General features: G+C 43.4%; 3 protein-coding genes across 3 annotated transcripts; 2 read left to right on the top strand and 1 right to left on the bottom strand.

Annotated features, from left to right (window-relative positions):
• The first annotated feature begins 41,443 nt into the window (after window positions 1-41,443).
• Window positions 41,444-58,286, top strand: cdh12a (cadherin 12, type 2a (N-cadherin 2)). The gene is given in 13 exon segments (XM_047027610.1): window positions 41,444-41,501; window positions 41,504-41,706; window positions 45,640-45,821; window positions 45,990-46,102; window positions 46,791-46,910; window positions 47,852-48,019; window positions 48,770-48,957; window positions 51,708-51,961; window positions 53,003-53,139; window positions 53,993-54,114; window positions 54,364-54,478; window positions 55,929-56,180; window positions 57,662-58,286. Coding segments are annotated over 13 exon segments (2,463 nt in total). The 3' UTR covers window positions 58,213-58,286.
• Window positions 58,287-59,937: 1,651 nt separating this feature from the next.
• Window positions 59,938-94,564, top strand: cdh18a (cadherin 18, type 2a). Its single transcript, XM_047028541.1, has 12 exons — window positions 59,938-60,389; window positions 75,444-76,010; window positions 80,995-81,289; window positions 81,470-81,589; window positions 86,125-86,292; window positions 86,664-86,851; window positions 87,082-87,335; window positions 87,496-87,632; window positions 88,873-88,997; window positions 90,608-90,722; window positions 93,006-93,260; window positions 93,397-94,564. The coding sequence occupies exons 2-12, from the start codon at window positions 75,711-75,713 to the stop codon at window positions 93,936-93,938; spliced, it is 2,499 nt and encodes an 832-aa protein (XP_046884497.1). The 5' UTR covers window positions 59,938-60,389; window positions 75,444-75,710; the 3' UTR covers window positions 93,939-94,564.
• A 16,542-nt stretch (window positions 94,565-111,106) lies between these two features.
• Window positions 111,107-115,384, bottom strand: cahz (carbonic anhydrase). The gene is made up of 7 exons (XM_047028150.1): window positions 115,011-115,384; window positions 114,495-114,692; window positions 114,204-114,322; window positions 113,983-114,075; window positions 113,703-113,765; window positions 113,419-113,574; window positions 111,107-112,100 (listed from the first exon to the last, which is right to left on the bottom strand). Exons 1-7 carry the CDS (start codon window positions 115,042-115,044, stop codon window positions 111,981-111,983), a joined length of 783 nt encoding a protein of 260 aa, XP_046884106.1. The 5' UTR covers window positions 115,045-115,384; the 3' UTR covers window positions 111,107-111,980.
• Between the last annotated feature and the right edge of the window lie 6,512 nt (window positions 115,385-121,896).

A 121,896-nucleotide genomic window follows, 5' to 3' on the forward strand; every position in this document is an offset into this window, starting at 1 on the left:
GGGGGGTGAAGGGGTGGGGGGAGCTTGGTGGAGTGAGAGTGAAAGAGATGGAAGGAGTGAGCGTGGGAGGGTGTTAGGGGTGTGAAAGAGGAAGAGTGCCAATGACTTCTTTATTTGAGCCGGGCACGGAGGTGGCACAAACAGGGAAGGGAGGGAGGCCATTAAACAACTTATTGTTCAGTTAGACATTGCTGCATCTTCAAAGGGTAAATCAAAGCTTGCGTTTCTGATGTATATTGTTACTGTACATGGCCCTCGTTATTGGTATTACAATGCAGTGGTGGTGACTGAGCAGGCCTTGGCATTACACATATCTCGTGTTCAGAACAGAAGTAATGAGATGGCTTGGTGGCAGTTATTTTTTCTTCAAGGCATTGTGTTTATAATGACAAAACTCTTTCTAATCTTGGAGCGAGCAGGATGTATAATTCATACATTTTCAACCAGGTTTTAGGAGTTTATCTGTAGTGGTACAGCAAATTGCATCTGTCAAATTACCTTATTTTATTTAGTCATTTGGAGATTGGGTCCAAATGTTTTGGTGAACCTCCATGATTGCCCCCTGTCCAACAAGACTTGCTTTCTATAATGAAATGGCAATCACATAAGTACTGGCTATTGTATAGTTATGAATCCAGCTAATGCATATGTGATGAGGATGTGGTAGGGGTTTTGGTCAATCCCATTTCATATCGGTCAATTCCTGGAAGCAACTTAAAATCAAGATGCAAACAGAAAATATTATTCTAATCAATTGTATACTGAACCCTGAGACATGCCTTACTAATATAATTGAACTGTAAACAAATTCATGTTTACATGGAAATATAACATACTATATATATCCATAATATGTAATTTAGCAACCTGGTACAATGTGGTGAAACAACAACAGATCCAATCAAAACAATATGATATAAATCTTACGGTAGTACTTCTATAGTTAAGCCTTGAATTCCTTCACCCCGCAACTGTCAATCAAGTTTAAAGGAACAACGATATTACAACTGCAAACAACTTGACTAAATCTTTATGAACTCTGCTCTAACTATAGAACCAATCCAACACTGAATAATCCTCTGTTGGAAAAAAGTCGCCTGATGTCTCACAATAAGAGCCTTCTGCATTTCTTAAGGGGCCTGTAGCCTATAGCCACCGCAGGCCCTGTTAGCAGAGCTAAGACTGTAAAGCCAGTTGATATTATTGTGTTAAAGAGAGTCATGCAACTGTCAAGTCACCACACCAGGTTGTGAAGCGTGAAACTTCTTATTTCTTAGACTTTTTTACTATAGCTTGGTCTCTCCTTAATCTTTTCATACAGTGGACATTCCGTGACAAAGTCATTATGCTCAGTTTAGTGAAAACTGGTCATTTGTTTCACTGACATTTTCGCTGATACTGCTAAGACTTTAGACTTAGAGCAGTCAAAGCAGATCAGGTGAGAAATGCAAATGAAAACCATTCCCATGTCTGCTCCAGCAATGGAAATGAGATGAAGATGGATATCACTCAGGCAAAGAGCAGCATGTCAGCATCAGAGCTGCCCAGATGAAGATGGATATCACTCATGATGAAGAAAACTACGTCACCCTGCTGAAAATGATGGAGATGGGTTACATTTATGGAACTATCTAATTGAAAAGTGAATGTCTCAATTATTCCTTATATTATACTCTAAGTTGTATTATGGGAAATGTGATGCTAAGCTCTGACTGAGTAAAAACAATAGAGGTGTGAAACGTTGGTTTTAGCAAAGGAAGATAGGGGAGTACCACTCTAAGGAATGCAGAGGCCTAGCCGTAAATTAGAACGTACACATAGGGCCAAGCTGCAGGAAAACTCCTCCAAACCAAGTCTGAAACTGTCACCCAGGTCAGGCCTAGGTCTGTGTCAAGGGGTTTTCTATGTTTATAAAGCACAAGCATCCCATACCAACTAGAAGAAAGTCTAAGATATGTGTGCACCCAACACGAGCCTGGACATGGTCAGATTTATGTAAGGACAGAGATGCCAACGTGACACAACTTCTGTAATCAGAAACCCTAGTATAGGGGCCAATTGGGTGACGAAGCGTAGAAATGGTCATCAACAGAAAGGTACCAATAATGTGAGGATGCATAATGTATCTGTGACCAACAGTGTTGCACCAATAGCAAAAAATGACACAAATAATAGGCAGAAAATACAGTATATAAGAGGACGTTTTGAGAGAACTTGCCAGTCTGCTCTTGGGAGCTTACTCACTTGGATACCTTTTTTACCCTGTGTTGGAATAAACCTTTGCATCAATACTCTGAGTTTCAGTGCATCTGTTGGGACTTAGCCTGATTTTTGACTGGTTTGGACTTGGAATAATTTTCAACCTTTGGACTTAGTTTATTTTTGACTTGTACGGACTTAGGATTTTCCTCACTTCGACACTCTGATTTATTTTCACTATACACGGGAACTGGAATAATTATTTACGACACTCAGGCAAAGAGCAGCATGTCAGCATCAGAGCTGCCCAGGCCATGGCAGTGAGGAACCATGTATTCAGTGTATTCTGACAAGTACTGTACATTAATATTGTCTCAGAATATGATGACATTGTCAACTCCACATTCCACATGCTTTCTGTTAAGATACAAGAGCCATGTGTCTGTACAAATGAGGTGAAAATGGAGCTAACAAAAGCCCTAGGAGTGATAACACATAGGCAATGAGAAAAAAAGGGGGGAGGGGCGGGGTGATGTCATTAATATTCAATGTAGAGGTACACACAATCTGGTGGGTGGTTTGAGTTTAATTCAAAAAGCTTTTAGGTGACGTTTTCCCACCGCGCTACCTGATCCCAGACTCGGAGGTATGTTCTCCATCTTGTTAACATTCTCCACGTGGGGGTTCTCCACTTCTACACAATTAATAACCAACCCGTTTTCCTTCTCCTTCTCCTCTGTCTTTATTGACACACGTGTCTCTTTTTCTCAGTATATTAATAATTATTCTACACAAAGTTCTCGGACACCCCCATCCACTACAACCCTCTCTCCCCTCTCTCTCTCTCTCTCTCTCTCTCTCTCTCTCTCTCTCTCTCTCTCTCTCTCTCTCTCTCTCTCTCTCTCTCCCTCCCTCCCTCTCTCTCTCTCTCTCTCTCTCTCTCTCTCTCTCTCTCTCTCTCCCTCCCTCTCTCTCTCTCTCTCTCTCTCTCTCTCTCTCTCTCTCTCTCTCTCCTCTCTCTCTCTCTCTCTCTCTCTCTCTCTCTCTCTCTCTCTCTCTCTCCTCTGCAGTTTAGTACCTACATGTACCTCACTCACAACCCTATAAAAGGCTCAGACAGACGTTTGGTGCCAGGAAACAGATCAGCACATGTAGGGATTAACTGTAAAAACACACTAATCCACCCAAATGATCAGCCCTGTCCCCAGCCCTGTCCCCAGCCCTGTCCACAGCCCTGTCCACAGCCCTGTCCCCAGCCCTGTCCACAGCCCTGTCCCCAGCCCTGTCCCCAGCCCTGTCCACAGCCCTGTCCCCAGCCCTGTCCACAGCCCTGTCCCCAGCCCTGTCCACAGCCCTGTCCCCAGCCCTGTCCCCAGCCCTGTCCTCAGCCCTGTCCACAGCCCTGTCCCCAGCCCTGTCCTCAGCCCTGTCCCCAGCCCTGTCCTCAGCCCTGTCCACAGCCCTGTCCCCAGCCCTGTCCTCAGCCCTGTCCCCAGCCCTGTCCTCAGCCCTGTCCACAGCCCTGTCCCCAGCCCTGTCCCCAGCCCTGTCCCAGATGAACCACTTCAGCAGGGTCAGGGGGTGAGCACGGATGTTTTTGGTTTGGGGAAAAAGCATGAAAGAAAGAACCTCTCTGGGGAGACAAGACGATCCAATGTCAGAAAGGTTTCTGGTAAGGGGTCTCTGCTCAACAGGTTTATGTGTTGACTTATTTGTTGATTACTTTTTTGAAATAGCATGAGTGATTTAAATGCCAATTAACACGTTCATCTGAAATAGCTGGGGGAATGTGTGAGCGATGTGTGGATGTACACTGGGAATGTTGACTGTCATGTGTATCATTGCGGTCTTAACGAACACTCTTCGTGCTTTGTTGACAGCAACACGGTCCTAAAGAGTGTAGACTATTGACACTGTTGAAGTGCATCAGCACACTCAAAACACAAAGAAAGCATTAAAGCCATTCAATGTCAGCGGCATTGCGTCCAGTCCTCCACCCACACAGAGCTGATGTGGTCGTCTCAGTCTGGACCCCATCAGACAGGAATCCCCCGGGCTCCTCAGGTGAGAATGAGTTATGGTGTCACCAAGGGTTGCCATAGAGACCAGGGCTGCGTATCATTCTTAATCATAACTGGATCATGCGGGTGGAATAGATCTGAAACCAGAAGGTTTGTTGTCGCGTGTCACCTTCCAGATTCATGGTCACAGTCAACCATTTACCAGATTCACATGCATGTTCAAAGATTTATGATTCAAGATCCATGCTCACATCGAAATCAGAATTAGAATTGATTCTAGATATAGATTTGATACACATTGACGTTTGTATTTTGAGCTCCAGGTTTAGATTCCTGCCAGTCATGCAACACTGGAAAAAAAAAAGATTCTAGAGCCATGAGTGTTAGCAGACCATAGCAACAGCTTCACAATCCAGAACCTGTGACTCCTGGTGTTGGTAGCCTAGCCAACACACACATTAAGAATAATCCTCTATCTCCGGTTATTTTCTGCCCTCAACCTCCTCTGCTGTGTGTTGGAGTCTTATCTCCATATTGACCTTCTTCACCTTCGCCCTGATGCTGCCTTCACGCCCATCAGACCCCCGGTCTGCATCCCCCCCGGCCCCACTGACTCCTACTGCTGCCGTTTGCTCTTATCAGCTGGGGAGAGGGGAGAACGTGTGCTGTTATCAGGGAGGCCACACTGTGTGGGTTAGTGTAGTGTTCACGCACAGCTCCAGAAGACACACACACACACACACACACACACTGGTGGACACACACATGAAATGGTACACACACGAGCAGATTCACATTCATACGCGAGTGCAGACAGTTGGATTCACGGGCAGGAGGGTGTGCGGATACACACAGATATACCGCCGCTGCCATGGAGGTGATGAAAGAGAACTATTTGGGGATGGTTATGGATGCACTTGACTTCACAGATAAACGCAACTTTGTTGCATGGAAATGTTAATACTAACTCGAAGCACAAATTCACCCTCACATATTATTAAATAGAAGAGTCATGGCTTGGTTTGCGGCATGGGGGTTGTTTTTGACGGACTGGAGATGTGCCTTCAGTTGGCCAGCACCAGGGCCAGTAACTCCACTCCAGCAGCAGTCACCTGGGATCAGGAAACACATTGTCTCTGGCCTTGGTTGCTGAATGCTCTTTCCTGCCGCCACCAGTAAAACAAGGTTACCCGTGTCACTGGGTTTGATCCACAGAACATCATGTGATGACAAGTGTACAAAAGCACAGAGAATCCACATCCCCTGGCCTTTGAACAGATGCTGCTCCGTGAGCAACATCTAAAAAAGAACAAAGAACATTGAACCATATGCTGGCAGTGGTCTAATGTAATTGGAGAGAAAAAATGGCATCCCTGATCAAAGTTCCAGTTCTTGATGCAGCCTATTTCTTAATATGCATTTTCATAGTAGCCATCTTTTCCTAGGCTGGCTTTTAACACCGGAGCAGTTTCATATTTCCCCTACGCCCACATCAGCACACAACAATCTTCAACTGATAAAAAAGACCATTCCTTTCCTCCTTAAGTAGGGCCAGTCTTTCTGCTCTGTCTATCCTCATCGCCTAGGAATGTGGAAATCCTCCCCCGGATGAAGGGATGAAGAGGAAGAGGAGCTATGAAGGGAGGAGGAGGAGAGAGGAGGAGAGAGGAGGAGGAGAGGTGCCTGGGGCAGTGGGGCGTAATAATGCCTGTGATTTATATTGCCATCATGTCAGTGGATTTATGTCCTCAGCCACAGTAGAGCCGCCTGTCACTGGCAATACATATTGAGTGGTACAGAAAATAGGAGGCCATTTGATTTATTCATTCAGCAATTTATTACGATTGGGTGGCCTAAGAGAAAGCCAAAGAAAATGGCAAATACCAAAGTTTCCCTGCCTATCAACCACAACGGACGTGGTTTGATGATACAATTTGTATTTATGAACAAAAGCATGGGAGTTTTGTTATTTAACAATAATGAAAATCAAATTAATTTGAATGAATGGAGACTGTTATTACGTGTTGGTGTACGGGGTGGTGTATTAGTTTATCATGAGTAGACGTGATCTCAGCTGGTATGGAGATTCACTGATACCCCCAGCAGCTACCTGTCTTGCAGACGACAGAGAACATGGAGAGCCAGAACACCAAGCCTCCTAGGGCCAGCCCTACTGAAAACATGGTAGAAGTGTCAGTGTGTTTTGGTGTGTATTTGTTCCCCACAAAAATAGTATACTATGGATGAATTTAACTTGTGGGGACATTTTTTGGTCCTCACAAGTTAAAATGCTATTTGTAAGGGGTTAGAATGAATTTGAGAGTTAAAATTGAAATCAAGGTTTAGGGTTTGGAGTTATGGATCGTTTCAGGTTTACAACCTAGGTTTGGGTTTAGGATTTGGGTTCAGGTTAGGTTTTTGGGTTAGGGTTATGGTTAAGGTTAGGATTAGGATAAGTAAAAACAGGATTTGGATTCCCCAAAAGAATAGTTAAACAAACGTGTGTGTATATTGTGTATTGTGTGTATGTACAGTATGTGCATCTGGGTGTGTATGTGCATGTTTGCTTGTGTACTGTAAGTCTTTGTGTGTCTACATATTTACATGTCTGTGACTGTGTAACCCTGCAATGAACTTACACTCTAACTTGGGTTTACCAAAATATAACGTGACAAATTGGAGCGCCATCACTCACAATTTCTAATTAGAAAAACAGGTTTTCCTCATTTTGATTTGTGGAGAGCTTATCTAGGCTGTGCAGCTGTGAGGTGAATAGATATCTTGGCTCCGCTCATCTCACAGATAAGTGATACCTTACCACCTGTATATGCGTGTGTGTGTGTGTGTGTGTGTGTGTGTGTGTGTGTGTGAGTGAGAGGGAGAGTTTTAGAGGTGTAACAGTCTAAAGAGAACAAAGAAACAGCCCCCACATCCTGGCAGACTGTTATTGCTACGAGGCTGAAACAGTCAGCCAGGCACCTGGTACAGTATCACTTTCCTAGCTCCATCTGGCCACGGCTCACACCATCTGGTACTGATAGTCTGATCCTCTGATACTGGACCCTTCTCTTGCTTTCAACTTATGTCAGATTTATCTTTCTTCGTTTCTTTTTCTTTCTTTCTTTCATTCTTTCATTCTTTCATTCTTTCTTTATTTCTTTATTTCTTTATTTCTTTATTTCTTTATTTCTATCTTTCTTTCAGTCTGTCTGTATGTTCATAGATTTACAACTGGTGCAGCACAATAGGAAAACATCAGGTTATTGGACTCGAGACAGTTTCATTTGTTATTCCTGTTTACGGTGATGCCTGGTCAATGAGCAAGCTTGTGCTATGGAAGAAAGACCTCAAGTCCACAGCCAGACAAAAACAAAAAAAGCAGAGAACAATCATTGTTTTTTACAGAACCAGAGCCAAGCTCTGACACTCTGGCTCCCTGTGAGATAGGCCGTGAAACGCGTATCTGAGTGGAATGGTCTGCAAAAGTATCTGACACCTGGTGCAGCTGCCACCTTGGCTAAAGACTCAAGACATACAGGAGCACCCCCACCAGCCATGACACACCCTCTTCTGTCCACCGTCCTGCTGTTACAGCTGTATGTTTTAGACAGAGTTGGTTGGGGGTGCAGTTGGAGTAGAGACAGAAAGTGAAGTCGATATGAGTTTGAGATCTCCCAGCTGTACATCGGAGTATTGCAGAATACTAAAATGTTTTCCCTTACTGTATGCACCTGGATACGCTTTAACCTATTGAGGGATGAATACATCAGTCACTGTTTCCAAAAACACTAACAAATAGCCATATTGTTGTTGAAACAATGAATCAACAGTAATGGACTGGCCGAGAAAGGAAGTAATAGGTTGTTTTGACAAAATGCACAGAACGTTTTATCCTCTCATTTATCCAAAAGGCTAGCTGGAGGATAGCATGCTAGTTGGATGCTATCAATGAATGAGATGTCAACAAACAAGTACAACATAATTATTCATGTCACCACAGTGGTGCTACACAAAACAGGCAACACTGGCAGAACTATCCAGTATATGGTAGCCAAAGGTTTACATGCAGAAAGCTTCACCTCAAAGACTGGAAATAACATCCAGTTCAAGAGCTATGGTTCTGCAAATAATTGTGGGAAAGGTGTGACAGTGATACAGTTTTTGTCTCCAGTTACGGATGAAAAGGTCTTTGCAGCTGACCTGCAGCAGTGTAGTTATTTGTCTCTGAGCAATATAATAGCAATAAGTGTGCCTGTATGAACAGATGCTTGGTCCTGTCTCAGACAGGGCTGCATGTAGTTCTGTGAAGCCAAAGTAGACATTTCTTTTCTACTATACATTTAAAATAAATAATCCACAATTTCTTCGTGCAACAGCGGTACTCTCTGTACCCTGGTAGTACTAATGGGCGGCCTTTAACAATGTGTCACTGTGTTTGATAATCTCTGGGTAGAAGAATGTAACCCTTTTATGGGTCCAGGATGCTTTATGACGTGCCAAAGATAAGCCTGTTCAATTCCCCCCACTGTGACGTTTCTGATCTGACACAGGGTAAAAACACAACCCTTTTATGAGCTGCTTGCTTTTTCATTTCACATTCCAATTCAGTTTGACACTCAGAGGACAAAAAAATTACCCTGTCTCAAACAATTGCTTTGTGTGTACTGGTGGGTTGGTGTGTGTGTGCTTACTTCATGGTATGTGTGTACCTACATACAGTGTGTGTATGTGTGTCCATGTCAGAGCCAGGCTGTAGCCACAGGGCTAAACAGAACCATTCACACTCTTGTCAGAAACACGATGGAAGCAGGTTCTAATTGGAAACATCACTTAGGTCAATTTCATATGAAGAGGCTGCCACACAAGGCTGTGCACTCATTCCCAGGGGAGCAGTAGATGGCTTTTATCCAGCAGGAGCGAGGCTGCGTTCAGGTTAAAGATGCTGTTTGGTTGATGAAGGGAAAACGTACAATGGAATGAAATTTGAAAGGAAAAAAGATTTGTTCAGACGTTCCGTTTCGTCGGTCTATTATTCTCCATCATACGTATGTAACCGCACCTGGAATACTGAATCATGTTGTCCCCATCCCCCCCTGCCCCATACACAGATAAACACAGGCACACACGCACAAACATCCCCTCCCCCCGCCCCCCCCCACGGAAGTCAGTCCATCTGTCTGTTTGACCCGATGATTTTTTTTTGACGATCAACCTTGTGGACGTGAGTGGAGCTCAGCACAGCGAGAAGAGAGAGACTGACAGCTGACTGCCCCGCAGGCGGGCCTCGCTGCCCGGGTGCCGCTGAGCACCCCAGCGTCTCCGCTCAGCCCGCAACATCTTCCCAATGACTTTCCCCATGCCCTCCGAGGATGAACGCAGTCTTATTTATATATTAACTCTGCTAATTCATGCCCTTGGTCCGACCCGGGGCCTCAAACAGATGCTGAGGATGACTTTTACTGACGGTTGTCATTCCTGGCTATCTCAGACGTGGGTCACAGTAGGCCAACTAACTTGGTTCTCTCGCTCCTTGTTTCCTTCACGTTCCTGGGATGCAGACAGGACAGGCTCTCCTCGGTACACCAGCTTGAAATGGAAGGGGTGGACACTGTGTTTAAGTGACAATCTAGGAAAAACCCATGATCGAGAAGTGCAGTTTTGGTGATTTGGTTTGGGCTGGCCGATACAGCTGTTTCTGTGCATCTCAATCTTATTCACTACCTCCTATATCGCCAACACCCCTGTATAAAGTGTGAGCTCATACAGGGATCCAGAGACACCATCATAGTCCTTTCACAGGGCTTCCACCTCACTATGGAACACTCTACAACCTTCATCAAACTATCAAAGGAGTCACATTGTTCCATTCGGGTGCACTCCTGGCTCAATGGACACTCCTCTGAAGAGCCGAACACTTAAAAAAAAAAAAAAACTGAAATGAGGCGTAATGGAGGTTATTCACTGAACTTAATGTTGTCAAACAATTTGAATGACGTGCTGGGGCAATTAGAAATCGCAGTCCTGATAGTGAAACCATTAGCCATACCCAGGCTGTAGGCTGCAAGCCTCTTCACCCTGAATCCCGGCTCTTGAGAGAGAGGTGGTGAATGAGAATGTCGAAGCCGTACCGTAGGTGCCTGGACCTCCCAGGAACTCCAGGGATCTCCTGACACTTGAACACGATGGGTCCATTTGTGCTCATTAGCAGTCAAAAGGGAAGACAACAGCGTTTCGTTCTCCACAGGCACTCGGTTTGAAAGTGGACTTCAGTTTTAGGGTGCGTCCGTCCACATGTACGAACGATGCACATACGCACTCACGGGCACAGGCCCACACGCACACGCGTGTCCACACGCACATTTCATCATCCTCAAAGGATTCTCAAGACGGGGGACCTTCAGACAAACACAGTGACGTGGTTTGCCATCTGCCTGTTTAAATGAGTGGACCACTGAAGAAGCAGAGCAGGGTATGTGGGGGTCATTCATGCTCGTTATGAGTACTGCCCCAGTGAGCCTGCAATGATCTCACCCCTATGATCCTTTACTGTGCACACCGCCACTGGGGTGAAGAGAAAAGTCACTATTATACAGGCACACAATACCCCCCCGGCCCCCACTCAAACACACACACACACACACATGCACCCGCACATGCACACACAAGATGAATTTCATTGGCATTCGCACACTCTATTCCACATCAAAGTGGAATGGATCCAGAAATAGAATATCCATCCTGTTGAACAAACACATAAAATATTCAGTGACTTTTATTTACGTGCGGTATCACAGGCCTGTGTTAGGATGAAGATAATTTCTGTGCTTGTCCTTCAATCGTGATTCTCCCTGAAAACAAACATTTTCATCAACTATTTAATAACTGTTATTACTAATGTACCATTTCTGACATGTAAGAGATACCATGTACAAGCATCTCCTAAGGAGAACGACTTCTAGTACAGTATTGTTTCACTTTGGTTGGCCTTCTCTTGCCTTTGAACAAAATGTTCAAATTGCTCTAATGTAGCTAATGTGTTTGGCGAGCATGAACAGGCATCACACCAGTAATTATCTCCGTCCTACTGACACTATCCTGGGCTAAATTGTCGGGCTGGGCGTTCAGACAACATGACGTCCTGTCACCGAGCCACAGCTACGGAAGGAAACGAATGATGCCTGGTTGAGCAATTCAAGACCACACACAGCTCCTGTCCGCGTGTGTCAGGAGCAGACCCAAAGGTAAAGTGGTGGAGAGCTTGCTGAGGCAGAAGTGAAAAGGGATCCTCGCAGAAAAGAAACAATGCCACAATTGTGGCCAACACATGCTGTTACCACACCGCTCTATGCGAAAGCCTGGGCATTGACCGAGTCCCGGCCCTCTTCATCAGACACCGTGGAGGAGGCCGTGGTGGAGTTGAACCTGCGCCAGGTCGTTGTGTGGCAGAGCTCATTGTGGCACAGGAGTGTGTCACACCCTAGTCCTGTCACTGTGCCCACGCTTTCAGGCCGTCCGGCACAAGGATGCCCGCCTGGGCACCAAACAATTAGACAGATGTCATTCCCCGCAGCTACATCAGCAGAGGTCACCGAGACTATCAGACGTGCCCCAGCTCGGCCAATCGACTCTCGGCAAAGCTTCGTGGTGCGGCTTGCAAGCGTGGTTGATGGACGGATTCAAGTCAACGCGGAGCTACAAAGATCCATGGCGTCCTCTGACTCCTCGCGTGGGCGTTGGGTTTGTGGAAGGTGTTAGACAGCACGTACTGTAACAACAGTCCAGTTCCTCCCCCGGCTCTCTCCTCCAGGACGGCAGTGCCAGTGGGCAGGAGATCTGAGCCATGCTGGAGGAGTGGCCTGGATGGTGAGGAGTCTCTGAGGGCCAAGGCTTCTGAGCCGGCAGCTGCCGTAGAACAGCACCCAGCTGACACACCAGGGGCTCTGAGCACATCAGTCTGCCCGGGAACGCAGGACGACAAACGCAGAACCCAGAACGCGGAACAAGCCGTCGAACCCAGCAGCATGAAGATACAGAAAACCCGATACGAAGACGCAGGAACACCGAATGCAACTTAGAGAACACACGTCTACAAAATGTGAAAAATAGGAGTGTAGATGGAGTCTGAAGTGTGAGCCATCTGTCATGTTTTCCTGGTTTAAGCAAGTGTTTTTTCTCAAGTTTTTTAACACTATTCTAACTAGAATTAAACAAGCACATTTATCTGCGGATACTCAGCGTCACAAGGGACTTGATATTAAAACTGATTGTTCTGAGTGGATAATCAATGCAATAAGCAGAACACACATTTCAGCACATTTATAGAAGTTATTTGATTACAGGCAAGTTGGGTCATTTAAAAACGGTATTACATGGGCCAGAGAGTCTTGATTACACTGAGATGACAAAGTCTGCAATTAAACTCCTCTCTTAAAAGACGTCTCTCTTGCTTTCCTCCTGAGACGGAGCTCTGGAGAGATATGTCTCAGCCTAACATGTACAGAATACTATATGTCACATGGGGATAGTTCAGCTCCAGCTTGTCTGGCTCCAAAATACAAAAGGATACTGTTCCCACTGTTGCCATTCATCCCAGACTAGAATGGTGTGTGTACACGTTATCAGCATATTCATACTTGATCGTCCATGGGGAACGGAATGAAAGGTGAGAGTATTGGTTGTGTTAATGGAAGCATCTCTGCTCCCTCGGTCAGTGTGCTGGTCTGGGTGGCAGCATGATGACATCATGGCATCTTGTATTCATGGCAACACTTTTGGTATTCAATTCCCTCAATAGTGTGGTAAAATGTATTTTACCATGTCAATGATCTGTGCATGTATTTTGTCTCTCGTGAGTTCATGCATGTTTAATGATAGGAGCCCATGCTGGGACGTCACATGACTACACTGTAATCCAGGTAGTAGGGCTCATCTCCACATTGTTTGCACACTGGTGGAGAATCCATCAGGTCACTTTGTGGTCAATGGTTTCTGGCAAATTCCCTCCATGTCCTTTGATCAATGTTAGTGGACATGAGTGGTGACAGTTCAGCACTGCTGTCACCATTACCGATCTCAGGGTAGAGAGGTCTGAAGAACCGGGACAGATTCTCCCAGCTAGCCAGCCACAGGGCACTCATCCGCCACCTCACAGCACCATGTGAAGACAAGAACAAGCTTTAACGTGCTTCACTGCTCTGAGGGAATGTCTGTTAATTGGAACTATGGAAGGGGCTCCCTGTTCTTGAGTGTGCGGTCAGTGTAGGAGCTGCTAGTCTACATAACCATACTGTATTTTGACTGGGAAGGAGCTCGGCTTGGAACCCATATCTCCAAGCCGTGTGCAGTACTGTGGTCTTTGTTCTGTCAACCCCAACCCAGTACTTATATATTTATGTTTCTTGTAACCTGAAACACATCTTGACCAGTGGAAATTGTACTTTGTAATTTAGATAAGGTTGTGTTATGTATGTGTTTTACTTCGCATTTTTATTCTTTTTTTTTTTTTTCTTTTTTTTTATGCATCTAGGACACTATTATCATGTCTGAATCTGGTTTTAACAATTTACTTCATAAGAAGAGCTTTTCAGCTCTTGTGCACACATTTTTCAAACATAATCAGCAGTACAGTAAGTAATGTGATATTTTCATGTAAAAGTCACAGTATAATTCAAATTAATTAAATCAGACAGATACACACAAATACGGGGGCACACAGACCCAAACTCACAGACACGCACACACACACGTCAACACAAACCGTGCTCTCATGGCCCACCCTCTTATCCACACAGTAATTGACTTAAAGTCGTGTTCGTTCCAATTACTCCACAGAGAGCAAATGGGTTTATGCAAATGTCTCGTAGTCTACTATAAATGTCAGCTTCATATGGCAATACCACTGTAAAGGTTATAGCACATATACTAAATGACATTAATGACGTTAAATATGCATAACACAATGCTAAATAGATGCAAAACATTATTCTCACCGTGCAGTGAGACAATAACAATCAACCCAAAATACTTTGATTGAGCCACATAAATTGGGACTAGGCCTGTGCAGAGACAAAAGGTGGCTTTCTGCTGGATATGCAGTAATGACAGAGAGATTATCAGCAACCTTTCCCTAAACCCAGGAAAACCATGTCCATCTGAACGTGTTTCAATCACATTTGCTGTGTTGCCAACCCCCTTTTAATCCCACTAAACTGATTTATTCATTCGTATCAATATCAATCATCATCATGGATCTAGGATTAGTCAAGGTACTGTTCAATCTGTTCAGTCGAATAAACAAACAAAAAAATATCTTACAAATAGAAGATCTGTTGGATGAAAAAAAGGAATAAAAAAAACCTGTAATGTACAAACACAGACTCTTATTAAGTAATAGTTACTGTATTCTTAAAAGCATGACATGTCTATATGCTGGAACGTGTTCAGCCTTGCAGAACACAAGTGGGACTCCTATAGCTCTACTGTATTGTGGGAAACATCCACATCAAAGGCATTGTCCTGGTCCCAACAATTGTCATTATTATTGTGTAAAAATGCTTAATTCCATGTACTGGCTTCATTTCAGATTTTCCTTTGAACTAGTTTAATAAAAGCCAAGTTCATATTTTAATCATCATTTCATTTATTATTATCTGCCAACGGAATAAACATCCAATTCTAAAAAGCACTTACAACCAGTTGTCAGAGGGTGGAAAGAAGACATTTTAGAATATTGTGTATTTTTGAACAAGTTTTGATTTCCATGTGGTTGTCATAACCCCCTAATTATAAGAGCAATTATCAATTTCTTTTGAATCAATCATTTGATTTATTTATGAAGTCTCATTTCAGCATGATGAAGTCCTACACATGCACAACACAGATATCTGTTTTGATTGGGAAGTTTTTACAGGAGTAGATGTGTTGCCTACTAAATGTTTAACATTAAAAAGCGTACAAGCCACGCTAACATTTAATTTGATCTCAGTCTCCTTCAAATAGTCGGGAGATGGCTACGGTGGGTCTGTTTCCTAGGCTACTGAGGACTCTGGGGAAGACTTAAATAGCCTGACTGGTCATCAGAACACAACGCATAATTCACACAGGCACTTCTCTTCCCTCTGAAGACGGAATTAACGCACGCTACAAGGAATTAGTGTTTCTACACGCCGAACAAATTAACTTGTTATGCATCGTCTCTCAGAGCTGCTTGGTAAACTTTGATATGGTGTTGTGCATGTTGGCGTGAGTCTACATGGATTAAGACGCAGTAAGCATGCTGGAATTGGTCAGAGAAGTTTGCTGTGTCCTGGACATATATTTCCTTGGAAGTTATGCGTCTGGTATCTGAACCTTGATCTACCTTGTGTATTTTCCAGCAGGTACTGTGCATGCTCAGAGCTCCCTGTCTGCCTGGGTCACGTGTTCACCCAGGGATACAGAGCAGACCCACATCTCTGTTGGGGCGGGGGCAAGGGGTCATAAACAGACTGTCTCTAAATGAGTTTAGGAGGTCTATTGGATCGAGAGGAAGAGAGCTGACTGAATTTTTTTTTCCATCATTAACAGTTCACACACAACGTTTAATGACACCAACTGTATGTATAAATCTCTAATGATATCACTCGTTACCATTGGATTTAGGTGTGGGCCAGTACTGGTGTTGGTGCTGACAAGAGTGTACATTGCCGTGTACTTACTCTCTTCCAGGCAATTAGTGATGATAAGCAAATTATTTATTTAATTATTATATTAACTAAAGGTTTTACCTACCTTTTCACTCTGCTGCACACTAATTATTTAAGGCAAAGCGTTGTGAATCTGTCCCTTGCTGCACACCTTACGTTTGAATTTTTTCATAACTGTGATTTTAATCTTAGTGACCTTGGCTGAGGACAGAACCATATAAAGCTTCAAAGCCAAACCATTACAGTAACTGACATTTTCTTTTAAATGAACAACACACTCTTTAAATGTTGACTCATCAAGCGTACGTCATCCTTCAGTGACAAACAGGATGTGATGTTAGCATCGGTTCATCCCAGAGGAAGTGGCGGTGGTGGAGATACGAGGCTGTAGCCCTGACCTGTGGAAGAGTCTGGGTAGGTAATGATGGATTTAGAGGTGCACACTTGATGTTGGAGACCTAGCAGTCATCTGACATAACTTCCTGCTTTGCCTAAAATCACTTCCTGTAGCCAGGGACACCTCTGGAATGGTGTCTCCCAGGAAGAAGTCTGTTTCCTGACCAATCCAACAGTCAGTACTTCCTTTGGAGAGAAAAACCTGACTTTGACTTGGTAAATGTGACACATCTAACACAATTGTTCACTTTCATGTTGTCCTAAATATTCCCAAAAATTTACAAATGGACTTATTGGTTCTTACTAAAACGTAATCAAATGTAATGAACAAGAGTCTATGCATGCAAATTGTCTTAAGATTTTGTTTTGCAGAAAATCCAGAACAAATCAGAAATAATACAATGGTCAGTTCATGAAAGAAGACAGACACAGTTTTGTAGTTGAACAGATGAATGTAGACTGTGGAGAAAGAGTAGGACGATGGTGGTAGGGAGGTCAGGATTTACAGGGTGTAGAGGGATAGGGGGTTGGGGGTCAGGGGGGTATGGGGGCAGGGGTTTAGAATTGAGGGCAATGATCAGGACCCTGATAACGTTGGTGGGAACAACCAATGTCGAGCTGCTAACAAACATCTCAGTGATGTGTCCAGACTGGACTGAGTGGCCCCACTTCTGGAGCCTGTCTTAAATGTACAGGGTTTATTTGCAACCTGGTGTTGGAACTCAAATGACCGAACACATCATTCAAAGCCCTGGAATTACAATTCAGTGAAACAAGCCATGATGTTCAGAGTATGTGAGACAGAGAGAGAAGAAGCTATGGAGACAGAGAGAGAGAGAGAGAGAGAGAGAGAGAGAGGATGAGAGAGAGAGAGGATGAGAGAGAGAAACAATAGAGAGAAAAAGGAAGACTTTGTATCAGGGAGGCATCTAACTCAATACTGCCCTCAGGTGGTTGAGCACAAAATTAGTGCTCGGCCTCAGAGAGAGAGAGAGAGAGAGAGAGAGAGAGAGAGAGAGAGAGAGAGAGAGAGAGAGAGAGAGAGAGAGAGAGAGAGAGAGAGAGAGAGAGAGAGAGAGAGAGAGAGAGAGAGAGAGAGAGAGAGAGAGAGAGAGAGAGAGAGAGAGAAATAGGGCATGAGAGTGTTTGCTTTATACTTTTTACTCTCATACACCAGCAGTAAACACAGAATGTGTGCCATTTGCTCAGCACAAGACAAAGGATTGGATCCACTTCTTTCCCATCTCCATAAACTTTACACCAATTAACCCCCCTACTAAAAAAACATTGGAGTGAGCAGGCATGACTTTCATTATATTTCTTGAACCAGCTGTTTTACATCTGAATGAGAAGGGGAGGTGCAGAAGACAAGGCTTGTCCCTGACAGGTGAACGAAGAGAGTGAGAATTGTGACTCGATTTTAAAACAGACGGCCCGTTATTTAAGCTATGTGTGACTGTTCCTATGGACCAGGTTTGTAGATGATGTCACTCTTCAGCCGGCAGATGTATCTAAGCAGTGCCTTCTCCATCACGAGAGAGGAAAACAATTGTGTGGTGAACCTATGAACAGCACAGTAATACAATAATATTGCCACCAACAGAGCAAGTACACAGATCAATAGCACATTGAGACACATTATACAATCATATCAATACAGCTGTCTGCAGCTACATTAAATCAATAGAAATATGTGCAGGGACTGGAGAGGGAAAATGTCTACTTGTGATACAGCCAAGTGGATGGATGGCATCAAACACACAAACAGGAATGTTACTGTTCACAGTAATCAACTGTCATAAAGACAATGTTTCCCCAACAGGTATACTTGTTGGATGCAAGTATACCTGAACTAGACCTCAGGTTCCAGGGTCAGACTTATGGTCAAGTCCACACACACTGGACCGGACTGGGCAGGGCGGGGCAGAAAGTGTTCTTTTTCTGCTGATGGCTTAGTTTGTCTCTGGCAGTAGAGTTGGTCCGAAGCACAACTCTGACAGTGATGTGGAGTGACAGGTTGATGTCTATGTGACCTCATCGTTGTACTGGCACTGCAGAGGCTGACTGGAGCTAGAGTTGACAGATAGGCTTTTAAGACTGAACAAGGAAATACATGCTTTGAGCAAACCTTCCCTTGTGGGTCTTCCTGCTTTTTGAAAAAGTATGGATGGAAGTAAAATCATGTAAAAGTAATATCAAGGCTAGTTCTTCCATGAGTTCACAGCCATCGGATTCCTATCATTCCACGCAACCACGGCTTGGGAATAAACCACTCTTCCGCGACTGGACAGTCATATTCCATCAGAAGACAAACAAAGAAATGCAGATGTATTGAAACTCAAAGATGCAAAGTCGGCATACCTATTCCAACCGGTCTCCACAGTATTAGCGTTTCTCCTTTCCTTCAGAAAACACTATCATCTAACTCTGCAGCAGTTCCCATTATATCACTACCTCCCAACAGTACAAACAACAACAGCCCCAACGACAGAGGAGGGGTTTTGGCGGGTCAGGCTATTTCCTCATAAGCAGGAAGCCAGGAGGATGATGGGACGTAATGAGCTGTCGCGTTGGGTTTGCTCGCTCGCTCCAGGCTCAGTTCTTCCCGAGGAGCGGGTCTCTCTCACTCCCCTCCTTCTCTGTCTTTACTCTCTCTGTCCTCTCTCTCTTTATCTCGTATTCTCTTTTCACACACATGCTGAACATCTCTCTTTCTCTCACTCCTCTGGCTCCTCTGCCTTCGTCTCTTTGTCCCTCCTTTCCCATTTGCTCTCCTTCTCCATTCAATTCTCACTCCCTATCTTGTTTCCTTTCCTCTCCCTCCTTTTTCCTTTTGCCTCCCTGACCTTCCCATGTCTCTCCAGTCTTCACCATCAATTCATCTTCCTCCTCGGAGTTTGTAGAGAAGAACCCAGTTGAACACGGCACAGATTGGTGTCAAGGATACTCTGCCTAAATGCTATCTCAAAGAATAAAGTGCTGCTTTCAAGGATGAAGGGGAAATTGGTTTCTGCAGCGGTGTGCTGCAGATAGTCGTATGAGACAAGGACTGGATGAATTGTCAAACCCAGCATAATAATGTTTTGCATCCAAGCAGACTATTATGAAGTATCATGAACTGATACATTTGCAGCTAAAAACATTGCTGTGTGCTGTAGGTTTCCGGTTGTATATACACAAAAGTGCAAATCTGCAAGGAAATCTGTTTTTCACTCTTACAGTAACAGAAACCAGAAGTCTACGAGGGTTATTTGTAACTAGCCAAAATGAAATGTGCTGGGTCTTAACCCAGGGTATGTGTGGGTGTGAAGATGTTTATGGAAGATGAACAATACATTTTGGTTCAGGGAGGAACTGTTCTCCAAGCCTTATCTTTACCACTCAGAGTTGCATTTAAGTGGCATACAGTTTGGTAACTGAGGGCTTTTGTCATATCTTTTTAGTCAATTCAAGGTCTGCATTCCTCCATATTCTGCGACCCTGTATACCCTATTCAAGTGTATACAGCAGAGACAGCTTACAGGATGAAAGGGTGTGTCTCGCTTCCAAAATATAGCAGTGATAGGTTAGGTTAATGATGGACAAAAATGAATGTATTCTAATGTTTAAATCCTGTAATGTCTGATCTTAAAAAGCCTTAGTGAGATTTAGAAAAGTGTTCTGTGGGCTTTAAACCAACCGCAGGAAGTGAGTCCTCTGGGTGTATCTTATTTAACTAAGATTGGTCGTAAAACAAGCAGAAGAATTAGTTAGGCTTCCTGCCATTTAACATACAGCAGTTATAGTTCAGATCTTCTACCAATGCTGAAATTGTGGAACCAGAAGAATGGTGAGACAGAATGAAGCTGTTTAACTGGCTGCAAGATGTCACTGTTTTTAATGAGGTGTATCCTTGTCACAGACCCAGGCCACATTTCCCAGAGGAGAAACACACAGCTTCAAACTTTTAATGAACCAAGAGAAGTAACAACGTCAGGGAGGTAGCTCCAGTACAGTAGTTACTGTGTTGCTGGACTTTTTGAAAGTGGGATAAAAGTAAACCTTAAAGTTACACACCTGAACGCGTTCCTCAATAAAACTGTTTCATGTTGTTTTTTAGGTTTTGTATTGTATGTATTTAATCATACAACCATAAATATTTGTTGAATAAAAATTAGGCTATGTCCTTAGATACAGATAACTCAACTTTCCTTTGAGACAACAATTCTCAGAAATATATTCATAAAAGCATCTATTTTGTAAGATTGTTAGTCACGGAGTGTGACTTGCTGACATTGACTCCCCAATCTAGTTTAATACATTTGTGCAGTCCTGCTATTCTAGGAATATCCTGTATTCACCGCAGTGTCAAGGCACATCCACAAGCACACTTCAATCACTGTAAAGCTAATCCGCTACCCTGAGGCAGGTGGAGAGATTATCTGAAGGGCAAATTGCTGTAATCTGTGGTTATGTGACTTTGTCATATTGGTTTGAAATTGAATCCTGTCATCCTTGGTATTTGTATTATACCAAAATGAAATCCTACTGTTTTTATTAAGTGCAATAAAGTACAAGTTGAGTTTTACCAAGCGATTGTCATTGAATTCATCCTTTCTCTAGCTGGGAGTCTTCATGCGACACACGAAAGGCTCATGATCTGAACAAACATACAACCAGCTGCTGTCTTCCATGAGAACATGAAAACGTCAGGTTGAAAACAAGACAGATCCTTTTAGCGTTTGTTAGATCATCGAATCATTCTTCAAAGTCTAAAACACATGACAGTGAAGTTTGCTGAAAGATGCTCTCATTAAAGAAACATTCCTCCTGGATTTGTTTGAAACATTTTAAACTGCAACACGAATATCAGGAATCAAACACAAAGTTTTTGATCTTATATTATTTTAGAAGAGCATATTTCAGAAGCATGTGGTCTTTTGTCACTAATTGCGTGAATAGTGTTCAACTGTCAAGGGCATGCACTACAGGTCACTAAGCTGCTTTCATATGGACCTTGGCCTCGGTAATTGCACAGCTGGGTTACATCAATGGTCTTTGACAGATCCATGCTATTCCATTGGTCCATACAGAATTGGGAAGTCATTTTCCCCTCCACAAGACTACTTTTTGTTTTTTACAGCTAATCACCTAAGAAAGCATTCAATCTGTGACAATTGGCTTTTTTGATGAAAGTCCCTTAATAATAGATAGATAATTAATCATATTCTCCTAGGGGAAGTGGGAATTGTACGTTTGGGACAATGTGAATTAATTATGGCTTCAGACCTGCAGAACTGACACTGCATGCAGGGATGGCATACATTATTAAGGTGATAAAAAATTGAAACCTTTGCACCAGCTGTTAAGTAATGGGCACATGTGAAAGCACGGAGCAAACGAGTGATAAAAAACAACAGATGGAAGGGAAAGGATAGCGTTTTGTCTGGGGAATCCATGTTTACCCTGACTCTAAGTAATCAGAGGAGGGGTCCTCTGTGATCACCACTGTAAATACATTCCACCCCCACAGAGCAAAAACAATGTGTTTTCATTTCCGAATTCAAACACTCAGCCTTTAACTCCCCCCCTTCCTGCCACCCCTATTGGATGCGTAGTTCTTTGCAGAACTGAGTCTCGCTGTCCCCAGGAAGTATACAAAACAGTGTACCAGAGTCTTTGAAATGAAAGCCTTCAATCTCTATGTGACCACAGAGTTGTGTAGCAATGGGGACCCCCTGCGGAGTTCTTTGCATGGGCAACTGCATAGTGTGTTCCCAGTTACGCAATATGAACAAGACCTGTGCTTGGTGCAGCATGTCATGTTGTACAGTAGTTTGTAATAAAAAAGGGATTCCACTGCTAGCAGAGGCCAAGGGAGACATGGAAAAGGAGGGGGGCATGGAGGGCCGGGAACAGGTGTTGTCTCTAATTGCTTTATTCACAGCCTATGATAATCCCCCTAACCCCTTTTTATAAGGCTTGGATAGTATGCAGATGGAACATACTGGATTCACTGTACTGTAGCCTCATAATTACACAGTAAAATATCTTACACAAATTCTCAGTCAACATCTGTTTACTTGATGAAAATGGCAACCATGCCACTAGGGCGTTGCACTTTAAGTGTCGTAACAGGACAGAAAGTGAATCTCTCTACAAGTTGGTGTACCAGGGCTGTAAAAAAGATAGGCTGTGGTCCGCAACAGGAGAGGGAGGGAGACAAATATATGGTAAAGAGAGTAAGAAAGAGATGGCGATATAAAAGAGAGAGACAGTGACATGAGACAGATAGAGAGAGAGAGAGAGATAACGAGAAAGAGTAACTGACAAACAGAGAGCTCTGCATTGTGATGCTCTGCAACTTGATGTTCTGAGTTTTTGCCCTGAGAGTCAGTATGAAGCTGAAGCCAGACTCTGCACGGTGCAACATGGAGTAATTACTCAAGTACAAACGTTGCCTGGAGGGCCAGATTAGCTGGGAAGTCAACTGGACTGCACGTCTCAGGGTAGCCATGTCAGATAAGATGACAGACAGACGGGCACGGAGCGTCTTCCTTGGCAGTGCGCCTGACTTCAAACTTCCAGTCCTACTGGCATGAGAAACTAACTCAAAGGAAGAAATGAATAGTATAGATGCTGAACTGTAGGTTGAACATATGCTGTGAAAGAGAGCTGTAATGGTGATGGCAATTTTTAATTGGTTGGAGGGATGCAAATACGAGTGGAGTTCCATTTTTTCACCAATGAAAGGATCGGTCACATACTTTGCCGTCTAATCCATTCACAAATCTTACAATATACAAAATGTCATGTATAATATGTGTTTTGAATTTTGACATACTTGTTTAGCCATTAGCTGACTTCCAGAGTGACTGGTGTTGTACCTGACAGCATCATGTTACAGACAACCAATACTGGATCACTGTTATTCAGACAGACAGGTACAGGACCGGAGAGGCCTGATTTACCCTCACCCTGCTAAATGCAGTGGAGGAAACATCTTGTCAAAATTCTCACCAGCAGCCAAGTTTGTGTAATGAACTTGGCTTAGCTATCGTTCTGGTAATGCCAAAATGAGACAAATATTTGCTGACGTGAAAGCAGCAAGGTATTCAGAAAAATGTCAATATTATGTTGGTTGAGAAACACCGAGGTAAAAGGCAAACTTTTAATTGGCTGAGCTTCGGCTGGAGTTGTAAAGTGTTTCCTCTTCACTGAACCACACGCACCCTGAAGGTAGTTTTTCACGTAACATAGTCAATATGGACCAGAAAATGGTAGCATTGGGTCTATGCTATAAGGGGATCCATTGAACTCAAAGGAATAGTACTAAATGCTAAACAGTAGGTAACAAATGGATTCCCATTCCGTTCATGCGAAGCTAGTTCCAGCGACCATGAACCTCCCTAATTGTAGCAGAAGTGGCATCCATACAGAGATGAGGATTGTAATGTGATAATCACCTGTACAGGGACACGGTGAAGACTAAGACACATCACCAGGTTGCCATTCCCCTACACAGCGTGATGGGAAATAATGGGTTGGTTCCAAGGTGCTGTTCAAGGATAGTGTATTTGACTGCAGTATTCAACCTTGGGCCTTTGACAGCATTAGCAGCGGTGGCAATGGGTTGTAACAAGGTGAAGGTAGATAATGGGATCATGCTGATGGGAGCCCAGCACGGAGCAGCCAGGCTCACTCTGGCATAAAGTCCTCTCATCATGTTTTCAATAGCAGAGTTAGACAAACGCACAGTATCATCACACAATGTATGATAAAGACTATGTTTTATTTGAAATATTAAGAGTTGTGAAAAGCTCAAATAGACCAGAAGATATTTAATTAGAATCAAAACTTGTTATTGGACCTGAACTGAAATGATTAATGGCTATCCAGCAAACTGAGCTGGATCTTTATTCATACTGCACTTCCTTGTTATTATCACTGGCCAACTTCTCACTTTCAAACAGTTGGATGCAAACTATTCGACAGTATAGTAATTACCTCCATCCTCAGTTGAGCTTGTACTTCTATTTGACTCTAACTTAAATCTATAGATTAACAGTTAATCTCTTACCCTATTTGCGCTTGTGTTTCTCTATACAACAAACTGTTTTAGTAAATAGTATTGTGTGTAGATGTGAAACAATTGTAATTACATTTTTAACTACATTGGTCTTTCAAGAAACTCAAATTTCATGTATATTTCAAGTTTTGAAGGCAAGACAATGTTCCCATGGGTTAACTACAGTACATGGTGTACAAATACACTATTCTGCCTGTTGGGACACAAATCTCCTAAGCTCGAGCAGGTCTGTCATAACAAACAAATAAAGACCAGCAAACATATCAGGTCCTGCTGGACAGGCCTCTTTGATTGACATGCTGCAGGACAGGACTGGACAGCACTGTGTGAGTGGAGATCCGGCCCAGCATCTCACTAACAACAGAGGAAAAGGAATTTCGGATCTTATCTTCTCCAGTCTCTGAACATCCATATCAACATCACCAAGGTTACAGGGCATCATCCACCTACCCCGTTAAAAACTCAACAACAACCGAATGAACTGAAGTAATATGAGAACAAGAAACGGCTTTTTATAGCGACAAAGTAGTCACCGTGGAATGAGAGATGCTACCGCTTCTACTCTCGTGATTGACACAACTCAAATCCTGCCAGACAGCATGGAGAAAAATGGCTGTCAGATGAAACGTGGTGCTATTCCAACAGCCAGCTCTCTCTCTCTCTCTCTCTCTCTCTCTCTCTCTCTCTCTCTCTCTCTCTCTCTCTCTCTCTCTCTCTCTCTCTCTCTCTCTCTCTCCAACATGTGTGCCACACACATCCACACCCCTTTCTTGTTTTCACATGAAAGCTACCTGTTGAATTTGATCCAAAAATGAGTGAACTGGTGAGTAACAGTCGTTGCAGCATGTGGCCATGTTGATTTGATATGGTTTCTCCGGGTACTCCATTGGCTAGTTTTACTCAATGTCCAATGCATTGCGACAGTGCATATGCATATGGAGACTGAAGGTGAAATGTTACAATGGTGCTTACACCACACTTGAATAATGATGAGGTATACCTGAGGACTGAAGCCTTTCATCATCTCCCAAGGTCTTGCGGCAAACAACTCTTGTGTAGTCAAACTCAGTCACACCTGAGACCTGGACTTCCTGTCATTCTTGGTAGAATGACATACTGTATAATTCATTGCTTATTATTATATATTGAAAATGTATCAAGCAGCATCACAAAAGATAGGCACTTGAACCATTGGATGAGACATGCACACAGTGTTTAATCTTCGTAAGATCACCACTGGCAAAGATATTGCAGTGAGACATCAATTGAGTATCTTTTACCATAATTAACATCTCTGGAATGGCAATGATTCATGGTCCCTCAAATGGACCGAACTCAAATTTTCTGGACTCTTTCAGACAGCCTCGTCTTGCACTCGATGGGTAAAGCAGGCCGATCACGTCCTTGACAAGAGGAATGAGATCTGACACGCCACCCACGGCTAGTCCGCTCTGTAAACAATACCAGTCCTGTCAATCTCGCGCCTCACACGTCCATGGCTACTGTAGGCCACAGCTGGCAGACAGCTCCTCATCTCCAAGAATCTATTAAGTCCCTTGTTTTTCACCTGACACCAGCCGCTGTCCATGATTGAATGATTAAAATGATGCTTCGCTTCGACAAGCTTGTCAGAGTCGGAGGCAAGTCCAAAAGGCTTTTTGCTGAGGCCAGTGGTGATGAGCTATATTTTGAGCACTGTGTTTCTCTTTTTCTAATTAATTTCAACACCAATTGTGCTTCCATTGGTTCTTCAGATATTTCTGCTCCATTTCACCAATTATCTTTTTTGCTTTTTTATATTCAATATGCATTCAAACTCTGAAATGAAATAGTTTGTCATTTAACCTTGGTATGAGAATATAAAGGACAAGAATGTCCTCATTTAGTGGAACAACTTGGACCAGACTGAGGGCTTTGAGCCAATGACCTGCAGCTACACAGAATTGTGTTGGCTTCATGGCATTTCTCTTGCCGATGTGAAATGTCCTCAGCTGAACAGCATAGAGTAGAATATTGGCTAAAGTAAACCTTACTTCAGTTGCCATTTTCCGGATGTGAGAATGATGCTACTTTCATTTAAAAGAGGAGCTTTTCATTTCCACTTTCTCTGGACCTGTTGACCGCTTCCAGACAACTAGTGACACAACAGCCCAGTCAGTCACAGGCAGTTTTAATAATAACAATAAACTCTGACATTGAAGCCAGGGCCTTCATGCATCAGTCATGAAATAGAGAAATTGTAAAAGTGGCTGGTCATTACATTTTCAACAATATGTCTAATATTACCTATGAAAATCCAAGATCATTTTTTTTTTTACATTCTATATAGTAAATTATGTCAAATATAACTTTCCTTCTTTTCCTTTTGTTTGTGGCAGGATTTTCAACAGGGTCTACTAAGCATACTATGTCATGGAAGTAAAGATAATCAATTGCATTGCAATGCCCACCAACAATCTGCTGGTGCAGAAATGTATCATAACACTTTCAGACACCATATATACTTTGTATCAGTCTCACAGTGAATCGCTCAATGACCCTTCTTCCAATGTGATTTATTTGGGGAATCTGCAGGGCAATCCTTCATAAGCAGCCCTTTTGACTATCTTATAAAGCAGGCTATAATCTGAAAGAGAAACAGCAGTAAATTGAACTGTCAAAACAAAATATGGGAGGCAGTTTATCAGAAAGCACTGCGTTGACTACAAATTGCCCTCCTCTCTCTGACCAAATTCAGCATTCTTCTGACCGGACCAAAGCCCCTCTTTATGTTATCACAGTCATGTTTGTACTGTATGTCTACTGCATCTAAGTGAGTAACTCGATTTAGCCAAATGCTGTTCAAATCTGATACAAAACTTGAACAAAATATTGTGAACACTTTCAATTTAACTTTGTAATTCTTCAATTATCAATTGCAGACCTAGAAGGCCTACAATTTCTATCACATTGCAAAGTAATTTGATGTTTGTGATGTTAACTAAAAGCTTAACTGAAAGCAATTTTTTTCCTGTCACATTGCTGTGTGGAACTGTGTAGGAGTTAAGAGCTCTTCAGGGCCACAGGAGGGCCAAGTCAAGGACCAGGGCCTTGATTGGTCTATTGGAATCCTGATGATGCCACAGCAGGAAGCCCTAGCAGCTGGGCTCTTTGGTGTCTTCTCAGGTTCCTACGAGAACGTTCCAATCAAGTTTGATTCACCCAGTGATGGAGTAAGATGGATGCATCAGTCAGCAGAGGCCCAGCAGAAGGATGAGAGAACATCCTCGGTGTCCGAGAGGGATATTTACATTTAGTCATTTAGCAGATGCTCTTATCCAAAGAGACTTACTGTAAGTACAGGGACATTCTCCCGAGGCAAGTCGGGTGAAGTGCCTTGCCCAAGGACACAACTTCAAATTGCATGTCCGGGAATCAAACCGGCAACCTTCTGAGTAATAGCCCGATTCCCTAACCGCTCAGCCATCTGATACCCTACCGTTGGACAGTGTGGAAGCACCAAACCACACCACAACTACCACATCCACAACACCGGGCTGCTACAGTAGCAGGGATGTTTAAACTGACGTAGCCTCTGAGGTTTTAGAAATTGTCTTTCATTCATGCTCAAAATGTGTGTCTCTACAGATTGTCTGTTTTTAGCCTGTGGAGGAATTTTTCTCCTCAGCCGATTCAAATGTAACAGTTGTTGCCTGTAACTGCTGATAGGGCAATAAAGCTGTTACTAAAACTGCAACACATTGAGTGGAAATACTGCATAAGCAGGTTTTTATGATTACAGTTTGCTGTGATGAGGTGCTATTTTATGCATTTGGCAGGTTGGGGAGGGTGGGTGTTAGAATTAATTTTTTTACTAACTGGTGGTGCTCTTTTTAATCTAACAATGTTGCTCCCGCTATCAGTCAACCAGCAAGCCCTCAGCCCCCTGTCCCCCACTCTGACACACCTGAGAGCTCCTCCTCTCTCTGCTTCCTCTCTGGCAGGCATCAGGGGAGGTCTTGGGAACTGAGAGAGGAGAGAAGAGAGGAGAAGAGAACAAGAGAGGGTAGGAGAAGAGAAGAGAGGAGAAGAGAAGAAGAGAGGGTAGGAGAAGAGAAGAGAGGAGAAGAGAAGAAGAGAGGGTAGGAAACAGAAGAGAGGAGAAGAGAAGAAGAGAGGGTAGGAAACAGAAGAGAGGAGAAGAGAAGAAGAGAGGATAGGAAACAGAAGAGAGGAAAAGAGAAGAAGAGAGGGTAGGAAACAGAAGAGAGGAGAAGAGGAAATAGGAGAAAAGAAGAAAGGACCTCACTGACAGTATGGGTAAGAAACACAGGTTGCTCTGTCCCCATAATGGTTTGCTTGGTCCAGGCAGAGGATACTGTTTGTCCTGTCATTGCTGCTAAAGTACAGCATGTGGGCGGCATGCTCAGATTGGCCCAGACACATGTCAGCTTGTTAACAGGAACACTAGTCAAATTCTTATGCAATGCTGATTATTAAATGATATCATGACAATATAGTTGCAAACTATTTGGGAAATATATAATTTACACTCAAATCATCTGTACTAAAATCTGTATTAAAGTATGCACACTGTGCCTACTACCCTAATACACTCCCTGTGTGATATACTAACAGCTGCCAAAAGAAAGACAGATACAAATTGTATGTTAGAAAGAGAGAAAAAAAAAAGTAGGAGAGGGAGAAGAAAGAGAAGGAGAGTAAATGAAAAACAAGAAAAATGAAAGGCATTAACATTTCATCCAGAATCCATCTGTTGCAGCTGTTTAATGTGTGTAGCGTTCCCTGTGGAATGTGCCTACTTCACGGAAAAGTGTGCCAATTACAGGAGAGCATGTAAAGGTCAACAAAAGTCCTTCCGGGAACAATGTTAGGGAACGAGGGGCAACGAAACACGTTCTAAACCTCATAAAATGGACACTGGCGGGACAGAAGATGTCCTAAAGGGCTGAGTTACACTATGTCAGCAGGACCGCTGGATAACAAGAACCCGACAATATGATAACCCAAAGCACTGTTGCAAATCCTACAAGAAGGGTTCACCACTCCACAGAGAAAATGAATAACAGTGGACAGAGTCTAGATAGTGTGAAACATAATAAAGCAGGAAGACAGACAAGCCTGCCCCCCCGTGCCCCCCTCCCTGCCTACAGACAGTGGTATTGATCTGGTCTTTGATCCTGCTCATATACTACATCAAAGACGAACGCAAAATGAATGAAAGAAAATAATGTGTTCCCTTACTCAGCTCACTTCCTTGGCTATTTCGATACATGCTAACTCCAGACTTTGTTTTCTGCACTCTACAAACGGCTCTGTGTGTCCGATTTTATGACTTTCCGTTTGAGACGTTGTTCTTTGTGCTCAGATGCAGAAAGTTGCAACAAAGTCATTATATACTGTATCAGACTGAAGAAGAAACAGCAAGCCTACAGTGTATATTTGTCTACGTGATTGGCCATTTTCTCAGGCCCAACTTTTTGTTGTGTAGATGTTCAGGTTCTACCATATGAATGTATATCTGCCCACACACATAGATAGCATCTACTCATCAGTCACACTTTAGCCTGTGACTGAGGAGATCGTTAGCAGAGTAATTTGCTCAGTAATGAGACAGATGTCTTCATCTATCACCATCTCTTCTCCTGGTACTTAAACATGAGATGAATAGGAACATCACCACTGCTACATTTGAGAGGTAGAGGTACATTGGAATCATTAATAGGCTCTTTAAGTTTATTCCACATGATTTACCTTTAAGGAAGCTTCTCGTAAAGGTAAAGGATGGCACTGTCACACTGTGCTAATAACCAGAAGTGGAATTTCATCCAGGGGTATTTTGAATGTCGCCAAGCAGTTCTGAATGTGCACACCATTCTAACCTTCGTTCCCAGAAAGTATGTTCATGATTTCATGGTGACACACAATGAGCATGATTCAGAAGCACCTCTGTCGCACCAGCACCACCTACACCACAAACATTGTCACTTCAGGCAGAGGCAGTCATTAGTACTTTCTAGTGGGTGATGGAGAGAATATAGGCCATGTCTAGGCTTCCATCTTGTGGTCGTTTTATGACATCACGGTCTGGTGGTGTGCCACTGTAAGTTTGTTGTGCTCGGTTAGGAACTATGTCTCTTTGTGTCTGTTGGTGCTGCCGATTCTGACCACTAGAAAGCAGAGTGACATCAAAAAAAGATGTTGTGGTATCTGAGACTGCTTCCTTAGTCTTTGCAACATGTACCTTGGTGCTTGGTGCCAAATCCTGTATTCCTACTAGAGATGTTTGAGCTTCAGAAACTTCAAAATCAACAACCTACATTATGCACAAGTTTCACTCAATAACCCCAAATACACACCACAAAGACACATTTGATGGCCTCACTTTTGTTCAAAGTCAGGTTATCTGTGCCACAAAATAAGATGTTGGGAGGACAGTACCCACAGAAGACTAATGACCAGACTGTACAGAGATGACAGTGTGTCTAAAAGAGTAATACATTATCTGGTCGATCATGCTAAAGGTTATTGTCATGCCTCAGTGAAGATACTAAAAGTGTCACCATCATATATTGTCATACAATGTCACACTTTGTCCGCTGGCAGATCTACAGCCCGTTGGCAATTATGTTATAGGGAAGAAAACAGATCCCCAAGGAGGAGGTGTATGTGTGTGTGTGTGTGTGTGGGGGAGGGGGGGGGGAGGCGTGCATTGGGTCTTCACAGATGACATTCTCGTTGTCCCTTTGTAGGGAGCTGTTGGAATGTCAGTCTTAATGTCGATGGTAGTCTTTGCTTCCAACTTCTGTAGGATACAGAAACTGCTACCTTCTATGGCTATAAAAGTTTGGTCAGATTGCATCAAGATATTACAGTAAATTGCTCTTGTGCAATCTGTGTGACCTGTCATATAATACAGCAAAATTATGTCAGAAATGATATGCGTTATTTGGCACCATGTTTTCAACAACTTTGTAGTTTTTACTGTTTCAACACACACCAAATAAGGGTTCGCTCTATTGAGCATGTTTACTGATGTTCAGTAGTTCATTAGAGTAATCTATCTTGGTAGTGTAAACGTACCTGATATGTACAGTGTCTGTGTGTGTGTGTGTGTGTGTGTGTGTGTGTGTGTGTGTGTGTGTGTGTGTGTGTGTGTGTGTGTGTGTGTGTGTGTGTGTATGTGAGAATTCCTCCCCATTAGCTTCCGATGAGAACCAATTCACAACAGCATCCTGGCTGATTAATGAGGGCCCCCAGCCAGACTAGCACTGGGACACCAGATGGCAGAGGAAGGTCACACTGGAACTATTAGAATCCTGCAGGACTTGAAGACCAAAATAATAGTGTAAGGAGTGGTTCAAGGCTCTACAACATAGCTTTCAAACAAAGCTAGCAGTTAGGTTCTACTGAGTAGACAGTTGGACCACATCTATGCTTGAATAATTAATGACCAGGCTGGAAATATTCACATGTACCCCTGTATCCAGGACGTTTCATAGCCAAACCTTGTCAGAATCTCTCAGCAGACGATAACTCAGACAGCAACAAAGAAGAATCTCCTGTGGACGGTGGAGAGATCCCAGCATTTATAGAAAATTCAAATTAGGAAAACAAACTGGATTGGGTCATTTAGTGACCCCAGGTCTAAATATAATATTTTCAGCATTGATGATGTGAGAACACCTATAAGGAGAGAATTTGGAAACAACTTCCTGTGGTTTTTATTTTCAACTTTTTCTTTTGAAGACACGTCCCTATCTCATTACTCCAGTCGTGTTAAATGTTCCAGTGAATGAGAGAGATGGAGAAATAAAGAGAGAGAGAGAGAGAGAGAGAGAGAGAGAGGGGGAGAGGGAGAGGGAGAGGGAGAGGGAGAGGGAGAGGGAGAGGGAGAGGGAGAGGGAGAGGGAGAGGGAGAGGGAGAGGGAGAGGGAGAGGGAGAGGGAGAGGGAGAGGGAGAGGGAGAGGGAGAGGGAGAGTCCTGGGATCAGATGCAGACAGAGTGAAGGGAGGCTGACTGGTGATGAAGCTTTGCTCAGCAAGCTTGATAGTGACAGGAAGATATTGCTCTAACATTCACGTCCTGTTCGACTCAGACACCCGCCAGTGCCTCACACAAAGTCAGCTGGCAACAGAAACCCAGGTTAGGATTCTGACAAGAGCACTATAAGTAAACAAATAGAATCAGAACCATTTCATGTGAAAACAAATCACCCACGCACTGCCAGATGGGCCCAATGGAGCCATCTCAGGGTTGTTATGCAGTGGGACCTGCTGAAAGGTTTCTGTGCTGTTTGTTTCGAGTTCTGGCTGTGGTTATGGTTTGTTCTTCTAGTTTGTTGTGTTCTACTGGATAGTCCACTCAAAAACCTCCACATAAATAAATAAACGAGTCTGTCCATGCATTCTATCCAGTAGAGACAGTGGCACCGCTAGTTGACAGGCTTTTTGGCGTATACCCTAAGGATCTTGTTAAAGGGCTGAGGTAAAATATATGAAGGCTTTAATTGGATGTTTGTGGAAGAAAAAGTTTATTTTGGTCTTCGAAGTAAGTAGAAACTGGAATGTATGAAGGCAATTTGCTGGTTGAATAATGTCTAAAAGATTGTTTCAATTCATTTGACTGCTAGAAAAACTATTTCAAAATTATTTTATTAGACTATCTTGAGAAGGAAGAAAAATTGCATACAGATTAAGGAAGAGTAAGAAATGGAGAGAAATTCACAGATAATCACTTGTTTGTCACTAATTCTGTCATGTTGGACATTGTACTGTATGGTATTCGTATTCAGACTAACCTAACAAAATGACACAGTTACAAGTACAGTACAAAGGTGGCAGGCAAACAGCAGTTGTCATACATGAGAACATACTGAGGCAGAAAACCAAGACAGATTCATTCCAAACAGTTCACAATCTTGGGGCTTTTTACAGTATACAATGCTGCCTACTACGATTTAAAGTAGATATGGATTTTTAAATGCCTCTTTATATATAGGCATTTACCTCAATGATGGATGGAATTATTACTGTTAATATCACAGTTCTATAATAAAGTGTCAAACATTTAATGATTTGTTATGGATAGATAAATATAAATTTGAATCATACTTTGTTTTTGAAAACTCTTTATTTGTGGCTGTCATGTTGGATTAGATACCTTGTTAGTGCCCGTTCTTGTGCACTGTGTCTCTAGCTGGTGTGTTGTAGTTGACTTTGCCAGGGGCGGCCATGAGGTGGTCCTCATCTGAGTTAGCTGGGGACAACCGTGGTCTGAGCTGGCAGTCCACACCCAGCGGCACAGTCTTACTGGCTTCACTGCAGGACACCCTCAGAGAATGGGCTCCATCCACCCCAGCGGAGGTTGTTTACACTTGTCTTGATTGTGATGATAATAGTATTTGATGGTGGGAATTGTGTTTTGAATTAGTGGCATCTAGTAGTATTCGTAGCATCTCATAAGTACAGTCAACTCATTTGTTATACTACAGGTGTGTAACTGGATGAGGTACCTCATGAAACATATCCAAGGTGTCTCTCTTCCATCACCTGTTTGGTAATGATCTTCTCCATCCTTTTCTGGGTTAATGGAGTTTTCGACAGAGCTGTAGTCTAATATTACCATGTCCCCCAGGGGACAACAGTGTGCTGTTGTCACAATCATTACTTCATAATAGGAATCTGCAGGTGCTCAGTGAGCTCAACTGCCAATACAATCAAAAACGAAAAAACAAACAAACCTAATGATGTCAGATTGTTCTCAGTTAAATCACTGTCAACTTTACTTACATCAGATCTCCATAGCAGTAGTAATGAGCCTAAACACATTCACATTCTTCTACTCAGCGGTACCTATTCTGAGGCCAGCCTCCAGCAGGGGTCTATGTATAGAGGATGGCTGGACCATAGACCTGCTCTGTTCTCAACACTTATTTACCTGCTGCATAATGCAGGACCCACAGTAGAGCTCTAAGTCTCTGGTTCAGCTATTACTCAATTCTCTTCTCATATACGTTCAATTCCAGGTGGACACAACCTTTCAACTATTACTTAGAGTTGTGTCTTCATATAACAACCAACCAGAATAGACTCTGCCTTTCTACTTCACACAAATAAGAGATTAGATATGAGACAGAACTTAATCTATGGGTGAATTCTGTGAAGCATCAAGCTTTATGTCGTTTACTGAAAGCCGATTTTCAAGAAAACAGCTAGCCAGAGAGTTATTGAGGCAAATTGTGACAAATTGTGCACTCTCTTGTTGCTTCACAGGTACAGGGGTCTAAATGGAAAATTCATACATTTGGACCAAAAGCTGACTTGAATTACAGTAATTTATCCTTAGTATGTACACAGTATATATGTTGGTTCTGCATTGTCGTTGTTAGTCTTTTCGTCCTTTGTCAGGGGACATTTTGGCCTGGTCTCTTTATGTGATCGTGTTTTTCCAGGAGAGAACTGCTTCTATATGTCGAGGAGAAGCAGGTCATTCCAAATCCCCTCCCCCCTCCAGGAATCAGTTAACTCCCCCTGACCTGGGGCCTGGATGGGACACGCCTCTGAAAGACCTCCACACCATCTGGTGTGCTCACACACACCAGTCAGGTTTAACACACACAAACTGGACATGCACAAAACTATTCACACACACACATGTGCACAGGCACCAAATTGCATTTCTCGAACCCCTATGATCCGATTTTACACTTCAAAACAAACAAATGCGAGCTTGCTTTCTCGCATCGTGAAGGGAACACTTTTTTAACAACCAGTGGACGTGCAACATGAATGGTTCCTCAAAAGGAAGTGTGTTTCCGTGGCACCACCCCCAGGCAGCACTTCACAACACCAAGGGAAAGGCTCTATTGATCTGTTCTCAGAGCTGGAAGCAGTGGGAAGCCCACCCAGGTCAAGGGGAAGATGAAAAACATAGAATGAAGGTAGAGAACAAGAAGAATAGTGAACCTCCAAGGAAATGGAAGACGGAACACACAAGAGCATACACAAGCACAAACAACCACGGGTACACACAAACACACGCACACACATGGACAAACACACACGATACAAATACACACACAGCATGCAGATGCTGACTGACACACACAGACACACGCAGCCACGTAAACCCTCAAATACACTCTTTTGCTGTTTCTAAAGCCCAACAGTCAGAATTGGGGTTGTATTATAAAGTGTTGCGTTCTGTGCTGTGGTGGATTATCTCCAACATGACCACCATGGCATCTGTCACAATAACGTGCAAATCTGCAACATTTAGGGAACATAAGCAGTTTTTATTATTCAGTTGGGTACTAAGCATCTTTCCCAGAAGGTCAAATCCTTCAAGGTAAATCTGGGGCCAATCAACATCGACCTGGGGCCAATCAACTCTGTTTGTTGAGACACCTTTAGTAGACTCAAAGATACAGTGGTGCCAGCTTTAGATAGCGAGCAGGAGAAGGCCACTGATAACTGCTGAGCCGGACTTAGACATTGTGTCTACTTGCCCTCATGATTGCCAATACACTGGACATATGGGGTGGGGGGGGGTGGGGGAGGGTTGATCGAAAAAAAGAATGGCAATTAAAAAAGAAAGATAGAGAGTTGCTGCAAACTGACATACTGATAGATTAAAGAATATTTCCCACCCAGTAAACATCTTGTCTAATTTAACCGGACCACCTGTATCCTCTATATTTAAACCATCATTCATAAAAAATTTGAATAAATGAATTGAAGAGATCTTTCAGGGGTGTGGGGGGGCAATGTGTCAGAGCACTACTGTAACATCTCACACACACACACACACACACACACACACACACACACACACACACACACATCCCACCATGTGTTAGGAGGATTAAGTCTTGTCTCTGAGGGGGCACGCCATGCCATCTGTGCGTGGTTGATCAAGGACACACACACAAATATACACATGCACACACGCACATACCTACACACAGGCTTGGCACGTTGAGAAGAAGATACAATAAAATGAAGACCAGTTCAGAGAAAAGGCAAACAGATAAAGCGTCTGACTTTAGCAGGATAGCGTGCTGGTGTTGTGGCTTAGCTACAGTACTGGGAGCTTTTAACTTGGTTTCTATGACAAAGATCCTGTAGCAGAATATTCCACTAATGCTTCAGATGGGTGTGGTGGAGGAGGAGGGGGGGATGATTTTCCATCAGATATAATACATGAAACAGACCTTGATGAACATGATGAGAGACACTGTGCCATTGGACAAAACTGTTTGGTAAGAGGGTGTTTTATTCGGATCAGTGATATAAAAAAGACAAATACCATGACATGACGGATAAACAACAACAATGGTGTGCTAAATTGATTGTGCGTTTGTATTTATTTTCAGTGTCCAATCCTAGATATGGAACACACCAGATGGTTCTCACAGTGACAGTGGACACGGGGCATGTCTGACATGTGACCTCACCCCTGAGACAAAAGGTTCACGGTGATTGAACTAGATACTGTGGATGAAACCATTTCATCGTCCTGGTCAGAACTCCCCAAAAAGTGGACTGTCCACTCTGTGGAAAAACCAAGAGTGAAAGAGGCAGACTGGAAGAGAAGTAAGGAACATTCGTATTGCTAAATAGGTCAGCCTCGTAACGAAGGACATCCATCAGAAGCTATCAAAAATGCAAGAGCCCGAACATTTTCTATTAGGAATTAGATGAAGTGCACACATGTGAGAGCTCCGCTAATCTATCATTCTCCCTAGGCTTCATACACTCTTCATAATGAGCCTCTGGCCTCCTATACTTAAAGAAAAACACACACATTGAATTGCATGAACTTCAAAATAATTTAGGATTGACCAAAATTGTGTAACCTTTCCTTTTGACGACCAAAAGAACCAGTCTGACTGCATTTTAGCAGCCAGTGGCTGCACTGGTTGCTTGTCGAGGATTGCAGAGTGTGTGTTACATTGGAGTGCATGTGTTGTGTTGTTTGCGCATGTGTGTTTGTATGCTCTGCCTTCATGAGGACCTTGGGGGATTGTCTGACACCCACCTCCACTACTGTGCATCAGCATATGGGGGAAAGTTGGAGAGACATCAGAGAGCTGCACTCGCTTTAAAGACACTGCTGCAAGTAACGCAGTCTACTGCTGCTGCTCTGTCTCTGTCTAAACTCTTGGAGGGAAAGAAGGGAAGAAAGAGGGAAAGCAGAGAGAGGTGGGGGCAGAGGGAGGGGGCATAGAGCGAGAGTGTGCGCCAGCGAGAGAGAGCAGAGAGAGAGAGAGAGTCTGAATGAGAGATCTGCAGGGAGGAGGGTGAGAGAGATACAGAAGGGAGGAGGGAGGACTCATAGAGAGAGAGGGAGGGTAGGGAGTGACACTGAAGTGGGAGAGAGTGGAAGCAGGAGAGAGGAAAGAGGAGAGAAGGAGAGAGAATGTGTTTACGGGGCTGCAAGTGTGTTCTTTGCTCAGGGGGAAGCTACATAGCTTTTGCCCTCATATGTTTAGATTAATCTGGTCATGACAACAACATCACCGTCAGCTTTAGGCTGGGCGGATCAGTCCAGGTATGTGTTACTGTCCATTACTAATGCATGCTACTTTCATGTCTGTTATCACAGGGATGGATGTGTCAATGTTGTTGAGTTAACTTGAGTAATATTCAATTACAATTCATTGTGTTTTTGACTATGAGAAAAATATTAATAGTCGAGATTATGTATTTAATCAATACAACAATTTATCATTTTTGTAAGGTTTTGTAAGGTTTTTACGTTTGGCTACTTGAAAGTCGTTGAAATAGGGAATGAAATATAAGTGATCTGGGTGATGATGTGTCAGTACCCAGCATGTCCTGTAATATCCGTCAACTATTCTCAGCCAAATGAAGTCGTCCATTGCATATGTAGTAGCCACAAGAGATTAAAGGGTAATCTTATTGCTTTTGCCATGAGAACATGCGGTTTGGCAGACTGCTCTCCTACAACCAAAGTGAGATTAGATTGAGAGGGATGAAATGGGCTTGCATAAAGAAATAATAGACAGTGTGCTCACATACAGACCTCCAGCTCCATGCTTTTAGCTCCCTGTATAAAGCATCACAATCTGACATCATTCTCCTATGAAAATATAATAACATAACATGTCACTCGGACATGTGGGAAAGTGTTCCATATGATAAGAGGCAGTTTAATCCATGGGCATTAGTTTAACTCTCAACATATGGCGTGAGTGATTGCTGTACATATGACATCTACCTGTTCAGTACCGGACCAATGTCTTGTCCGTAGTCTTACCTGCCACATACAGTGATCTACAGGGCTAATAATATGATTAAGATCAAGTGGATCCAGATGGTAGATTCTGATTCCAGGTCAGTTTGGGACTCGGGGAGAGGAGGGGTGACTCACTGCAAGTGTTAGCCATGTGGATGATGTGTTTTATCCACATTGGAGAGCCTGGGAATAACTTGAACACATTGTGTCAGCACAGTCCCAAGAAGCTGGAGATATACTTGGATATACTTTAGATGTCAGATAGATGTTAGATGGTTGAGAAATATTTTTGCACTGGAGATCTCCCCATGATCTGCCTTAGCTGGGATACAGAGTGTTCTACATCCCAGAGAGATTGATGACCACAGTGTTTTAAGGGATTTGTGCCTGTTTACACAGACTGTATGTGAGTGGATCTTAGTGGTTGAATGTGATGTGTGCTGGAATGGCAGTGCATGTTTTTTACCTACAGACAAACACGTGCATTGCTTGACAGTAAGACCAGGCAATTTCCCATTGGACAGTCAATCATGTTAGAAACATTTTGCAAAATAAAATTAAAAACATAATGTAAGGCAATAAATGTAATAAACCTTTTTTAGATCATAAATAATAACAAAATAATATCAAAGAGAAATATTGCCTTGACCATGTTAACAAGGGTACACGTTTATCTCTTGGTAGGGCTACACCTAAAATGTCAAATGTTCTTCTCATTTTCTTCAAAAATGTTTACTCAATCAAAGTTCTGCTTCCTTGGTCATGACTCACAGTGACATTGTGGGAGACTTTAAGAGTGATTTTCTAGGATTAGAAGTGGTTGACAAATCACATGTTTATGCAAGATGTAAGTGGTGAGCAGGAGAGTGAACACTTATTTTCCATATTTTGTCCGTCATCTTTCACATACAGTACGCATGCACACACATGCAGCCACACGAACAAGTACACACACGCAATTTGCTTTTCTTTTACACACAATGCATCCTTTTGAAAATCATTAAAACACCTGCAAATGCTTTCATAGTTTAAACACTCGTATCTGTTTCACAGATTTTTACAAGGTTTCCATCTTGAAAAATGTTGAACAGTTGGCAGTTAGCATCAGCCCCCTCCTATGAAGTCAGACACCTCGCACATTAGCATGAGCAACAGCAGAGACAGAGATATATTTCTATATCTGCCTAAAAAAAAGAGAAAGAAAAACAAATTGGGTAATCCAACATCGATATGGGTCGAACAGCCAGGCCAGTCAATGGGCCACCTATTATGGTATGGCTGTCTGTTGCCTAGAGCTTGGGTGGCACTGTTGAGGGCAACAAGGTTGCCAGCTAGCCCTCAGAGAACACAGACATGGATGCACAATAACTCTTCAACCCCAGAATGTGCCCTAATCACATCACAGCATGCAGTATCAGCACACCGCACACTAAGGCCCAGGGGCTATGCAGACACAAGACAAACAGAACAGCGCACAAGTGTCTGGGAGTGTTTGTGTGTGTGCATAGACGTATGTAAACCTGATGCTAAAAATAAACGTGTTGGTAGAAGCAGATTTGGTGTGTGTGTGTGTGTGGGGGGGGGGGGGGGTAGAAGTAAAGACGGATGATGGGATGAGGGGCGCTGGGGCTGAATGAGTGGCTGTGCACATTCATCATCCGTCTCTTCCCCGAACAGATGGAACCTGTGGGCCAGTAACCCGTGGGCTCCCACAGGGCAACACAGACAACACGTTGTGCCTTGCGATGGGTGGTCAGAACCAACTACTGCCATGTGTAACACTTTAATTTAGACAGCTTACTTGCTTCTGTTACATTTACCATTCTACAGTGCATTCTACAGTGCTAAGTTACCATTCTACAGTGCTAGTTTCGTGCCCAAAATAAAGCTTGACTTTAAATCACTTCCTAAATCTTTAGGTATCTGTTTTATTCATGAAGTCCAGATCTTCCCTGTGATTTGGACTGTGCAGCTTCACTAATAAATGAGCCTGTGCTGTGGCTACCTCCCAGCCCAAGGCGTGGTGAGCTCCTGGAGGCCTGGAGAAGCACGTCCCCCTCGTCTCCTCTCCTCAGAACCACATGCTCTGTAAAACCCTCCCTGTGAGCCTCTTTCAAGGCTGGCCGGACAGACAGAGGAAGTGCATTATGAGCTCAATTTGAACTTTGAAATCTGGAGGGTATGGATGTGGAAAGGGGGATTCTTGGTGATCCGGAAAGATTGGGAAACTTGAAAATCCAATGATTACACAACTTCTGTCAAAGGGCGAAAGGGCAGTCAATTGTGCTGTGTGATTTTTGTAAAGTGGTTTAACTAGATAGTGTATTTTTGTAAAATAGACATAACTAATTAGCTATGTACTGTATAGTAACTTTATTGTTCCAACTATCCATCAGGTGAAGGAAGAGGGAGGAGATGAATGACTGAGAAAAGTCACCCAGTCCAGATCTTCATCCAGTCTCCTGCCAGAGAACCAACCTTTCCATACCTGCCCAGCTGTTCAGATCATACAGGCTTTTTGGAGCTAAACCAACTATCTTTTTGGGATCTTCAGCAAGCCGGATCTTCTATCTACAACTCAAGACCTCTTTCATCTCACTGGGAGTTCCCAGATATCTGGGATACCCCCTGATGAGGGCTGTTCAACAGAATAAACACCGGATCTTACAGGACGAGCCTTATCCCTCTGGGACCTGCTTGTTCCCATTGAAAGACTGATCTGAGAACAGCTCCTGCGGTCGAAACATTCAGGGTTCTCCTGGAGTTCACTACAGACCCATCCATCCAACCTCTGTACAGACCCTCCTCCCCAATGCTCACGAAGAGCAGCCTGCTGCTGCTCTTCTGCTTTCTCCTCGACCAGGGAGTCCTGCCCGCCTTCCAGTCCCAGAGAATGGGCGGGGACCGTCTGGGTCAGACAGCACTCGACACAGAGGAGGAGCTGGACTAAGAGGTAGGGCAGGATGGAGGATGCAGAAGGGCTCGGGGGTTCAGAGGGTGAAGAGAGGATGGGTGTGGAACCAGTTCTTTGTTCTGGAGGAATACATGGGCTCTGAACCACAGTACATTGGCAAGGTAAGATGTTCTGCAGAGCTTCCATGCGATTTAACATGACATAGCTTTAGAATGTCTGGAAGATGTACTGAAGAAGGGGCCAAAAGGCAAAGTAAGCAGAGGGGATGGATTGATCCAAAAGCCATGGAATTACAATTTTCTACAGACCATTCTTGGGTTAGGTATTAAAGGAGTATGCATAAAAGATGTGAAGGATAAAATGCATAAAATGGTGAGGAGTTCATCCTTTAAAAAAGTGAAAACAACCTTTCTTTGACTTCTTCCTCGGTCTATTGATCACAGCTTAGGTTCAGAGGTCACCCTGAGGAGGACTTCAAAGGCTCTCTGCTTTGTATAAAGCCTCTATCCCCTGTATCAAGAATGAATTGGTGTTTTCAGTAATGAACTCATCATTGAAAGAAGGCAATTGCAGTGATTGTGACATCAAAGCTCAATGTCTGCTGCAGAATGACTTCCGACGGGGCAATGAAACATACATTCTGCACCTGACGCAACACTTTGCTGCTCTACAGGGACCTAGGTGGGATGGTTCTTTCCGATTCACTGCATCAATACGGAGAGAGATGAGGAGAAAGTGTCAGAAAGCTTACTGCAAAGTCAGGATTCACATGGTCTCCTGTGAGAGAGGCTGGCTGGTCTGTGTGACCGTTTCCCTGATGGTGCCAAGTCAATCACTGGTTGTGAGCCATACGCATGGCAGATGTCAGCCGTTGGCTGAGAGATGAGGGCCACTCACCTCCCATACACACATTGACAGATACTTTGGCTGGGCGATGCTAATACCCTGTGATTCAGAGAGAGTGAGAGAGATGGGGAAAGGGAGAGAAAGAGAGAGAGAGAGACAGAGAGAGAGAGAGAGAGAGAGAGAGAGAGAGAGAGAGGATAATAGGAAAATAGGAAAATAGGAAAAAAGAAAGAAAAAGAGACAAAAGAGAGAAGGAGAAAAAGAGGAGACTTTTTTTTTTTAAGTGGAGAGGTGCCAGGATGGAACCTTGCCCATAGAGTAGCTACTGATTAATCTGCTGTTACTAATGCAGGGAGTGTGAAGGATCAGGCCTTGATTATCACTTGGTGGATAGTGGGGGGTGGAGGTTTGGAAAAGCTAACACAGAGAGAAATCTGGCACCAAGGACTGTGACCTTAGGTCATGGAATCCCTCTTAGAGCTAACTGACTGTTAGCTTGCAAGCTGGTCGGTCTACAGCAAGCTCGGCCATTAGCTGCTATAGTAGTATCAGTCACAGTGTACGTAGTGGTATCAATTGCAATGGCAAGCATAAGGTGATTTTTTATGCACAGCTTTCAAGGTTATTTGTTTTGATTTTAACTTAATTGTTGTTATTATTAGTTATGTTATCAAGGTTCCAACCTTTGGTGCAGTCAACTTCTATTCATTACTGATAACTGCTTACTGATAAACTAAAAACTTATATTTGGAATCAAGTTAAAACCTGTAAGATTTGGGGCTTTACAAACTGTTGGCATAGTTCAGCAGGGAACACTAAATGTGGTGAAAATATTTACCAAAAGTTTTGATACCATCGAATCTTGAAGTGTCTAAACCCATGAAACATTAAGGGACAGCAGAGAACAGAACACAAGCCCAATATCCTCGTGAATTGGATCAGATTTCTTTCAAGCCAACTGCATTTTATCTTCCATGACCTTGCACACCTTAACAAAAATATTTGGAGAAGAAATGGTCACTGCACCATGACTCATTAGCCACACATGAATGCTCTATTTGGCTTTCACCATGAATTATTAATTTGGAAATGTACTGTCTGAAGACCCAGATGGACAGCTGTGAAAGTCACACAGCAACAATTTAACTCTGCTTACCACCACAAGAAAAGTAATTCAGCATCTATGGGGAGTTGCCATGCCCATTAATAGTCAGTACAATTCTCCAGTCAACCATTGTCTCTACCACATTCTGGATTCACGCAAACAATAATTGTCCAGCCTTTAAATTCCAGCCAATAATTAATGATGTATACTTTGAAAGGATAGACTGCAAAGACAACAGGCCAGGGTAGAGTGGAACGTTGCAAAGTATGACTCAATTTTGCCGAAGAATTGAAGCCCAGCTCCTGCAGCATCATTTCTGGCTCGGAGTCAGGAAGGAGAGCGTGAACTTTAACATTGTCTCTTCACACCGTCCACTGTGAATGTTGCAATAATGCATCACCTACTGTACCTGCTGTCGTCATTTGTTTCAATCAGGTCCAGAAGGAAGCACACTTTTCATGCCCTTTAGAGAGAATGGATCATCATGCTAGACCCATTAGCCATGTCTATGACCTTTACAGACACATTGGTGTGTCTTGGGGGAGCTAGTCTACATGATAGGATGCCAGAATGATTTCATTTATTCCCCCAAATGCTGGACAGTTCTCAGGTCATAAGTAATATTGGAGTTGCACACTCTCTTTTTCTCACTCTCTTTCACATACACATAAACACACACAAACACACACACACACACACATACATTATTCGCATAAACACCTTTGACTAAATCCTATTGTCAAATGGTTAACCTGAGGTGAATGACCTGGCAAACAATCTCAGACGCAATACAATATTTTATACAGTATATTTCCCTATCCGATTAAATTAAATCACATTTTCTTCACTGGCATTTTACTGTAGACAAATAAACCATAATCTCCTAAAAGGGTTTTTATGGTATCAGTCTCTGTGATGTTATCTGTGCCGTGGCTGGTTTATGTTGTGGTTAATGGATTACCAGGAAGTTAATACCTGACCCCTGCCACCCATCCTAAGTAATGAATCGCTTCATGTGATAGGCCACAGAGAGCTGATGTCATTTCCTTCTTACAGTAATTAACTGTGTGGTACAGGGCCCTCTGGGGTCAAATGTGTTCCTCGTGACCCTGGAAAAGGGTTTTGATTCTAAACATATTATCTGTGAACTACAGCGTCACTATAACAATTCTAACCCATAATAGAATGCTAACACAAACGTTTTGGTATTAATTTTTTCATTGAATAATTATTTATCTTTTTCCAAAATACAACTGAATCTGTTTTGCTGGCTTCCACGTATCAGGGGTTATGTACAGGGAAATCAAATGATGTAATTAAACTCTAAAGCTCTGTACAGCTCAGTAGAAGCTTCATGACCTCAGTCAGATTATGTTTATGTTACGGTAAATTCTGCTAAAAGAGTATTATTCACAGTGAATCGACTGAAATAGACATGAACATGGAAGAGTGGCATCTAGATGTTGAATAAACCATTGACAAGCAAAGCATGCTCAATTTAGTGCATGACGTACATATTACTTTTTTATTACTAGTCTGTGTATCCTTACATAACTAAGATTGACAAATGCTGCCCTGACACAAAGCTATAAAGCTTTGTTATATTGCATAACAGTGACAGAACAAACTGCCTACATATTATCATTCAAATGTTTACTGTATGATTTGCCTCCACTACATTACAAAACTTCCCAATAATAATTTAACAATGTTATTGTTTTTATCCAGTGCCTGTGCTAAACTAAAAACAAAACGTACATATTTTTTGTATTTGCTGTATTATGAAACGCTCATGTTTGTCAGTCCATTTCCTATTTGAATTGGGAAGATAGCCTTACTGTGAGTTGAGACATGTGCACATAAAAAGGCTTACTTTGAACCTGCAATGCATGGGTTCAAAGGTAAGAGCTGCTTTAAACCTGCCTTTCAGTTTTTTCCTAAATACTTAATAGGACTGGTCATGATGTATGTACAGTACAAACTGATCATACAGTTGACACATTTGTCAATTGCACTTACGTAATAGGTATGTTATGTTTTGTACGCTAACCAACCAAATCAGTCAATACTGGATATCCATGCACTCGTGACGCATAGTTGTCTTGACTGCCCCCCTCTTGACCAACCCTGCGTTCCTCCTCAGCTCCACACGGACCTGGACAGGGGGGACAGTGAGGTGAAGTACACTCTGTCAGGAGAGGGAGCTGGCTCCATCTTCACCATAGACCAGACCACAGGAGACATCCACGCTCTGGTGGGTCTGGACCGGGAGGAGAAGTCCTACTACACTCTCCGAGCCCAGGCTGTGGACCTGCTCTCTGGCAGGTCAGAACACAAACTGGATACCCAGAACTCACAAACCATGCAGGACAGGTTCTCCGAAAAGCCCTTTGTGTGTGTTATTTGGAGTGCAAATGAGGGTTTATTGATAAATTCATGGTTGGCTGAGAAAACAAGATATGACAGTTTGATTAATCGTTTAATTAATTGCAGACCATTGGAGCCGGAGTCAGAGTTTATCATCAAGGTCCAGGACATAAACGACAGTGAGCCCCGGTTCCTTGAGGGCCCCTATACAGCCAACGTCCCTGAGATGTCTCCTGCAGGTATTACCTTGCAATAAAACACCAATAGAATCACTTTACCCTGGAGGTGAGACAGGTACCAGTATACCTTCACTATACCCTGGAAGTGAAATAGGTTACCCTTTTACCTTCCCCATACCCTGGAGGTCAGAGTGTGGGTTGTGGTTCAATAAGACAGTGGGTAGACCGAGATGAGCTCTGAAAATCTATTTTCCAAACAGGTTTCCTGAGGTTCATAATCTCAGGATGTGAGAGCAGAACAAACTGTTTCTTCCAGACATTGATCACACCTTCTCAGTTTGCCAGCTAACTGCTTCCCGTGTAGCCACATGATCAAGTCTTGCAGTATGTCCTGATATTCTCAAAGTCAGGATATGCCAGTTGGGAGGCTCTTCAGCACAGTAGACTGGTTTTTGACGTGTATTTTGGGCAATCTCAGCCCGCTGGGCCATCTGCCGGTTGATTACTTGGAGTTTATTTAACAGTTAGGTCCAAACTCTCTAATCTCTTAATACTCCTCCAGAACACAGAATGGACAAAAATACTTCTGTCTTTGTTTTTCACACAAACTATATAGGTGTAAATGTAGGGGAGCTATTGTGATTCAGACATTTATGTACACATTTATGTAAAAATGCTTTTTAACTTAATTACTTCAGTTTTCAATGCTCCAAATAGTTTAACTGTTTGCTGTGTTTGTATTTTGCAGGGACGTATGTAACCCAGGTGACAGCCACAGATGCAGATGACCCCACCTATGGGAACAGCGCTAAGATCGTCTACAGCATCCTGCAGGGACAGCCTTACTTCTCTGTGGACTCAAAAACGGGTACGTTTACTCCAATCTCACTGGCACATCCTCAAGTTAAACAATGCATACATCCCCAAACAGCATCAAAGTCAATGCAATGTTAATTGTTGTTATTTATATACTGAAGAAAGTCCTAAGTGAACATTTTTCTGAGATTTTTTTGGGGGTCAGTAAGTGATTGGTTGCTGTGTTTACCAAATGGTTTGAAAGCTTCTCCCTTTCTCCCCTCCTTGCCACTGGCAATGTATGACCTGCCAGTATCTTGCAGACTCAGTCCTGATCAAACGCTATCCGCACAGGGAGAGGCAACATGGGGCCTGATTAGTCTTTAGCTCCAAGTCAAAGGTCTTCCTTTTATGACATCTTACACAGATGTGTAATGCGGGGCTTAATGAATTCAGGGATCTGAACGCACCTATCCTTCTATCCCCTGGAGCAACATCAAAGAGAAAACATTCTCTACTAAAGTCACCACTCATCGTTTTTCTATCTTTTCTTTCTTCTTCTCCACCCTCTCTCTCTCTCTCTCTCTCTCTCTCTCTCTCTCTCTCGCTCGCTCGCTCTCACACTTTCTCTAATCACCACCCACTACATCGCTCTCCCTCTCTCTCTCTGTTTCTCGTTCTCTCTTTCTGCACTTATTCTAATCCCCATTCTCTCCCCCTCTCTCTCTCTCTCTCTCTCTCTCTCTCTCTCTCTCTCTCTCTCTCTCTCTCTCTCTCTGTCTCTCTCTCTCTCTCTCTCTCTCTCTCTCTCTCTCTCTCTCTCTCTCTCTCTCTCTCTCTCTCTGTCTCTCTCTCTCTCTCTCTCTCTCTCTCTCTCTCTCTCTCTCTCTCTCTCTCTCTCTCTCTCTCTCTCTCTCTCTCTCTGTCTCTCTCAAACTTTCTCTCACCATCAACTCCCTCCCTCCTCCCCACCCCCTCCTTCCCTCCACCTCCTCCTCCCTGCCTGTCCTCCAGGAGTGATCAGGACAGCCCTGCCCAACATGGACAGAGAGGTGAGGGAGGTGTACCAGGTGTTGCTTCAGGCCAAGGACATGGGTGGTCAGCTCGGGGGTCTGGCTGGGACCACCACCATCAACATCACCCTCAGCGACGTCAATGACAACCCACCAAGGTTTTCCAAAAGTGTGACACGTTCCCTTAAACATCTTCTGTACTATTAGCATTACTAATGCTTATGAGAGGGGGATGTGGCTAAATTACAGTAACCAGACAAGAGAATTGGTGTTATCAATTATCTTTTTGTCTTTGATTACATACTGTTTCACTGTAACGTCATACTGTGAATCCTCTGGTGTTTTTGAGAAAAGTGTTTCCACAAAAGTGCATGGGGACATCTTTGATCTCTGCCTCATCACTGTTAATGGATTGTTTCTTTGGAGGAGAGTGAAGTAGAGTGAGCCTTGATCTCACAGTTGTCTTTTCAAATCGTCTATAATGAGGTTCCACATATTTCAAGGAAAACCAATATCAAATATTACCAGTTTGGAGAAATTCATAATTGGATTCCAAGGGGTGCACCATTACAGTAAAGAGATAGTACACTTTAAAATCCGAGTTGGTGTTTGTCAGATGTTTAAAACCTTATGGTAAAAGGTTAAAAAGTACCAGTTGATATTAAGTTAAATATCGATCTGTGTTTAATTTACCTTGCCAAGCTTTTTGTTAGCTTACATTCCAGGCAAACAAATGTTCAAGGATGTATAATAATGAGATGTCAGTGATTATTTCACTAATGCAATATAATAAAAAGTCAAAGGAAAACAAAAACATAGCACGTCTCAGAATAATGTGAGAGTAGGAAGTCCGGGTTGTCCAAAAGAAAAAGAAAAAAACAGCCAATAGGCCAATCTTTTTTGTTTCACGTGGCTCCAGGTATTTTTCACCTGCGCATCCCAGAGTCCTCAACCGTGGGGTCAGCGGTGGGGCGGATCCGAGCTCATGACCTGGACGCAGGAAGGAACGCCTTGGTGGAATACTCTATTGTGCCTGGAGACGAGGGGAACATGTTTGACATCACATCCAACGGACACAGTCAGGAAGGGATCATAGTCCTCAAGAAGGTAGGTTTCCATGACTTAACTCTGCATAGGAAAAAGGAACAAAACAGCTGGAAAGTTTCTGTTCACTGTTGTCCTATTTCTGCATACACACACTCAGAGTATAATTTAGCAGTGGGTTGTTTGGAAAACCCTGTATCTCAGATGTTTATCAAAGGAGAGGAAATTGAAAGTACTTGTGTTGAATCACTGCAGCAAGCAAGGTTGCACATCAGTCCTCCATAGCCACTCATTATTCCAAAACACACCAACATGAACAGAAAGAAGTCTTCAAAATCACTTGCTCTCGGGACACTTCCGGGTGCCTTTTCTGCTTTGTTTCTTTATTTCGTGTTATTCAATTTTTAAGAATAAAGTGTCCAGTTTCCTTTTAAAAAAATGTTTTAAACACAAAATGGATAAAAGAAAGAGTCTGTGGCGGTTGGAAAACTGAGTGGAAGACAGGATGTGAAAGATATATGTTACAAGACAGCCCTCAGAAGTGCTCTCCAAAGGTCCCCCTTTAAATGCATGTGTCCTTGTCGCGGCACACAGTCCCACTAACTGTCTCGCTGAAAGCTTGCAAAACTACTGTGAGTGCCACTTTGTAGAAGATTGATACTTTTTATAGAAGAGGAGAGGTGCGCAAAAAAATATTGTGAGGAATGGAATTGAGACATACAACAAAGGTTCCCATGCAGTAAATTGTTTTGACTGGCCTCTATTAATATAAATAAATGTATTTACTTTAGATTCGGTTTTTCAGTTTTATGCAAAGCACAAAAACATACAATACATTGTCTGTCAAGATGCATCCATTAAGCATCTATTGTTTTGTGTAAAAACACACGCACTCAGACCACTATCACATAATTGAAGTCTCAATTTTAGTTATTGTTAAATATGATCTTTGTCATGTTTATGACATTTTCATTGTTTTCTCCTCTTAAGGTACTGTATCTCAAAGATAAATCTGAAGCCCTAGATACACACGTTGGACTATAGCTGTCATATGTCCATATGCCTTTAATCTCTCCTCACTGTGCTGAAGTCAGCATTATGGGGAGGAATCCTCTAGATGTCCCAAGCTTTTCCTGACGCAGAACAATTTGTGAGCATGTGTGTATGTGTCATAAACTGTGACGCATCTTAACAGATTTTCAGGAAGACCAGGTGGTATCCGTAGACAATATGGACATTTACACACGCACGCACTCATACATTGTGCATACACACACACATACACATGTACAGTGCTTTATCCATGCCAAACCAATCCATCAGTAAAGGTACTCTTTTGGCTCCAGGGCTGACAATGTGATCAAAATGAACCACGGCCGAAACTGGAGATTGAACAAAGAAAGAGGCTCATTATTACAAAGAAAACAGCCACAAGTTCAGGCCAGGGTTGAGGTGAGACAAAGACTCATGGTCTTACCACAGTGGCACAGGGAGGTGTTCTGCACTGTACTGTATAGTAACCTACAGTGCCACTGTTTGTGATAAGAGGATTCGAGAGAGTGATGGGTTCAGGAGATAATCGGCTCCGTCAAAATAACAGATTAGAGTCAAGTGATAGGTTATCGATCTATGGATTTAGGAGGGACACTTCATTGAAGGAGTATAGGATTATATATAGAGTTGTAGTAGTGATTGCTTTTTGTCAATGGGAGGTTGTTAGTTATGTGTTTTAAAGGAGTGTCTTAGTCAAATGGTGCATCTTTCTTTCACAGTCCCATGATTTTTACGATGCAAAATACGTGCGTTGAAAAAATGTGGCTGCCAATGTCATTCCATAAAACACAGTTTAGGGCCCCCGAGAGGGATCTATATAACTCATACATAAGCATTGTATCCTTTATATTCCTAACCAGACTCAACAATCTGATCTGAGTGTGTCAATGTGTGTGTATGCTTGCTTGAGAGAGAAGACAGAGTGTGTGTGTGTGTGTGTATGCGCTGGTGCTGACAGTGTGAACTGCTTTGCTGTCAACATTACACATTTACCGTCTGTGCTCATGTCAGTTTACCACAAAGTACACAGTCAAGTTGGATGGCAGAGAAAGCTATTCAAACGAACTGAAAACATCGGAAATCTAAACAAACACACAGTAAAAGTCTTAAACTACTCAAATGACAGACCTTAAGACCTGGGAACGTGTACAGTACAAAAACCTTTGATTCACATAGATGGCATCTTTTGGAGATATGGTGTATAATCCAACTGTAACCACTACAAGTAATCCATCTGTTTTCCACATACGGCATGTATCCCTCTCTGTTCATTTCTCTCTCAAAAAAAAAGATCTTGCACACCTGCACACTCACATGCAGGCACACAGATTTTAGACGCATGTATGCACACACAAACACCAACACACACACCAACACACACACAACAACACACTTCAGAGAGATCTGATTAGATGTGATAGTGTTTGTCTGGTAATTATCTGACAGTAATCCAACCTGTGGCTGACCTCTGTCAGTTGTTTCTCCATTGTTCACTTGTCCTCTCATTTCCCCCCTTGTTTTCTCAATTTCTTATTCTCTCTCTCTCTCTCTCTCTCTCTCTCTCTCCTCTCTCTCTCTCTCTCTCTCTCTCTCTCTCTCTCTCTCTCTCTCTCTCTCTGTCTCTCTCTCTCTCTCTCTCTCTCTCTCTCTCTCTCTCTCTCTCTCTCTCTCTCTCTCTCTCTCTGTCTCTCTCTCTCTCTCTCTCTCTCTCTCTCTCTCTGTCTCTCACTCTTGCTTTCCCTCTTCCACATCACATTAAGACTCTGGACTATGAGGCCAAGAAGTCCTACACCTTCAAGGTGGAGGGATCCAATGACCACCTGAACCCTCGCTACCTCCACCTCGGCCCCTTCAAGGACACCGCCACAGTGAAGGTTACCGTGCTGGACGTAGACGAGCCCCCTGTGTTCACCAAGACCTCCTACAGCATAGACGTGTACGAGGACACGCCCCCGGAGACTATCATTGGCTCGGTGACCGCCCAGGATCTGGACGCCAGTAGTAGCGCCGTGAGGTAAGAACAGTAAGAACATCTGTCTTGTGGTCTTTTGTTGCTCTTCCGGACTTTCTCACTTGCTGTTCATTAAATGTCTAATTACTTGAGCTTTTATAATGTCTGGTAGCTTATGTAAGCCTACATATTTTCCAAAAATTGATGTATGTTAATCATATATCATGACACAGCCTGTACGGAGAGGTAAATGGTCATACTTGATCTAATGTACTGTGTACAGTCAACTGCCAAAAATGGAATTAAAGTCCATTGTGCACCGTAGCAGGGTTTAAAGTATCAAACAATAGTCCAGCTACTTCTGCATAACTTGGGTGTCTAGAAAGCCTCTAAACCCTGCTGTCCACATGCATCAGCACCTCACAGTCACTGAAATGGAAAAGCAGTTTGACCTCCAGTGACTTGGTGATTCTAACCACCACAGGCACGCTTCCCTTTCCTCTTCAGAGGAACCTTGTGCTATCTTTAGTTCCTTTTTTGTCTTGAAACAATGTTGGCATGTCCACTCTGTTGATGCTGTCTAATGTTATCCCCTGTCACAGAAACACTTTGTGCTGCAGACCGCAAGTGTTGTTGCTCAGTTTTCTTTGTGTGTCTGTGAATATTTGATGGCTGGTGGCTCCATAAGAAGCTCGTTTTAAATCACCTTGCTTTAAAAGCATGGCTGTCTCTGGTATCAGCTGATGAATATTTTAAAAGACTTTGTTATTGTTCTTTGGGGGGTATGGAATCTTGTGTAAAACACGGTGGAATAAACCCCGAGCATGGTTATATTTGAGAGTGAACGCCTATTCAATTAACAAAAGCAAATGAAAACTTTCATGGTTGAAGTAGCCTTTAAATCTTTCATAAAAGGGATGCACTGTGAGTTGGTAAGCACATCTATTAAACATCAAGAGCGCTCTAACAAGTCTCGACAAGGCTTACAACGCAACCTGGTATCCACCATGTCAAAATATAGCATACTGTACAGCATATTGCATGAATGTTTTTTTTTTGTGACATCCACTGTGTCTAATTGATATTGATGGTGTGTGCCTACAGGTACTCCATTGAGTGGCAGCGAGATTCTGACAGTGGCTTTGACATTGACACTGTGGAGGGAACCATCTTTACCATTGACCTACTGGACAGAGAGAGTGTCACCCAGCACAACATAACTGTGGTGGCCACTAAAGTTAGTAAGTATGACGAAAGAGAAGTCTCATTTCTGTCATGTCCAGAAAATGTTGCCTATGCTCATCTGTTAAGGCCAGTTCTTTGCTAGTTGGCGCCATCTAGTGGAATTATCTGACTTTTGCATTTTTGCATCTATTTCATCCTCAAAAGTGGCATAACAATATTGCCTACATTTATGATTGATTGAAAACTGCTTTTCCAATAGCTATATACAGAACCATGTAATTTGGATGCTTATAAAACGGAATCTGCACGACTACAGTATCTTTCCAACAATCGGTATATCCAGTTCTAGTCTGTAGGGCGAGTGATAATATCTCATCAGAACGACTGAATCATATTGTTGAAAATAACAAAGGATATTCAACCATGCAAATCATTTTTTGAAATCACGTTTCTCTGACAAACAATATTGATACTTCATCACCTGCTGCGTCCTCATCAGTTAAAGCGGCACTAGGTCATATCAAATTAATTCAAAAATGAGAAACAGCGGCCCCGATTCTTGTCTGAAATTCCCTAATATTCTTTAATACTGTTAATTACGATGTTATAGCTTACATCAGTTAAGTGTATTGATTTACCAGCATAGATGGTTACTAGCATAAATGCTTGGACCTTTCCTGTCGTGTGCGCAGCAGTGTTGGAGTGTGTCCTTTAGTGTGGTACTGTGTGTGCTTTCTGCTGTCCTTTAGTGTGGTACTGTGTGTGCTTTCTGCTGTCCTTTAGTGTGGTACTGTGTGTGCTTTCTGCTGTCTTTTAGTGTGGTACTGTGTGCTTTCTGCTGTCTTTTAGTGTGGTACTGTGTGTGCTTTCTGCTGTCTTTTAGTGTGGTACTGTGTGTGCTTTCTGCAGACAACCCTCTCTTGACCACCAAGGTGACGGTCACTGTCAATGTGCTGGATGTCAACGAGTTCCCTCCTGAATTGGCCATACCCTTCGACACCTTTGTCTGTGAAAACACCCAAGTAGGGCAGGCAAGTGCTGTTCCACTGCATTGTAGCTGCAGAGGGTGTGTGTGTGTACGAATGCCTGTGACAAAGAAAACCAGAGAGAAAAAAAAAAAAAGATATATACATAAAGAGAGAAAGAGCAATGTGAATTTAATGATTGGAGTGAGTTGAATGAAGTGGTTGATGACTGAGAGAGTGACTGACTGATCGATTGATCCATCACGGCTGTCGAAGCCTCTCTGAGTGTCCCTGTGTTGTCCACGGGTGCTGTAGGTGATCCAGATCATCAAAGCCATGGACAAGGACCTGCCTCCGGTTGGACAGAGGTTCTTTTTCAAGTCCCTTCGAGAGACGAGGAACAGGAACTTCACAATTCGAGACTTCGGAAGTAAGACATGTTGTTAGAGTGGTAGAGAGGGGAGGGGAGACAAGGAGAGTTACAAGATGAGTTAGAGACCAGAGTTAGAACTGTAAAATGGGGAGTGACATAAAGACATACAGTTAGAATGGCAGATATGGAAAGAAAAATTCAAATGAAAAGACATGGGTGGTGTATTGTTGACGGATTTATCCTTAGAGGGTATTTGCATGCAGTGACACATCTGGGCGTCAACAGTATTGTCAATGACTGCAATGTGAAGTACAATTCAAGACAATGCGAACTAAGCTGCTAATGTTTCACAGCCAGCGAGCTACGGCCAGCGCATTCAAAGCCCTATACAGATAGCTTAGTCTATAATTCTGTGTTGTGACTCACTTGGCATAGCTCTAGCCTCCAAAAATATCTACAGTACATTGACAATGAATTGTTCTCAGTGAACACACATTGTGCCTATCCAGTCTTTTTCTCCATGGGCCTGTATTCTACAGTCTACGTGCCCTTGCACACGTAGTATAATATAAAGATATTATCTCTACCTCTGCTACCTCTCTCTCGCTATAGCTGCTGCTGTTTCTGTCCCTGATCTGCCTCTGTTGCTACCTCTCTTCGTCTGCTGCCTCTACCTACGTGTCTGCTTCCTACCTTCATCTCTGCCCCTATCTCTCGCTCCGCCACATCGGTTTTTACCTCTGCAACTGCACCATGTTCCTCTATCTGTCTGTACCGTACCCCTCCTCTGCCTCTGCCTCGGTTACCTCCACCTCCCTATCTGCTCCCTCTGCCTCTGCCTCGGTTACCTCCACCTCCCTATCTGCTCCCTCTGCCTCTGCCTCGGTTACCTCCATCTCCCTATCTGCTCCCTCTGCCTCTGCCTCGGTTACCTCCACCTCCCTATCTGCTCCCTCTGCTTCTTTCATAAAAATAAAAAAAACTCTGCTACCTCTGTTTCTGCCTTTCAGCAGGTTAGCTTTAACGTCAGATCTGATTCACAGAGACAGGGCCGCGCTTAGCCGGCAGGATAGCAGGCTCAAGGTGCTCTAATGGCCTTGAGCTTGTCAGGGCCGATCTCTGTCCAGCCCAGCAGACACATACAACCCAGTGTGACAGACAGGCAGCCTGCACTCCCTGGAGGAGGGAGATGGATGCAGACACAGACACCCTATAGGCAGAATCCATGTGTGTCTCTGCCTAGCTCTCCACCGTGGCACACTGCACTGTACATCCTCTCTGCACTGTTGGTATTGTGCATACTGCCATATTCCATCGAGTTAGTGCTGAACATCTGCCCCTGCTGGTTTGAGCTTGTTTTAAAAAGCCATTTTGGGGAGAAACGTGTCAGGGATGAGATCCCTTAACAACTATGCACGCAGAGAAAGTCATTTCCCTAAATATCAAGTGTCATGTGCACCATTAAAACCCCACGCTTCATATTCACCTCCGCCGTTTGGTCTCCCAGACAACACGGCCGGCGTGGTGACGCGCCGTGCGGGCTTCCAGAGGCGTGTCCAAAACGTGCACCACCTGCCGGTGGTGGTGGAAGACAGCGGCTACCCCGCCCAGAGCAGCACGGCCACCCTGACCATCCGCGTGTGCGCCTGCGAGCCCGACGGCTCCCTCCTCTCCTGCACGGCCGAGGCCGTCTTCCTCCCCATGGGTCTGAGCACGGGGGCGGTGATGGCCGTCCTCCTCTGCATGGTCATACTGCTGGGTGAGTTCCACGGGGGGCCAGATGACCCCGGTCCTCCTGCCTGTGGGCCTCAGGACAGGGACGCACTGGGGGGACACGTTCCTGATTTCGATGATGGGGTGCACTTTAGCTCAATTAATAAATGCGGGCGTACCTGTTCTTACGTAATAACATGCCACGATTTCTCAGAGATAGCCACAACCTCAAGAGGCAACATACAGTTTTCATAAATCTGGTACTGTATCAACTCAACAGTAGGTGGCACTCACAGTCCAAGTTACGTAAGTAAGACTTACCATTAAAGGCAATATGACAGCCCTCAATACCCACAATGATCCTAGGTGCACGGTGGGAGGATTCCAGACTACTTATCTTTCCACTTCCTTCCTTTTTTGCTAGAGTATCATCTTTCACAGTTGCATAACAGAGATTCTCAACTATCCGTCTGCTTGCTTGCCTACCCTGTCTGTCTGTCTGTCTGTCCTGCCTGACAACCAGTCTGTCTGTCTGCCTGTCTGTCACTTGGAGGTGAGAAGGAGATGAAAGCACGATGAAGCAGTCTTTCATCCTGCTGCCTGAGTCCTGACTTAGTATAACAGACTGTGTGTTAGTGTGTGTGTGTGTGTGTGTGTGTGTGAGAGCGAGAGAGAGAGAGAGAGAGAGAGAGAGAGAGAGAGAGAAAGAAAGAAAGAAAGAGTAAAAGAAAGCCAGGGTAAGAGAGAGAGAGAGAGACAGAGACAGAGAGAGACAGAGAGAGACAGAGAGAGAGACAGAGAGAGGAGTAATTAATGAAAATGTTTGTGCTTTTGTGTTAGCATGCAGCTACTTCCTCTCTATGAGTGTTGACGTGTTTGCGTATGTGTTTGTGTGTGAATAGATACTATTATGAGTGAGACAATAGCTGTCAGAGTTTGCATGCATGCATGTGTGTGTAAGTATGTGTGTGTGTGTCAGTATGTGTGTCTGCTTGGTGGGTGTCTGACACAATGTGAGAAGTGGATCAGTGCTAGCCCTCAGGCTAGGATAGTTTGAACATGCCTGCTGTGAAGGAGAGCGTCTGAAGAACAGAAGAGATAAGCTGAGGACTCCTAACACCCCTCTGTGTCTCCTGCTCCTCCCTGGCGGCCCGGCGCTGGCAGCATGGCAGAGTGTCAGCCATGGGGAATACTTGACAGAGAATAGGACGGAATCGAGAGCATAGCTGTGTAACTGCACTCGTAATTGACAGTCTTCGTTAGTTAGGGAAGGTTCTAGGTAAAAGGCTGTTGTGGGACTGTGTTTCTTTGTGTGTTACTGTAATATGACATCAGTAATATGACTGTGTGTGTCTCTGTGTTACACTCGTTACAAGGCTGTGTTTGTCTGTGTGTTGGTAACTGGGCTGTGCATGTTTGTGTGTTACACTGGTAACAGGACCTTGCATGTTTATGTGCTACATTGGTAACAGGACTGTGCATGTTTGTATGTTACACTGGTAACAGGACTGTGTGTTTGTGTTACAGTGATGGCGGTTCTCTATGGCAGCTTGAGGCAACACAAGGAACGGGAGACTCTGATGTCATCAAAAGAGGACATCCGCGACAACGTGATCCACTACGACGACGAAGGGGGCGGGGAGGAGGACACGCACGCCTTTGACATGGGCACACTACGCAACACACACGTCGCCAAGGACAACGGCCTCCCGACCTTTTGTCGCCTTGACACCAGACCCGGAGGAGCAGACGAGGCCGAGGGTCCGAGTCACGGCGACAAGCTTGCCAACGGAGCCCCGCCTACTGGAAGCAGCGGCAACGCCGACATGGTCAGGGACTACATCGAACAACGCCTCGAGCAGACACACCTGGGTTACTCTGCCCCGCCTTACGATTCGCTGGCCACGTATGCGTATGAGGGGGAGGGCTCAACAGCAGAGTCACTGAGTTCCATTGAGTCGATGGCGGCAGACGATGGAGATCACTTCAAATCCCTGAATGACTTTGGGCCGCCCTTCAAGGATCTGGCTGGAATCCTGGACAAACTGGACCCTCACACAGACCCGGAGCAGAGCTGAACAACTAGGAGTGTGTTTGTGTGTGTGTATGTGTAGGTATACAGTGTGTGTGTGAGTGTGTAGGTGTGAATGTGCGTGTGTGTTTGTGTGTGTAGATATACAGTGTGTGTGTGTGTGTCTTAAGGGGTGTCAGAAATGTCATTCTCTGCGTTCTTACACTTTTATAGACTTCTGCCGTCTATGTGTTTGTTTTTCAAACCTGAGTGATTCTGAGTCTCCTGTTGGAATTAAAGCAAGCCTTTAAGCAGCTTGTATGATGGTTCTGTGTTTATTTGTTTGAAGTTAATCAAGGCTTCAAATAATGCCTCAGGAACTGTGCATATCCTCAAAAGTCAAAAGAGCCAGCATATGAATGCATTCTAATGAGAGGAATGTCAAACATAAAGTATCTTTCTTGCCATGCAGCCTCCCAACCAAATCCTTGAGTATTTTGTGAGAATTTAAAACTACAGGAAGCTACATGTTTCCCCCCTCCAGAACTGGCACTCAGAAGGAAATGTCAAATGAGTTTTAAATGCCATTGTCATTTTTTTCTTCATTTTGGGGCGGGTGTACAGTTTAGGCTTTCAGTAGATGTAATGAACTGTACTGTATGGACCAGACTAAGTCTATTGTCTATTCTACCTCTGGAAGAGAAAGGTCAATTTGGTGTCCTTGTCTGTTCTATTGGTTCATGGATTGATTGACCGAATTGTGCACATATGCATGCCAAATGACAGCTTCAACTGCTTCATACAGTATTCATTGTATGACTCAGGCTCTGTAGGCACAGCCTGTGAACTGCAACAAATCAACACCTTGATACTGTGTTGTGGAACTGTGATTAGATGAAGCAGATAGGGAGAAAAATACTATCTATATAAATATATATAAATATATATAAATCTATATACTGAGGTAGTCTTACATTCAAAGAGTAAATTAATGGAATATCCAACTAGAATGACAGAGTAGAACTCAGTGTCTGCCCTTGAAGAATCCTGTCTCCTTTCCTGATAATGTTGGTTGAACCAGGAAACTGGATTTGACCCCTCTAATGTGCTTTTGCATGCAATGGCAGAACACAGTGCGAGAATTAAAGTCCATTTTAACAGACAATTAAACAGTTCAACAGTATTTTGTTAATCCCGGAGACACGCCAAAATCAATCTCCCTACCTGCATCCAATCAATGCCTCCTTGAACCTTCGAGACTTAGCTTGATAGAAAATTGATTTTTACAGCTAGTTTGCCTGTACCTCACATGGGCTTGTGTGTAATGTTACACAGCGCTGGTGGTGGAGTTTGAAACCGTTTCTTTCGACAACAAAAAAATCCTCCCAGTGCCCATGGCTGTAATTGGTGTGCAGTAATCCTTAGAGTAGCACAGAAGCACTGGTACAGTGATGCAGCATGGGTGAGCTTCAGAATGAGAGAACGAGTGAAAGCTCAGTGATATCCTGGTTATTGATTGCCTGGTTAAATTGGAATCCACTCCCACAGTTTTCTGTCTGACCCAATTGATTGTGTTGGAGTAGAGTTGTGCAAGAGCAGAGTAGAGGCTGAATGTGTAAGTAATTGTGTGTGTGCATGTGTGTGCGTGATGTGAAGAAAGAGGTGGGGGGGGGAGAGGGATGGAGAGATATACAAAGAGAGACTGTAGCTATAGTGTGTGTGAGAGAGCAAGATAGAGAGAGTGTGAGTGTAAGGGAGATGGCACGAGTAGAGTGCACCCTGTGTGCGCGTGTGTGTGTGTGTGCGTGAGAGCGAGCGAGCGAGGGAGAGAGATGTAGGGGCAGGCATGTGTTTTCATCTCCTCGACTCCCCTCCGCCTCCGTGCTTCTGTTTGCTGTTTCTCAACAGCATCTGGGTTTTTTCTCTTTTTCATTCTTCCCATGTTGGACAGTTTTCCCTCGGAGCTGTTTGCCACGGTGTTCTGATGGGGACATTGCAAGCAGCTGGCTCTCTGGAGTGACTGGCGCCGAGGACTCACTTCCTCCTCTGACATCTGGGTTACCACGGCGCCCTGCCTCTCTCGGTCTCTCCCTCCGTCTCACACTCATTCAGTCACCTCCTCTGTCTCTACCTGCATCTCTGATTCGCTGTCTTTTGGAATCTGCCTGTGCCTCCTGGGGGGAGCTTTCACCTGAGCCATGAGCCTTTGAGCTGGAGCCCTGAGATCTGTCTGAAAACAAGCAGGTAGGTGGAATGCGGCTGTATGAATACTTCTGAGATTTCTGGCTGAGAGACCGTGTTGTTTTCGACTGTTTGTTATTGTTTTCTGAGAGAGAAATATTCCTGTTTTTTTGACAGAGGCATATCCGGTAAGGGGAATATTAACCTCATTAGGGAAGGATTTGGTAAGATGTTTATAATGAGATCTTTGGAGTACAGTAACTGCGGTGATGTGGCTGAGATAATCCACTCAGCATATAAGAACTGAACCAGTAAACATGTAGTAAAGCTGCCATCCAAACTGTCTGATTTAGAATTTTAGCATTGCTTGAATTGGAACAGAAAAAGCTACAAATGCTGCCTCTCAATTGCTGGCGGATGTGGAAGTGCAAGGAGAACACAACACTTGTGGTGTACAATATGTCCATTTTGCACACTCTTTTACATTAGTGCAGTGCAGTACCAGTAGAGTATATGCTTATCTTTAAAAAAGTTTGTAGTATGTAGATTAAGATAATTAAAAAGCAGCTCTGAGCTTGCAGGCCAGTGAGGTGAGGCAGACGGCTGATATCAAAAGAGAAGCTTGAAGGTGGGAACCAGATAGCTCACATCATTCATCTTCCCTTTGCATGGCTGAGTAACTTGCAAATGAGCTTTGAAGCTGCTTACACTTTTATAATTGTGATGCGTGTGAGGTGCGAGCATGTGTGTGAGGGTGTGAGCGTGCGTGTCACAGTGTGAGCAAGCGCGAGTGTGTGCGTGTGCGTGCTTGAGTGCTTGAAAAAAATTGTGCAATAATTTATTCTTGAGCATCAGGTAAACAGGCATTAGAACAAAAACAACTTGCAGTCAGGGTTCGGCAATCTTCACAAGAGCAGCCCTATCTCCTTAGCCTGGTGGAGCAGGTTTGTTAGAGTATGTATGTGTGCAGGCCTCACTGCAGGGGAGCTTCGCAGCCTTGATCTCCAAGTTGACATCTGATTAGTTAGCCTGGTCCCAGACAGCAGTGTGTTTCTACTCTTTTATCTCTGAGTAGTAATCATCCTGGTCTATTAGGCCATCTAGAATCGTTTTCTTTCCACGTGGTCCTTACTTACCCATGCAGCCGTTGTATCTGTTTTTGCTCAGACTGTTTTAATTTACATCAGATTAACTCTAGAGTAAAACAATGTCCTCTCACTATGTTATTTCATCCAGCGTAATAGTTGATATATACATATCTATTTTAATGGTCAGCCTATACTGACTGTATGGGCTACTTGACTGCTCATGTGTAAAGCAATTGAAGTTCAGTCAAATGATAAAATTAATGATTAATTGAGAGAGCACAAATATCTGGAAGGTTCTCACCCACATGCTATCTATTACGTGTGTTTGGCAAGGACATATATATTTTAGATATCCTATCTCACTACGTCTGTAGTGGAAACTCTCTCTATATATATCCCAGCATGCCTCTCTTTTCCCTCTGCCTGTATGGGTCTTTGCCAGTTCTACTAGCATTTTCTTTCTCCCGTATTTTTTTGTCCTCTCTCACTCCTACTTCTCTTGAGTATTTCAGGCAATTACATTGGCCGTGTGCTCAGCAGAAAGTTAGCGTGGCAGATGCTTACAGAAGCCTCGTCCAAACACATCTCCTCATGCGGCTGGAGCCAGCCACACCTATTCCTCATGATTCAGAGAGGGAAATCAGCGATGAAGGGCTTTTCCTTGGCTGTCCCCTGTCACATGTGCTCCCGATGCTTTGACATCCCAGGGGCCTGAGGGGACACCCCCTGCAGGGCTGCATGTCAGCGCCTAATGTGAAAATGGCTCCTAATGCAGCTATCTGTTCCCATTGTCGCAGGAGACTGCACAGGGGAAACATCTAGGCTGGTTATACTCAGGCCAGTGAGTAACAAGATGATTGACTTCTACTCCTGCCTTGGGGCAGGCTAAACAAAAGCCAACACACATTCACACTCTGGAGTTACTGTCACTTTCAATGGAACAGAGAGGGTTTTGATCTGTTTGCTTAAAGGTGCAGTGCAATCTCTCCTGAAATGAGTGGAGCAACAGTCACTCCACACTGTCCTGTATAATCAAACAATAAGCTCCTCATTCTCCAGTCAGCGCCTGAAAGGAGCAGACACTTCGAATCAAACTGTATCACGTGGGAAGATTTGAACTGGGCCTCCAGTCAAAAGCTCTGCCATTGCAGGTACCTCATTTTTTACAACCCTTCTTTTAGGGAAGTGCTCATTTTCCAGGTAGAGCAAGCTATTGTTTTGCATTTTGAGTTACCTTCAAATCTCCGGTGGTCTAATGCAGAACAACGTGTAGGTTTGTGTAAACCTCTAGACCTCTGAAGATAAGCTCCATCGCCTCATGCTGTGTGCCCCTCAGGTCAGGGTTGACCAGAGATTGATGTTAACTCCACCTGCCATGTCTCTTCTCTCCATCACCCACACACACACACACACACACACGCACACAAACACACACACACACACACACTCACTCACACACACCTGTCAGGGGGGATGACCACAGGGCAGGTTGAGGGCCCAGGTTAGGTGTCCCCAGAGAGAGGTGACCGGAGGACAATTTGGTTAGGGAAGTACGGGAGGGATGAGATAGTGGAGTGTCAGATCTTAGGACGAGCCCATCGCTCCATCTTTATTTTATCTGACACCACAGTCATGGGGAGGGGGGTGGGGGGGAGAGGAGAGAGGGGGATGGCAGGAAAAGGAGAAAAAGCCCTGACAGAACATCCCCTGGATGTGGTGTCGTCTGGATAGAGGAGGGGCAGGAGAGTGTGCGTGTTTGTGTTTGATGGGGGCGTCATCTTCTACCCCAAATCAGGCCACTTCAAGCACATCTGAAAATGTAAGTAAGTAAGTAAGTAAGTAAGTAAGACTTTATTTATATAGCACTTTTCATACAAGAATTGCAGCTCAAAGTGCTTTACATAACATCAGCAAAAACAATAATACAAGTGTTGATCTAATTAGCCGCACTCTATCTCCAAAATGTGGACAAACAACAACACACTCTTTCCCCATCCTACTCTTTCTTTCTTTCAATCCTTCTTTTCTTTCCCCCCTTCTCTCTCTCTCTCTCTCTCTCTCTCTCTCTCTCTCTCTCTCTCTCTCTCTCTCTCTCTCTCTCTCTCTCACCCGCACAGCGTTGCACACATCATGTCACAGAGCAGGTGTGTGAGGCGTCCACGGGCAGACTGCCAGGAGAGGGGGGAGCCAGTGGAGGATGCTAGGTGCAAACCATCCACTAGAGTGTGAGGCTAAGTGGAGAAGAAAGAAACAGGGGAATGATGATGAGAACTCCATGTGATGTAAGAGGCACACTGTAGTGCTTCCAGCTTTGCAGTGAAGGACAGGAAAGAGATAAGTTCCATCTAATGGTCTGCCTGGCTACCATGTTCTGCTGGATAAAGGGAGACAAGAAACGATTAAGTGAATCTTCGGGATTCAGAGAACAATTAAGTGTTCCGGAACATTTCTACACTTTTCAATCAGATCTAATGGAGTATGGAGGTCTTAAGCTAAACATAGGACAATGAGAAACCCCCTATAGCACTCGAGACTGGTTTTAAACTGACAATAATCCATCTGTGCATCCAAGGGGCCCCTCTCTCTCTGTCCAGTCTCAGGGGCGTGTGGCGACCTTGCAGCAGCCACAGTCTTTTAGACCTCCTTAGTGCCCAGGTTCAGACAAGCACCAGTAGGCCTGTGTAATCTCTCTCCCAAACCACCCCTGGGCTTCACCAGCAAAAACAAATTAGGCCGCGCTGGGCCCATCCGTCATCTGCAACCAATGCCGCTGTCCTCGCACCAGAATTTCAATGTGACATTTATCTCCCAGTTTCAGGATGTTAAGCCAGAAGAGTTCACACACCGCAGGATGAAACCTTTTCTAATTGTCGTTTGTCTGGACGGTGATTGGTTAACCACACAGTGTCACATTACACGTCTGAAATCCAACCGCACTGTAGGTAGGTTTAGGAAATAACTTCCTTCAGATGAACTTTTAAAAGGAACTCAGTCATTACACATCCATTGCGCTTCTAATCTCAACATGAAAAGGGTATGTGGCCTCAAGAGATGGCAATACTGAAGGATAAAACTGCATTCACCTTATTTGCTGTTGATGACAACACAAATAACACCCATGTGTTACATGGGTGAGTACAGTCAGATACAGGCTCGATGAATACCTGTGAATGTTCTCATAACTTAACTAAATCCAAGCAACTTGGTGATGAGTACAACTGAACAAATTCAATTTCAGTAATTGGACATCTAAATCCTCCAATGACTTGTGATGCTGATTAGGCCTACCTACTTAAGTCAGATAGACTAATTCATGTTGGACACGTGGATGGGATGCTTCCTGACAGGTTGTAACGCTGGAGCCACATTAAGATATTGGATAATGGGACCCTGTCATGTCTAATGACAGTTCAGAGCTTCCACATGCCTTCAGGGGATGTTTGGTTCAAACCGTTATTTAACGCTGAGAAAGAACTAACTTAGTTGGGATGATTTTATGGCTGAAGTTTGAAAATCTCACAACGACGTGGAAGTCTGGTGCCAAATTCACAAACATGTTCTTAAGAAAACAAATAAGAAAGTTCTAAAGATAAATTATAGTTTATAGTATAGTATACAGAAGAATGTAATAATATTCCTAACTGCAAATCTTGAAAAAAAAAGGTTCTTGAGATATGTTTAATTACACTTTACAGCTAAATGTTTGTGTAGTTTTGTGTACTCTGTAATGTTTGAAATGTCTTCTTACGTAAGAGTGTTTTGTGAATTCTGACCCTGGTTTTGAGAGGACTACTGTACCTTGTAAACGCTAGTGGCAACTTTTTGACGGGGGGACTTCCACCCTGAACCTTCCAAACCAAACCAAAGAAAGAACTCAAGCATTTGATGCCTTTTTGCTCAAATATATGAAATCAATGATAAAAACAGAGCTGGTAGGCAGTCCCACAGCCTCTACAGATCATGGATAAAATGTGCTTTATTTGTTCCTTCATAGTGCTGTGAATGACTTTCTGCTATTCTGCTGTTGTTAGGGCATTAACCCTGGGACTTTCTAATCAGGCCGCACACACCCCTCCCCTCCTGCCCCCCCCCCTACAAACACACACACACACACTCTCATGCACATGCACACACTACACTGTTGACAAGAGTGAATAAATAACTATAGTTGAAACGATAAATCACCATTCCTAGCCTTGAAATAAGCATGTGTGTGTGTGGGTGTGTGAGAAAGAGAAAGAGAAAAAGAGAGAGAGAGAGAGAGAGAGAGAGAGAGAGAGCGAGAGAGAGAGAGAGAGAGAGAGAGATAGAGAGAGAGAGAGAGAGAGAGAGAGAGAGAGAGAGAGAGAGAGAGAGAGAGAGAGAAGAGCGCTATAGAGACAGAGATAAAAGACAGAGAGAGAAAATTTGGGGGCATGCTGGGCACTAAATGATGGATGGATTGTGAGTCAGGTGTGAAGGTTTGATGACTTCGGGTTGTGATATGTAAAAATCTATTTTCCCCTGGAAGCCCTATCGCTCTCTCACACACCAACAGCCCACCCCCACCCCACCCCTCCAAACTGCACACAACACTTCCATCAAGAGCACAGCCCTCCACTCAATTTTTTCATGTGCCGTCACCCTGGCTGTCATCTCAGTTAAAAATGTCTTCTGGTCTGGAGGGGCTTCTCACTCTGGCTGAGCACATCACTCTTCCACCCCTCCCTCCCTCCATCCCTGCCCCCCCTACTTATTCTCCTTCTCACTCCCCGTGCTAGATTATTAATTAGGTTTTCCTTCAGGAGTGAAACCAGCCCTGGAGCGAACGTGGACACTGCTCTGAGGCTGCACACCTCAGACCTCTGATGTGGGAGAAGAAGATACGTTCCAGAGGGACAGAGAGACAGACTGAGAGAGCAGAGACTGGGTGGAAAACACTGATCGAATTGTGCGCGTGCGCAGAGCACACCAATGCCCCGTGTGTGCAAGCATTCAATATAGCATATTTAGTGTACCTGTGAGTGTGTGTGTGTGTGTGTGTGTGTGTGTGTGACCGAGTGTGTGTGTGTGTGTGCGATCAGCCAATCAGAGCCTAATTCTCTACAGCTGCAGCAGTGAGCGAGGCGGCAACCTGGTAGAGTGAGGAGTGATTCTACTGAGGTAGCCTGCATGGGAGCAGCATCAGAGACCAAGCGAGTGGAAGAGAGAGAGAGATACAGAGCACGAGAGAAAGAGAGAGATACAGAGCACGAGAGAGGGAGAGAGAGAGATACAGAGCGTGAGAGAGGGGGAGAGAGAGAGATACAGAGCACGAGAGAAGGGGAGAGAGAGAGTGAGAGACGGGGGCAGCGGGAGACAGAGATAGAAACAGAGATGATAACCGCAACAGAAACAGAGAGGAAAAACACACACCCAGCATGTGAGAAAGTAGAAGAAAACGGAGGTGCAGAGAGCAAAGGACCAGGAAAGAATGCCAAATGAGAGAGGGGAGCATGTCCACAGACCACACAGTATCAGGCAAGGTAAGAAGACAACTGTCCAGCACTTTCCATCTTGTCTATCTCTTTCTGCCTTGTCAAAGTGTAGCTGCTCTGTCTGGTGGTGGTTGGGTTGCATGCTGTTAGCTTGGGCAGGAGGATCATCTCTCTCAATCTCTTCTCTGCTGTCAGAGATCATCAGTGATTTGATGTATACATTTTCACCTTGGAGAAACAGAGAGAGCGTGCTCACGTGTTTGTGTGTGTGTGATTTAGAGTGTGCAAGGGAACGCTCATTCTCTGCAGTTTTATTGTTTTAGCTATAATGGATATTGGTGTCCTTTTATGTGCACTGTCTCTATTAAATTGCCAACCAAGACTGAAGCCCTCATCTCTTTGACAGTGTAGCAGGGGCAGCAGGACCCTGCTTGCCTTCCAGGGGAAATCATTCCACTTCTCTTTCTCCCTACCTCGTCACTTCACTGCAGCCTGGCAGTCTGTGCTGATGCTTGGAAAAGAAACCAGAGCTAAAGAACTGAAGATACTATCCAGCTGAAAATATGCCCACACCACTGTCCATAAACTCCCACCCCAAAAGTCTGTGTCGATTTCCAGACATTTTTTAAAAGTGTAATCAATGAATAGAGTTCATTTGGGGTTTATTGCAGCAGAACAGAGCTGATTTGACTGGTGTTTTGGGGCTGGGAGAGATCTGATATCCCATGCCATCCATTGTCCTCTCCACTGACTGATACGTCTAAGATGTTCATAAGATAATTGGCATGAGACTGTGGGGCTGAGAGTGGAGACTAGGTGCCAGTCTGCCTACTGTCGTCAACAGGATATAAACTCCTTGTCTGTGCCAGACATCTGCATCTGTGATGCTGGGGGTGTGTCCCTGTGATGAAGGGTGTTGCTCAGTAGTTAGAGTACTTGACTGCAGATCAAGGTCCCAGGTTCAAATCCACCCCTTTACTATGCGTTACATTGGATAAAAGCATCTGCTAAAATGTAAGATAGTACATGATAGGAGGCTCTGGTAGAGACTGGCAGGGGTTGATAATGTGTACAGAGCTTTTCCATTCTTTCTCAAATATCGGTTTCTTTCATTCTTCTTCCTCTCTTTCTGTCTTTCTTTCTCTTTCTTTCTTTCTTTCTTTCTTTCTTTCTTTCTTTCTTTCTTTCTTTCTTTCTTTCTTGTGCCTATCTCTGTTTTGGTTTTAGAGGTGGTAGTAGTGGAGAAGTGTTAAGTGGTTTCCTGGCTACAGCTATGTACTTCTGCCAGGCAATGCTTCTTCCCTACTGCCCACACCCCAACCTAGAACTACCAAATCACCACAATGAGGAAACTCTGGTTGTGAGAAGGAAACAGTCCACTGTAATCAGCAGCAGCAGCAGCAGCAACAGCAGGCTTAATAAAGGCATGGTTAGTCTATAAAAGAAACAAGGCTGTGATTACAAACAAGCCCAAAAGGTAGACTGTAGGGATACTGAACCCCTTGTGGGTTTACAAGGTAGCCCATTGGTGGATATGGCTAAAGGCTTATTTATGGGAAGACAATCAAGCCGTTTTAACAGTCTGACTCAACGAACTATGTTGCGAGTGTGTGGTCCACTGTTGGTCCACGGCTGGAGGGCATGATGCTTCTTGTCTTCCTGTGAGTCCCAACCTAAGTGCTCGTCTCAAGAGCTGCATGGTGTTTCAAGTTAGCATCTTCGTTAGCAATGTCACATGCTCATCAGAGCTTCATTTGATTTATGGACTTATCTTATTGCACTTATCTTATTGCATTTTGCAGCAGTCTTTGAGCAGAAAAAACAAGGAATCAATCATCCAAACTCTCTGTAGATGGCCTGGTCTGGTCATTTGGAAAGAAAGGATGGGTAATCCATGCCCAGTATACATTTCATTCCTTAGATGAATGCATGTTACATAAAAAACTTAATAGAAAATGTACATTCAGTGTCTCCCATAACTCATTACATTCTGCAGTACACTGTTAGACTTTACCAAGCACCCATTCAATGAACTAGATTGCTATTTCTCTATAGCATATTAAAGACCTTCTGATAAAAGAATTACAGTGTTCCCCATGAACCTGGTGGCTTAAATCATGCTGAGGTACAGTCCAGACTGGATCTCCAATACTCTCTGCCTGTAGGAACTGGAAATCCCTAGGATTGTCTGTCTTCATATTTTATTGATATAAGGTAGAAGGGGAGCTATAGTCAAGGGCAGGTATAGTACATTGATGTGCTATATTGCCTCATCGACATCCACATATACACAGGTTCACAACAGGGAGACTCTGTTCATGTATAGAGTTCTAATTAATACTGACCTGAGAAATGAAGCTTCAAATGGAGCTAAACCCAAAGATGCCACAAAGAGCTGAACTGTCCAATTACCTCACTGCGATTACAGTACCACTGCAGAAATATTTAATTACAACAATGATGACAGGCTGTCAGAGACTGGACTGCTAATTAATATGTAGGCCTACCGTACTTTGAGTACGTCAGGATTTAAATTACTCATCACTGGGGAGGTTTCAAACCATCTACATTTTGACCTTAATGTGCAAAGATATTTGCTATCATCCACCTCCTTTTGCGTTCTGAGTGCAAATTACATACCTGAGTTATGGTTAAAGGAGGATGCAGTGTAAGCAACATTAACATGTATTTTTCCTCAGCTCAGTATGCCTGTCTAACATCAGTGTTTTTGCCTTCTTTCCATCCCAGTGGGATAGATAGAAAGAAGACATCAACCACAACATTGTCACCTCAGACAAGTCTGTTTCTCCTCCCATCAAACATTTATCTCTGGCAAATTATTTATTGTCAGTGTTTTTCTTCCACGCTTGTCCTCCTCTGTCTTGACAGTTAGAATTGATTACTTTGAAGGTGTAAAGGAAGAATTCGAGTGGCACTGTGTCGATCTGAATAGTCAAGGGATATGGTTTTAATACAATTTATTAGACTATACAATTACATATGATTTAAACAAAGTACTTTGTGATCCGTCTTGGCGAAGGGTGTGATAGCCACAAATCGTTCGCAAGAGTGATGATCAGCCAGCACTCATGCACTGCCTTATATAAACTTAAGATCAAATGGCATTCTATATGGTCAATCAATCAATGAAACAAACTCTGTGATTGGCCAACTCAACTTGGTGACAGTTTGAAACAATACATCTCCCTAGCGATTGTTTCACTGTTCTTTGATGTCACAGCTCTCCCCAGAGCAGTAGATAATAAAGCCACAGGGGTTGACCAGTCAAATGGTCAACTGTCCTTTGTGTGACCATCTTCAAACAATACTTTTAATTAACACAAACAATGAAACAGGACACAGTCCTTCTAGCCAAAGTTCAGAGCAACTGTCTCATTGACCCCTTACAGTAACCAGAGGACAGAAGGCCATATAAAATGCTTCACCCATCCCCCAGGGCAAGCTGCCCACAGAGCCATCAGCACCTCACATTCCTTTGAACTCAACTTAATTATCTTCCCTTCCTGTCTCTTACCAATGAACATAGAAGATTATAGATTTCATACACATACATCTATGCATATGACCAACATTTCCATTACATTTCCATTCTTTTTTTTTTTTAAACAACACCATAATTCAAACAGTGCATTGAGAAAAATAAAAATCAACATCAAAAGAAGTATGCAATGCAACTCAGTAAAAAACATCCATACCGAATACAAACATACACAAAGCAAATGTATTACCATCAATCTAAACATACCCTTATATTTAGAACATCAGAAGCAAACACATTAATATCTTCTTCTGTAAATCTGATTTCATACTATCATTCACATTGACCTCTTCTTCCATCTTCAGTTGGCTATAGGCAATCTTCTTTCAGGCAGTGTAGTCTAGTCAAACCAATTGCAAACGACGATCAAATTGCTCACAGCAACTTTCAAAGAACTGCACTTTGCGTACAGCTCGGAAATTTTCTTGGTACTACGCAGAACGCGCATCCTCTCCTTCCGTCTCCAGGCAAGGCGCACGCTCGCCATGGTTAGCGTGTATCCACGTTGCTCTCCCCTCGACCCTAACCGCCGGATTAGTCGTCAGGAGAATCTGGTATGGTACCAGGACTTGCGTTTCAGGTCCTTCACCACGATCCAGTCCCCTGGTATCAAATCATGCAGCGGTCCAGTCACCGGAAGAAGAATAACCTCCACCTGCCTGTGAATCTCACACAAAGTACACTACAAAGGGTTGCACAGTGATAAACAAGCACACTCACAAAGGTCAGTTAAAAAGTTAACTGACTTCTTGTCGTCCGACTTCATCTTCAAGATCCCATTTTCTCATTCAACTGAAGTAATTGACACAATGTTGACTCCTATCAACTCCAAAAATAACTTCCTTAACCAAGTGTGACGCATTATCATTATATATCCTCAAAGAAAAGAAAAATCTAATTGAAGAATAATCTAAATTACCAAAAGCTTGACCACTGAGCCCAAATCTGCCTGAAATGTCTAAAACTTCTTCCAACAACTTCTTCTATCAATCATCAACAATCATGAAACAGTATCACTTCTCCAAAATGTAACTCTAAAAAACTCCTTCTATCAATACTCAAATAGTTTCTCTAACCTTAAACGTGAAGCTTAACGTGTTAAATTCCCTTTCCCATATTACTTGTTCCACATATGAGTCTAACAAAATGAATATGCATTCATTACAAATCCCCATGTCTGTTAAAATTAATATATCACACAAACTGTAGAGGCATGATCTTTCCATGTGTTAACTGAGCAAAATCTCAAGATAAATGTGTTATGCAGACCATACAACCTCCATTTCATTCTCATATCCTTCCTTTTTCCAAAATGCATTTTCTTGTGGATTAGTCCAAATCTCCATTCCACCATTCCTTTCTCCATCCGTCTGCTGCATTCTGTAATTCTTGTCAAATATACTCAAACAAAACACAATTCTCACTCTGGGTTAAATACAGTCAAACATTTTCAACTTAGCAGTATTTCATCAAACCCCCACAATCTTACCACAGAGCCAAACTTCTGACACTAAAGTCATAAAACCATAAAACCCCCATAGTCACTTTCTGTTTGGATCAGTCAGTCATCAGTCAGTCATAAATTACTAAACGTCATCTCTTTCTCTCTAAGAAGCCCGCGCTTCCCTTATTCTAGTTAGTTCATCATTGCTTGCAGGCAATCTACAAACCTTCTCCAGCTAGTTTCAGCACTAGCATTTCTCTGTGAAATAATCATCATTGTTAGAGTGAATCCCACATTTGCATACAGCAAGTTGTTCTACAGGTGAAAATAAGAAACTCCCTGTTACCATACCTTTCCCAAATTCATATGTAACACCAATGAAGTATTAACTATCAGATAATGTGTTTAACTCTTTTCCCTTTTATGAATTGACAAGCTTACACTGAAGCAACCAACTTTTGAACCAATCTTTAGAGAATCAAACTATTTTAAAAAACAACCAAATTAAGAATAACCTCAATTTTTAATCTCTTATTATCTTTTCTTAAAAACACTTTAGGAACCGTTCAAATTACTACCTTTATATTTGAGATTCTCTTCTATTTTTCTGTATTTAAATTCACCAAATCAAATCTCTCTTTGTCCAAGACATTAGGAAAACCATCCACTACCCCAAATCAGAATTTAATCTGCATGATTCCAAAATGAAACATAAATCTTAGCCAAACGTATACCCCCTGTATATTTCTATATAGGTTAGATAGGTAGAGCTTCATAACTTGCTTTGGCTGCAGTCCAAAACAGGCTAATTAGCACAAACCATCAAAACCACAATTTATCAGACATAATGAGTCTTTCCAAATCATTTCAAACCCAAAAGTTATAATAACCCTCTTCATGCATCAATACCACAATAAAACATCCTCATCACAGCCTAACTGTTCATCCCAAACCTTGTGACAGGCTCTGATAAAAACACCCAAATAAAACTTAAAACCACATTACAATCAAACTCAAATAAAAGTACATTGTAATAATTTTCTCTTTCTCATTTCAAAACCAAATTACATCCAATACTCTATCAAACTCTTAAAAACCTTAGATTTTACTTTTTTTTTACTTAAAATGTTTGCCCATATACTTCTTCAAAGCATATGCATAGTTCCTTTTTCTTTTTAAACCTTTAAATTCACAATTTAACAAAAGTAACATAACCCCATAAAACAAAACCTTGTTCTTTAACTTTTCAAATGTCTTATCAAAGCATGTAATACAGAATACTCCTTTGAATATTCATATACCAGCCAAAACACCCTTGGCATGCGTAATGCACAGATCTCAAATCTCAAATTGGCGGACCAAAAAACCCCAAAATGAAAACATTTAACTTGACTATTTTGTAGTTTGTATATGGTTTAGTGTAACACTTCTCACTTTTACTCTTAGTTTTACTCAATGAATCAACTCAAATAAACATAGCTTATCTATCAGCACGCATTTTAAACTCGAATCAAACAAGCGCTCTGGGACAGAGCAAAACTCTGAAACTTTTTTTTTTTTTTTTTTACTCTCAAATTCCGATTTCACAACTTGTCAATGAACATATACCCTTACCGAATAGCCTACAATCGTAAATTACAAACGTTCAAACCAAAATAAAAAGAATTTAAAATTTTGATTTTTGTAATTTGTAGATATAGCTTTTACGTTGACACCATTAATTACTACCCATACTTCTTTTAACCTCAAAAAACATAACTTGCAAGTAAAACAAAAATGAACACGCGCGTTTACAAACTCACTTTGAAATTTCATAGGCCTATACCTACTTCCTAACTTCTTTTCTTTATCTTTTTTTTTATTTTTAACTCAGCTGGTTACCGGTTCTCACAAGTATACTTTTCCACTTCTCTTCTGGACTTAGAATCATGTAACGCCTTAGTAATACATAAGAACTGTTATGACCACAATTGCCAATACAACTTCTCAAACTATCACCAATCCAACATATTCTAATCCTTAGGGTCTCCAAGAAACACATAACACGATATCACATGTTAATTTTTTCTCCCTCTGTGTTGTTTCGTCAAACACACGACCTCTGTGTATGTCCGTCGACACACTCTGCAGATTTGTTTTTTACGACTCTCACGTAAAAGATAGGTTCAACAACCGTACCTCATTAATTCGTACGACTCACACGTACAGGACACTGTTCCTCAGACCACTGCCCAATTACTAACTTTTAACCGAATTATTGACAATAGCCTATAACCATATTTAGACAATTCAATATCACACAGTGACCAAAAAGAATATCTCACCTGTTTCTTTAAGACCCCGCGTCAGCAACAGCGTAACCAGTAAAACTCCCCTAGAATCGGCCCCGCTGTCTCCGAAAAATTTTGGAGGTTAAGGCAGCTGTTCCAGCCGGATTGATCAAATCGCCATCAGAGGGAGAAGTCTGTTAAACGCTGAGCAGACGAGGATCCCGGGTTTCGGCACCAAGTGTAAAGGAAGAATTCGAGTGGCACTGTGTCGATCTGAATAGTCAAGGGATATGGTTTTAATACAATTTATTAGACTATACAATTACATATGATTTAAACAAAGTACTTTGTGATCCGTCTTGGCGAAGGGTGTGATAGCCACAAATCGTTCGCAAGAGTGATGATCAGCAGCACTCATGCACTGCCTTATATAAACTTAAGATCAAATGGCATTCTATATGGTCAATCAATCAATGAAACAAACTCTGTGATTGGCCAACTCAACTTGGTGACAGTTTGAAACAATACATCTCCCTAGCGATTGTTTCACTGTTCTTTGATGTCACAGCTCTCCCCAGAGCAGTAGATAATAAAGCCACAGGGGTTGACCAGTCAAATGGTCAACTGTCCTTTGTGTGACCATCTTCAAACAATACTTTTAATTAACACAAACAATGAAACAGGACACAGTCCTTCTAGCCAAAGTTCAGAGCAACTGTCTCATTGACCCCTTACAGTAACCAGAGGACAGAAGGCCATATAAAATGCTTCACCCATCCCCCAGGGCAAGCTGCCCACAGAGCCATCAGCACCTCACATTCCTTTGAACTCAACTTAATTATCTTCCCTTCCTGTCTCTTACCAATGAACATAGAAGATTATAGATTTCATACACATACATCTATGCATATGACCAACATTTCCATTACAAAGGTTTGCATAAACAAACATCACAAAATATCAGGATTTTTGTAAACAATCAAAGCTCAAGGAAAATACAAAATGTGGCACAGCAGAAAAAAAAACAAAAGCTACGCCAAGCAGAGCAAAATTTATTCTGAAAACAAAGATGTCCCTGTCTGAAATCTCTAAGTCAGTCACACAAATAACAAATATGAAAATTCACGTGCTCAACATAAAGAATTTCAGTGTTTTGAAAACATTCAAGAAGGTTGTCAAGTTAGGGCACAGCCCAGCTACTGGTTGTTTAATACACGCTTTTATTGTGTCAAACGCCTACGTTGTTTCTTCATTTGATTTCTGCAAACATTGTACTGATGTACTGTCTTCTCTTTTACAGGAGGCCAAGTATGCATGGCAACCTGCTCCCATCTTTGGTGACCCTTGGTAAAGGATAGCCACAGCTTTATTGCCAATCATGGAGCGCATAGACTTTTCCCCACTTCACAGTGAGTCTACAAATCTAAACAATGGACTTTACTAGAGTTCATTGGCCTGGTTTGATCCGCAGTCAGTGGTAGTGCTGAGACAAGGCCTCTGGGTGCTCTCTGATCACGTGTATGCTCCAGGAGGTACAGAAGAGACCTCCAGAACAGCTGGCTCTACCATGAGAATCCCAGCCTGCCTCTGTCCTGTGCTGGCCTGCCTCTGTGTCCTTCAGAGTAGCTATGGGACTCCCCAGTACCAGCCCCAGACCAAGCCTGCCCAGCCCCAGCTTAGGCCTCCACAACCCCAGTCGAGGACTACCAAACAACAGCCTAAACCCATCAGAACACCAGCCAGAAACCAGACTAAACACCCAGACATGGAAAAGGACATCCACCATCGGCCCAAGAGAGGCTGGATATGGAACCAGTTCTTTGTCTTAGAGGAACATATCGGACCTGAGGCTCAGTATGTTGGAAAGGTAATGTGTAATATTCATTTCTAAACCAACTGTCACTTCAACATCAAAAGCTTTGAACATGACAAAAATGTTCATTTGACCCACTTGCCAAAGTAAACTACACATAGTAGGTTTTGTTCTTTTGCATTCACTGTTGCAAAGTCTATGATTGACGTTAAACATGGCGCAGCACAGCTGCAGTAGGCAGCGCAAAGGCAATTGTATGCCTGGGCAATTCGAGCTCACGTGTGGTCTGAGATATTATTGTCGAAAACATACCGTTGTGTTGGGAAAAACATTTATTCTCAACAAGGTGCAATGCATTTCTACTTTGCCCATTATAGAAACTGCAAAATAAATATGTTGTACAGTACAGTGAGTGCATTTCTCTTGAAGAAAAACCATCGTATTTGTCCTTGCCTTAAAAAAAAGTTTTCAACGTTTCTCCTGTTCTACAAAATTGAAAGAGGTCCATATGCGTGGAGTAACCAATTACGATTTCAAGAAAGTCAAACCAGTCATGTATTCCAGACATGCAGTTGGTATGTGCCTACGACAGGCTTGTTAGAATGTGAGAGAGGTAGCGTGGTTGAACTTATCCATAGTGACACCAACATTGCGTGACATTGACACAGTGGCCCTGTGAAGGTGAAGGTAGAACTGGTTCTGAGTATTGTGTGTGAGAGTTTTTGCAAGTCCCTGTGTATGTGTGTGTGTGTGTGTGTGTGTGTGCGTGCATGTGTGTGTGTGTTTGGGGGGGGGGGGGGTTGAGGGGTGGCTGGCTGGTTAAGGAAGATGTGCTGAAAGTGCACTTCCACATACATGCAACACACAGCTCTGAGTTCCCTGGAGGATACTGAGTCACGCTCCTTCAAGGGAGTGGTAGAGCTGAGCCAAGGACTCCTCCACGGATATCAACCAGTGTACTGTATTGATCAGCATGGAGAAAACAACAGGCATCCAGGTACCCTGGCAGGGCTTGGTACCTGGTTTTAACTCACTGTGGAGGTAGAAAGGTGCTTCCTAGAACTAGTCTGGTTCTCTGTTTGTCCAAGCAGCTGAACCCACTCTTTCTGAAACCCCTTTAAACCGATTCAACAAGACACGACTACTTCAGTACTAAAGTCATGTATTCATATCTGTAGAAGGATTGGGCAGCGTGCTAATGCCCTTTAATATTTAGTCAAACTGGTTCACGTGGATCCTGTTCTCAGGCCGGACCTGCAGCTGAGTGGAAGGGCTATCTCTCTATATCACTTAAGGGAATAAAGGTGGAGCTGAGGTGGTTATTCTTGAAACTGAGTCTGTACTGTATTTCACACCTCTGCAAAGTTCACACTGACATCTCCCACCTCCTCATTCTCTCTCTCTCTCTCTCTCTCTCTCTCTCTCTCTCTCTCTCTCTCTCTTTCTCTCTCTCTCTCTCTCTCTCTCTCTCTGTTTTCTCCCTTTTTGTCTTTCTCTCTCCCCCTCTTGTTCTCTTTCTTTCTCTTTCTCTACGTCTCTCCCACTTCTTACCCGCCCTCTCTCTCTCCCCTCTCTTCAGTCCCCTTGATGACATTGCAAACAAGGAGAGAGTGCTAAAAGATCTGGCCATACAGTGCTGCCCCAGATAGCGCTGTTGAACGCTCTCTCTCACAGCCCCAGACATGAGTCACAGAGGCCGGAGGATGCAGAGTAGCTACTCTCCACTTGGTATGATCTAAATGGAACACACAGGGTGGCCTCAACCTCCCCACACCTTGAGTACTTTCACACCTCTTTAAAGCTAGGCCTGTAACCTACCTGCTGGGTGCTTCTGTAAGCTTGCGGCTAGCCAGCAGTCAGTGTGAGCAGCGCTGAACCCTGTTGGCCACCGACTGCACTGGATTCTGTTAATTGTGACCAATTGCGGTTTTCATTTAATCATCATGAACTCACTACTGGAGGCATTTCTGTCTGTTTGCTGAAGCAGCCCTGTTCTCATCCAAGGATGCTGCTGGCCCTCCATCCGGTAGCTTGACATTGTGGTGGCTGTTGATATGGCCTGAATAAAAGTAAATATAGATTTGGGGGAAAATGATATGAAGTCAAAGTGAAAGTCACTGATTATAATACTGCAGTGTTTGAGTATTAAAGTGTCAGATAATAAACGTTAAGCGGCAAAAGCAATTGATTTCCATTTCGTTTGGCGCAACTGCAGGCCCCTCGCACAGACGGGTAGTGAAGAACCTCAGCTGGCCTGGTAACTAACAACACTTGATCAAACATCTGACCTGGGTCAGCAACCAGAGCGCCAGAGGTCAACATAGGTCTCCCTCTGTGCACTGACCCCTATCTCTGGAGTGAGTCCAGGGACAGATAGAAATCTGTTAGACTCATCAAATGTGACACCTCACTGGTTTTGCTATGGCAATGCAAACAATGTCTGTCGGTGTCCTAAAAAAGGTTACAGGCGCACTAGAGTATTTATTTGCACAATGCAGAGATCACTGTTTGATGTCCCTGTAAGTAGCAGTAACTGGCTGCTTGTAACCAGTCTCTTGGCTGTTTCCTCTCCCTTCCCTCTGTGCTAGACAGTGTGATTAAACACACCTTATCAGACCTCAGAGACACCGATTCCATCAAGCCCCTCACCCCACCCCCAACTCAGACTTAGTAATGGCAAATTACCAGTCTCGGAACAACCGAGCCGGCGCTGAAAAAAAAAAATCATCATCTTGTCAAATGGCTTTGGAAACGGCGTAAAATTGACCTTTCTGTCAGCGTTTCTTCTGTAATTTGTGGTTAGCTGAGGGGGCAGAGCCTTGATTTAATCAGGCAGTGGGGTTTCTAGAACTGCGGCGGCTGCTGATCAGCTTCTGAAGAGGTCTATGTGCAGCAGCATGGTGGAGTGTGAGCTCAGTCGGGGGAGAGGAGAGCTGGCAGGCTCACACTGGGCAGTCTGAGCCACAGGCTTTTCATGCCGTCGTTAGGGAATGTATTACAGACACAAGTGCATGCACATACACACTTGTACATGCACAGACCCGAAAGTGGACATTAGAAGCACACACACACACAGTGCACTACCTATCAACACATCTAATCACACAACACCCTCTGGTCCCTAACCAGCCTTTTGGTAATGTTCTTCCAAAGGGAGTGGTGACTCCATTTGTTTATCTTCATTTATATATTTATTTGTTTGTTTGTTTAGGGCCTTTTAGCCCTGTGGCTAGCAGACAGGGTCCTTTCTTATCCTTTCATCTGAGTGGTGATGGAGAGCCTGTGGCAAACATCAGTCGGGAGCAGCACATCCATTAGCCTACATGGAGCAGGGCATAAAAACTGCCCAGCCAGGGAGAAAGAGATGCAGCTCCTATCTCTCTCTGTCTCTCTCCTCCTGCTCCCCCCCCCCCCTCTCTCTCTCTCTCTCTCTGTCTCTCTCTCTCTCTTTCTCTCTCTCTCTCGCTCTTACTGTCTCTTTTTCTCTCACTTACACACATGCTCCCTGACTCTCTCCCTCTCTTTCTCTCCTCTTCCATCCCTCTCTCTTTCTTGTAGATGCCCACTCCCTGACTCTATCGATCTATCCAACTCTCTATCTCAAACAAATCTCAGTCTGGCTCTTTCTGTCTTTCTCCCTTGCTGTCTCTCTTTCTTGCCATCAACAACCCGTCTCACTCTTTGTGTGCTTTACCTCTTTCCCCATCTCCCTCTATCTGCCCCTCATCCATCTCTCCCTCTGGCCCTCATTACCTGTCCCCAAACTCTCTAACCTTTTTGCCTCTCCCTACCTCCACCGTGTTCCCTCACTCTTTCGCTTTCTCTCTGTCCTGTATTGTAAGAACTTGTCTGTGCTTCAGTCCCGTGGGAAGTAGGGTATGCACTGCAACATAGTCATGCAGTACACAGAGTGACACAGGCACAGCCACCAGTGCATGTTCAAGTGGTGGAATAAACAATTAAACAAATACAACATTCTGAAGCTTATTGTACTGGATTGGTAAATTAAAACATACTTTTCTTGACTTCAGTGAAAACATGGAAGCAGCAGTTGGAAATGAGATGAGAGAGAATCTGGGTGCCATTGTAACAGAGTAACACAGCTCTAATGGGTCCAAAGTGGGCTGCCAGCCCAGACTCCACAGCCAGTAAAGAGGACCGTGTTGGCCGGAAGTGTCTGCAGCATAGACAAGTGTTACAAACAGTATTTTGTGTGTGTGTTTCCATGTGTGTATGTGTAAAGAGGCTCAGTTAACTAATTGTCCTCTGCTCAGGGAATAAACTTGCTGCCAAGATTTCAGAACCCAACCAGAATGTGTGTGTGCGTGTGTTTGTGTGTGCACGAAGGTGGACTCAAATGTCTCCTCAGCCCAGGTTTCCTGCAGTCATTAACAGCTTTCTGTGATGTTGCTTCATCCGTTTCAAGGGATCCCCATGGATACTTCTGAATGTTCTAAGCCACCAACATTCTACCATGTCTTTGAGACATAAGAATGAGACAAACAAAACAACAATCCTGGCTGGCAGGGTGCCAGATCACACAGATGTCAACCATTTCCGAAGGTTTACGCCTTTGCGATGATGTAAGTCAGTGTAGTGAAGCAGCTAAACTGGCCAAGGCTAGCTAGAACTGTGTGAATTAGTAACTGTACCGCACTCCCAGTGTTTGATTCATATTTCACACGTAGCAGCGAGGCTTTGTTCTGGCAGGGCTACCAGGGGAAATGCATTAGCCTCAAAATGTCAACCCGTGCAGCTCCAAACACACAGTTCATCTCGGCTTCTCTTCTCCACTTTTCTCCCATCTTATTTTTTTGTTAGGTTAGGGAATTGGATTTATTATTGTGCATTGTTCAGTACCTATATAGCCCATACTTCCGAAAGAGTGTTATTTTGTTTTACTTTGCCGTGGTTTTCCCGCCGTCAATTCCCAGAGGTCTTTATATAGGGCATGTAGATATCAATGTGACAGATTAGATCAACACAACCAAAAAGTGCTGTATTTAAAAAATGTGAACTTTCGTTTCAAATCTCTCAGCTGCACTCCAACTCTGACAAAGGCGACGGTTCCGTCAGGTACCTGCTCTCTGGCGAGGGGGCGGGGACAATCTTCATCATAAACGAAGTGACGGGTGACATCCACGCTGCCAAGAGTCTCGACCGTGAGAAGAAGGGCCAGTACGTGCTGCACGCCCAGGCCGTTGAGCGCTACACCAATAGGTCCCTGGAACCCGAGTCAGAGTTCATCATCAAAGTCCAGGACGTAAATGACAACGCCCCATGGTTCCCCGATGGCCCGCTGGCCGCCACCGTCCCTGAGATGGCTGACGTGGGTATGTAGTCACCGTGTGTGTGTGTGTGTGTGTAGGTGTGTGTGTGTATTTTTGATAATGTGATTGTAATGTTCCAATAACTCAAATGAGGGTGTGCAACACACAGGTTCAAAAGCAAGGTCATTGAGGCCCTCGATTCAGGCTTTTCAGTTGTGTGACAGTGTGCTTCCCCCTCCTCAGGCACCTCAGTGGTTCAGGTAACAGCCACAGATGCAGATGACCCCACCTATGGGAACAGCGCTAATATCGTCTACAGCATCCTGCAGGGACAGCCTTACTTCTCGGTGGACCCTAAGACCGGTGAGCTACCCACCCTCCGGTGCCCTTTGGTCTCTCTCTCGCTCTCTCTTTCTGTGTCGGTCTCTCTCCATCTCTCTCTCTCTGTATCCCTCTCTCTCCTTAATTCCATAACAAAACAGTTGAAAAGCTTTAATGAACTTTGAAAAGAAAAAGCCTTGAAAGAGCGTGAGGGGAAAATCGACCCTTTTAAAAATTCATATTTGTAAAGCCTTTTTGTCAATAACAAGGTTTACTCACACCAATGTGTAACACTAACTGTGTGAGTGTTCCTGTGTGTTTGTGTGTGTGCTTGTGTGCATGTATGTCTCAATATGTTTTTGTGCATGTGTGTGGGGGGTATACGCCAATAGGTAATAGATCGAATCAATAGGGCACTCGCCATTTGATCCAAGATCTAAATATGAAAGCATGTCTGTCATCAAACCAAGCCTCCTGTACAATCATTTTGATTGCATTAAATCAAGGTCCTAATTTACCTACTTTCCCTTTACAAGTCCTCTCACCTATTACAATGAGTGACTGTGTTAGTTTGGTCATGGTATGGAGCTGGAACAATGCCAGCTGCAAAGCATGCTGGGTCAAGACAGGGACATCTGTTACCTCCTGCTCAGTGCCCTCCCCAAGGATTTGTTCTAATAGGCTAAGATGAACTCCCACAGTCCTCCATCCTTGCCTCATGCCATATCTTCTTCGATAGCCTGGCAATCTTGAGGAACGTGGACCATCCATCTTGTTATTAGGGTCTGTTTATGATAATGACACGACAGAGGAGACATTCTACCTGTCCCACCATCCACCTGCCAAGAATCAAACCATAAATCAAATGTGACAGCATATATATAACATCAAATACCTTTTGACCAGTTAAATGCTTCAGGGTCCTGTGGCAATCTTTGGCCCTTCCCACTCCGCTGTTACACTGGCTACTGGTGGAAACAATCCTTTGATGTCTCTAGCAGACAGTGAACTCCTCCAGCTGCTTCTCATCTGTATTCAAAATCACACCTGCTTTGGAAGGAAATTGTTATCAGCATCTGATCTGTTTAATAATGCAATTTCTGGCACATTAAATCAATTTGCTTCTGGATAAAAATGCAGTTTTGACTGTGGTAAATGTGCATTTGATGGGTCTTCTTTGTGAGTGACATGACAAAGTGTGATTTATGAAAGGTTTCTTGTTTATATCAATTATTGACAGGCATGAATGAATGGCCTGTGGGGATATTTTATAATCACACCAACATTAAGAGTATTGATTACCCATCACTGACAAGGTATCGTAATTATAGTGAAGCTGCAGGTTAATGTTGAATGTCAATATCTCTTATCAAATTGTAAAGAGGATTTGATTTTAATTTTTTATAAACCAAAGGTTATTCAGAATATCCTCTAGCTTTCAAATTCAGCATTCAGCATCTTCGCCCGGTTTCTAGGATCAAACCTTTGGTACAGAGCAGTAAACCAGGGTTAAGTACAAACATGAACTGTACATTTTATAAAAGTTTATTTAAACAATGTATCGAAAAAATTAATAATACAAATTGTGTAGGTTCCCATGAGCCGTTTTATAGTTTCACATACAAGGAAAAAGAATGCAACAAGGCAGGATATTTTCAGACAGCCATGGAGACCTGGTTCTTGATTGAAACCACTAAATGTTATTTTATACATTACTCACAGAAAAGGAACGGAGGCCTTTGAGTCTCAATTTGAAAATGTACTATATCAATTCTAAATTTCTTCTTTTAGTTTACAGTAAAAATGTGTCTCACAGACCCAAACATCATACCAGGGATAAAACCAGAAGAGTATTATGTTAGAAAATGAGGCATTGGGCTGTTTTTAAACTTTAAGATTTGTCAACATCCTGCTTTCTCTTGAACCACTTGTGTGAAAAACAAACAAACAGGGTGTGAAGATGAAGGCAGGATAGCTACATGGTTAAACCCTACCATGTACACAACAACAAAAATAATTTGCTGTAAAATATTCCCAACCACATTGCAGTACATTATTCTTGTTCCTCTGTACACTCCCGGCTGAAAGCTGAAGGGATGTTTAACAATGTTGTACTTTTATTGTGCTGACAGCTAAACTTACTGGTGCAGGTAGGTGGTTTCTGGCATGCGATCTGTTTGATGCAATTTCCAGGACATTCTCTGGGGCTGAGTCTGCAGCTCTGTTCATTTGTTCTGGTAGGGTCGAGACTATTTCTTAGCTTTTTATTCTCTCCTTTCTGTTTTACATCCACCCATTCATGAAAGACGAGCATAAGAAAGAAATCTTGATGAATAGCAGCACAAGATTTCTGAAGCAAAGGCAGAACGATCTGAACAGTTGCCAGCATTTTAGGCATTCCTCCAATTTATTTTCATATGCTGAGGCATATACTAGTGTCCTTGGGAATTTAGTATGCTATAACGTGTCTGCAATGGTTTTATGAACACTTGAAATATTATGAGAACTACTATCCTTGGGCTTTTGGAGAACAAAAAGAACTGAAAACACGGGGCAAATAGAACAACAGTGCTGTGAGTAGGATTATAGAAAGAGACTCAAAGCACTCTCTAGATTGGGGTCGAGGTGAAATAAAGTCAGACGAAATCGACACTTCTACAATCACTGTACTTATGAATGTGTCCCTTACTATCTTAAATCCTTAGAGCCTTTCAATTTTTGTTCTTCTCCTCACCGCTCCCTCTTTCTCTACCCTTCCAACCCTGGATGTGGCGGCTCTCCAACTCTTTCCAGTGTAATGCTGATCTCTGATCTCTCGTCCAAGCTGTTCCACACCACTGGCAGTATTGATGATATTGATTTGACATAAAGCTTGTATCAAACCCTAACTCCGTCAATACCCGCTGGCTTGTTTACCCACGCACTCATTGATTAGTAGTCCAGGTTCTCAATCACCTCTCTCAGCACCCTTCACCCTCAGGCCCTCATGGGAGATTCTGGTACCCTGGGACCGTGTTTGCACGAGGAGTGCTAATCTAAGGTTTTGTAAAATGAAGGTGAAAAAATAAAAGCAGAGACGATAAACCTCCCATTAGATATTACAGTTTGATTGTTATTTGATAAGCTATTTTTGAACTGTTGGCTGTCACGTGGCAACCCCTTTTCTTTCAGATTGCAAAGCTCTTTAGCCCATCAACTCACAATCTAAATACCTCGACACTTACAAAAAATGATACCTAATCAGAATAACCATGATAGTTGGGTAGTTTTGAATTTTCACAATATTTCACATTTCCGTTATCTTGTTCTACTGGATTCCAGCATTACATCTGTTACAAAACAGTAGCTGTGTCTGTCTAATGTACTACTGTACATCAAGCACACTAACCAGCTGATTGAGTCAGGGTGGTCATGTGAAAAACAATTTTAATGAAGAAATTAAGCTTAGTAAAGGTTCTCTCAGGTCAACACACACAGTCTTCCATGACATCTCCTTTGTCCATGTCTAAAATACTTGGCCTTATATTCTTTTTAACGGATGACTGACTGACCCTAGTACAAGCGTTCCACTGACCCATCTACTCCCATACGCCCATGCACACACTCGTACACATACATACACACAGTCTCCACATATTGGTCAACAGTGCGTGTTATAGAATACTGTGTTGGGCCAGTTATTTGACTGATCCAGCTGCTTTGCTGTTGTGAGGACAACCTTGTGGTCCCATCCGGCCGTCCTCTCACATCAAACACCCATGCCTCATCCACCACGGCAGCACACATGCACGATGCACACACGCCCTGTGGCCTTTGTTACAGGTGCAGGCTGCCTGGTCAATCTGTTTGCTCCCCTGTGAACACCCCTCGCAGTCTTCGGGGCTGGAGCTGGGCAGATGGCACTCTCCTTCATAGAGCTCCGAAGCGAGTAATGCAGCGTAGCAGGGCCTGCGGGCTGAGCAGGGAATAGAGGTGTGGAGAGAGGGGGGTAGGTGAGGAGAGGAGAGAGGAAGAGAGAGGTGGTGAGAAGAGGAGAGAGGAGGAGAGAGGAAGAGAGAGGAGGTGAGAAGAAGAGACAGGAGAGAGACTGGTAGGACTGGAGGGCAGAGGAGAGGAGGGGGAGGAGAGAGGAGGAGAAGGGAAGAGGAGAAGGGAGGAGAGAGGAGGAGAGAAGAGGGACTGGAAGGACTGGAGGTCAGAGTGGAGGGGAGGATAGAGGTGAGGAGAGGAGAGGAAAAGAAGAGATAGTGCATGTGTCTATGTGGAGATGGGAGTAGGGGACTAATACCATTTATTTAGCGTGAATTGTGCCAGGTCCACCCCTGATTTTATCTATTTGTCTCTCTCAGTAAAATGTAAACAAATTATATGTACAAGTGATAGGTGCAGTGCAAATAATTTATCTCTGTAGAGCAGCTGTTCCCTCACCATGCACACACACACACACTATTGTGATTGTTTCTGGTCTGTCCCCTATAGAGGAGTGTTCACCCCAGTGCTGCTACCCTCCCCCTTCTTGTTTTTGAATATTGTCCCTGTCCCCTCCCCCGCCCCTCCTCTCTCTCCCTCCACTGCAGGTGTGATCAGGACGGCCCTGGCAGGTATGGACCGTGAGGCTAGGGAACGCTACTTCCTGGTTGTCCAGGCCAAGGACATGGCGGGCTCCGTGGGTGGCCTATCAGGAACCACAACTGTCAACGTCACTCTGACTGACGTCAACGACAACCCACCCAGATTCCCACAGAGTGCGTACACACACCTTACCTCTGACCCTCAAGGGCTTTAAGCATCTCATCCCGGCTTAAGAAATGCAATTCATTTGTACTGCATTCTATTTGTGGACCATTTTACCAGACTTCTATGGTCAGACAGATACCGATGTACTCTCTGTCACAACGTACAAACATCATAGACCTTGTGAAAACAACAATTACATCTGTGCAATAATAAACAGAACATTTGCCAGTTTTTTATTGAAGATGATAATGGCAAACTGATTGTAGAGAAAATAAGGGGCAGGCTTGTAAGACAGAGGGTAATGCCATCCGTGGTAATGCGATGATAATGTCAGCCGTGTTTTAATGGTGACCATTTCAAACTCATCGATTGATCTCAGAGAGCTATCAGCTCTACGTGTCCGAGACGGCCGCTGCGGGCCAGGCTGTCGGCAGAATCAAGGCCAGCGACGAGGACCTCGGGGTGAATGCAGAGATGGATTACGTCATCACCAACCCTGAAGCTGCTGCCGTGTTCTCCATCAGCACTGACAGCGAGCACGGGGAGGGGATCATCTCACTCAAACAGGTAGCTGCAGATCCACACACACACTGTGCTGCTTTTCATTTCTTTGGAGACTAGGTTGTTTTGTTTTGTATAGCAATATACTGGCCTCTGTGGTAAAAATAAATCTAGTTTAGAATACCAAGGCACCTTTATGGGACCATGTTTTGGATAGTCCAAGCAGAGTACCGGTACAAATGAGTACAAATGCTAAGGATTCAGTGGAACTGACCGTCAGTTTGTTTGGTCTGCAGCCTTTGAACTATGAGAAGAGGAAGACCCACACACTTCACATCGAGGGCGTCAACACACATCTGGACTCTCGCTTCTCCCACCTGGGCCCCTTCAGGGATTCCACAACGCTGCGGGTCATCGTGGGAGATGTGGACGAGCCCCCACTCTTCTCCATGGACTACTACATCATGGATGTCTACGAGAACTCGCCCAGCGGAACGCAGGTTGGCATGGTGACCGCCCAGGACCCTGACAGCACCAAGAGCCTCGTGAGGTAACAAAAGCAGAGAGAAACCTCTTCAGAAGGGGCTTCCATTTGAATGGGTGCGCGGTCATGTCAAGGTTTTCCATCTTTCTGTGGGATCGAAAAAAGGAATAATCCATGAATCTACTTGTTCATTTGTTCATCGACCCTTGGCTTTTTGTGTGCGCAGGTATTTCATCGATAACAGTGAGGAGGGTCCGGTGTATTTCATTGTGGGTGCGAACAGCGGCTTCATCAGGACCACTCAGCCTCTGGACAGGGAGGGCGTGGCCTGGCACAACATCACTGTCATGGCGACTGAAGTCGGTGAGTAACACTCCAGAAACAAGACAAGCACAGCAGCTACTGAAACTCTGAGCTGTAGTACAGTTGGCCACACAGAACCTGTTTGAGAGCCTGTACTGTGGTACAGTACATGACCACAGCCAGTTCTACATTACACTGGTTGTGCAAGAACCCATCGTTACTGAGTCTAGTGAAAGAGCACTAGCATCACACTGAACCTTTGTGGTGAAAAAGTGGTAGCCATGGTAGCCTCGTCATTATAACACGTGTATAAAAAGTATATTTGAAAGTGCACTCTAATACCAATAACACAAAAAAACATTGACTGCAGATGACACATAATGGGTCTGTCCCATTCTAAATAGTTTTTGCCTTCTACACATGGATAAAGCATTTCCCAGTCTGCATAGAATCCCACTGTTACTCAGTTCTATATTCAATGCAGGTAAAAATACATCACCCTGGCTTTACACCATGAGACTGAGGAGGGTGCAGGAGGGCAATCAATTCTTACTTTCCTCTATGTTCTTGTTTCTCGTCAGTGCTTATCCGGACAATTATCCTTAGCTTTCCCCTCTCTTGCACAAAAGGCAGGAGCTAATGGACCGGACTAGCCATCAATATGTGTGACGCTACCAAGTTTGGACGGTGTTAAGTCAACTGAATGAATTGATAAATCAATCCTCACTTTTCTCTGGACTTGTTTATGTCGACAGAGAGCGATACAGCAGCATGCAGAGATAAAGCAAGGAGGGGCCGAGCAGGAGATAAGAGGAGATGTAATGACAGAGAGATGGCACGGGGAGAGACTGAGAAAGAGGGAGAAAGAGGAGGAGGGGGGGGGGGGGGAGAACGAGAGCTTTGCAGGGAGCAGCTGAGCGACCGGGTCACCTATCAAAGGGAGTTTACACTTGGCCTGAGTGCATGCGCTATGTCCAAACCCAGGAGACATGCTAACCCGTCACACACACACACACACACACAGGCACACAGGCACACCACATCAGACACACATGGGTGGAGCTGGGCTCAGCAGGGAGCTAACCTTAATAGAGCAGAGATGTGTGCACCATAAGTGTCTGCCTTCCATGAGGCCTGGACAGAACACTGGCACGTGGAGAAGTGGGAGGAGCTCCGGTGGGCTGGAGCAAGCCTGACATCGCATGAGACCAGCTTCAGTTTCAACTTGCATTTCACAGGAGTTTTCAACGCTTTATGTGTAATCCACTGCTTTATCATCACGTGTTTCTCTGTCGTCCAGACAACCCTCGTCTGGTCAGCCAGGTTCCCGTGACCATTCAGGTACTGGACGTCAATGACAACGCTCCGGCCATTGCGGGGGACAGTGATGACATCATAGTGTGTGAAAGTTCCAGAGCTGGCCAGGTTAGATGTGCACACAGTTTTAAAATAAAAAACAATGTTTCTCTCTCTCGCCTGCTCTCTCTTTTGCTTTCTCTATTACCCTCGACCTGTCTTACTTTGCCTCTCTCTCACTCACACAAACTCCTACACAGACTCCTTCACCCCTTTGTGTGTCTGACACCATCAGGAAGGGATTTATCTGCCGAGCTGCAGACTTTGCAGCCTCTTGAACCCATAAATTATTCAGCCTGCATCCGTGTCTTCACCAGCAGATAGCAGCTGCATTAAACCCAACACAGCTCCTCTTTCGTACAAAATGTTTATCATCTCTCATTCAGATTTGGCCCGCGTGCAGCAAACCACGACTGCTGTGATTCACATCGCTATGCTGTTCTTCCTCTCGCTTCGTATTTTTCTCCTCAAATGGAGATTACTAAGCAGACTGCAGCCAGTGTATAATCAGTTAGCTTGGCTGGGGGCATCAGTAGACGCGCATGCTAAGACCCACTGAACGTGGAGAGGATTTCTACCTTCACTGCAACACATTAATTCCTGGAAACTTTGTGGGTCATGTTTGGAAGAATGTATTTTGAAGAGATTATCCTACTCTGTTCAATAAAAAAAAGAGAACGGAGAGAAGGGATCGTTTCATGTTACTAAAGCGGCATACTTTCAGATTTGAAATCTCCACAAATAATCTTTTGGACATTGACTGTGGAAGGGACCAGGTTTCTCGGTTTTGGGGGGAAGTACCGTAAATGAAACATGAGGCAAGGTTCACAGTCTGTTGGTCAAATGTATTGTTTCATTACGTTGACTATCGTCAATTTCAAATAGCCTGCAGCCGCTGTTTGCTTCTGCATGGCGTTCTCCAGTCTCCCCAGTTCACAGATAGATGTATTTGGATCTGATAGTATAATTCGACTGTACTGTATAAGCGTATAGGACTACAGTAAAGACCTCATGCATCCATGCATACTCTGTAAACCCTTTTTTTAGCAATGTTATGTGAACCCACTCACTCATTCACATGTATCACTTCTGTGTGAAACACTGTTGCACAAACCAAAGTCCTAGCCTAGGTTAACACCTGTATGTGTAACTCCACAGCGATTGGGCCAGCCAGGCCAGGAGTTTCTCTAATTGGTTTATTGCCTGCTGGAGACTCTCCTGCTGAACTGCAACAACCATGACAGCCTGAGTCACTCAGCAGCTGACAGAATTTCAGAACTGGTGTCTGGAAATAGGCCGCATGTGCAAAACACACTTGATGCACATTGCGCAAAGCACACACAAACACACACACACACATACATCTCTCACACCTGTTCTGGATTTCAACCATGTTGTCCCTTGGAGCTGCAGTCAAACTTTCAACCTGACACACTAAGAAGCTAGCTTGTTATTCTGTGGCCCACAGCCAGCTTAAATATCTTCCAGTGGATCAGCTTGGGTCAGGTATCACCTAGCTACACAATCATGGAGAAACCAGGCTCTCCATTCTTCAACGAATACTGGATGAACATATTTTTTTTGGCCCGCAGTGCATCCGTGTTTTGTTTACAACTGTGCAGTCTGTGTGACTTCTCCCCACTGATCCCATCATTACACGTTCTGCTGCTCATCTCCAGGTGATCCAGACCATAAGGCCTGCTGACATGGACAACTTTGCCAACGGTCATTTCTCCTTCGCTCTGCCAAGAGAGCTCTCAGACAACCCCAACTTCACCTTGAAAGATAACGAAGGTGAGGACAGAGAAGCAAGAATAGATATGAAGGATTTCTATTAAAGTTACTGTGAAACAAAGTTAGAAATGAGCAATGAAACAGACCAAGACAGAAGGATACAATGTTTTAGTTTTAAAGTCTTTTCCAATAGTGGTGGTTCTGTCCAATCCAACATGTGCCTTTTTGCATCATTTACATTTAGTCATTTAGCAGACGCTCTTATCCAGAGTGACTTACAGTAAGTACAGGGACATTCCCCCCAAGGCAAGTAGGGTGAAGTGCCTTGCCCAAGGACACAACGTCATTTGGCACGGCGGGAAATCGATCCGGCAACCTTCTGATTACTAGCCCAACTCCCTCACCGCTCAGCCATCTGACTCCATTTTAACTCCCATTATCAGTGCACTTTTCTGTGGTGTCCCTGTTTAATTCAAAAAATGTTCTGGATGAAATCTAAATATTAGTGAGAAGATCCAGTGTATTGGGCCTAGCGGTGTCCTTCCTCTGCCCATCTTCAGGGGGTTTGTGGATGAAGCCTAACTGTTAAGGGAGTAGTAGTGAAGACAGAGAGGCCAGAGGCCAGCCCCAGTCGCTGTGTTAGTTTACCAGAATAATCCACTGAGATAAGCGGTGTCTGGAGAGAGATTACCCAGGCAGATTGAGCATCATTACCAACACAAACATATCTGGTGCTGTTTGTAGTGGAGCAGTTTGCCCTGTTTACACTGCCCCAGTCCTCTGAGAATCCTTCAGTATCAGGAGGAACCTGCGGTGGTGTTTCCTTGGTAACCTATCTTGTTTCTTTCTCCTCCTTCCCTTTCTTTTCTCTGAAATGTAATGTTCCCAGTCTTCTGCTCTTTTCCGGCTGTTGCTTGAGAGCTTCTTGCTATCATGGAAATTGACTCGGAGTGGAGTGTAAGGCAGGAAAAAAAGGATGACAGCAATCAATAGCATGGATGAGAGAAGCCGAGTGTTGGTTTGACTTTGGTAGCACTGTTCTGTGTTATGCTTCACGTTCACAACCACAGTTGTGTCCTTGTCATCTCTCGCCTTCCCACCGCTTTGACTAGTCCCACTGTTCCTTCCTCTTTATCCCCTCAGTCTTTCGTTCTCACCTTTGTCCCTTCCCTTTTTTCTCCAGTCCATCCATTTTAATACGAGCCCAGCCTCTCTTTCGCTCCATTTCCTTTGGTGTACAGTAGCTATTTGCAGTGACTGACAGACAGAGAGAGACAGATAAAAAGAGAGAGAAAAAGACTAACACCGAGATAGTTCAAAATAGAGAGAGAGGTATACGAATAGAAGTGCTGGATGGGGTCTTAGTGCACGATTCATGGTCTCCCAGTGGGTTCTAGGTGAGAAAAACAATCCTCCATTGTTTACCTGTGTGTCACCCATTGTGGGTGAGGAACAGTAATGAATTTAGACTAACAGCTCATGGGCCAGGCTTGGGGATGTCTTGAGGGATGGAGACAGCTGCAAGTCGATAGCATCCCAATGCAAATGAAGGCATCCAACCATGGTATCTCCCATGGGCTGCGCCAGAATACATTTGTTGATATCTACACAGTTGCAGGATGCTAGTGCTGACCCACAACCAAACGCACATGTGCACACAGGCACGAATGGACACACCCGTATAACACCCCCCCCCCCCAACCTCCCCCTTCCTCCCTCCCCCCCGAACGCACAATCACGCATCGCACACACGTAAACACTTCAACATACTCTTGTCTCTCGCCATCTTGTGTGTCACGCTTTAGTAGCATGGCTGGGAGCCTTGTGAGGAAATTAGTGTGCATTGTGAAGATGCAGGCAGTGATTGTGCATACCAATGTGTGGCTGTGGGGCTCCGTGTGGGACTGGGAGGATCTGCTGGAAGCTTTCCAAAGGGAGTGAACAATGCTGCTGCACAGGCAGGGAGAGAGAGAGAGAGATAAAGAGATAAAGAGAGAGAGAGAGAGAGAGAGAGAGAGAGAGAGAGAGGGGAGAGGGGAGAGAGAGAGAGAGAGAGAGATGTAACCCTGAAATAAAGACAGAGACTGAGCTTATTGTTAGCTTCAGTGTTAATAAAGGCTGGAGAGAGGCAGGCGCTATCTGTTCACACCCCACTCTAAAAGATAACACAGCTAAGGTGTGTCTGATAGAGAAGTTAGGGATGGGTGGAGGCATTCGTGGATTTGGTGTATGTGTTATAAACTAGTGAGGACTCAATGACAGGAAACTGACTGAATGTGTGGATGCTTATTTTTAAATCGCGTCACTCACTTCCCCTCTCGCCCCATCCATCTGTCCCACCAGACAACACAGCCAGCATCATATCACGCCGGCGTGGGTTCCAGAAGGCGGAGCAGGAGTTGTATCTTCTGCCGGTGGTGGTGTGGGATGGGGGGGAGCCCATGCTGAGCAGTACCACCACCCTGAACCTGCGTGTGTGTGTGTGCCTCCGAGGCACCAGGGGGCACAACCTCTGCCAGGCCCAGGCCTTCCTCTCCACGGCAGGCCTCAGCACTGGAGCCTTCATCGCCATCCTCCTCTGCATCCTCATACTTCTGGGTTAGTACTGGTGTCTGTGTACGAAGTGTTTGTGTGTCAGGGGGAATATGCTCATGAATAAAATGGTTTCACACAAATACAACACTTGACTTGTGAAACGTCTCTCTCTTTCTCTCTCACTCGCTCTCCTTCCCAGCCATAGTGGTAATGTTCCTGACCCTGCGCAGTAAGAAAGCCAATAAGGAGCCTCTCATTCTTTCTGAGGAGGACATCCGTGAGAACGTGGTAACCTACGACGACGAGGGCGGCGGGGAGGAGGACACAGAGGCCTTTGACATCGCTGCGTTACGCAACCCCGCTTCCTCAGAGCAGAGGAGGCTGCGCCACCGTCGAGAGGTGGAGCCAGAAGCCGCCTGGTTGGTGATTGGCTGTCGTCCGCGAGTAGGCGGGAGCAACCTGTCGGCTTCCTCTTGTTCGGTCCTGGACAGCAATGACATCATTCACCGTGTCATCAGGCAGAAAGTCGTGGAGGCAGACCTGGACAATAGAGGACCACCCTATGACTCACTGCAGACCTACGCCTACGAGGGGCGGGGCTCCCTCTCGGGGTCCATCAGCTCCCTGGGGCTGGCCACAGCGCTGCCTGAGCTCAGCTACTCTGACCTGGAGGACTGGGAGCCCGAGGCCCACACTCTGGCCCGTCTGTTTGGAGAGCACATTTTAGAACACAGCCCCTAGACTGGGTGCCAGACAACCCTCCAGCCAGCTTTCCTCCCCCCTCCTGGGATCCCGTCACCCTGTTTGGATTGAGAGGAGGCACTGTTGCGGAGGTGACGTTAACCATTGTGTCTCTTTCGGATCCTTTTTGGAAAGAGCGTATTAACATATTTTGGAAAACTACAATTCTGAAAAGACTTCAAATAAAACTTCACGGTTTGGAAAAAGGAGAAAAGGAAACTATTTTCCCTATTGTATATTTTTATTGATAAATAAAGCCCAATTGTTTGTGAGAGGTGAAGTGACTTGCAATTCATGTTGTAATGAATCCTATGTTCTGCCCTTATACTTGATACCTGGGGGTATTCCTGTGGAACCATGTTGGTAAGTACTTAGAGTTCTCTGTGTAGACCACCCAAGCTCGTTCCAGTACTTCACTAATTCTGTGTACTGCAAAAACAAGTCATGGAAATTCTTCACAAGACCAGAACAAGTTTTAATTGGGTAACAACGGCACTGTAAGCGTTGTTATTGGCTTCAAATGCTTTGGTGTGCAGCTTTTATGGCCATCCTGGGGTTTCCACATGAGCTCTTAGAAGGCTTGGTGTGTTCCTGCAGCCCTCTTGATCAGCACCCAGGGGATCCCAGCTAGAAAAAATATGAACAAACTGCGTTCATTATGTTGCCAATGTCAGGAATGATGCGGCAATAAAATTAATTGAATATATATTTTTTTAAGATTCAACTGCCATCATTCCTTACAAAGTACTTTCAAAGGAAACTAATAATGATGTTGCACATCAATTTACTCTGTTTTTAAAACTTGATTGCTGTATAAAGAGGTCTGGTTCAGTCTGCTGAGTAACCATTAAAGGGAAATGAGGTATGATGGCCAGAGACAGACCCCCACTCATTTCAGTAGAACCGTCTGTTCCTACCGAGGGTAATCGTAAAGCCTGTGTGCATGGTCTCTTTGAAAACAACTGTAACGCCAACCACCGTTATCATTCTGTTTCCATTCTACAGAAATCATGAATTATGCATTATGTTACAATTTATTTTTGCGGATGGTATTTGAAGACAAAAGGAAAACATATATAAATAGCATCCTAATGGTCACTTTTCTTTTTATTTTCTTTTTTTGCAAATGTTGCTGCCATTGCCAATCCTAATGATGAACATGATTACTACTTTCTTCTTTCACATTCCTGAGTAACGCCAGTGAGGTGGACCACACTAAATCCAGACATATTATATTTTCATCCCAGCCCATCTTGGTGCAGCATTCAAAGTCATTAGGGTAGTGGTTTATGGTAGTCTGTTTTGTTGGGTTACTGATCAGTCATTGGCATAGTACTAAAGATCAAGATAAAATATTTTGATCAACAAGAAACAAGACCGATGTTTGACATTATTATTATTTTTTCATCATATCAGGAGAAATGCGAGCAGCACAGGGTTTAAACATCACCACTAATGTTATCTTAATTGCTATTCAAAAGATCACATCAGAAGCCATAATGATTGTAGAACATGTTGAACCTTGCTTGTTTCCTCGTGCAGAACAATTCAGAATGAATTATATTTAGATTGAATAAAATAACTCGGTACAACTGTGATAAAACCTAAATCCCGCTGATTTCCAAAGGACCAGATTGTCATTGTTCTGTTATGAAGATGCTTATGTGAGTGTGTGTGATTGTGTGTGTGCGGATATGTGCATGTGCGTGCATGTGTATTGTATGCAAGTGCTTTTTTCCCTCCTGGTGAAAGTGCTTAGTGAATCAGTCTGAAGGCTGTAAACCACCTCTACACAATACACCCTTGTTATAGGAAGTGTCCCACATATGTAGATTATATTTTCTTATTCAGATTGCTTGGGGACTTCCTGTTATGTTTTTTCCTCTGCTTGGCTTAGGGGCTCTGCGTCTACATCTCCCTGCTAGTGAAATACACATTTTGTTGCATAATGTCTCCATCCAGATCACTTCTGTTGCTACTGTGACCAACAGCAAAAGGAAAATGGTTCCTGTCCTGTGGTTCTTCTCTCTGTCCCCCCCTCACTGCATATTGAGGGGAAAGTTTAGACTGTCGTCGTATGTTTCAAATTGGTTTGTGGCGTCGCTCCTTGTATGTTTAAGGGAGATCAGACTGGGCTTAGATGATGGACCAAGAGCCAGCTGCTGCGATGGAGAGTAGAAATGTCCTCTTAGCTCCGTGTGGCTGCTTCTAGTCCTTACAGATACACACGAGCTGAGGTCAGAGGTCAATTCTCTGTTGAACACAAAGACTTGCAGCAAGGATAATGGGTAATTAGCCTCTCAAACAGCCTTCTGCTATTGTGCATTTAAGACATTCCACAGCATGTCCTGTGCCGCCTGCATCACACTCTAGATTTTGCAAGATTAATTAAACTATCTAAACACTAAAGTCTAGTGTTTGTTGTGCCACCCGTCATCTTCAATCTGTTAGCCTCATTCATTAACGCCCACTCCTATCGTCACATGGCCCACCCTTGGGCATAGTGCTGCAACACCAAACAGACCTCATATGGTCATGATGACTTGAACACGTCAGTCCACCTTTGTGTGAATCCCAACAGCTTATCCTTTTGGAAGAAAACATCAATTGATACACCATATGGAAGGAATGTGGGGTGCCAGGATATAATCAAATGAACATCAGACTGCGTGACAAGCAACTGCAGAATATTCTGACTGCATTTTAAATGATTTGAAATGTATAACTATACAGCTCTGGTTCTTTCATTTTTATAAAATTTTGAGGAGGACAATTTTGAGGCCAGTGCAAATTTTACCCTTCTGTTCCTCAATCAAAACTGTCCTTCTCAACTTTTTCTTTAATGAAAGGAAAAGGTGCAGTGGTCTATACATTTATACACAGTATACATTGTAGCATTTCACAAAAAGCAATGATATCTTCATTCTTCAGTTAAATGTATCAGTGGAATTGAACATGGAATAAATTGTTCACCAAAGCATTAAAGTACAAGAGACAGACAAAAATGGAATCTCTTGAGAGAATCAATCTTGAGTCTGTATCCCAACCTAGACATTCATCCTCCTTCCACTGGACACAAATGCCAGAAGGCTCTAAGGTAGACGTCAATGTACTCCCTTGACATGATGTCTAACTTCATATCATGTTTTCAAGGACTGCTTTGTTTTTTTGATGTCAATACAAATACTAAAACGTTGTAGCTCTTGCGCCTTTGACAAAAAGAAGAGAGCCAGCTGAACATGCTCTCCATGAGACAGGAGTTACTGGGGGATTACTGTCTGCATCATCTGTCTGCAAAGGAGAGGAGAGGACTGCACAAGATGATGGACAGAACATCCATGGACAGACAGGAATAGATTACAACAGTCATTTAGATGTGTAGCAACAGTAGATTAACGTTCTATGATCTGACAGATTGATTTATGACATCTGTTACATGTACTTTGTTAATTAGCCCCTCTTACGCAACATATTGTAGCTCGATTAGTGCCATCTTATTTCAAAACGTTCACTAGGAAACGTAATTCTTTCATTTCCCAGTTGCAGTGAAAATGATTGAAGGTTAGGGGCAAGGTTGTGAATGCAACTCTGGTTGGAGTTAGGGTTAGGGATGTTCACTGCTAATGCTTGGATCGAGACAATCCTGATCAAGTACCAACTTTAAAATCCTACACCTCACACACTCCATAAAGGATTTCTTTGGGTTCTGAGAGACCAACCAAAGTTAAAATCCCACTTGGCCAATCATGGTGCAAAGTGAAGGTACACCAATGTTCTTATAAAATCTCCAAGTTTAGTATAGCTTTGTCTATCAACCATCTTGAAGATCCTCATTTATTTGTTGCCTTTTGTAGACCTAAGCTAGATGCGAAATGCAAACTGTAAAGAAAGTGCAAATAAAACACACTTCTCAAAATTCTATTTTTTTTTTTATACATTATTTTGTGAAAATTCAAAACAAAGTGAGACTGCTAATGCCTTCAAAGGATTCAAGATTCTGCTTCCATATACATCCCGTGGGTTTCTGTGCTGTTTGTGGAACGTACCTCAGTGAAGTCAAGGACACGGAGGAAAAAGGCTGAGAGAATGGAGCGGCTGCAACTTCAAAGAGGAGTGTCAGAGGAATCGATTGGCAACAAAGGGATGAAACGCAAGAAGCAACGTAATTGATTTCCTGATCACGGAAGCTAGTAGTTTACGGTTTATTATGGCAAAAGTTTTACATTATTTTCTACCTCTATCTTTCTTATGTTTCTGATCTATATCTCTCTCGTTCTCTATGCCTTCACTCGCCGTCTTTTTTTTTATCAGACACTTCTAGACATACAGCATTTGTGGTAGCTAGCCACCTTATTCAGTAAGTAATTTAGTGGGAGTCTAAACTCATATGAAACTAGTATCAGTTAACTCAATATGCACCAAATAACCAACTTCTGAATCTCATAGGGATATATTCCTCTATGATTTAAAATGATTTAAGTCAAAAGTCAAAAAGAGAAACCCCCCCAAAATGTTGGACACATACGTTTTTTTGAATAGCAACCAACAGAACTGCCTTGCCCTTTCAGTGTATGAACCATTTTTAGAGATAATTAGCTTTTCCTGAGGAAGGCAAGAGAAGAAAGAACATGGACCAGTCCCCTCCATTAGAATGTGCTATTTCATCCATGACTGTATCAAATGCACACAGGGAGTCCTTTCATGTACATGGTGCTGTTTTGTTCTAACTTACCCTGACCACCTACTGGGCCTCATTGAAACCTGTTCCTACTGAAATAACAGTATGAGCTGCCTCTTTGGCATCCACTCTCATTACAGTGCTGCCTTTCATGTGTTCATCTCAATTAGACGCATTGACTAGACACATAGTCAAGAACATGTTTTAGTACTTCTGAGGTACAATACGGCATCTCTTCATTAATGAACAAGTCACCACAGGGAAGAATCTTCTATGTGCTCATGTGAATCCTATGTGTAGAGGTAAGTAAGATAAAATAATGTATGTGATCTTTTGTACAGTATGGCACATCGATTAAGTAACTGTTTACTGTTAAAGACAGAAGGCATTGGATTGGAAAGAACAGTGATCCATGTTTCGGGCAGAAGTCCAAGTCAAGTCAGCCTACAGTAATAATTCACCATTTATACTGTTCAAGTTAATGTGACTAAAGAGTGAACATAATTGTATTCTCCAGCAAATGCTAAACTTCCCTTGTGGATTGTCTCCAAAATACAGACATTATACAGTGAAAACATATTTAGAAAGTCATTCTATCAGGCAACATACCATTCAGTAATGCTACTAATTTCTGTAAAATATGTCTCATTTTCTTTGGATTCATGTTATTCCAGGGCCAACATCTTACCTTCAACTCAGCTAGCATCAGCAGTCATATAACCTTCATGAGACATATATTTGATACCCTTCACTTCAACACAGATCTTTTACTGCCACTCCATCAGTATTCACTGTGTAACATAAAAGCATGTGTGCAGGCTTTAGAAACCCTGTTATTTGAAACAGCTTATTGTTCTCATCCCAGAGCCCTGGTCTGACACGGCATGTGCTCTGGCAAAAGGTTCTGAATTCTAAATCTCTTTGCTGATCAATGGAAATGATTACACAGTCAATTCATGGACTGCTTCTACACAGGGTGTTTGTGGATTGTGTGCATTCAAGTTTGTAAGTGAATGTGAGTTTGTGTGCTAGTGTTTTGCATACCAAGAGACTTCACTCTGGTATCTAGCATATTGTGTCAATAATTATGTTATCATTTTGAAATGGCGCCATACGGTTCAGTCACAGCAGGGAATGTCTTTTCCTCAAACTCAATTAGGCGATTAAAAAGAATCCCGCCTTTTACAATACAAATTGGAATTCTGTGTGGATAACCCCTTCAGGTCCTCCATCTGGGGAGGGAAGGGGGGGGTAAGTCCACCAATGTCTGCACCTTTCACCTTCAAATCCAACAGTCCTACTCAGAGGTCTTCCCTCCTCCCAGGTTCACCCTGACTTCCCATGGCAGGTCTGGACATGTGTTCCCATATTCAGACAAGCATGCACACATCGAATCATAATCCTCCTGCATACCCTCAGATTGAAGCCCAATCAGAGCCCAAGTAAGAATAGGAATAACCCCCTGGCAAGAGCGTGATTGGCCATAGCAAGACCATCATCCGTCAGTGGGGGGTCTGGCTATTTCCACAGTAATGGCTGATTACCACTATTGACTGAAGTGTTTCAGGTCATGGTGACCTGCTGGTCAGAAGCAGTTTCATGTGTTCGGACAGTGCTGATAATATGCGTATGGAACATTACCTTCCATACTGTAAAGCGCAGGGTGGTTGCAGATGCCCAGATACATTGTCTTTTTACCTTGATATAATTCAAGTAGTATTGGATGGTATCTCAATGTTCTCTTCCCCCCCTATGTGTTAGCTCAGCGGGATGAGACATGCAGATATTGGTAGGTAACACCTCTTCTATTCTCAAGGTGGACTCGGCAAGGAGAGAAGAGATAACAGACGGGCAGTAAAAGAGAAGAACAGAGTATTAATCCGTCATCTCTATGCATGCCGGTGCCCCTGCAGTGTGCAACTGTGATGGAAGAAGGGCCATGTGTGGCTGTGCTACATGGCGCTACAGAACTGTTAGCACAGTCCAATATGGAGGAAATTGTGGATGTGTAAGAAGGGTGGAGAGGAGTGGAGAGGAGAGGATTTATACAATGGAGACCCTGCCATCTAGAGAAAAAAAAATGGTACTACAAAATATAATCCGTGTGCATCATACTGTATGTCATACAAAGATCACGGGAATTCAAGTATATTTCTTTGATTATTTGCTTCTGGACAACATCTTGATGTCACACGACTAAAAGATAAGAAATCAAACTCAAAGGACCATACTCTCACTGTGGCTCACTCGACCACTTGGCCCTGCACTCTCCTCCGAGCCCTGATCACGTTTCACTCTTGTCTCCTTCACGCTAATTAAAACCTGTCAACCATGAAATAGACAGTGGTGGGGTTCCTTATGCCAGGCCAGGGCAGTGGGAGGAGGCAGACTGCCAGTTCTGCTCCCACACCACACAGAGGCGCAGAAGGGAGCACTGGAGATATAGAAATGGCTAATGAACTGTCCCACGTCTATTAAATTAGCTGAGAGGAGAGAATTAATTGTACTGGGGTGATGAATGTGTGAGGGAATGAATAAAAGAATGGGTGCATGATATATTTAATGAGTAGACAGATTAGGAAAATATTCTTAAGAGAGTGTGGTATGCAATTTGAGTAAATTGTTCAATTCTTTAGTCAAGCTTAATTTCATTCCTCAGTTTGATTAATATATTTCATAAAAACTCAAACCCTTGTTTTATGTTAAGAGTTATGTTTTGGGAAAAGTTTCAAATTTAAGGAAATTATAATGGCCACAACCCTAACTTTACCAATGCAAAAACACAACATTTGTGATATCTGATGTTGTACTGTAGACCAACATAGTTACAGTGATGTAACAAGTCTATTAGCCATATCCAGGAACAAACCTTGTTCATCGGTAGAATAAGGGTTGTAGCCATTTGAAGGCTTTTCACAAACCATCATATTACATTTGTGTTTTAGTTGTTGTAATTTCTGTATTTTTAATAACTGGCTCCAGAAGAACCACTTGTACCGTCACAAAGCAGCCATCGGGTTGCGCAAGAGGCTTACAAATGTTGACTGGGAATCCCAGGTTGGGTTGCCACCCTTAAATGTGTCCAATCTGAGTCCAATCTAAGTGTCCACTAGATGGCAATATTTGCCTCCTGTGGCGAGGTGGTCAATTTAAAAGAATGTATACGATTTTGTTGTTGCATACAAGTGTTCTAATTTGATGTATGTGCTGTAAAGATCTACACCAACATCAATAGTATAAGGCTCCAACATGAGTACTGGTTATGCTGTAGTCATGAGATGAGTCAAGACATGGACCGTTGAATAATATGGTCATTACATAAGTCTATCAATTATATGTAACCTGATGGAATATTGTAATGGTTACAGGATATTGGTTTTCTTCAAGACTGTTCTCACCCTTATGGGGTGAGTTGGTCAGCTAATGTTTGTATTTTGGCCCACGGTTATCAGTCAATCAATATTTTATCTGTAAACAGAGATTACTGCTTAAAGCTTTTTATGGCAATTCATTTATCATGGGCACTACATATGCCCCGCACTGTATATTCAGTGGTGTAAATTGTTTTTCACAAAGCTAAACACATAATGTCCACAACCTGCTGAGCTTTAGACTGATCACATCTCTAGTATCAACAGAAAGAGAGAGAGAGAGAGAGAGAGAGAGAGAGAGAGAGAGAGAGAGAGGAAGAGACACAGAGAGAAAGAGAGAGATTCCCAGAGAGAGAGGGGTCAGATGGCTGAGCGGTTAGGGAATCGGGCTACCAAGCAGAAGGTTGCCGGTTTGATTTCCAGCAGTGCCACATGAAGTTGTGTCCCTGGGCAAGGCACTTCACCCTACATTCACCCTCATTGCCTCGGGGGATTGTCCCTGTACTTACTGTACGTCGCTCTGGATAAGAGTGTCTGCTAAATGTCTAAATGTAAATATAGAGAGAGAGAAGGATCTCATAGAGTGAAAGAGAGAGAGAACGAAAAGACCTTCAGACACAGGCCCCGAGCAGCAAGTCTCTTGTTAACACCATTGGAGGGACCAGAGGTGGCCACACTGAAGAGCTCCATGGCTTTTGTACCTTTTCATTCAAATCCTTAAACTTGAAATAGATACACTCATATCATCTGTATGCATACTTTGCATAATGTTCTGATAGGAAAGTGTCATTTGAATTTGAAAAAGTATTTGAATTCTAAAAAGGAAATAATGACACAAAGGTCTGTCTGTCTGTCCATCAGACTATAATCATCTGACTCCATCTGTCTCCCTGCCTGTCTGCTTGCCTGTCTGTGTACTTGCCTCTCTGTTTTCTTTCTTTTCAACCCGCTTATTTGCCTGCCTTCTTGCCTGCCTGACTGTCTGCCTGTTGGTTGGTTGGTTGGTTGGTTGGTTTGTTTGTTTGTCTGTCTGTCTGTGTGTCTGCCTGTATGGCTTCAAATGGTCACGTAGGCCCAGTCCAGTAACCTTTCCTGCTTTTTCCTACCCGGGGTTTTTTTTGGCCAGCTGAGTATGTAACAGACATAGCTCAGGTCCCAAACAAACAAACCAACACACACGTACGCTCAACTTGTACAATCAAAACGAAAAAGCTGCAATGCTGCATATCATATTTAGGTTCTGATACCATCCACATCATCTATTTACTGAGTTCAGAGTGAGTTGAGAAAGATAAGTAAGAATAAACAGGAAGCTTGTGGGCCTGGTGCACTGAATGTGGGCAGTACTTTCTTAGAAGTTGTTAGGTTGGCCGATCCTTTTTCAGTTCTTTTTTTTGTCTATGCAGAGAAAAGGCATTCAATCTAAGCTCTCATATCACATCATGTTTTTCTTACTCTTACGGTCAATTGAAAGCAGCTACAAAAAATGTTTTAATCCAAAAAATAAGTCATCATTACATTTTAAACAGTTTTAAAAAGCTAAGTAGTCATACTGTACATATTTCTCTGAGACCTACCAGTCACCTCTATTACATGTCATGAATTAGTCTAGAGTATATGTGCTCTGTTTATGTAACATGGCTATTGGGTGCACTAAACCCTGCTAAGATTTATTAGGTCCACTACAATCTGAGGAAGACATCTGTTTTCAATACCAAACTCTTACTATACGCTTCCATAGCTATAAGCCCCGCTATAGGTTTGAACACTAAAGCATGATTGATGGTCCATGTGCTGGGTTCATAGAACGTACAGTACTGTGGATTCCACTGGTCAGTTTAGCTGGGCGCTCCAGGTGTTCAAGTTAGACATCCCACGACTAAAGAAGGACATTTGTAAGTGTACCCAAGGTGGTTTGGTGATTGAGGATGTGACAGTGTCAGATCTAGCTTGTGTTAGCTCCCAGAGTTGATGCTGGCAGTATTTGGCCCCAGTCATACGGTGCAGCAACTGGAGGCCCAGAGAGGACCAGGATATTAACGGCGAGGTCATGTAGAGGTTGGCTGTTCGCAACATGTTTGACCCAGGTCAGCTAATCGCTGAGGAGCCATGGGAAAGCATTTTCCCCCAACGCACGGCAATTACAGTAACTCATGGAGAACGCCCCAGCTTTCTTTAAGAACCTTTCCTCGCACAGACTTCACGTAACAAGCCTCCAATCTAGGCTTGTGATAAAGCAGAGCTACTGGTTTGCCAGATATGGACCTACGTCATCTCTCTTAGCATGAAAGACCAACAGCAGAGAGATATCACTACGGAGTCTATCAGATCAACCCCAGTGATCTTTCTCTTTGAGTGTTTTTAGTGAGTTTCAAATGCTTTTTTATTTATTTTTATTCTAATGGTTATGTAAGACCATTTATTGGTGAAATAGTTGTACATTAAACCGGTGCTGATCAACAATAGATGGTTGTGTAACAGCTTCTCTGTATTTTGGAGGTGTATCTTCCTAACAAGGCACAATTTCAGAAAAAACATGTTGATAATAAAGTTTAAACCAAAGATTACAACCAATTTGAGTTTATTTTACTTTTGTTTATTGAAGATCATTAAAATAAGGCTTGACACAAGTTTTTCGTTTTTAGCACCTCTTTTTTCATAGTCTAAAACGTCAACTCGTGTCACAAGTGCTGCCATAAATTACCACTGTAGTATTTCTGCAGTCTATTTCCTAGTGTCATCACTTAGGGAATCACTCAGCAACAGGTGATGATTTCATTAGCCCAGAGCTGCTAGCAGGGAGTCTCAGCTAATTAACATCACCAATTCATCACCATGTTTACAGAGCAACCTAATGTGCACACAGAACATGCTGGAACTTGCCCTGTTTACCACAATTGGTAAGATGGAGTTTGGAGTGTGTCTGATGTTATCTGTGCAGGTTTCAAATAAAGGATAGAGTATGGTTTCAGCTGCCCAGAGCCGAAGATCAGATCGACTTTAATATACAGATTCCTGTCCATCAACAGTAACGTTATGTTTTGTATGTGTTTACCCAACATCGGATGTTGAAAGAGGAAGAGGAAGAAAGGTTTTACTGATGGTAAGGCCATGTAGAATGGTGCATTGTGGGCGTTGAGGGAACTCAAATCGAAGGCAGAAGGAGCCATCTGCCGAGGCTCAGGCTACTGTAACCAGAAACACATGTCCCCACGATGATGCTACTGCACACACACAAACACAAATGCATTGCACAAACATTGTGTGTGTTCCCACACACACTCACACACAGTGAGTGATAGTTTTAGCTCAGCTGTCTAATTTCCGGTCGTATCAAAGGCAGACGTTGGTTGAATAATAAGACATTGTGGGTACTGAAGACAAGAGCGCTCGATTTACAGTTCTTGTGTAGGTTCTTCTGTTATTTTCAACATGTCTGTATGATAGATATCATTCTATATTTAAAGTCTACATCATCCTGTACTGCACCTTCCCATACCAAATGGTTCAGTCACCATGCCACAGTCAAGACTGGGAACTCAAAATCATCTCCTTTATAGGTCATGCTGAAAATCAATGACCCTGAATAAGTCCAGTCCACTCCCATTTAAATAAGATATATGAGAATATAGTCAAGAATAGACAAATAATTACTAACTAATTTATACAAAATGTGTTTGCAAGGTCTTATATAATAAAAGATGATGCTGTCTGAGGCACTCATCTTGTAAGTGTGTCACCATGGCTCCTCTGTTCTACATTCTGTTGAGGTGAGAGTTAGACATCCCACACATGGTGATTACAACAGTTGATACACCTCCCAGAATTAGTGCTGTGTAAAATGGATGAGGCTATCACACTTTGATGAGCCTCAGATTAACAAGGCGGATGAAAGAGAGCAGAAATTTACAATTTGTCATTTAGCAGACACTTTTATCCAGAGCAATTTACAGTAAGTACAGGGACATTCCCCCAAGGCAAGTAGGGCGAAGTGCCTGGCCCAAGGACACAACAGATTTTTTGCACAGCCGGAAATCGAACCAGCAACCACTCAGCCATCTGACCCCCCTGCATAAATGTCAAATTAGATTTCTAAGCAGAGACTCATTCCAGTACTGAAGGTGAACGGACTGGATGGTGTCCACCCCACGACCGTTTACCAGATGAATTCATGCATCCTGTTTGTGTTTCTAGAGTCCTTAACCTGTCATATGATTTTTTTTCCTGTCAGCCTGCCAGCTCATTGCCATCCTAATCTTTTGTTTCTGGTCAAACAACAATTCTCTTTTCATAGAGCCATGTGAAGCTATCTTTCTCTTTCTCGGAGTCTCTCTCTTTTTCCAAATCAAGATGAGATATGAACATGCAGTTGCCATGGTGACCATTTCCACTGAGCCATGGGGAGTGTGTGGCATTGTGGGATTGAGACTGAGAGAGTGACAGGGGGGAGGGGTGGTTTCAGGGTGGTGGGGGCAGGGTGGTGAATTAGTGTAGTGTGTGTGTGTGCGCAAGAGAGAGAGAGAGAGACAGAGAGAGAGAGAGAGAGAAAAGAGAGAGAGAGAGAGAGAGAGAGAGAGAGAGAGAGAGAGAGAGAGAGAGAGAGAGAGAGAGAGAGACAGGGAAAGAGACACAGAGAGAAAGAGAGAGATTCCCAGGGTGTCCCAGTGGAGTGGGGTATCCCAGTGCCAACTAGCCAGTCAACCAGCCAGGCAGAAAACCAGTCAGTCAACCATTCTGTGGAACACAGTAATAATGAAAGAGCTCGTGAATGGTGTCATTATAGTCTGTGAATGGCTCCCATAGCTCCCTGTACCCCTAATGAGCACTGGAGGCCCCTGTCAGATGTACCAAGCCAAGAGGAAACCTCCACACAACCTTGCTCCTGCCCGTCTCTCTGCCAGCTGTCATGCCAGCCCACAACTGCTACTGTAGCCGTCTTTCCAACCCGCCTGGTTCAGCATTCATCAATGTCACTTTGATCCAATTAAACCTTTGTAATCACACTTATGATGCAACAGGGTGTCCTGGAAGATTCTGGACACCCACCGCCACACCACCCGAACAGACCCTCCTACAACACAGGAAGATCCATTGGGCCAATAATTCCAACAGCAAGTAAGACAGTTTAAAAACAGTGCAGCGTGTGTGTGTGTGTGTCCACAGAGATGCATGTTGTTATAGGTGTGGATTGGAGAAACTGATGTGAACCAAGCTGCACCCCTATCATCCATCCTGCTGCCCGCATCTGGATTGGATTTCATCATTGTGACACTGTACTGTGTACCATACAGTACATGCCTTTGAGAAAGAGTAAAAGTCCAGGCCAAAGAGTAAAACATTTGAGTCTACCTGGCCATAGGAAGATGATTTACCACACCAGATAGAGTAAAGTACATTAAAATATCTATTTTAAAGGTGTTTTCAAGGAGCCAAAAGCCCTTCATTCACAGAGAAAAGGTTTGTCCTGTAACCAACCTAGTTTGTTTCAGTCTTTTCCAGTCATACAATAAATCATCCATGTGTTGAGGACTGACACGCTTTCAAATGTAAACAAAATATCGTTCTCAGTGAGCCTTGGACGGGGCTTTTGTGATTCATCCATTTTAAACGAATCACCCGGTCGTTTGTTGTGTCAATACATTATATGACCATTCAAAAGTAGCCATGCTGCAATGTCATTACGTTAGACATGACAGACTGTGTGTGTGTGTGTTTGTGTTTGTGTGTGTAACTCTCCCAGTGTGTGTGTGTGTGTTTGTGTATGTGTGTGTAACTCTCCCAGTTAGAAGATAACTGTTCCAAGGAACTCCCTTTGTACAACATGCTTGTGGAGAGATTAGCATAGAGAAGACCCCACCCTGCCACCAGGCGCACAGTGCCTGAACAAACACAGGCACACAGTACTGTACAGTGCACAGAATATACACATACAAATTCACACACACACACATTTTTTAGACGACACGACAGCATACACTAGTGCTGGTACTCCATTCATTTTTATACAGACATATTTGAATCGTAATGACATAACTAGTGGTCGAAGGGCACAGTTAAGTACCCAGCTGGTGAAAACAGCTGTATCATTGGTTTCCATTCTCCGATCCACAGTCTCCAGACTGTGTTGAAGGCATTGCCCTTTCTAAACAGATTACTTTGCTCAGTGATGGGTCAAAACACAATGGCCCTGCTTCTGCTTGTTTTCAAAATATGGCATTTACGTTGTACTCCAAACCCACCCCCTCACATGCCCCCCCCCCCCCCTCCCCACCACCACCACCACCACACACACACAAACACACAAATACAACCTAGACAAAGCTGCTTTGTGCTGTCACTCCAAAGTTTGTATTCCAAAGAGACAAAAAAAAAGATTCAGTTTAGTCCCTTCCAGGATTATTCAATCATTGTGTTTTGCACAGTACTTAAGGAGACTCTATGGTCAGGACAGAAAAACCTGCAATATCCATTTAATATGTTCCTGATTACAAATGTGGCTGCCGAAGACAAACGCAGCAGGCCTGACTGCAGGTGTGTAACAGTGTCAATCATCACCTCCCATGGCTTCTCCTACAACTGCTATGCTGACTGTACCTGTTGTTCCCCCCGACTGATCCGGGGATCTCAGCTAGGATCGAGGCCTGCCTCACAGACATCTACGCCTGGATGACCAAGCACCACTTCCAGCTGAACCTCGCCAAAACAGAACTTCTCATCATTCTGGCCAAACCCTCCATCTCCCATGATCTCTCAATCACCCTGGGATCGGCAACTGTGACCCCTTCATCCTCTTCCAGGAACCTTGGGGTTACCATGGATGACAAACTCTCCCTCACAGCCCACATTTCTGCAGTTTCCCGGTCTTGTAGATTCACCCTCTACAACATCCGGAAGATCAGGAGATACCTGTCTGAGCATTCCACCCAGCTGCTAGTCCAAGCACTTGTCCTCTCAAAGTTGGACTACTGCAACTCGCTTCTCGCCGGTCTCCTAGCATGCGCAACCCGCCCTCTCCAGAGGATTCAAAACGCAGCAGCCCGCCTGGTCTACAACTTACCCAGACGCTTCCATGTTACCCCGCTCCTTATCTCCCTTCACTGGCTACCCATCACGGCCCGTATCAGATCAAGACCCTGGTACTGACATTCCGAGCGGTGAACGGGACTGCACCAGACGACAGTTGGTTCGATTCCCGGCTGTGACAAATGACGTGTCCTTGGGCAAGACACTTCACCCTACTTGCTTCGGGGGGAATGTCCCTGTAGATATTGTAAGTCACTCTGGATAAGAGAGTCTGACAAAATGTAAACTCCATGCTTTTATGGTTCTTCCCTTTGGCACTTATTTGTTTTTTCACAATGTATGGTTCATGTTTTGGCTACCCGCAAAGTTTGGGGCTATCTCGTTGTTATGACCTATGCACTTTTGTAAAGCTCTCTTTTGGAAGTCGCTTTGGATAAAAGTGTCTGCTAAATGAATTCATTTTATGTAAATGTTTAACACTTTGTTTCCCCGAAGGTTGACATCTGGTGTTATGATTTGAAAATTGGGCATGAAATTGCCTAAATGTGTATAGAATATGTTCCTTTGGGCAACATGTGAGTGAGTGAAAGTGCAGTGTACTGAGTTCGGGGGCTTATGTCCTTCTATTTCACTTGAGTGCAGCCTTCCTAGAAGGAACTTGATCTCATTCTTAAACCTGAATAAAGCCTTCATATACTTCAATGGTGCGTTTGTTTTTGTGCAAGCTTCAATGCTGAGCTCATGCCATACCTCCGATCCCTGCACAGTTATTCAAGTGTAGAAAGTGATCAGTCCTTAAAATAGTACCATACACTGTTTTAAAATACATTTATAAACCTTTACCTTTGAAACCTTTTACTGAAGTCCCACTGCTTGTTGACAATCAACACACCCTCAATGTGCAATGCTGAGGATGGAAGAAGCACAAAAAAAGACACTTGAAAGATGCATTGTAACAAATATTTGTGTTGTTTGCATACAACTATAATCATTCATTTATTTTTTATTGCAGTATGGCAGATGTATTTGGGATTATTGAGTTGCTACTCTCTTTGTCTGTCTAAGTTTACTTTATCATGGTGAGATGGCCTGTGGCAGAAATATGGAAATATTATTAATCTTTTTTATTACACATTTCCCTTTTCCCTCAAGCAATTGCTAACTCTTTCCCTCTTCTTTATCTGATTTGATCCACATTATCCCTCGTTCTCCGGCTCCCCCCCCTCCACCCTTCCATGACTCTATCTCTGTATTTTCTCTTTCATCCTGTTCAAAGTTGTCTTCCCCTCATTCCACACCTGTCTTCTCAAATTGTCTTCCTTTTCTTCTTGTTCATTTCAGGAAAAAAGCAAGAGACACAGAAGGAGAGACAGATATTCGCATAATATGTTGTTTACATTTGTTAACTGCTGCATTACAGTAAAGTCACAAAATAACAACCTTTACCCTTCCACAAAGCATGAATGAACGAAGCCAACTTCACCTCCAATTGGCCACATTGATTCACTAACAAAGGCTCCTTTGCATAGGTGGCCAAAAACATCTTATGTAAGCATGGGCACAGACATGGGCACAGACATGGGCACAGACATGGGCACAGACATGGGCACAGACATGGGCACAGACATGGGCACAGACATGGGCACAGACATGGGCACAGACAAATAATCAGCCACGTCTGGATCATCATTACTGTAACGAGACGTGAACTGGCATCCACTACTCTGTCATCAGTGAGGCAGTGTCTAGTAAGACAAAGAATCTTTCTCTCTGTATGTCTCTACTCTTTTTTTCGACAACAATCTCTCCAAGATTTTTGTCCACTTTTACACCCTATAAAGGGGTTGATATTGATCAATTCTCTTGTATCGTGGAGGTGACAGGACTGTATTGGATTACCACGAAGTTAAAGCCTGAGTTAACTTTTATTACAGTAATCTTGAGTTTTAATAATCTAAAGCAAACAGCATGTTTGTCACTAAAGTTGAAATGACTGGGTAAAGGATAAATTAATCTTAGTGTTCTGTCAGAGACTGTGCTAGAAATGTTTTTAAACCAACGGTAAAGACAAGAAGAAACAACAATAACTGCAGTCACATCATCAAATACTTTTTTATTGGTCAAATTTCTTTTCAACTTTTTAACAGATTTGCACAGAAATCGACAATTTGACAACAATTCATAATTCTCTGTCTTAAAATCATCCATGGTCTTTTAAAAAGTTACAACATAATGCAAGACATCAATGTTCTTAAAGGTTATATTTCTAAAAGCTAAAGATAACATTCCACTGGTCTCTTTCAATGCATTTCAGCAATTTTATTCTGATGAGTTGGGTAATGCACTGGTTGCCACACTTACTAATCTTCCTCAAATGTTTGACTACGCAACAACATAATAATGCACTGGGGTGGTAGTTTGTGGTCACTCACATTAGACAAACAAACAAAATACAATGAAGCTGCAATTCATAGCAACAAAATAAGATATGGAGTATGGAATTCACTGGAATGCATTTAGGATAGTCAAGGCATTGTGTAGAAAGTTTTTTTGCTTTCTGAGAAGAGTGAAGGACATGGCAGAATCACCATGTGCTGGCTGTTTCACCAACAAGGCCTGGGTGAATCATTCTGTCATCTGCTCTGACAGAGGCAGCTAAATGACGTTAATCTGGGGTGATCCGAACCCATCATCATCTGGGATTATTTGAGAGAGAGGCTGGATACCGCCCAACACGTTTAATCTGGGCTGGCTCTGATTTGCATCTTTTGCATTGCTTTTTTCTGCTGTATTGAGGCAATGGATGGTTTGCTCAAATTGGTAGAAAGATTTTCAGCATGATGGCAGTTTGATACATAAAATGTATTATATGTCTAATCTGGAAGCTTTCTGAGTTATGGGGTCTATGGCCAGGGGTCAGGAGGTCAGGGGTAAAGGTTAAGGGGTAGGGGTGCGCTCATCACCTGTCGTTTACTTGAAGGAGGCACGGACTACGCGCCCCTTGAGCAGCTGCGGGGGGCGGTAGTTGTCCACCATGCAGCAGGCTGCCTCCCCTTCACCTGAGAACAGCAGGCTGCGGAACTTCCCCATCTGTCAGAGAGAGAGAGACACAGAGAGAGAGAGAGAGAGAGAGAGAGAGAGAGAGAGAGAGACAGAGAGAGACAAAGAGAGACAGAGAGAGACAGAGAGACAGAGAGACAGAGAGACAGAGAGACAGAGAGACAGAGTCAGCCTTTTAATTACAATGCTTATTGGGATGGTAGTTACGTAAATAGTTTGGACTTCAAAGTGCCTATATTCCCATCCATATGTAAGGATATGGGATAGAGCACAAAACTGTTTTCTGGAGGAGAAAAAAAACCAGACTGAAATCATTCTCACCATCAGTTCTCATGAGAAGTGAGTGAGTTCTGAGATCCCCTGGTCTGGCCACAAACACCCAGACACCCAGACACCCAGACACCCAGAGAGGGGGAAGCTACGGTGACTCCAGTAGGTGAAAGGCCTATAGCATCAGCTACCAAGTTCCCAGTACCAAGTACACTTCTCTAAACACCTTCACTTATCTTAGATTGCACATGGTGTCATATAGCCCTCCCTGAAAAATTACATGTTTACCATGTTTACTTTATAGAAGCATGCAGAAAGGCGTATCCATAAATAGATTCTCAAAGACCTATTTAGTTGGTGGAACTCAACCGAGGGATTTTTAATTCCAATGTGTCAGCTATGTACTGTTTTCTTGTGTGTGTGGTGAGTGTGCGTCTGTGTGTGTCTGTGGGTGTGTTTGTGAGTGTGCATGTGTGTGTGTGTGCATAGTAAGTGTATTTAGGATTTGTAGTCGACTTCCATATATATTTATAGACTTAAAAGAGAATATTTGGAGAAACAATCTGTAACCAAAGCCCCAGGGCAGACATGACACCAGTCAGTGCTGCATTGGGAGGGTGTACAGTACACCACTTTCAGAGGAGATCTACACAAATATCATACAGTTAGCACCCACTACATAGGCCATTACGTGGCACTTAGATAAAGTAATCTGCTTTGCCAGCCTTGACCCTCCCTGTTAGCTCAGCTGCCCAAACTAAAGCTCTCTTGTTATGAAACTTACTCTGCGAATACTGCAGGATTGAACCTGAATGATTCATATGTGTAAAATAATAACATATTCATCAACTTCCTCTCTCAGAAACCTAATGTATATGAACTGCCAATAAAACTGTTGTTCAGCACGGAAGTAGTCCCACATAAACACACATACAGACAGACACACAAACACAGATAAAAAGATGAAGAGGAAAAACAAGCCTGTCTGTAAATTGACCTCACAAAGAACACTGTGGATGATGGGAAAGATAAACCAGCTGACTTTTCATGAACTCTTTTGTTACAAATGAGGAAGTACCTGGGCAGGGCTGACACTGATTGGCTCCTTGAGGACAATCCAAGTGACGCTCTCCAGCAGAGGGGGTGTGGTCAGGGAGCCATCATACGTCCAGTAGTCCAGGGAGCCAGGCAGGATGGTTTTGGGGTCAAAGTTTGCAAATGTGGTCTGCTTTCCCTACGGGATGAATTAGTGGAAATTAGAGAATCTTGAGCAAACTGGTTTGGTAAACTGGTTTGAGCAAATTGGTTTGATGCATACTTAAAAAATGCTCTTAAAAATATACATTTTATTTTGTTCCATACCTTTGATTTGATAGCCTCCAGACTATCTAGGACCTTCTGCAGTCTAGGGTTTGCAGCTCCAATCTAGCAGAGAGAAGATCGACCCAAACTCAGCAACAAGCAGGCATTGTCATTTGATCTACACACTACATTACACATTTAGTCATTTAGCAGACGCTCTTATCCAGAACGAATTACAGTAAGTACTGGGACATTCCCCCGTGGCAAGTAAGGTGAATGCACTAGAATGGACAAACTAGATTGGTGCTTAACCATCAGGGGGGGGCTTCCAATAATGTACCTTTAGAAACACGCCCACCACAGCCAGTCCGTCCGGTTGGCTGGCAGCTTCTCCAAAGCTGGGGTACTTGGTGTTCCAGTGAACCAGGTGGAGCTGGTGGTGGGGGAATTACAACATCAGCACACACAGATACTGTAGACGGGATACATAAATACTCAGGCAACATCCTATACTCATCCCTGATGAGATTATATGTGAGACAGGAGCTCCATATCGGGTACCTCGCAGGGGAAATTGATCCCATTGACGGTGTGCTCAGATCCCCGCTCATCACTGGCCCCCCAGTGGAAGTGAAACTGCCTCAGTCTGTAGGTGCCAGCAATGGGGCCTCCAGTCAGGGCTGAGGAGAAGAACAGTTTAGAACACACACACAAGACTCAGAACACACACTCAATCCAACTGAGCATGAACAGTCATAGTGGGTCAGAGTGTTTCCTCATACTAACAATGATAAGAACAGTGCAATAGGTATTGATGTTTAAAAGTATCAAAAAATGGCAGTGGTCCCTTACTAGAAGTGTCGCCATCATCCACAAAGTCCACCTGGAAGGAGTGCCCGTTGTTGAGGATGCCCTTGGAGTTTGAGGGATCATATTTCAGCTTGAGAGGCTTGAGAGAAGGGTCAAACTGAGCCTGTGTTGGGATTATGTTAATTGGAGACTGCCTTGGGCCATTGGCTACGGGAAAGCCCTCTGCCCATGTACCAGGCCCTGCAGACAAGAAAGAAAAGTGTGAGTGTGTGAGTGTGCTAATAGAACAGGTAAGCTACGGTTTTCCAAAGTAAAGCAATATTTTTAAGGGGCTTGTACATATAAGATGTTCAGTTTTGACTACTTTATGAGAAGTGTGTTTATTCATAATAATTCCAACCATTCAATATGTGAACATTTGTTATTTAAAATGGTTTTCAATAGTCAGCACGGACGGGACATTCATTTATTGCAGACACATATTTGAATTGTTTGGTTTTGTTCAATGATTCAGTAACCTTAAATAGTATGAATAGCCAAAGCAAAAATATCCCTTACCGTTACTTGGTCCATATCCCCAGGCGTGTGACATGTTAACTGATATGTGCTCTTGTGCAATTAATGGTATAATCCAAACTGCAAGGCTTGCACCTCAAAGCAAGGATCTACAATTTTGTGGCAAAACCTTGGACAGCAAGTGTCAGGGTTTATATAGACGACCCACCGGCAAGTCTCACACCTCAAGTCGGTGGGCTTGGCCTCGCTGTCGTAGAGCGGACCAGTCATCAGAGGAGGTCCTCCAGTGCCATCCGTAGATGATCAGCGTCATATGGTCTTGCAACTCCTCATCCCCGTCCTCGTGTTAGCAAAGCGCAGACGGAGATAGAATGAATGAAGTACACTGTGGACCCTGTTGACCGCGGGCAGTCGAGGAGCGCATTCCAAACAATATATCTCCGCCAGAGCTTTGATGTTAAATTACACACGTCTGTATGTGGTTGCTTCAGCACGGTCTCCTTGGCAGGCGTCTTATTGCAATATCCCGAGAATAGATTTTATTGTATTTTGAGAGGAAGGCATGCTGGTGTCACTGACCTTGGGATGTTCCCTGATGTATTTAGTTTTTGCCAGATAAAGAGGATATAGGCTATATAAACGTGCATATCGTGCACGAAATAACGGAAAATCAGTCGGGTTGCCGCGTTGATTTCTCCGGTGAACTATAAATAATGTGCCGCTTCTAGACAGCGTATAACCCATATCTTAAAGCGCAATCGCTTTTCATCCGCCAGCATACATTTTTTAAAGGGGCCACGACATGTTATATTATTGTAAATTGAACATACTCCGGTCAACAACTGTTCAGTAGCCTACAGATAAAAATACTTAAGAATATGTCTACTATTATATAATACTATTTTACTATACTACTGGTTACGGTTACCATTTATTTAAAATACATGAATTTATATTTGTGTAAATGTCCACCTGTAAAAACAGTCGGTTTGGGTTGGATGCAAGCACAGAACACTTAGGTACCCTACGCATTTTCTGCCATCTAGTGGTAAAACATGCTACATGCAGCACGGCTCCGATTGGTTGAGAAATCCTTAAAACCTGGAATGATGGAGAGCGCAACTGTAGTCTACACAAGGACATACAATCACTGGATATAGAACACCTTTTCTGAATGAATCTGATTGTGAATCTGATCATAGGAGCAGTAGAATTCCCCAAAACATCTAAGAGCAGATTTCCTGTATTTGCTTCCCCAGGAGACTGTGTTCTGCCCGGACAAATCAGCCACAACATCTCAGGAACCAATTCAATCAGATACATTCAGACCTGTGAAAAGATGTAAATGACTCTTTCATGGCACAGATGTGATTTTGTCCCTGGCGTGGGGAACGATGAGATGGGGGAGCTGACAGCTCAGAGTGAAGCATCATACACCATGCACTAGCACTGGGGAGGTTAGAGTGTGAAGCTAGATCATTTAACACTTCTGCTCATTCATCTCTCTGACAGGATGGGATATGACGTCAGGAGTCTTGGTAAGCCAATGTTGAGGTTATCGGGGTTGTTGTTATTACAAGGTATTAGGCCGAGCACTGGCCGAGCACTGGGTACGTTTCATAAAAGCAGCGATAACAATCACTCATATTCATTGGTGACTGTAGAAGAATGAGAAACACAGGGCAAGTTCTGTTAATTCCTTCTATTTAGTAATTTCTGTGATTTTGTGGCATTTAGATTGGTTAAGCAGCACTTACACATTACTTTGACATTATGAAATAGGTGTCAAACTATTTGCAGTGAATGTAGCTCCAAACTGCCCACCATACAGTAAGAGATATGTCTTTAGAGACTGTGCCACACAATGTGTGACCAACATACATAATAATGTTCTGCCTCGTGCACAGTTAGCCTACAATGAAACAGTAGTGCGTAGGCTTATTAGACCTGAGTGAGTGACGACTATAGGCTGCCTGTCCATCAATTTTAACACTAAGAAACACTCAGTATTTTCTGCTTCTATTGGGCAACTATATAGATTACACATTCTGATTCAGCGTGAATCTGTAGAGATACGTGGTACCTTAAATGACCACCTGAATACGCATTTGTTTTGTTGACCATCAACTCAATCCACTGAGTTGAGTGGTCCACAATCTCGCGCTGGTCTATATTGAGCGCCGCTATTGTTGCAAGAACCAAAATCTGGACATGGATCACATTTTAGAGTGGCTCGATCATCGGTATTACAGTAACTTTGAGCATAATTGTAGCCCCGTCAAAAACTCCACGTCGGGTCTTGTTGGTATCTTGATTTCCGCTACATGCTTCCTCTCCTCTCCGCGCTGTCGCGCTGCAGTAGCAGCAACAGAGCGAGCCGTCAGGTGCGTGGATGGAACGGAGGCTCTTGCAATTTGATATCCACATACCACCACTCGTTCTCTTTCATCATTTCAGATTCGATACAGACGTCATTTAGGATTTACTCCATTTCTCCCCATTCATGAATTATGATTTGACAAGGAACTGACGGTAAGAAAACAAAATATTTCTAAATTTTGAACGTCTTTCGAACGCATTACTGTTTCAGGCTCTGAACTGTATTGTTATATAGTTATCCTTACATTGACTGACTGAATGGTCTTCAATCAGACAACTACATATGCTTAAACAATTGCATTTTTATAGCAGAATAGCAGTCTACCCCTAAACACCGCAGCCACAGCCATACTCTTGTGCTGAACTGTAGGCTACATCCTTTTGCGCTCCAGATAGCATTCACAGCGCTGGGTTAGTCGTTTGTGATGATTAACACAAATGCAGCGAACATTGGAACATTAGTGTTGTATAGGGATTTTGTGAGAAGCTTATTCTCATATTTTCTGCTGTTTTTTCTGCTTGGGTGGAATCTAAGTAGAGCAAACCCATCTGGGCTACCAACAACGGTACTGTTTAATGAGTGAGGCAAGTTGTGAGCTTCATATTGTGCTATGGGCAAGCAAGATAAAAGGCAGACTCTACTGATCAATTTTCTGTGAATGGCAACTATTATTCAACAGGTAATTCCTCAAAAACATTTAAGTGATGGTTACTGTTGGCTGATGGAGTTTGTAAAACGGATGTTACAACTTCCCTGAAGCTAAACCCTTACAAGTGTAACGAAACGAGACACATTTATTACACACCCACATTTAGAAATGCCATGTGCTGCAACTATTTGTCATGCTGCTGTTTTTCTCCTGTGAGAGATTGGAAGACAGATAAAGAGACGTTGTGTGCGTGTATGTGTGTGTAGGTGTGTGTGTGTGTGTGTAGGTGTGTGTATGGGTGTCTGGTGAGAGATTTAAAGAGAGAAAAGAGACTCAGAGAGAACTTGGGACCAGTGTAAGGTTATTGCCTCCTGACAGCCAGCTTGAATTGGAAAGCTATTTGATTTATGAGCTTAAAAAGATTACATTGAACTGAGACAAGGAAATTGACAGAGGGGTTTGAAGTTAGATTTCATCTAAAGTGCTTTACCTAAGGAGTAGTGTACAGTAGACATCAGGCCAGCAGTTGTCAGTTGAGTTCCTGTACTTGATTCCTCTGGGTTTTAAACAAGCAACCCTGAACTTATTGGTCAGTGTGTTACCCAAACTCTACTGCGGGACAGAGATTCACAAGTATTAGTACATTCTTTAAGAACGCCCGCATTTCTGAGTCAGTCTTGACAAAGCTGCATTAATAACATGGAGAGAAGCCAGGCGTCATCTTCAGCCTCCGCACAGTCCTGCGCTCGCTCGCTGTGTGTCAGAATTATTTAAGGATTACAGAGATGTCATTTGGAGATAAAGATAGACAGCATACGTACACAGACTGCCCCCACAGCCAATATGCGTTTTTTGTTCTTCAATCATCCAATACACACACACACACACACACACACACACACACAGAGACACACACACAGAGACACATATCTGAGTAGGTTCAACACTTTCTTGGAGTTGCCTAATGTTGGTGAGCAGCACACTGACAACCTAGTCCTGGAGGGGGGACAGAAACGAGTCAAACTATTTTGGAGGAGAGCAGAAAGGGGGGAAAGAAATGGGGGAGAAAGAGAAGACGAGCCGAGAGAGACAGCAAGTGGGAGGGAGAAGGGAGAAAGGGAGACAGGGAGAAGAAGAGAGAGAGAGGAAGAAGAGGAGGATGAGACTGGATGCGTAATCATATTCATTAGAGCCGAGCCAGTCAGTCCACTGTGTCAAGTCAACTGGCACAATGTCATTTAGTCTCTGAACAGCATGTCTTCACTATCCTCAGCCTGAAATACAAGCTTCATAACAGTAGAACTATGCAGAAATAGCCTAGTGGCTGGACTTTGATTCAGATCTGCAACCTCCCACCAGGATGCAATGTACTCCAGTGTATGATGTTGTAAGATAAGCTCTGAAGAGGGAAAACTGCCCAGATGGACACATGCAGCATTTCACAATGTAGTCCTTTTTTTCTTAGTTGTATTATTTCATCTGAGAAAATATACCGGAGACAGCTACTACTATTCAATGCAACCATTGTAGTGTCTCACTGTTGCTTCTACGGTTCATTACGTAAGGTTCAACCCATTGACTCGCTAGATGTCAGTGCTAATGTTTTTTGGACTGTACATAGAGAGAGCCAGATCCTGCTGCTGAATTGCTCCAAGGTTTCCTTCTGTAGGGATCGTGTTCACTGTCTTCCCTCACAGCTGGGTCTCGGGTGTTGGTCTCCGTTGGTTATTGTAAAGCCCTTTATGACACGATGGCTCAGTCTGATTCTTGAACGGACCCCTTTGTCTTTCGTCCTCTGCTCTCTGGAGTGAGCAGCTGTTGTCTGCTCCAACTGACTTCCCAAACACGAGGTCCCGTGGACGGGTCAGTCCAAGTGAGAGCCACTCCCCCATCGTCCACTGGGAGGTGTGTTTACCTGTCCACGCTTTTTGAAGCTCACACGTTTGACTGCTGCATTATGGGGAGTTTGCATCTGGGATTGTGTAGGGAATGGAGGGACATAAAAAGACTACGGTTGGTTTGTACTGTCAAAGAAAAGACACTACAGGATGAATTGCCTCGTTGAAAAAAATAATTATTCTAGAAATGAGCATTTTACTGATGAACGGTAAAAAGAAGTTCATTAATAGTGCATTCGAAGCATTCATGAGTGTCGTGAAGTTACATTTATACTTAAGTTATGACATACTATTTGATGTTCTTAAGCATTTACAACTAAGGCATCTTTTAAAAACTATGAAAAATGCCTCATTGCATTCAGTGTTGTTAAGTATGATGTCTCAAGGTCTGAGATGAGCAGAACATGTGGTTAATTTGGATTAATTTGCATAACTCACTGCCTTTTGCATGAGGTGTTAAAGTATTTCTGTTCAGAGGTTTGTAAATGAGTGAACAACAACATATGTAGTACCACCGTAGCTCTGCCTGTTGAAGCCTTACTGCTGCAGCGGCCGGGGTTTCCACGGTGACCAGTGGGAGGAGGGGCACGGCGTGAACATCAAGCCTGGCTGAGAAGCAGCATTCACTGCAGCCCATCAAAATGCTCCCCATGTATGTTGCATCAATCAACCAAATGCACATTATTTCTAGTGTACTGAGGAATGGTACAGTATTGAAGCTTTGCCTTTAGAATATACAGTAACTCCAGATCAGGATTAAGTCTGATATGTTCTTCACATGACAGGCAGGGTGATGACTCATGCTATAACCCGTAACAGGCAAGGGCAGAGGAAGTCGGGCTAATCAGAGTCTCTGCTTCTTTAAGGATGAAAGCAGTCAAGTGAAATGACCCCCAACTGAGACTGTTATGAACCTTCATGCATCATGTCTTGATGTTTGAGTGTGTGTGTGTGTTGGTGTGTGTGTGTGTGTGTCAGTGAATCGTCTTCTTAAATAGAACTGTGTGAATGGAAACATTCCCCCCATGCCCTGTCTTTAGCCTTTCTCTGTTTTAGAGAGCCAAACACTTTGATCTGTATTGAAATAAAGTTATTTTCCCCAGTTGGTTTTACAAGTTATTTAACTTGTATCTAACAATCATGAGCGACTTCCTTGTAGGCAGATAGATTGTGAGTCGAAGTAAAGAGAAAGCAGTCTTTGACTATCGTGCACAGGATTGTGTAGTCTCAGTCTTAATCAAATACACATACCATTTGAGATATTGTTAAAAGTAATTGGTTAAGATCTATAGCCCAGGCTACATCAGACTGTAGGAAGCCAACCCTGTATTTGTGTCTGTGGTCTGTAAGGAGGGGTTAGTAGGTAACTGACTAGAGGGGCATGTGGAGGTTTTCACTGCTACATCTGGATCACAGCCAGTCTGGCTGTCACAGAGTTCATGGTTTGGCACCTTTACTAGTCTTTTCAATCCAGTGTCTTGTTTTTCCTCAAACGTCTGCTATTCTTAGTCAAAGAGACAGAAACCGCAGCTCTCATTTGACAGGTTGTGTATGTGTATGTGTGTGCGTGTGCGTGTGTGTGTGTGTTTGTGTGTGTGAAAGAGAGATAGAGAGAGAGATAGAGAGAGAGAGAGAGAGAGAGAGAGAGAGAGAGAGAGAGAGAGAGAGAGAGAGAGAGAGAGAAAGAGAGAGGGAGAGAGAGATGTGAATGTGATTTTGTGTCAGTTCACCGGATGTTCACGTTTCCCACGACAATGAGTTGAGGAAGGATGGCAATTATGTGCAGTTATCCGTGACCTGTTGCAGGGGAAAAATATTATTTTAATTTGAGGCTCGTTCAATCATCTGAACACGTCTACAGTTTAGGGCAGTAAGTTTAAAACGACATGTCTAGTATCTTCTGCTTGCTCTGTCTGTATCTCTCCATCTCTATGAATGAACAGAATTAGGACCTGAAAGTGAAAAGCACTAACTCTAACCCTGCCTGCAAATTGATAACTG

This window comes from Hypomesus transpacificus, chromosome 10 (assembly GCF_021917145.1).
Source record: "Hypomesus transpacificus isolate Combined female chromosome 10, fHypTra1, whole genome shotgun sequence".
Lineage (NCBI taxonomy): Eukaryota > Metazoa > Chordata > Actinopteri > Osmeriformes > Osmeridae > Hypomesus > Hypomesus transpacificus.

Excerpts from the sequence above, each read along its gene's own strand:
- cdh18a (XM_047028541.1), top strand. The coding sequence starts at position 75,711 with ATGAGAATCCCAGCCTGCCTCTGTCCTGTGCTGGCCTGCCTCTGTGTC. Across the intron at positions 81,590-86,124 it reads CTCGGTGGACCCTAAGACCG|GTGTGATCAGGACGGCCCTG; the intron begins GTGAGCTACCCA and ends CCTCCACTGCAG. Across the intron at positions 90,723-93,005 it reads CACCTTGAAAGATAACGAAG|ACAACACAGCCAGCATCATA; the intron begins GTGAGGACAGAG and ends CTGTCCCACCAG.
- cahz (XM_047028150.1), bottom strand. The coding sequence starts at position 115,044 with ATGTCACACGCCTGGGGATATGGACCAAGTAACG. Across the intron at positions 113,575-113,702 it reads TGGAGGCTATCAAATCAAAG|GGAAAGCAGACCACATTTGC; the intron begins GTATGGAACAAA and ends TTCATCCCGTAG. Across the intron at positions 112,101-113,418 it reads TCAGTGTCAGCCCTGCCCAG|ATGGGGAAGTTCCGCAGCCT; the intron begins GTACTTCCTCAT and ends TCTCTCTGACAG.